Raw genomic sequence first — 144179 nt, 5'->3', positions numbered from 1 at the left:
GGCCTTCTCTTGTTAAAAATCGTCATCACTTTGTAAGAGGCCACCAGGTCTGTCAGGTACAATCTGGTCTTAGAATAGCCTTTCTGACTGCCTGCTGTCACCTCCTTGTGTTTTATGTGCTTTAGCATGTCTTCTGGAAGGATCTGCTCTGTTGTCTTCCCAGGTGCAGAGGTAAATTCACCATTCTGTAGATTCTCAGATCTTCCTTTCTCCCCTCTATAAAAATAGGTGCAATGTTTCTCTTTTTCCACTCACAGGGGATGTCACCTGACCAGCATGACATTCCAAATATGATGGACAGTAGCTTGGCCGTACCCTCTCCAGCTCCCACAGGACCCTGGGATGCATCTCATCAGGTCCTGTAGGCTTGTCTATTCAACGACATCAACTTATCCTGAACCTACTATTCACTTATAGTGGGAGGGACTTCACTCCCCCCACACCCATGCAGAGGATCAGGGACGAGAGAAGTAGGAAGCCTGACTGCCAGTGAAGACTGAGGCAAAAACTCATTGAGTGCCTCAGCCTTCATATTAGTTGTCACCACTTTACCCTTCTTGTTTCTCTGGGGTGTACATTATCATTGGCCTTTCTTTTCTGAGCTGTGTACTTATAGAATCCCTTCTTTTAATTCTTCACATCACTTGCCAAGTCCTGTTCCAGCTTTGTCTTGACTTTCCTAACCCCATCTCTACATGTTCAAAACATATCCCTGTACTCTACCCAGGTCACCTCTTTCTGCTTCCACTGGCTATGCATTTATTTCTTACTCCTTCAGATCCTTGCTCAGCCATGGCAGTTTCAGGCCTTGCTCAATTTCCTACACACCAGGACACAGAGCTCTTGTGCTCTAAGAAAAGTGGTGTAAAGAGCTGCCAGCTCTGGTCAGCCCCTTTGTCCTTAAGGACAGTTTCACAGAGGATCTCATTCACCAGCTCCTTAACCAGCTGGAAGCTTGCTATTGCAAAGTTCAGGGCTTTCACATCTCATTATTTATTAGTTTTGGGTGCTGGGGATATTCCTCAGTTTTGTCTTCATTCTGTCTTCCAGTAGTGACACCTAATCCGACACAAAATGAGCTGAAATTGGGAGTTCAAATAAAGGAACATTGACAAGGTTGCCCAGAACTACAAGTCCTGGTAAAGCTAGCACTGCTTTCATATGGATCAGGTACATTTGAAAAATGCTTCATGAGTAATTTCTAATGGTGGAAAAGAAACAACATCTTCTTCTCTACCTGATGATATAATGTGAATGTCCTCATTTACCCCAAGCCCTCTCTGTCACAAGATAAGCTCTCCAAATTTTATTTACAAAGATTGTGTCAGCCTCCATGGTTGTCAAAAGTACAGAATGTGAGGCTGAGATTTTAATCTTGTTGCCTTCCACCTCAGGACAAGGAGGAACTGGAAAACAACCTATTTATTTAGCAAAGTAATAATTCAGCCATTGATTACAACAGCTTAAGGATGATCATATTTCTGAAAATTCCCTAATTCTAATTTAAACTAAATCTAAAAAATTAATTGCTCTTCATTTAAATATTTGCAATATAGTTTAATCTATGGCAGCATTAAATATAATGCAATATTAATTTTGTATTTACACCAATATATTTTATTCTGGGAAGTTTTCACACGTTCTGCCCTGTAGCTTACCACAGCACTGGTTTGAAATTGCCTCAGAACATGAATTTTAAAGTGTATTCATGCAGTATGTGGTCTTTAGAGTCAATTAAGTTGAGAGGGAGAATTCTGGAACTGCCAGCTAAGACTTTCAGGGTTGGTTATACTGTTTGCTAATGTCTGTCAGTTGTCCTTAGGTCTTTCCTCCCTAATTCCCCCCCATGAATATACATATCTATTTTGCTTCATCTCTTAAGGAAAACTTAATGTACTGTTCTCAGTACTTGATTTTACTTTCTATTTCATCTTTTTTTGGGGGGGTGCATATACTACTTATGCTGAATGCAGATCTCAGCTGTAGTTACAATTGTAGTTTAGAAATTACTCTTGTCATTATGTCAAAAATTATCCACTGAATTTGAGTATACAGAAGGATCAAAAATATAACAATCCACACATACAAAAGAAAACATGAAATCTTTTTTAGAGGAAAACTGTAATTCTTTTCTGCACACCTATGAATAAAGTAACTTTTCATCCAGGTGACAGATCCAGAAAAAATAAAATTAATGCAAATGTGTGAACATAGGATATTGTATGAAACCTTTGTTGTGTTTAAGGTTTTGTAGGCATGTGCTTCTAAGGAATAGAGACACAAAAGACATTTTCTGGAAGATCCATGAGGATTCACAGTCAATGCACCTATTTTGCCTTCCCCTCAAAACCTATCAAACCTCTTGGTTTAGTTTCCTGGCAAGGCACAATAAGACCAGCCTAGTTCACTCTCTTTCCACCAAATGTTACATATGAGAAAGAGGTTTTGGTTTTTTGGTGTCTTTGTTCCAGGCATCTGATAATTTATCGCTTTAGCGATTTGTAGGATGGACACTATGTATTTAAGACAAGAATCTGCAGGGTCAGCTAGCTTTGTGTTGACCTGGCAGGGGCTGCATGGCTGTAATTAAAGCTAGAGATGAGGTTAGGATTGAGTCACTAGAAACCTCTGGGTTTAGGTGTGTTTACTTCATGCAGATTACTGTGTGTGAAACCAAACAAATTTTAGGATCTGTGCATGTAAGTCTCCCTGTTCAAATTTTTATTTCAAGCACTCATTGCCTCTGGACTCAAGTGTTTCCATGTGATAAACACCATACGACTTGATGCCACTGCATAAATTAGATATAAAATTTATCTTGGCAAACTGGAGACTTGAAGTTCATTGTATGGAGAAGACATTGTAAGGCTGCTGAAGAAGCAACAGCAGCTGACCATGTGTTTTTCTTCTCTTGTGCAACCCAATAACTTACACATATCAAGACTGTCCATGCACTCCTTTCTTTTAAAATGTTAAAATCCAGCATGTTTTATGCAAATCTATAACTCCATGGGATTTTTATAAAGACTGTAGCCTGTTAGCCTTTGCCTATTTCCATTCTCTTTATTGTACCCAGAAATCACATAATTTCAACATTTCACCTGAGTCATATCACTGTGATTTTGGAGTGCTTTCTGTTGATGCCAACAGAGTAGCATGTCCTTAGTAAGGCAAGTATCACAACTGTGTTGAGTTTCACGTACTGTCTAGATCAGCTTTATATGTGAACCTGATGTGCTGTTTGAATTTGATCTTTGTCTTCCAATGGACAGGGGGAACCTGATCTTCAGTTGTCAATTGATTTCCGTTGCATGACAGTTTTACAAAGAAGACAGAGGAAATGGGTGATTCCCTTCCAATGTTTTACTTTTCTGTTCAAGAAATTCCTCAGAACATGTTCCTTCACATCTTGCGACTGTCTTGACTTGCATTAATCTTATTCAATGAAGTTGAAGTTGTGGCAGAGCACGATATATTGATTGAATGGCCTTTTGAAAAAATCAAAACATATTTCTCTCACCATTCACGAGGCATTATTGCACTGATATTTGTACAGATGACAAGAAAAGAATTTTAAAATTAGAATTAATTGCTTGGACCAGAGAACTTTAAACAAAATGAACAATCAAGTAAAAGCTATCACCTGCTATATTCCATTGCATAGATTCATGTCCTCTCTGCATTCATCTATATTGCATCCAGACTAGAATATCAAAAAGAAAATTTCCCTTGGCACATATCTCACATTACCTCGAATTTCCCTGAAAGGACTGTTTTGTTCGTGATTGTGGTTAAACGTGTTCCTTCTCTTTGCCATTAGGTGTCTCTGTTATCCTTTGTAAAACACCAAATACCACAGGACTTTTTCAGTGTCTCCTGACTTAAAGGATTCTTTTTATCCCTCCCTCTTATGCTTTTATTTGGGAACTCTAAAGTTTAAATAGAACAACTAACTGGTAAAAAATTCTTCAGTATTGCATATCAACACAGAGAAGTAAGGAATTACTCAGTGCTGGTTTGTCAGAGTATAAATGAAATTAAAAGCATCAATAAAAAGACTTCCCTCAGGATACCTCTTTCTCAACTGGAGCAAAACTGAGAGATAAGGTCTTAAAAAAATAAGGTGTTCATTTTCTATTGAATCTTCATGCCCTCATAATTTCTATACTGTCATGTAATTATTGACTGATTTTCTAATCAAATTGTATCAAATTTTATTGCATCTGTATTATGCAAGATGCATCCATATAGAGTAAAAGAGCTAGGAAAACAGCAAAACCTATAAGGTAACATCTCTCAGCAGCTCCTGTTACTTTGCAATAAGTGATAAATCAAATCTGCTGACTATTTTTGAAAATAGTCCTGACACCAGCAGCAATGAGAGACCAGAGTTTTTCCCTATTATCTGTATTATCTTGGAGCAAGGAAGCTTCACCTGCCAGATTAGTCAAAGGCACATGATCTGCCTCAGTATTAGATACCTTCTAAGCAAACAGCAGCAGCCCACGGTACTTTCTGAGGAGTGACAGAGAGTGTGACAGCAATTCCAGCTGTGGGCTGGTATAGACTCGATTAAGCTATCAAAAATACTTCTAGAGTTTAGGTGGCTGGTCTAAGAGGAAATTTAGTCATATTCTGGTTTGCTATTTTTATTTTGGTGTGCTTTTTTGGTAAAGCTGATATAGGTTTGGGGACTGAGCTAGAAACTGTGCCTGACTGTATGACATGAACAAATTTGGTACATAAATCCTCATTGCAAATCCTTTTTCCTTTATAGATTCTGGTACCATTAAAACCAGGTTTATTCTTATAAACCACCCAAACTTGCAAGCAGTTGCAAAATCCAATGTATAACATAAAGAAGAGTTTATTTCATCCAAGACTCATCAAGAAATGATAAATGTGAAATCCACAAAGAGCTTTTTATGAAAGCCACTTTTCAGAGCAGAAACACATTTTAATGTCAACTGAGTGGATGCTTTATGTTGTAGAAAAAACAGCTTAGTGTACCATCTGTTACTTTTAATAGAAAATGAACAACATGAATTGTAGTTAATACTGTTGATGTAAAATATAAGAGGGATGTTATAAAACTGCTCAGCGACAGATATAAACACATTTTGAAATATGAATGAGCTCAATAAATTCAATGTGTGACTTTACTAGCCAGCTGTTCTCAAAAGATAAGGCAGCAAAAGATTTTTAACAAACTCCATGCCAGTCAAATGCAAGCTCATTTCTCTGACCCACATGGTGAGGGGAGAAGCATTTCCTCTCTAATGAACACATAGAGTGACTGATTCATACCATTTAACCCCTTCCATCTTAGGTGAAATAATTATATCTTGTACAGAGCAACCTGAGAAGTGGTATGAAAATGTCATCATGTGTATGTGTATTTATATCTATCTATCTATCTATCATCTATCTATTTATCTATCTATCTATTATCTATCTATCTATCTGTCTCTATGTCTATATCTATCTCCTTAGAATAGAGCCTGTGACAAATTTTTTTTAACGAAGGTATCCAGAAAAATCCAAATAGCACTGCTTAATTTTTTGCTTGACATATGATGCTACAATGAGGTAAGTTACAGCATAGGTTTTGGCTCTGTAAATGCCTAAGTACTGGGACATGACACATGAATAAAAGCCTAGCCAATCAACATAACAGCTGCTTTTGACAAGCTCAGTATTGAATCACGAAGGAGTGAATCTTTATTTCAGCTTCCTCATTTTAAAACTGAACATTATACTCTCTCTATATAATATGCATTTTCAACTCTTTGGATGGTGGAGATTATGATTTAGGAATTTTATTTATAATATTGTCAATAAGAACAGCCATGTTTGCCTTCTGCTAGATGGTATCTCATTGCTTTAATATCTGTGAAATGTTCTTTCTTATCCTGAATGGTTCAAGAAAACAGACAAAAGTCCTTCTTGACAGAGAACAAGCCTCTGAAATCTTTTAAATATTTGCTATTTATGTTTGGCCTTTTAGTGAGGAATTTTTGCTAATTTTGTTGATCTATCTAAAGCACAAACTAGATTTTTTTTATCTTCACTAATCTGAAATAACAGAACACAAAAAGTGCACTTAATTAAAGCAATTTATTTTTTAAAGACTCTTCAGATTTCATTGAAAACATGCAATTTATAAATCGTTGCAGGTTTCAGTTCAGTGTCACTGTGTATTACTCACCCATAATGAATTATATTCTAGTTAAATAGAGCTATACTAACTTCTGGCCCAATTACTTCTCTGCACCTATGCTGACATTGGTCAACAATGGGTGTAAACTATCCGCTTGGGTCAATTTAGCAGAAAATTACTATCAAAATTGTCAGAAACAAGTGTCAAGATCATCTCACAAAATTCACAATCTGTGTAGTCTGGTCTGGTCCCTTTGATTCCCTTTATAATATTTCCCTTTATAATATTTGCTGTTGTGGTTTGTTTAAACTTGTTTGAAAGTGTGGGTGTAAATTGATAAATTAGGCCAATGGTGGAAATAATATATTGACATGTGGCACTTAAATTTACTCCCCTGGCAGTCAGGTGTTAGGAGGCTTGTGGTAGTCTAGTGCATACAAATTTGTTTAATTTGCTCTACCTTGCACATACCCTGCATTTTGCCTGCTGAATCTAAACTGTAAATTTACACATATGAAGATGTTTATCTCAAGGGAACTGTTCTTGAAACTTCAGTTTCCCCTTTTCATGTGACAAGCTGGCTTTGGCCTATTTTGCCTTATTTTCATAGAGCTTCCACAGTGTTGATCAAATCGACATTTCCTTGATAAAATTCCAGGGAGCCCTGAAATGACCTTGACAGGTCCACCACTAATAAATTTGTTTCTTTTCAGATAGCAAGGAGTAACTTCATATCCTCAGTAGGAGGCATAACAAGGTAGATAATAGAATGGTGTTTAATAACACAGCTCAGTATTGCATGTTATAGCTCCATATCCATAGACAGGCAGTTATTGAGACAATAGCTTTAAATAATTAACAACAGGGAAATATACTGGTGCACAAATGTCCCATCTTAAATCCTCTCATCAGTAATGACAGTGACCATACTCTGTTAGCCCTTTTCAGGTTTTTACTGTAGATTATGTTAGATTGTGTGTACTGTTATTACTGTAGATGATCACATGGTATCAAAAGGAAAATGAATGCCTAACTTATAGGAAACCAATGCCTAACTTATAGGAAACCAACCTGCGCAGAATTTGATTAACATTACTCAGATTACATCTTTGTTTAAATTCAGGTATATAGATTCATTTCAGGAAATGTTGCTTTATATGACAAAAAGTTTGCTTATGGTGTTTCAGATCTAAACCCACTGCTTTACCTGATAACTGTGGATGATTTTTAAATTTCAGTATTACACAGACCAATTTACTGAGCACAGGTGAATGCTCATTGTGTTCCATAAGCTTTAAAAAATCATACTGAGAGAGCTTTCCATATATTCACAGTCATCAGATATGCACAAGGTTTTCCTGATCTTCTCTCCAGGCCACAGTGCTGTACCCAGATATGTCTCTCACTAAAGCAGTAGTTATGACAAAGGCAACTGAGAAATTCTGTAACAAACTAGCTTAAATATGCATACACACATATACATTTTAAATTCTGCAGGGAAGTGATTCCTTAGAGCAAATGAAATCATCCTTCAGCTTTGAAAGAGGCTTTGGATTTACTGAACAATGCTATAAAGCAGAAAGATTTATTATTTTAATTATATAAGACAGCAGCAATTGTTTCTGATGCAAAACAAGTCCAGAAGTCAATGGTACTTGAATGAATAAATGGATTAGACTTTGGTCTGCTTGTTGGTTAATTTATACAGCAGTCATACCCTTTTATACTCATATAGAGACATAGTTCTTTATTATAGAAAAAAATGTGATATTGCTCCACTGGTTAACAGAAACCCTCAAAATGTAGAAAGGATTGACGGATAAATAGAAAAAAAATGATAATGACAGAAACAAGTTCAGGTAGACTGACATAATAAAATTGAAATTAATAGATTCCACTGATAGTGCTGCTTTATTAGTTTGATTTAAAATAGCAAAGTACTTCTTGCAACTATTTTGTACATAGCAATTTTGCCACTGCTCTCGTACTCATGTTCAGGAGTACTGAGCATATTGCATTTCCTAGATTTAGTTTAATATCAACTCCAAGTAGTGCCAAGGATTGTCTTTTTACTGTTTTTAAGCTTCAAGTCAAACAGCTCTCTACCCAGTTAGTTTCTCAGGATTTGCAGATCCTTATATTTTCTGATGTGGATCGGAGGCAAAATATTTCCACAAACCATCTTAGGGATCTATAAATCTGTGCCAGTCAGAGTCATGTTATTTCAAAAACATATGACACCTCAAAAATATTTGACATTATTCATAAAAATCTACAAATACCTTCTGCAATCTTTTTTCCTTTATGAGAAAGAAATATATATAAAGGCATCAAAAATAGATGTTTGTAGACTTTTGTAATGAGGAAGACATGAGTCATCCTTCACTTTGTCTGTCATTAATAAAGGTTGTATTTAAAGCTGAAATAACAACCATTCTCTTCCATTAATTTTTTATTTCTTTTAAGCTTTAAATACAAATTACTTTTTCTATTTCTAGGCTTAAGGTAATAATTACTAAGCTAAAAAATCCATGGAGGTTCTGTTAGAATTCAGTGTGTTGCTGTTCGTGACCAGTTAAATGTCAAAACTCTCAAAATTTATAAACTAATGGCCCAGAGAGTGTGGAATGAACCAACCATCTGGGAAAGTAAACAAAACAAGTAAGCAGGAAACAACAAAAACACAACTAAGCAACCCAACTCCCCCAAAATGGGAAATTTCTGTTCTTATCCATGCAGCTCAGATTTAAATCATTCAGGACTTAGCTTTGGTAAACACTTCTCAGAAGTTTGAGGTTTTTTTCCAGATATGCTTTACAGTTCTCAAAATCTGAAGCGTTCGTGCCTAACTAGCATGTTTTCTCACAACTCTTGAATTCATGTAATTTCTAATCGGTCTGATGTGGTCAGCAGTAATAATCTAGAGGAAACCGACAGATTTTATATGGCCAAAAAGTACAGAGGCAAAGCTTCCTTTACAATTTTTCAGAACATCCCATTTAGAAGATTTATTAGAGATCCAAATATTTGACTTGTGTATATTAGTCATGTATTTCCTTCCCCTCCATGTGAATGGAAGGAAACAGTTCAGGTGCATCACCCTTCACATACTTCTTCACACTTGACCTTAGATGGAATACAAATGAAAATGTCCTGCAGCAGAACACAAGCCTAATATGTAGAGAGGACTGTTTAATTTAGGTTTTCTTTCAGCAGAACAACCCCAGTGAATGCTCTTCTTTGCTGTGAGTTCCAAAGAGAAGAGCTGCTCCACTCACCTGAATGCCTCCGACTGCTGCACCAAGCCTTGCCAAGGGTGCCTGCAGATGAAAGGTGTATGTTGAATTTAAGTTGCAGGACAGAGATATTTTCCTGATGCAGGACCTCCATCTGCTGTCTGAAGTAGCTTTTCTTTGCTCTGTTTACTCATCACAACATACTTACCTACAAGAATGTCTTCTCCTTTCCCTGGGCAGGGGTCTTTGCAACAGCACTGGAAACGAGGTGTAGCCTTTAGCCAAGATCAATTGCAAATATTTTCTACTACAGCATTTCTACAGAAGTGTATCTCCCTAATGGTAACCATCAAAATACTGATAGGAAAATGACTTTTTTATTAGACCCAAGCAAGTCATATTGACACGTTGAGTAAACCATGATTTTAAGTAGATTCTGAGGTCTGTTTGCTTCCCAGACAGCAGGAGGGATAATGCTTGCATTTATATCCCCCCAGCATTATAGAGCATATGCCTGCCCAGCTTGTCTGGTAGACACCAAAGGAGTTTTGCCCTTGACAGCTCCTGTTTATACAGATGGTTTTAAAAATGCTACTGGAAGATAAAACAGCCTGCACTGTAGGAAGCACCTTATATAGGAGCCAAGACTTAACAGGGAAAACTATTTTCATCATTCTCTCCTGTTCAACTGGAAAATGTGGGCAAAATTTGACTTTTGGTCTTAGAACTAGATTTAAACTTATTTTTGTCCATTATATTTAGACATGTCGTTTTTTTAATATGATATTTTGAAGATCATGTCTAAGCAATTTATTAGAGATCTGGTTATTTGACTTGTCTATATTAGTCAGGTTTTTCATTCCTCTCCAAGTGGCTGGAAAGAAATAGTTTAGGTGAATCACCCTCCACATCTTCACCCTTGGCTTTGGATGGAATGAATCACTCTCCAGAGAAGCCTTTGCCTTCCTTCTGGCTGCAAGGGGAACTGAGAAAAACCAAATATAGATAAACTATACGTAGGATCAGTATTTCATTCCAGAATCATGTTGAAGTTAGAGAAAAAATTTCCACCACTGTCAGCTGTTACTGGGTGTCCATCCTTTGTCATGTGAACTGACAGTTGTAGGATTTCTGCTGCCAGCCATACATCAATAATGTGCCTCTGCAAACTATGCATTTCCTTTAAAAGTGCAGGTGGTGGAAATTCTGGTAGCTGGTTTTCCTGATCCAGAATATGAATCATTCACATCCACTCATAAAAACAGTCCTGTCCCAGCTGTCTGCTTTCATACCTGGCTAATTTCAACCCCCTACCCTCAAAACAAGCAGAGCCATATAGAAGAGTTGTCACTAACTTTTACCTTTCCACCTACAGGGAATGTAAATAACTGGGATGAAATCTGTGCTTTGTGAGCCTTTTAACACTGGCTTCAGCAAGACTGAGAGTGTGTCCTAGAAAATCTTCTCATTCTACCGGTTAAAAGATTAAACTAAAAAAAAAGTATTTAGAATAACAATACAATATGTGCAAATTATTAGCTTCCCATCTTAAAATTCCTTTAGCATCAGAACATGCTCACCTCTTCTGACAGTTCATGGAAACTGTACATAGTACATGTTATGCCATTGCATTTGAGATTATGATAATATGACACTGCAGGTGGCTGACAATAGTTATTCAACAGCAACAACGTGTAAGCCAACTACAAGATAACAGATACATGGTCAGTGACTAAAACGTAAATTAAGAGTTTTCAGTAGTTAACAGTACATTCCATTAGCTGTGATAATAAAACTCTAGAGACCTAATGTTTTTCTCATCTTTATGAATTCTAATGATAAAATTAAATATTTTTTAAAAACCCCTACAGTAAATTTGTAAACAAATGGAACTGCTATATTTGGAAAAGTTTTAAGGATTGTTTTTGTATGAATATCATATAGAGTCATGTAAACATACTATCACATTCATTAAATTATATGAGTCAGAAAACAATTATGTCTAACCTTAGAATAGTCGATTCAGACCATAAGTCTTGAAACAATATTCAAAGAAAATTTTCCATAATTTAGTGATCAGCAGCACACAAGTTTGAGAACACAGTTGCTATCTAATCTTTAAAATATCTCTTTTTATGTTACACATATTCTCCAAGCTAATTTTTGCCTGCACCCGTTCTGCAACAACACAACACAGCAACAAAAAGATCTTTAAAGAAAGGTGCAGTTTTGTGCAATCTATGCTCTGAAGTCAATCTGCACTGATTAGAATTTATTCTTGAACCATAGCTCAGTCAACTTTAGATGAAATATATAACAGTACTGTGGTAAAAGCTTTATCAAAAAAAAAAAAAAAGGATGTTTTTTCCTTGTTTTAAGTAGATTTTTAGGGACATCACCTATGGTACCTGGAAGTAATTCACCTCGTTAGAGAAGACTGCATTAGCCCAGGGAAAATTATAATGAAAGACATATAAGAGGTTGTCATGTAAAAGATAGAGACTTGTTTATCAGGGGAGGGGCAAAGCCCCTGAAGAAAGAAGCAAAAGGTAAGCAGACATCACACTAGAGCCACAGTGAGCTGGATTTATGGAGAGGCAGCAAGCCAGTGGCTACTTCAGTGAAGGTGCTGTATAGAATTGGAGTTGTGTCCCTACTGACAGTGTACTGAGAAGCTTTTGGGTACATCTGAGAGCCATTTAAATGCAAATATAGTATGAGTTTGTCAGTGACTAAAAGCAATCTTCCAGGCAATGGCGTTAGTAATTAGAAACCATCTGGTACCATGAAAGCATTCAATGCTTTCACTATATCCAGAGGCCAAAAGGATGCAATTTATCTCCTACAACAACAGAAACACCTATGCTATAAGTTAGTGCTCTGGCAATTAATATGCAAAATCAGACCCATCTTGATGTTTTTCCCCTGGGCCAGTCCTGGAAAATAAATAAATGAGAAGTCTGGAAGAGTGAGTGCCATAAACTTCACAAAGGAAATTCAAAGAGAACACACTCAAAGAGATGAGTACCTGAAAAGATGAAGGAGCTGTATTGAAAACTTTGCCTCCTTTTTACCTGATAAGATTATGAACGACATAAAGCAAAAGATGTTTGATAACTCACCTGTCAGATCTCCTTAAAAAATTATGTTCTGTACTTTTAGTGTGTGGTATGTAGAAGTGGATTCAAATTAAATTAATGAATGAAAATTAATGAATTAATAAATTAATGAAACTCTTTCTCTTTTCTGACCCTGAGAAGTTTGGGGGTTAGAATTTTCATACTGTAGAGACCACAATGAAAATAGTCTCGTTTGTCCATCAAAACCTAAACTACCATTCATCATCTTTGTTTCCAAGTTAATATGCTCTACAGAACAAAAGGGCAGATTATTCTCTATTAAAAATAAATCAGTAACATCACACCTTCAGTCTTCATCTGAGAGATTAAGTGATAGTTCAATACTGACAAAAGATAATTTTAAATTTAAATTAGTAATTGCAGTAATTGTCTTCTTCAATATCATATTCGCATGACATTTACAACTGTCAACTTCCTTTGGCAGTTTTCATGAGTAGAAAACAATACAGAACTTCAGCTCCTGGGTTTTTTAATGATAACCAGTTATTAAGGACATGGAAGAAAGCAAAATTAGGATATTTCATTTTGAGAATTTCAATAGCTAGAGAAATAATAGGAGAGGCTCTCTGTAGCCAAAAAAATTGCAGTTTTTATAGAGAGCGAAGCTGTTGAAACATCCCGGTCTGTGTGTCTATCAAAGTAAGGAGATGGTGGTTAATCCACAGGAGTTCTGATCTGAATAATGCAGGTTTCAAGGCTAAACAATCAACATCTGCAGACCATCTTTGAGCTTGTGTTTCTCAGACACAGCTGTTTCTTGGACTACAGACTATAGAAACTGAAGCTATTCCTATCCCTTATTCTTACATGTGCCAAAGTCATATTTCTATTTCCTGTTCTCATAATTCATGGAATATCTTCTTTCAAAAACTTTTCTCAAAAATAAAATATGCCAGAAGTACTGAATTGAGCCATCAAAACAGCTAATAGCAAATGTATCGACTGTGAGTGAAGAGGGTGTTTGAGTGTCTGTCTGTCTGTCTGTCTGTGTCTGTGTGTAGCACATTTTCACAGCTCAGTTGAGGAGCAGTATTTTTGCCTTGTGCTTGTGAGTATGGCAGTTGAGACGTTCTTTCAAGTTCTCAAGACACAGGATTTCCTACACACTAGTACTGTGGAATTTACCAGCTCTGAGAAAGAAAACTAATTTCCAATGACATAAATAAATTTGAGACTCTCAACTGTGAATCAATTTTTTTTCTGTTTCTGGGTATAAATTGTCAGGCTAAGAGGTCTTGATCTGTTTTTCTTCTAATGTGCATTGCTTCTATACAAAATCAACATTATCTTTCTCTAGTGTTTATAGAAGATATCACAACACATTAATGGATGGTTTTATACCTTTATATACATTTACTTCAACCATTACATGAAGTATAAAAAAATTGAAACCATTTGCCAACAAAAATATTTTGTTCAATATCCATCCATGTAATATCTACTCAAATAACTAATTTTCATCTCAGCATCCATTTGTTCTCTTTTTGTACATGAGAGGAATTATTTTCCCATGTGCCTTTGACTTGCCATACCAAATAAACCTTAATCAATGAGACAAACCTACACAGATATTCAGTTCCCTATATTTTTCAGTTCATTTTCTATACCAGCTTGTCCATCAGCGTGGTTTTTTGATGTTCAGCCATTTCACCTATATTCTCGGCTAATGCATACACATTATTTTGAAAAGGGAAACTAGCAGTAAGATATTCCTGATGTATTTAAAACAGTGATAATTTCATAGATAGTTACAGAGAAAACATCACTTCAAATGGTCTTAAAAATAAGGCTGTAGCATTTCTTAGATGGTCTATAGATAATATAAATTTCTAGAGATAACACATAAATTTTCTGAAGAACACTGTTTGAACTGGGACAATATGAAATTTTCCACAGTGCAGTGACAGACGAATTAGTTCTTGTATTTCATGTTTCTGTGTTCTTTAAAAAAAAAAAAAAAAAAAACCAAAAGGAAGTAAAGGAAGAAAGGGGATTTATCTTACTCAGACTACTGGAAAGGAAGTTTAGTGACATCCCTGTAATTTGGTCACTTCGAATTATCACACTCTGTAAAACACAAGCAGATTATTTTTCAAGCTAAAGATATAAATCATCCATAAAGTCCTTATTTCATAGTTCACTCACTCACTCACAACTGATCCTGCAAATCCCCATTCATACTTTTCTCACATGACTTTTCTTGCCAAAGCTGTTGAGAGGTTTATAGTTTGTGCCCTTCACAGTTTGTGAACTTATTTTTACTGAATTAAAATCTAGTAACATAAACGAGAGAAATAATTTACAGAGTTCAAAGGAAAACAATTCCAAAATATTTTGGCAGTGTTATCATAGTATTTTTTGCAAGAATATAATGAGACATATTATAAATATTTTTTTGCAAGTCAGGAAAAGAGATTATTTACAGAAGTCAATCTAGTAAGAGTTTTAATTAGTGTTCTTGCTGAAGCCAAAGAGCTAGCAATGAGAAAATAACTGAAGAGATTATATTAAATAAAAGAACAAGTTTAACCTTTATTAAGAAACTGTAAAATATAAGAGCAACTTTGTAAAAACAGTAGCCCAAAGTCAACCCCAAGACCATATTTATAATTTACATATAGAGATTTACTGTACAACTGCATTATAAACTCCAGTCATATCAATCTGATTTATGGCATGTAACTTTGCAAAATGTAATGGTGAACCTTTCCAGTGTTCAAAGAGAATCTTTGACCTATACAACATTTCAAACTGTAAAAATAGGGCCAAATAGGATACATCAATCAAAGGAGATATGAACCATGACAAGAGTCCCCTAGTGAGACATTTAACTTTTTATAAGAAAACAAATTTTAGGATGAAATAACATCCCAATTACAATACATGCTTTGATCATAAAGTTTCCCTAAAATTTGTGTTAGCTAACAAGATTATTGCATTCAATTTCTAATGGTAAAAGAAATTTGCATTAAACATAAAAGCAAGAATTCTTGAGGAATTTCACTGTATCATTATACTCCTAAATAGATTTTTCAAGCAGGTCTATTTCCATTTAGGTTCACTTTCAGTCAACCAGGAAACTCTGCCTTCATGGAATTGCTGTAAAGGACGTAATTACCTCAGAATCACCAACAATCTGCCCCATACTATTGGTTGACTAGTCTTGACAAAAAAATATGCTAACTAAACATTACAGGTAACTCTCTTCAGAGGTGCCACATAAAACAAAAATGTTGTTTCTCTCTATGCATCTCATTATGACTAGGAAAGGAGAAACAAAATACTCTGCTAAAAAATGTCAATTTTTGACAGAATTTGCTACAAGACAGCAATCACTTCAGGCAGTTGGCAAGAAATGGAAAATATGAGCACCTTCACACAGAAGGAGGAAAAGGAGAAGAATTTATCAAGGGTGTAGAATTTGAGATGTTTCTTAAATCTGGCAGAAATCTTTCAAGCTCTTTCTTCTTCCCTTTGCAAATCACTTGCTTTGGAGCAGTGAGAATTACAATTGACAGTGCCTAAGCCCTCTCTACTGTTACAATAAGGATTTCTGGAAGTCCAAAGTCTGCATCAACCACTTCACTATTGAACCTCTAGATTTTTGTTGGTCCTGATCACAATGTTTTAAGGTTCTCAGTTTGTATCAACTGAGGATGGAGGCAGAAGTAAATTACATGCCCAAATATATACTTGTAATTTTGAGTTGGCATATTTGTTTCTGTCATAATGATTATAGAGAGAGAGGTGATTTTGGGACATAATTCATCAGATCAACATTAAGCAACTGCAGTAGCATGACAAGATTTCTGTCACAAAAGTTCTATCTGTAAAGGGGGCTTTGAGCAACCATCTCAGACAAAGAGACAGTTCTGCAGATGTCCAAGTCAGATATCGTGTAACTAATCAACACTAGGAAGCCAGCAGCCCTGAAGCCATTGCTTAGCCTGTATTGTCAGGCATTCAGGATTTCAGACATTTACATGACTTAATTAGAAGTTTTTATTTTAAAAGTACACAGGTTCAAGAGGTAGGGGAGGACATTAACATTTTTCTAATAACAACATCTTAACAGGAATTTTGTAACTTGCTTCTTTTTGCTGTTTTAAAGTAAATCCTTTAGTTGCCTTCAATTTTGTACCATATTGACATCTCTTTTATAGAAATTTGGAAATCATCACTCCTCATAGACATTGATGAATTACATTACAGTTTTTGTGACAGAAAGTAAAGTCTCTGTTGACATCATTGTTTTTTACTTCTGAATATCAAGAATTCACATACTAGAGTTCTGGGAGTTTTAAACTTAAATAATCCCCTTTCCCTTGGAAACTAAGAAATACTCAGAAATGTATTCCCTTTTTTTCTCATAATTTAACAATTTATTTTACAAACATAAATCCCTATATTCTACATCCAATATTCTGAATGTGACTTCAGCAATGCTTAGACTTTTAATGTCTTTCTTTGCTTTTAAGATACACTGGGTGCTCCCCATGAGCAGTGAGCCACACATATAGCCATAGTCCTGGGCAAAGTAGGAATATTGCTGTCTTCGGTATCTTCCAAGATCTCAGGAAAGGATGCCACTTGCTTATAGCAGATTTTGCTAGGAGTTTATTCATTTTAGGAAGTAAAGGCCTGATCCAAACCCCGATGAAGTCAATGGAAAAAGACTCCCATTGACTACAATGGGCTCTGGATCATGCCCTAAGTCCAGTCTCTTCATTAATGCAGGATTAATAATAGGATGTTTTTCCAGTAGCCTGGAGTACCTAAGATCCCGGCAATTTCAGCTGAACAATTTCACTTTGTATTTTCATTCCATTTGGAATTCAAAAGGTGAAGTCAAGGTCTTTTTCAGTGAAAAAAACTAAATGGGGGCAGTTTCAGTTCCTGGTTATAGTCAATCCCACCAGTTCAGTGAAAATCCTTAAGCATCCTAATGAGAAAACGGCAAGAACAAGTGGAACCAAAGAAATTTATGTTGTTCAGGACACACTTCAGAAATACAGTGTAGAATCTGGTTTGACCATTGAACAGATGCATCTTGATGCTTTTGGAGAGATCAGTGTAGAGCTTGACTACACAGGACAAATTAAAAGATTATACTGAGGTAAAATATATAAGGTTTTGGTTGTACTTCTTTTTAAATTAACAGATAAAGAGAGACATGATGTTTGCCAAAGTGTTTTCTCAGTTTGCACAACAAAATGCCATCAGTTCAGAAATAATGAAAAGTGGCAGAAAGATAGTACATTACAAATAGCAATAATACCTTGAAGTTCTCTGAAATTGCAGATGTGAATTGTCAATGTTATACTAGTACAAACTTTGACAGACAGACAGTAAATGGAAAGAATAAGTATAGTGTTATTAAATCAGATATAAAATATATCTGTATTAGGATCAGTTTTATATAAAATAAAAATCTGAAACAAACATAGTTTGTTACATTACTGCTTCAAAATTGCATTTCTGATAAAGTATTGGATAGATCAGCCACTTCAAAAGATTTCTAGTGCCATTCACTACTCACATTTCAATAAATTTCCATTAGCATATTTATTATTTTGCCTTGATTATTCATACTGACAAGAATGGCTCAAAAGTTGAAGCATGTTTTCTAAAACAATTACTAATTGTTCCACTAAAAAATTCATCCAAGCTTCCATGTACCTTGTGATAAAGGTATTTCTAAAGTTGTATTCTAGGACTTAAAAAAATCAATGGAAGTTTGCCATAATTTCAATAGCATTTACTATTTAAAGATGAATACATTCATTGATCTATAAATGGCTACAAACATGCCACCGTCCTCCCACTAAGCCAGTGAAACACATTAATTTAAGTTTTGCGGTTTTAATTTTACTTCTTTTCTACCAGAGACATTTCTGCAATACTGTTTGACCACTCACATTCAGTTTTAAGCAACTTAAAAGGCTGCTGGCAACTCTTATTCATTTTAGAGATAAAGGAAGCAGTTTTTAAATCTCTGTATCAAAATATGGCAGGTTTCCAGAGGAACATGTTTATTTTGCATGTGCATAAATAAAAACTTGATCATCCAAGGATTCTCCCAAAATACCTCATGTTTGGATCCATGGTATGAATCACCACGGATTCATGTATTTCTCTCCAAAATAACTGAATGTTATAATGAAATTATGTGGTTTGGAGCTCCTTTTTTGCCTTGATGAATTAAAAAAAAAGTCACCTGACTACTTTGCTGCAAAATAAACATGTAATTTTTCAAATCTTGCCAGTTTCTGTCAAAGTAAAATTTGCTTGCACTACAGAATAATGACATTTGAAACTCACACAGTCATGATCAATATCAAGGTACACCTGATTTGAGATAAATGTCTGTAACATGTATTTCTTTTTCTCTTCCATCTGAAAATTCTGGCCAGATACACTACTTCATGTTAAAATACAGTATTTAGAAACATAAAAGCTACCCCAACTGCAATTCTGTTGAACAAATCCAAGGCCTGTATTCAGTTTAACTCAGCATCTTTTTTCCATCCCTTCATTCTTGTTGAAATTCATTTTACTCAGCCATAGTTTCTTAAACTTGATGGAGAAAATGAAAGCATCCCACCACCTGGACCAGGTGAAAAAGGAAAAAATTCATGCAGTTTAAATGTTGTTATCTGGAGCTAATATAGACAAAATAGTTTCCCATCTATTTGTTGAAATAAAAGGCATTAATTTGCTTTCATGGGATTTTCATTTTATCCAAGGATGTACATTTATCACTTTCAGATGAAAGGTATGGCTACAATCAGCAAGATCAATAGACATCAAAGCTTTTTAAGCAAGGTTTAGCAATTGCTTGCTTGACACATATATAGCTGAGCTACTAAAATTAACCTGTGCCATTGCATTATAAATAACATTTTGATCTGTGGTTCCCATTTGATTTAACTAAACAAATATTACATTCCTGCCCCTAGATTCTTACAGTGACACTGGCCAGATTTCAAACCCTGGGAGATTTCCAGGATGTACAGTGCATAGAATAGACTGTACATTGATTTTCAAATGAAAGGAAAAATATTAGTCAAGATGAAATATTTTACTGCGGAGGACATCACAGAACAATGCTGTATTGAGAAAATTCCTTTATTGCCCTTACTACATCTAGAGCAGGGAACTTAGAGTGTGTAGGAAAACACTCAAGAGACTTCATCAGAGTGAAAAGTTCATGACATGACAAAACCCAATATATTCCTTAAACTAGTTTTAAAGTCAACAAGTAGACAAAGTTATTCAGACACCAAGTAGGTTGTTTTCAGCAGTTTTAAGTCTTTCAATATACATGAAACAGACATTTCAGATCAGCCTGTAATATTCCTTAGAGACCTAGATAAGTCAATAAACAAGGCCATAACAAATTTGGAAGACAGTTTTGTCATTAGAAAACCCTGTAAGCAACCAACAGTTTAATTCTTACAATGAGTGAGAACTTCTCTTATGCATCTAACACCCTAGAGACTCTAATTTAGGTATTTAAAATTTAAAAAAAAGCAGAATTAATTACATTATACACCATTAGAAATAATGTTTCACCCAATTTGACACATCAGTAGATCGGGTGTGATTTTACTTTCTCCCCTTCTATCCCCCTAATTTTATTAAATCCAAGAAAAAATTTAAATTTTCCCTTATTTCAGATGCTCTAGAAAGATCTTCAATTACCCTCTTGCATATACCAATATGCTGTGTGTACTTGAACAGAAGAGAGATAACAAGCACAGTTTTGGCCTGGCACATAAGGCTCAAATCAATAACTGTAGTGCAAACTCTTTGCTTAGACCAAAGTTTTGATTTTCAAATATTTGGCTGAATGGAGGGTAATATACCTTTTTTCAGGTATTAGCCAGTCAGTGCTACTGGTACATACACTGTCATCCAAAAAATACACAATCACCACAACAAATACAAAGGAAAATCAAGCCAAGTCACAGGGTCACACAGAGTCATAAATATTGTAAGACACTTGCAAGATCATCTAGTCCAGCCATCAGCCTCACACTACCATAATCACCCCTAAACCCCAAGTGAGAAACCTGCACTCCTCCAGAATGCTTCCTGAGAGGGTGACTCCACAACCTCCCTGGGCAACTTAATTCAACACTTAACCACTATTCTCAGTGATAACTTTTTTCTAACATCTAATTTGAACCTTCCCTGGCACAGCTTAAGGCCATTTGCCTTGCATCCTTTGGAAATATGACAGAAATGACTGACTCCCACCTCACTACCACCTCCTTTCAGGTAGTTGTGGAGAGCAATGAGGTCCCTCCCTGAGCCTCTTCATTCCCTTTTTCTTTCCCTTCTTCTCACCACCGCTGAAACAGCTTCCTTCTTTGTATAAGGTTATACCAGCATTCAAGAATGTTTTAGAAGTGTTGCTTTGCCCACATCTCCTGCTTCAAGCTCTTATCTGAATCTGTAGCCCCTAATATCACGTTCCTTACACCCGTATTGTCAGGCATAGCAACCAGTGCCAAAAACTGGATCAAAAGGCCTTATTTTCAGTTGTCCCTGATGTAAGCACTGATCTGAAAGATTTAAAAAGAATGAATGGATATAAATGTAATGAGGCTTCAGAAATTAATCCAGCTATCAGTAATATTTATCTTGTTTTCACAATGGACATTCTGTGAAATATAAAGGAGGTTTATTTTCTCTGGAGAGTCTGATGAACTAGGATTCTCAATAATCAAATACATTCTTTTTTTTTTTTTCATTTTTAAATTAAAAGAGGAGAGAGAGAGTGTATGTTTGCTCTCATACCCCTTATTCATCATCTCATTTCCCAATTCATCCTCAGGCAAGCACATTTGGTAGATTAGGCCTCCACTAGAAAAAAAATAATGTTCCTGTTTTTTCTCTCTTTAGAAACCATCAAAACTAATTTTTGATTTTAATATCAAAACAGCCCCCCTTTACCTACACACAAAGGAACTCTTAATTAAAATTTACTGAAGGACAGAAGAAAAAGCAATAACACAATATCAAAGAACATGTGGACAAGAAGGAAGCATTCACCCTGAGATATTTAATATTTTAATTGGTTATCTGGAAGAAATAAGAAACTGCATGGTTTGAGTCTGATTCTAACCTTATTAAAGTCAGTGGCAAAAAGCCCAGTGAGTTCAATGGGGACAATATGAAGCTCTAATTGAATTAGAAACTGACTTCAGATAAAATATGTTACCTTCTTCCCTTCCTCTTCCCATTTTAGCAAAAAGGAATAAGAAATATTTATCGAAATCCATCACAGAGGCAGGTAATTGAGTTTGTTTTGACCTGGATCAAAAGAAATAAGTATTCATGAGAAGTGTAGTTTTGACTATGAATTCACTGAAATAATACTGGACATTGAGCTTCAGATAGATGCTGACTGCACACTGGAGTTTTCAAAACCTGTGCTGCACTAAAACCTGAGGTGTCTAGAAACCTTGTTGACAACATAGCTCTATTTGAACACAAATATTGAACATTTCCCTGAAAAATAAATGAAAATGCAAAATTAGTTGCTAGAAAAATACCTTTGTCCTTTGTAATCCCCTCCACCAGTCAGCACTTGCTATAAGTTCAGATAGGGTGTAAGTTCACATAAGGAGGGGCAGACAAATGAAAACTTCTCTCCCTCTTAGTGTTTCCAAGATGGCTTATCAGTTATTACTGGTGAAGGAGCAGTAATAATATACCAGGAAAAGACCACTGTTTCCCTTTTCAGCACCACCTCAGGATCTTTTTTCTCCAGCTGCTACTGGTTACTGCCACCTCTGTGACCTTGGTCATCTGTGAGAGGAACTGAGAGGAAGGGAGGCTGCTATCTAAGGCATATGTTGTGGAGCGTCTCTTCTCCTGCAGGGAGTTTTTTCCAGCCCTCAGAAACAGGAGCTTCCAAATTCTACTGGAATAGCAGAACTGAAACATGGAAAGAGAGAAGCAATATCAGAGCCTGCCTTCAACTGGAAGGTTTCAGATACTGTTACCTGAAGCTGTGAATTCAACTCAATGGAAATAATTCTAAAACTAGTTGCCTGCAAGTGCAACACTAGAGCTGTTCTTGCATGGTTCCCTTTTAAATTACTCTTGTGAGAGTCATTCCTCTTGTTTTGAAAGACATTCTTTGATCAGCAGGGAAAGTGAAAGGAGTCCCATTCCTTGGCCCACTGGTTACAGGCCTTTTTCTTTTCTGTGGAAGGCTAAGTTTGAAACCTCCCAGATCAGTTTCAGAAAGAGTTTCATAATTAATGTAGATGAGCAATCACCAATTAATAAATTAGAAGAATGCCAGACAGCCTTAACCTGCCTCTTATGTTCTTTTTGATGGCAGCAAAAGAAGTACTTTTACAAAGTGGTTATTTACAGTACTTTGGTTTCTGATGGGTTAAGGAGTCAAAAAAATTTTGAACTTTTTCAGATAAGGCTGTTTCCTTCTCCCTCTCCCTGCAGTGGCACAAGCTTGGGGAAATGACAAACACCCATCTTTCTTTTGGCTTCTGTTGTGCTTAAGCCAGAAAGGGTTCAAACCATCTAAGATCTTGAACCAAGATGCAGCTTTGAGACATTATATACCTTTGACTAACAGCTTTTAACATTCATTAAGACTGATTTAAAGACACAGAAGCCAATAACAAAACAAAAATAAAGTTACTATGTAGTTTCGTTAGTCATGATCTAGTTGAACAGATGTTTTCTAAGCATAGTGACATTTTAGCTGCATCTTTTTTCCCCTGGAATAAAACATTAGCAGCATCTTCAGAAAGCGAATGGATAAGTCTGTTTGATATATATTCATCATCATAGCAATTGAAATATGTTTTGTAATGCCAAGCATGAAATATTCTGGAAATGGATGAAAAGCTTCCTTTGTATCTCTCTGTCCAACTTCTTTGTGTAATATCAGTCCAAACACGTGCAGCATTAGCTTGGGCACATTTGCAGTTTTCAGCAATCTGATGACTGCTTATTGCTGTCTGGGGACATATAAGGTCCTATGTTCATAATAGAGTATCCATGTACCTGGGAGATATGCATACTAAGTGATGGAAAGCATGCCACAAATTAGAAAATTGATTGCTTATGTCAGCATATGCACATTTTTACAAATTAGTTTCTGCTAAACTCCACAATATGCATGACTTGGAATGGGGAGAGATTCATTACTTTTGTTCAAACTTGAGCTTTCTGCAGATTTTTTAATCTAGAATGCATTTCCTGTTGAAAACAGCAAAGGGAAAATGCTGTAATATTCTCATATCATGTTTATTGGATTTATGAATTTTATGAAACTTCAATAACAATCTTGGGGAAGGCTTGCATAAGCATCATCCTTGCATGTTATGATTGAAAGCCTGTATCACCACAGAATTCTCCCCAAACAATACATTACCCAAGCAGTAGATGTAGAGATAAGCATCTCTATTATCATGAAAGAAAAAAATCTGGTTTATGCTTTTGTTCTCCCTTTCCCCATCACAATGTTTGCAATTCTTTTAGAAATCAACATATGAAAAAGGACAAAGAAAAGCTCCTCAGAGGTGACTCTGTTCTGCCTCTTCTCAAAAAGATCCCTTTCTAGGGTTCTGTGGATTGTGTCCTTGAATGTGACATCATTGCATTTTCCCCCATTTTTCAAACAATGCTCTATGATTACAATCCTGACTAGATGTCATAGCTATGCAATGCTTTGCTTGACTCAACAGGAGTTCCATATTGTAGTTCCTGTGATCTATACATGATCTATATATGATTAAAAAAAAAAAAAAGTTAAGCAGTGGAAATTGTTGGAACTGTCTAACACATTTAAAAAGCATTTAGGAATGTAGAAAGTCCATAATTCTTATAAGTAGATGAAGAAAACTTAACTAAAATGTTGGCAGACAATGTCTGATCCATGTCTAAAAATAATCTCTATAAACTCATTAGAGGATTTGCAAATTATCCAAAAGGAACAGAAGTGGCTCCACCCCATGGTATGCTGTACATTAATTTTAGGCACAAGTATACAATTATTTATTTACTTACCACTGTCAGGATTTTGCATGACTTTTTCTTCATTGTCCTCCTTTGATTTCCACTTTCTCCTGAATGTGTTTTGAAACTGAAGACAAGGACTGTTTTCACATAGCAAAAAAACAACCTGGCAGGTTGAAATTTTAGGGTTTTTTCTCCCCTAGCAGTAGAAGGGTCCATGTGGCTCTAGTACTCAGATTGTTCTTCTCATTGAGAAAATAGATTAGTAAACTTTAGATGAAAATTTTTTCTTCTTCTGACACAGCTGGTATTCAACGCTGAGAAAAGTCAGCTCCAAACTGGATAGCAGATCCTGAGAGGCTGGAGAGCTTTGAAATGTTAATAAATGTCAAGGGGCGAGGTGAGATAACAAAATTTAAATCTTCAGAACTTCGTGCTCAAGCTAAATGTCATTTGAGCCATGGCATTAAATAAGAAATACTTGATTGCTGTTTGTCAGTGAACAGGTTTCAAGAACGCTAAAGAAAATCCAGACAGAGTGATAGAATGCATTTTAAATTAAATTAGCTACCCTGTTATTTCTACTGTAATTGCTAGAATGTAAAGACAGAGAAGTAGCAATATAGATATAGTTAAGGGTTAACTAAACCAAATTTTTCATCACCCACTAACTTCGTTTTTTACCATCATAGCTGGAGGTGGGTTTTGCAGTACTAACAAATATGCCAAGAGGTCTGTTGTGAAGAGCCCCTGAATGATCAGCTAATTTAGTATCATCAGCAACAGAGGGTGCTGAGCCTCATGGGCTGGGTGACAAGATTCTGGTTCAGGAACTCTAAGAAAGAAACTTCCTATTTACTTAATTGTCTGTTATGCCCTTGGGATGTCACAGCTTTAAATCATTTCCCTTATAGTAAGGAAATCAAAGGGACTTAAATTTTGCAGCATTTCAAAGTGTATTTACTAGGTTCAGAATCACACACCAAACTTCTAAACACTTTCAATACCATGACCTACTCCTGTTCCTACTTAAATATTGCATTTTATACCTCCCATTCAAATGGATTGTTGATCACTATGTGCAGATTCTCTAGAAAGGAGCCTGTGGAGAGTCTGTTTCACTAATTCTGAGATAGAAGAAGCACTCATTTTCTCAAAGCATTAAAAAAGTTTCTAAACATTCCCTTTCTTTTCTCCATATATTCCAAACAGATGTATGTTTAAAATTTCATGCTATTTGAAGTTTATGTCCCTGTTGAGATTTCCATAAAAGTTTATGCCTGTTGAGATTTCTGTCTTTTGATCAAATCCAGTTGAATAGTAAAATCTGTGAGAACTAAAATCATTAAGAACTTCTAGAGTAATTTCCTATTTTTATTTTTATGCATCTCAAATCTAATAATTTTCTAGCAGCACAGTGTAATCCAGCTAAACTCTAATGACATTTTGTAGACATTTTTATAAAGCTGTATATTATACGCCAGCACAGGAAATACATTTTTGAGTCCCCATAAACTACTGAATTGCAAAAGAGGTGTTAATCTGATAGACTTTTAAAGACGACAAAGTTTGCATTGCGAAAGGGAGGAGTAAAACTAAGAATTCTAGCTGAATTTAAGGAAAACATTCAGAGATCTGGAAGGCAATGCATATTTATTAAAAATGTCACATTACCTTTGCTGCCTTCTGCTATAAACTCTAGGTTTTCCATGTTAACATCACTCTCTTTTTCATTCACCAAAGAGCTGGCAATATTAACAAATGGAGATGCCATACTGACATGCTAAAAATGTAAGATTTAAATTATTACTAGTTAAGTAATATCTGCCTAGATTAGTGTAGACACTCTACCAAGACACTGAAAGCTAACAAGATACTTTATGTCACTAAAGTTATTCTCAAATGACAGCACAAATCACTGGGCCTGGATCTTTGCCATCCAACTTAGATAACAGTTGAAGAAATTCCTCCTGCAGGCAGAGCTGTAATGTACTGTTTCGTTACTAAAGAGGTGCCAGATATGCTCAGAATATCAAACAAAATCACCCCATGGGTGTTTTCTACACCAAAATCAGTCAGTAGAATGTGGGAGTGAAAAAGTTGGAAAGGAATTAAAAATGTCTTCCATTTGGCAAGGAAAATTCAATATGCAGAGACTTGGCTCTGAAAAAAAACAAAGACAGTAATTCTTTCTGACCAGCAAAATCACTTGTGTTTAAAATTAAGGATATCAGCTCCTTACAGATTTTTAAATGCTAAATTTGTAACTTTAAATTGGTTTACAAATATAAAATAACTCATATTCCTCAACTGAACTTCATCTTGTAATAATCTGAAATTTATTACAAAAATAAAGGCTAGGATTGAGCTTGTATAGTAACCAAGGGTTAAACTGTTAGTCTTGAACCTTCTGAAAATACTTCAATCATTGGGAAAATATGCTTACTTTAGATTTCTGGTGTTCTCTTTCATGGTTTGACTTCTTTCTTCAAACTTACATGATCACCTAGGTATAGAGCATTAATTTTGCTTTGAAACAGTTATTTTTAAAACAAAGGGAAAAAGCAGCTTACTTGTGTTGAAAATTCCTCTAACACTAAAAAATGAGAATGAAGTTCTCCTTCCCCATTATAAATCACATTTTTGGCTTCACTAAAGATGGTGAAAGTCATTCACTTTCAACAAACAGATTTTTCTTAACTAAAACTTTCACTGAACTCAGAAAAAAAGCAGGATCTAGAGGCAGGATGTGACTAAAGCATGAATCAGGCACTGCAGTTTTATAAGTAAAATCTCCCAGGAAAGGTTTTTTTCATTTAGTGATGCCGTTGATCCAACTGAACGGTTCATTTAACCAGATACATTAATTTAGCATCTGTGCAAAAAAAAGCACCTTTTTTCATAATAGCTGCAGCAAGTGCCACAGGTACCTTTCACATCCAACTGAACTAAATTCAACTGAAAACTAAAGTAATTGTTTTCCCATAAAGCCACCACTTTTTAAGTTGCTGAGTGTGTTTATCATGTATCTCACTGGAGGGTGGACTGAAAAATGGAAAACATAGAAGATCTAAACAACTAGATGTAGCAGATGCTGCATGTAGCAGCACAAGGCTACCCTCCTAGGTCCAGTAAGTCCTTGTCTGCCTACATTTATGCAAGAAGCTGCTACATCCTTCCAGAGCTCTGGATAGAACTGGTACTCACAGTCATGGCATCCTTTTCTTGGGTTAAAGAAGGATTGAACTGCAGTTTTCCTTTATCTGAGAATGAAGAGATGAAATGCTGCTGCACAGTGTTGGTCAGGCCTGTAACTTTGGTAAAGAAATCTGAGCAGTCTTGTTCTTTCCATTTCTCATCATGGGCTTCCTAAATTGTCTCTCTTCTCCCACCTACGATTCATTGCTTGAAGGGCATAGCAGCTTCCCTTTCCTCCCATAGTGACCTTGTTGGGAGAATGTGGATCAGCACAATCCCTTTTCCTGGGAAAGAAAATGGATGGAAGCAGCAACTCCTGCTTCTCCTGGTAACTGATGTTCTTACCTTGCTGCTGATAGCCCTGCCACACCACTGGCAGGTGTTTGCCAGGCTGTGCACTGTTTTAAAAGGTGTGTGAAGGAGGCTAGGACAAGGATTTATGTTGTGTGGAGAAACATAGTAATATGTTATACAGCACAGAAGGAAACACAGAAGTGCTGGAAAGGGTTTGACAGTGGTGCAGACTGGGAGAAGAAAAACGGTGGATGAACACTGAAATATGGCTATCACAGGAGCAGGCATGCCAACACAGAGGCAGACAGCCCAGACAACACTGATGCACAGGCATTAAAATGCACATCCAGGATGCCTAATGAGCCCATCCTGCTGTCCATCCCAGCTCACCTCCATAGCTTTTGTTGTGCTACATAAATTGAGGGTGATTAGCATATGCTGACATCTCGTGTTTCATTTTGCTGTTTATAGGCAAGGTATGATTAAGATGGCTCCAAAGTGGCAGATGGGAAAGAGCTTGGTGGATGCAAGGGCAACAGAAAGGCAGTGAGCTGGTAGGATTTCAGCATTTTCAGTGAATTTTGAGGTGAGATGGGAACAGAACTAAACTCTAAACTCACCGTGAACAGAAATGAAAGGCAGCAAGAGATAAAAATGTAAAGTGATCATCAAAGAGTAAAGACAGATGATCCTACAGTAATGAGGAAGAGCAGTGGAGTTGTGAGTGTAAGACTTCACATCAAATGCTGAGTCAGAAGTGAGGAGATGAGATATTTTCAGATCAGATACAGACTTCTGTGTTCAAAAGAGTTTTGAATGGTACAGTTTCTGTCCTTTGTACCTGCCTTAGTACTTCAGCTGTGCTCACTCAGCTGAAATGTCTTTGTGACATTAGGGAGATTTTTATACATGAAGTAGAAGACACACACAAAAGGCCAACTTCTTGTTTGTAGGACAGTATTCTGTAAAGTATTACTTCTGTCTTTTGGAGCTGGATGTGAACAGTATGTTTTTAATTGGTGGTTAAAGAATTTATCTGTCCTAAATGTGTAATGCAAATTTGTGAATGGCCATGAGCAAAAATCCTTCATATTCTTCTAATTATAGTACTGTCTGAGTTTATTTTCTTTGTCTGATTTCTTTTTTTTGGGGGGGAGGGGGGCGAGTGATATGCTCTCAATTTCTCTTTAGCAAGAAACCTTTCTGTTTTCTCTTATTCCCTCTCATTGGTTACATCATTAATAGGTTCAAGAATATCTCCAGCACAAAAATTGAGAAAAATTGAAGGGTAAGCTGCTAACATTTATCAGAGCCTTTTTTTTTTCTAGCTGTTTTTAGAATTGTGAAGATAGAAAAGGTTTAAATGATGATGATTTACAATATGGGCTTCTTGAGATTTTTAAATTATGCTGCAGAGAGTTCTTGACAAATTGAAAAGACCATATTTCCTGGAGCAGAAAAATATGGTTGGGAGTGGTTCTTTAACTATCATGCAAAAAGAAAAGAATATACATAACACAACATTCATGGAGGGGAAAAAAAAACCCAAACCACAAAACTATAAAAACCATTTCAATGGGCTACGATAACAGAATCTCATTTTTAGAAAGTATGTAAGAAATAAGCACACTGTCAGCATGGCTGTAGATCACACTCATTGCACCAGTCAAACCAAAATGATCTACTAACTCTCAGTTTTAGCTTAGGGCAAACGTGAGGTAAAATGCATGAAGCTAGGACTAACACCTCAGCAAATCCACAGTAATTTACAGTGTTATATAATATTAACACATATAGCTGTGTTAATTTAACAACCCAAACTTCCTTTCAACAATATGGAAAGCTTGTTTAAACTTTCTTGTAGTTTTAAACAAATAGCTTCATAATAATGAAAAATACTGATAGGAAAGGAATACAGTTTACTTCCAGCAACAACCCCTTTTATTTTAATATTTTGTGTTTCATAGATCACATTAAGATATCCTACTATTGTGTGATATGAAAAAAATGTTATCCTTACTGTTTGCAGAATAATGGAATAGGCTATTACTTATATTGACTCTATAAAGAATTAAATTACTTGAAATTAAATATTTCAATTATAGTATCTTATCTGGGTTTGAATTTGGTTTTGTTTATATTTTTAGTAGATATAATTTGACCCTGTTCCCCCAGTACACACATATTTTGTCACTTACAATGGTTTTTATCTAAGGGTACTTGGCTATTAGACAGTATGTTACTAAAGAAGTTTCCAGGATCAAGTAAGGACTAACATTCTAACTTAGGAAATATGTTTGTTCTGTTTACCCCGGGCTTTATGTTTCTCCCTCCTTTTTCTGTGGTGCAATTAGATATTTTTAAAAGAAAGCAAGGATGTGCATGCAATTTAATTATTAATATCTATGTCTTCTCCAGTTAAGTTCTTTCTGTTAACACTTCACTAGAAAAATCTTAAAATTCATTTATTGTATACTTGTCTAGGAGGGATTAGACAAACTCTTTGTTACAGTGAGATTTAGGCACTTAAATATACAGCAACTTTAAGAAAAAAGTTCAGAATTTTTCTGTGAGACCAGTATAATTAATTCAAAGCTAAATTAATATTTAGGTTTCTCCTTATATACTTCTTTATACACTATCTCCAGTAGTAAATATTTATAAATTTACACACAAGTGTGTGCATGTGTATGCACTTCTTTTAGAAAGTCTTTCATTTTTCCTTTAATTTATAATGGATGCATGGATGCAACCATTTTAAGAATGGATGTGGCAAATAGCATAATATACTTAAAAAAGGGATGATGAGCTAGGACTTGGAAAGGTTAAGGAAAAAACTGTGATAAATCGTATGAACTTGTGAAGAGATACTGATCTGGAAATGAACTGTTAGTGCATGCTGCAAACCCATGTAGCTGAGGGATGACTCTATGACTCAATAACTGCAGAGGACAGAGGACTGTTTTTGCAGCTAATATGTGATAACAAACCAATTATTCAAGCTAAAAAAAAAAGTTGTAAAATACATTGGAAATATAAAAATGGTCAAATACCTTCTTCTCATGTCATTACTAAGTCACGGCTGTAGAAATCAGATTTTGTGTATTTCCAATTATGCAAATTATGTCCTATATATTTAAATAAATCATATAGATCACCTTATATGTCAGTCTCTAGGTTTTCTCTTTTCCCATCTATGTACACTTTGGGAAGATAGATGGAATACCTTACACTTTTTTCAATAAATCTAACAACAGTTTTATGCAGAAAGACCTAACAACCATGAATGACACAAAATGTTTAAGAAGGAGATGGGATTTGCTTTGGAACAGCATTTGGAAAATAGATTTTAAATGGATAATGAAACAATTTTTTTATCCATGGTTCTTGAATTCTCAGATGAGGGGACTTTCAACTTTACATAGTAGTGGTTCTTCAACCTATAATAATTCCTTAATAGTAGAATCTCTCAGGTTTGATTTTGGTGTTGGTTACTAATACTAATACAGCTTGAATTACAAATATAATTTTATCTTGTATAATTTTATCTTGTATAAGGAAGTGGTTTATGTCTGTATTTCTAAAACTGGAACCCAAGCAAAGGATTTCTGTAACTGATAAAAATCTGCTACTCTACCCTACTGAAGCAAACTTCCTAATAATTGCCAGGGAAATAAATTAATTAAAAGTACCTAACTGAACAGATAGGTTATCACAAACCTTTTAACTGAAATTAGGTGATCAACCTATTATGAATTCCTTTAAATCTTAAATAACTAATGTAATCTGCTTTTCAGTAAGTGAGGGATGAGAGACAGTTGATTCTCTGCTCTATCTGTGTTTCAGGTTCCTAGAAGCTACATTTTGAGCTTAATTTCCTGAATTACACAGGATTGGTAAATTAGGTAAAAGAAAACATTGCATTAAACTCAAGGTACGAAATTATTATACATTGTTTTATGTATTTTTATATAAAAAGTTACAAGTGGCAAGCATATGACACAGAAATGGAACAGTAACAGCAATAACTGTGAATGCATGCTTTTTACAATGTATCTAATAAAGGGATTTTTGCCAACTCAAATATTCAGTAACATACATGCAGATTAATTTCTCAGTGTCAAATTCAGTCATATTGCTAGATGTGTATCCAACAAACATTTCTATTGAAGTGATTATGAATGGCTAAATACCTGATTTCAATAAATTGTTCCTGAAATTGGGAATTTTACTTGCAACAAAAAGAAGAGAGAAAAAGAAAAGGAGAAATGACTGATAAGCATAATAACCAAAGTCTTATTGCCTTCTAGTAATTTTACTCAACACTGCTGAATTTTTTCATGATAAGAGAAAAGCTGGTCAGAGAGTCCATAAAACCTCTAGCTGGTGTTTCCAAGGACGATAGTTTCACATTTCATTGTAGCATGTTCAAAATCACCCAGGAGCGCACTATTCTCAAGCAGTCTATATAATGAAAACAACGTACATATAACAAAAGTTCAATGTAAATCTTCTTCCACATATCACACAACATACAAGTAAATAACAGACATAAAACAGATCAACTTAAGAAAAACTATTACGTAAATAAAAATAAAATAAAAGGGCAGTCTCAGGAGCTAATTGCTTCCTCATGTTTTCAGCAAATTTCCAAATATATTTAGTAACTAAGGAGCACTTGGTGGCCAGCAACCAAATTACAAAAGAAATATATTTTGGTGCAATGTGGATATCTCTCTAAGCAAGTAAGATATGTCTATACTTCTTAGATTTGCATAAAGGCAATTAAATTAAATTGGAAAATTGTCCACTCTCTCTTTCAGACAGCTGAGATAAGTCATTATCGATTTTTTCTTTTCTGAGTTTGTATGACTGCATGAACAGTTGTCTGAAAGCAAAACAAATTTAAAATATGCTCTCGCTGAGGAAAAAAAAATGCAGAAAAATATTTACTTAAACTATCTACAAGCAATAAAACCATTAATGGGTTCTTTCACTGTAAATTTTTTATACATATATACACATAAAAATATATATACACATATCTATGTTTGTATTTACACATATATAAATGGACAGACTAGCAGCTATCTGTAATGCCATTATAAACATCTGAGACTATGTTTATTAAGTGCTGATAAAAATTATGCAAAACGAAAAGTCTAAGAAAAGACTACAAAAGATTAATTTGAAAACATTAACCTTAGTGCTACAGAACTTCTAAAATTATCAGTACTACCACACATTCTTCCCCCAACACTTAACAAGATTGGATGAAAAATGAACTGAAAACAGATAGTTCCATATCTTACTGACTTGGGTTAAATTGCCAAGTTTTACATTCTATTTCACATGCTGAGACTCCAACTTATTTTCATAAATAATAGTTAAAATTAAATAAATGAAACACAAGAGCCATGCAAAGCACATGACTTCATAATGCATTTGGAATGAAGATTGTATTTAGCTAGGGGCTGACTGTAATTTTGTAATAAGGAATTAACAGATTTTGCTTAGTTTGCAATGCTAAAGTGGTCCCCTGCCTTTCAATTTTCTTAGCATTCAAATCTGACTCCATACAAGATGACATACAATTTCAGACCTAATATGCATTTTAGCAATATAACAAACAAAATGGAAAGCAACAGATGGTTCAATTGCTGTATAGGTATGTTTACTTACCTCAGGTTTTTCTCTTAGACCCTAGTTGTGTTGTACTCAGACTCATGTTTGCTTAGAGACCCAATGAGGCAGAACCTGGAATGTTATGGCTATTTCATTCAAAATAATAGTGTTTGTATTGCAAAAAAGAAATATATGCATATAGATACTTAATAAACAGTACACTTTGATAATCCGATCGATATTCATGAAGTAATTTACATAGACATGCAATTGGATTAAAATAACCAAATAATTTTTTTAAGAGAAAGAAATTCCTTAATGTGCAAAGAAAATATGGAGGGCATGTAAAGTTACAAGAAATGCATAAATAAAGCATGCAAGAGAAAACACAAATATATTAAAAAAGGGTTATGTGTTCTTTTTCAAATAAATTGTTCATAAATGTTTCTGGTTTTCTTTTTTTTTACTTTTAAACTTCTAATTATTCATATTTAGAGTCATTCAAAGTGCAATATACAGAAGAAATAGCTCTTTTTTAAAAAATATTATGCTTGACTTTGCTTTTCTTATTGATTAGAAAGATTCCCTTTAACTTCATTCTTACGTGTGAATATATGAGTTCACTATGTTGTCTCATGTTCTAATCTGTCTATCTATGTTAATATGACAAGCCAAAATATGGTGATCAATAACGGAACAGAAACAGTGAAGTTTTGGAAATATTGTCATATTATCATTCATTATATAAAATGTAGTGTTCCATGAGAAAATGGATTTCATCACCCCAGGACTGTGTTCCTCATTCTTGTGTCATGCATCAAAATGGATACATGTATCTTTTATGTATTGATGTCTTTATCTAGAGATGGTTAGACCAACAGTGCATGATATTCAAGGCCACCTCAGTGACAAGGAAACCACATGTATGTGGCTGTTCCAAAAAATAAATTTACACAATCTTCTTTGGTTTTTAAAAATGGTACCTATTCTCTGTTGACCTCTGTGTGTATGCATGTGGGTAAATGTCAAATAGTAAAAAGAAAAAGAAAGAAAGAAAGTAGAAAGGTAAAATGGAGATACAGGAACCTTCAGGAAAGAGGAGCAGAGATGAGAAAGACAGGAAGAGAGATAATATAATGGCATATGCTATCAGGAAACAGAAATTTAAACAATAAATAAAGAAAGAAAATATGTCTATACCAAAAAAAAAGTGAATATTTTTGGGTAATCAAGTCCTTACACAACAGTCTTCATCAAAAATTTATTGATACTGACCGCTGAACAGCTTTATCATGTCTGGACAGCCTGTGACTTGTGGTTGGCACCTCTTCAATTTCGTCTATCTCGCACGCATCTGCAGCATCTTGTGAGTAGCTATGCTTCATGACAAGGATATTTCTCCTGTTCATGGGCTGAACAAGTGGTTTTACAGGCTGGGGTTGTATTTCTGTCAAGACAGAAGCATCTCTTGTGCTGAGGTTACTACGGCTGCCCTTAATACTAGACACTTGTGATCCACAGTGATGGTCATGAATGCATTTTGAAGAGGATCTCCGCAGTTTATGATAATTTTCAAAGTCATCTGCAACGTCAGCAAGGTCAGCTGTAGTCCCTGTCCCTCTAAGGGTGCATAACTCATAATGAGGAGGCTCAAAAACCTCCTGGAACACTGTTTGATCAAAGTCTGCTTTCCTTTGGACAAATTTTTTACGAGGCTGCTTGATCTGTACTATAATAGAGATAACAATGAGGATGATCACAATGCAAGAAGTCACCCCAATTATAGTCCCACTGGTATTGGTAAGTTGGTCCAATAGGTTTGCTTTTCTTTTTTCTGTGTGACAGGGAAAAAAAAAAAAAAGCACAGCATTAATTGCAGTTCAAGAATAAAAATAGCTATGATGGGTTCATAGATTACTGAAAAGCTGAGCCTAGTCAATGTCTGAGTTCACTTAATCAATCTCACCAACAAAAAAGAAAAGAGGAAGAAATCAGGCATTTGTGAAAGCCAAATAAACAACATAGAACTCCTTTCTGTGCCTATCTACTTGGAAACTTATTTATTCAGGTGATATTGCAAGCTTAATCAAATCAAAGAATTATTTAATTTTTTTTATAAAAAGCAACCACCATAACAAGCAGATGGCTTCAGTGTCACCTCTGAACTCCATTTGCCTGCTAAAGCCCCCAAGACTGATACAGATGTTCTCTTCATTATTTTCTTTCTCTTCCAATAAATATATGCAACTAGGACATTGGGTCCAATGAAAAAACAAGATTTTAAAGGATTTAAAACAAAATTCTTCTTTGCATTGTGAAGTCCTAATATTTGTGAGCTGAGGGGGAATTTTGACAGCATTCAATGAAAAAGCTAAATCAGCAGAAAATAGAGAAGTTATTTGAATTAAGATGTCAGAAAGGAAAAAAATACCAAATTGGTGCAAGTTATTTCTGTTTTCTAAAGAGCCATAAAAATCCAAAAGCTGATCATACCTACTACCTTTTACTCAGAAGCCTCTAATAAGTTAGTTAGCAAATTCTGCATTGTGAATGAAGCAGAAGTGCACAGTAAAATAATGAAATAAAAGCAGTTTCCCTCTACTGTTGTGTGTCTTTCTCTGTGATTTGCTTTCAAAAGGCTGCAGACACATGAGATGGTGACTGAGCCTTGTAGAAATTCAAGTTGAAAGCAGTTGCATCAGACTCTCTCAGGCATAGCAAGACAGCTGTGGTTAAGTTTCAACACCCAGTTTAGTGTAATTTTTCCTGGCAACCTAGAACATATAAAAGTTCTTAACAAAAAGCCTTTGAAATGAAAGTTACTGGCACCAAAACAGTAACATCCGTCTCTTCATAATCTCCTAGATACTGAAACTTAACTTTTCAGTAGTTCATTGTCTATGCTTGTAGATTCACTCAGTGTTTTTCTAAATGACTGACACAGACTCTGAAGAAAAATCACTTAGAAAAAGCAACACTGCAGCAAATAATGTTTTTGCTGGAACCAGCACACCTCTGTGGCTAGCACAGGTCTTGCCCATGAGAATTCTTTTTGTGTTTCATAAACAAAGATAAAGTTTGGATGTTTTTTAAAACAGTGTCCCAAGATTTGGACAGCTCAGGCCTGGCCAATCAGGCCTAGGGGGAGGTCTCAGGCTGACCAATCTGGGTGACCTCTGAAAAAACTATATATATATTGAAATCAAAACAATAAAGGCCCTTTTCCTTCTTGCCACTGAGAACTGGGTTCTTTTCTCTGCTAGCGGCTCAACAGCGACACACCTCCTTTTTGTAGTCAGAAAAACAAGAGAAGATAAACGCACAAGAGCCAATAAAAGATACTAGACTAAGGAAAGATGAAAATCATTGTGGAAATTAAAGAGTGGTGAAGACTTTCTGTTTTCCTCTGTTGTGAAGAACTAGAAAATGAATAATCTTTCCCCAACTGTGTCTTTAGTTTCTTTGAAGAATATTATGCTATGCCACAGTTTAGCTGTGTTCTTTTGAAGTATATGTTTTCATTTGTGTTTTACCCTATTGCATTGCTTGTCAGGCTTTTACAGGCTTCAGTAGACTTATGGGCTGACTGCTAATCCACCTCATTCTAATTTTTTTCTTGATTGGTTCCTAAATTTGGCATATCCCACATTTCCAGGAACAAATCTGCAGCAGGGGAGAGACAGGGGGATACAAGACAGAAGCAGACTGTCTCCCTAGCCTGCAACATAAGTTAGTTAAGCTCTTTTCCCTGAACACAAAGCAGATGCTGTTTTGGGGTTGGTTTGTTTTTTTTTCAGAACCTCAGCAATATTTAGAAATCATTGTCAGCACATGGGTAGGAACATCACTGCCTGCTTATGAAATAAATATTACATTTGATTCCCTGTGCTTTTTCCTTGCACTTCAATTTCACCTGGTTATAGGTAGCTTTGGTTGCTTTCTTGCAGTGTTAATTCCACTTCACCTTCCTTTATAAGACCACCTGGGCTATTATGAGCATAGCATGCAGCTAAAAGACACCTGCTAGTCATATGTTACGCCCCTCCAAAAGTAACTACGGCAAAAGAACCAAAATACTACCTTTAATTATACTTTAGATTGAACAGAAAAGAGAGCCCAAGTGATCAGAAAGCCTCTCAGAAGTGCATAACCAGCCAGCAGGACATAACCAACGCAGCACCAGACAAAACAAGTGAAAACACTGAAAGTAAAATCCACCAGCATTTTTTACCTTCCTTCATTTTCTCTATTGCTTGCTCTATGCTCTCCCTGATTTACTCTTCCTGAGCTTTCACCCATCTGGCACATACTTAGCAAGAATTTGAGGATCATAAGCTGTATCTCATGCAGTGTAAATGACAACTTTTTCAATTCTACATGTTACCTTTGCAGTGGTTTTCATCCCAGGGATACACACAGTTCTGGAGTCCATTGCAGACCAGTGTATTATTTATACACATATTACTGTGGCAAAAGAATGTGTTGGCTTCACAAGGGGCTAAAAATGAGAGAAAAAGCTGATATTAATTAGCAATTCGTTCAACTCTCCTCAACAAACACATCTCAGAGTGATCATCTATTCTGTAAGAGGAAAAAGCTATACAACACATGTTCCTTGAGCATATGAAATATTAGATGTGCAGTATGGAGAACACCCAAGTCACAGACTGTTTATTAGTCTGAGGCAAGAAATTTTCAGTTTGTGTAAGATGACTGAAGTCGCCCCTAGCAAAGTTCTCATGGCTCTAGTGAGTTGCCTCCCAAACACTGGTGGGGAGTCATCCATGTGTTAGCAACAGTTTTAGCCGCAGATCCAAAATATTTTACCTTATGGGCTGCTACAAAAAGAGTTAACTGTATCCCAGCCAGATCCAATGTATGGTAAATAATGTCTTTTAAAGGTTGTTGCTGAAACTCCAATTTTATAAGAAAAGTTCCGTGATGCAAAGATGCTTTAGGGTCCATATCAGTGATGCCTGAACATTTATACACAGAGAAAGTAAAATTATTTATAAAACCTTTTAGTCATAAAAAAGGATATCATAAAGAAGCACCCCTTTCATCACAAGTATGAAGATAAAAAAGCACAACAGTCTTCAGTGTCCCTGGAGCCCATGGTCTAGAAGAATCATGCATATTAAAGCTGCAGGAAAATGGTTTTATAACGGGCGAATATTATTACTGTGAAGAGACTGCCTGAAAGCCTTCAGATGGAACTGTACATGCTGCTGAACTGCGGTGTTTGTGGAAGTGTGAGAGATCATTAGATGTTGGGGCTGTGAAGCTACTACTCCAAAAGTGTGTAACACAGTAAAGATAAATTACTCCTTGTATCTCTTCCTCATAAAACCTCCCGTAATTTAGAAGAGCTGCAAACTTTGTCAATGTAAAATAACAAAAAATGAACTCCTTACGTATTTTTATAGTTCAAGCAACACAAAAGAGTTATTATAATTATTTTTAGGGGAGAGTTTAAAAATGAACTAAAACCCTTAACTAATCAGAAAGCAGTTATGATGCTTATATTACTGATACTTCAAGTTTGATACTTCATGGAAAGTGTTCCCCTCTGCAACTTTAAAAGCAGTTCCTATGACAACATAAATGCACAGCAGAGAGAATGGCTTTGTGGTTTGCAAACTAATGGCAGTACAAAGGATTGATATTGTAGAATTTAATGACTCAGTATATCATCTCAAGAAATCCACTTTTCAATAAGTGTTTAAGTTCAGATATCCATAACTGGCTTATTTGGAGCAGTTATGGTGTGTTAAGCAAATAGTAAATGCCATCAAAATCAAAGTGCAGACCCCCAAATATGCAACCACTCACTCAGATATAACACTGTACATAAACTGTATCTCTTAGCCAAGGCTGAACGTATCAACCAGCCTGTCCACTCATCAATTTTTTTTTTAAATCTGGTATACCATCTCCTGAGGTGCAGTGAGCCTGCTCATGTTTTAAGTTTGTTACAGAAAGGATTCTGCTTTATGCTGGACAGATCAGAACCTTTTCAAATATGCATAGTAGAAAAGGAGGATACTTAGGGACAGTCTTTATTTATCTCTGTTACTGTCATCTGGGGACAGTGAAGGCTGAGCCTGGAGGATACTGTGCCACATCTTGATGTGACACATCCTGTAGGTAACACATCAGAGGCATAATCATCCTTTCACACTCTAGCTGCAATCCCTGTTTTCAGGCAAGGTGAGGATCTTTTGGGATGTTTCCCACACGCAGAAAAAGTCTCACTGCCTACTCTAAGCAAAAAAAGAAGGTGAGAAACTTAAGAAGATCTAAAGAGCCACCCATTCAAAATACAAAGTGTACCAAAAAAAAAAGACCAAATATCAAATGGAGAAAGCACAAGGACTGACATGGGAACAAGGGGGAAATATTAAAAACAAAAACAAATAAACAAGCAATTCCAGGATTAGAATAGTTTATACTAATAAAGCCACAGAGAAAGAAAGAAGAATACTAAAACACCAAAACACATTCAGAGTGGCATAAAGGATCTTAGAAGCAAAGTGGGAAGGACAGATTGCTGTCTGAATTCAGAAGTATAGTGGTGGAAAGTAAAAAAGGAGAACTAAAGGGAGGTAGCAAGGAAGTGAAAGGAAGAGGAAGAAAGAGAGAACTTTACAGGAAAAAACAATATCAATTGGTTATTTTATTCTGCACTGAAAAAATAATGAGATTTTCTATCAAATTAAAAAATACTAGGAAATGTTTCATAGATAAGAGAAAAATTAAGAGCAATAAAAAGGACCTTTTTTTCAGATTTAAGAAGAAGGAATAATTATGCAAAAAAGTGACAGGGACATCTGGAAATTAAAGGTAAGAGAAAAGAGGAAAAAAGAATGAGTATTTAAGTTTTCCTAAATTGTTGAACAGTGGAGGGAAAAAAATGGTATGTGAATAAATGTCAAAACAAGATGAATAGTGAAGCAAAGCAATTTCAGAGCCAGTACAACAAACTTAGTGTGACAGAAACCCAAATGTAAGAGTCAGAAAACTAATGACAAACATCCCCCTCTTGTTTATGTTTATAAAATAAAAATAGCCAAATCCTCTCTGTGGTCCCATGAACCTGGAGTGATTAAGCTGGACAAGAAGTCAATCTATTTCCCCCACTCTAAGCAAGGTATTTTGTTGGAATGAATGAAAGCATCTAGGGAAGCTGGAACCTTGTCAGTCCTGTTGTACATTGGAGGATTTTGTTTTCTTGTGCTAAAAAAATGCGAAGTAAAGGGGTCTTGTAATTCTGCATCGAGTAATAACATTCAAGTAATAACAGAAAGATAAATGAACTGGTTGTAAACCAGATTATTTTATAGCAAGATGGATCTCGTCTTGATGCATTCCTACAGCTGTTAAAGAACCTAGCATGGCTTCCTAGGGGAATCAAGCACTATGTGTCAGCAAGGTTGTGGATGTTTTTACAAAAGGACACTACTGCTATAATTAACTACAACTAGATAAAGCAGCACAAATGTATTCTATCACTTCATGGTCTTCTCCATCATTATATAAATGCCCTTTATAAATATATATATATAAATATATATGTATAAATCCCCTTCCTCAAGAGCATGAGGAAGGCAGATAGCTCACCCAGGTGAGGAACCAAATAAATTTTTGGTCATGATTATTAAAAAGCCTAGTGGAAAGCTACTAATATTTTACTTTGTGTCTGGACTGCATGACCAGGAGCAAGAGATCAATGAAATCTTCTTCAGGTAGCTGGAAGTAGCCCTGGTCCTTAGGGGGATTTTAACAACCTGATATCTGTGGAGGGCAGCACAACAGGGCACAAGTAATCCAGGAAGTCTCCAGGGTACATTGGTAACTTCCTGACACAGGTAATCAGGGGGCTGATGAGGGTAGCTCTGCTGTGCCTCATACTTTTATAAAAAAGAATCTGTTGGGAATATGAATGTCGGGAGCTGCCCTGACTGCAGTGAGCATGAGATAGTGGAGTTTGGGATACTGCAGAGAAGGAATAAACCAAAAAGCACGATCATAATTTTGGGCCTCAGAAAAGCAAAATTTCACAGTTGAGGGGCCTGGGTGGACAAATGCCATGGGAGGTGGTCCTGGAAAGATACAGGTTCAAGGAAGGTTGGTTGATTCTGTAAGATCACCTCCAAGCTCAGCAGCTATCTGCATATGCTGAAAATCAAGTGCAGTTATCCTTCACAGATGGACAATGAACTCCTGACTAAACTCAAACATCGAAAGCGTACAAGAGGTGGCAGTAGGGCAGCATGATCCCAGCAGGAATATGACTTCTCTGAATGGAAGGGGACCGGGTTAGGGAATATTTAATCAACTGGGCAGATATGAACCCATAGGTCCTGATGTGATGCCCTTAGTAGGTGACTCAGATCATTGTGAAGCCACTCTTGATTATCTCTGAAAAGTCACACTGATCAAGGCCTCAGTGGGCTGGGCAAACAGGATCTTCAAGCAGATCAATAAATGGAAATGCAAAGTCCTGTGACTTGGGAAGAATAACTTCGTGCACGAGTACATGCTGGGGACTGACTGACCACAAAGCAAGTTTGCAGAAAAGGTTCTGGTATGCCACAAAGTCACCTTGAAAAATCACCTTGAGACAGCAATGTGCCCTTGTGGCAAAGAAGGCCACCATTAGCCTGGGCTGCACTAAAAGCAGAATTATCAGCAGGCTGAGAGATGTGATCCTTCCCCTCTATTCAGCACTGGTGAGGCCACATCTGCAGTGCTGTGTCCAGTTCTGGGCTCCTCAGCACAAGAGAGACACAGATGTACTGCAGTGAGCCCAGCAAGAGGCCATGAATGCTTGAAATATCAGAGATGTGAGGAGAGGCTGAGAAAGCTGGGAACTGCTCACCCTGGAGCAGGGCAGGCTGGAGCAAACTCCTGTCAATGCATCCAAATTTCCAGGGAGTAAAGAAGACAGAGGGAGTGAAGACAGAGGGAGGGAGTAAAGGGAGGGAAGGAGTACAGAAGACAGAGCCAGGCTCTTCTCAGCAATGTCCAGTGACAAGACAGGAAGCAATAAGCACTAAAGGAAATACAGGAAATTCGCTTTAAATGCAACAACTAACCTTTACTTCGAGGCTGGTCAAACACTGTGCAAGAGCTGGTGTACCAAGAAATGTGGCATCTCCATGACTGAAGATATTCAAAACCCAGCTGAACAGAACCTGAGCCAAGGATTGGACTAGACCATATCCTGGAGTCCCTTCCCTCCCTTCTGTGGCTCTCTGAAAAAATGCTGACTTCATAATTAGATTAAAAGGAACAGCTGGGAACATACAATTGTTATTTCTCCTGTGTCCCAAAGCTGCCTTCAGTTAAGTTCTACCAAGGTATTGGCCTAGAAATAAGTGAGATCATATATTCAGCATGATGAACAATTCATAATGATTGCAACACAGCTGAGCAAATTAGACTACACATATAATTGAATCTGATATATTTTAATAAATTTAAGTCTCTAATAAATTCTTTGATTTTAACAGCATGAAAATACTATAAGCTAAATTTAATCACTAATTTAAAAAATGTTAATAAAGGTTCTTTCTGTAGTTTGAATTTGAACCAATAATTATTTTCATATAAAATAATAGTTTTTTAAAATCATGCATACAATATTATTTTTTTAATTCATTCTAAATTATTTTTAATTATGATATTTTCTTCTTATTAATGTGTAAGAGTAATGTTTGTAAGAGTACCTTGTATCTTAGTAAACAAACAAACTTTATTTCTTGAATTCATTCTAATGTAACATCTCCTGCTTTGCAACAACTATTTACACTGAACGCAAGATGGTGCCCTTATCCTAGAAGATACATAAGCAAGTGAGTTAACAGGAATAGGCATGATATCCCAGAGCCTTTTTCAGTTTTAGGAAACCTATGTTTAAAAAACCCCAACAATAATAATAACAACCCTATTTCTGTTATCAGGCATATAAATATATTCTGTTTCTACTACAAATTAGGAGATTGTTATATTATTCATATTTCCAGAAGGTTTCCACCACAACATTCCAAAAAGCTTCTGTTTGGTATTTGAAGGTTACTGCTTTCAAAATTCTTAAAAATTGAACCAATGTAGCTGTCTATATTTTCTTACTATAGAAAGGTTTTAGAAACGCACTTGCCCTTAATCCACACTTTTTAATTTATTAATGAAAAACTAATATTTTAATCCTGAATATTCCTGAGGCAGAGAAACATAAAGTGTATTGATAGTTCTTCCATATGCCATTTTACAAAGCAACATGAAAAAAGCAGTCATAATTTATATTTCAAAAAAGTTATACTGCTTTCACTCAGACAATAAAATAAATAGTCACAAGTAAGGCATTCCAATTTATACTATATAAATGGCAATATTTATAAAGCAGTATAGAAATTAAATATTCAATGTTATTAATAATTATTCTACTATTGTGATGTTATTACATAAGTAACAAAACATGTTATCTCTGTGTATTAAGCATCATTTTGTTGGGCATCTCAGGATACTCTAGATATAAATTGCACTCATGGGCAGGCCAAAACATTTTTACAAGATGGAGCTAAAAGCAGAATTTGTATGGAACTGATGTGCAGCCTGGCTGTTCCACTTCAGTGCAGTGCTTTCCTCAGTGTATTTCTCACTATTTCTGAGCACTATCCAGAGTTAGTGCAACTCCTTTGCTTCCAGGGTGTGAACTAGCTCTGAGCAAGCCAGCTTGGGTGTCTATGTCATACTTCATTGAACCGTGTGGATTTACCCTTTGAGCCTGTTTCAAGGCAGGGATTTCAGGCCAGGACTGGATAATCTTAGACAAATGCCCTACCCTACTTGTTATTTTTAGGCCTATGTCTCTCCCTCCTTTCCCCTCTTCCTTTCTTGTCATAACATTTCTGAAAGGTCTTGCTTCCTCCTAAGGGTGAATGGGAAAATTCTGAAATCTTAACAATGGTTAGATGTGAGAAACATTTTACACTGAAATTGTTAGACACTTCACACCTACTCCTCCTCTACTCAAGATAGCTCATTGCATCATGCTCTGCACAAGAATTCTTGAAGTGCAGATCATTTGGATTTGCCCATTGTTTCTTACTGGAAAATAGAGCTTTCATTCCTCCACAAGAGAAAGAAAAATTAAATTCTTCAGATGTTCCTTGAATCATCCTTGAAACAGAGGAAGAAGTTTTCTATCAGTCTCTTCAAGGAAAAAAAATCTTCATTGATATTAAGAGACAATTTCACTTGCTATATTAAAATTATTAAGATTTTTTTTTAGTACTGTACACTACAGTATATTACCTAAAATAAAATTACAATCCTTTCATTTGCCACTAACAAAAAAAAAAAAAAGGATTATTAAAATACAGCTATTAGAAACTTGAAACTGAGATGTGGTTAATACTGAATGCTCTTTCTCAGTCACCTTCCGGCAGCTCTGAGCAAGATAAATGTAACTTTTATGGATAGTTAATACCATATATATATCGATAATCTAGTCTTTAAAAAACACCTATGTCTAGTCTCACGTTTTGTTGTTCAGGATTTTTTTGATACACAAACTCACCAGAGAATGGCAGCTCAGGAGCATGTACTCAGAGCTCCAGCCAGTGTCCAGTTTATACCCTCTGGGCACCACAAACAGTTATTTTGTTCAGGGTCAGAGAGTCACTGGGATGCTTAGCCAGTGAGGGCTTTTCAATAGAGATAGCTGCAAATAGCACAGAGGGGGAGAAAATCACAGATGAGTGCTCACCAGTAAGGAGGCAATCTCAATGGTTTCTTTTTAATATATTCGTGGGGAAGCAGAGAGCAAAACCAGCAAAGCTGCAATCTGTTTACTTTCCTAAGTCCTTGCAAACAAAAACTGCCTCTCCACATGTTGCACTTAACACCTTGCTGTTCCCTTTTTCAGTACTTAGCTTTACCAGGAAAACACATTCCCTAGCACTGCCTACCTGCAGTCCCTTTTCCCCATTAAAGGACTGCCCATGCTGGGCTATCACATTCAAGTCTGTAAACAAGGACTTGAGTGCTGTTACTTGATTAAACTGCACATTCTACTATTCTAAACATGGCCTTAGATTTCTATCCAAATATGGGTTTTCTTAATAAAAATAAAATAAGAATGATGGAACTTGTGCTCCATTAGGAAAGTCACATGGGACAGGGCTCTAAAAACAGACCTAGAGCTTAAAGGGCTCTAACAGGTAGGAGAAGGAATGAAGTTTTTCTGGTCTGGGGTTTCTGGTCCAGAGTTGTAGGTACAGAAGGATGCTGTGCTACCAAAGAGCAGTCAGAGGTGAGAAAGTAAACCTCTTGCCTAACGTGCATACAGAGGGTTTTTCCTCTTATCCCATATGCCCTGGTTCTACAAATCTGCTTTTAGGCTAAAGCGTAGGTGTGTCTGCTGAGGAGCAGCTCTTTGAAGAATCTGTAGGTGTAGCATGTCTGTCATTAATCAGGCTGGAGATCACTCTTCAATCATGGAAAATGAAATGAACAGTTAGTCAGTGGGTGAGAAAACAAAGACTCATTTTTCAAGTCTTCTTAGCAGATGAACCGACACCTTTTGGTTATACCAGCTTTTCTGTTTACCTTTCACAGATTCTTATATTAATTTATTATATATTTAAAATCTAGTGTAGACAGTGACTCCCATGCACAAAAATATGATTAGGCTTAGAAGATATCTTAGAGAGCAACAGATCACAACAACCCTTGGTCATTCCCACAAGGACAGTAAATACGGGAATTCTACTTTGTCACTCTTTCCCATGCATGTAAGTACAACATAAATGTAATCTTCTATTTTGTTCCCTTCTCAGTTCTATATGAATTTTTTCCTCTTTCTTTGTCCCCGAATAGAGACACAGGTGTCTGTTCCCTGGTGCACATCTCCCTGAATGAGGTCTGACATTCCTTCTCTTCCATGCAGATGATCTAATTATTCCCACACGCTGCTGAAAGGCGCTGCAGTTTACATGCCATGAGCTGTGTCTCACAGTGTGTCTCACTGACATCTGTTCTAGCTGACTCCTGACAGCCAGCACCAGTATGTGGCATAGGGCAGAACTTACAGACAACTGACAAGACACCGCAAGTACCATCTGCATAACCTTTACATCTTTAAAGTCAATTCCCAGCATTAAAATCACAGATGCAGTTTCTTCTACTATTTATGATCAGGTTGTGTAGACATATTTCAAAGTACAATTAAGCCTTTCATAAATTTTCAGCTTTTAGTGAGCAATGACTGTTCAGAGTAAATTTACAGAAAGCACATCATGTTAGTATTTTGAATTTCCCAGTCAGAATATTATTCAGTATAAACTATTATCTGCTTACAAGAAAGCAGTAGCTCATAAGATACAGAATGTCAGGTAAATATATTAGGAATACTGTAAGAGAAAAAAATCCCACATTTTTCCTTATTATCCTCTAAAATAGGAAAGCTCTGCAAACATACACTTATTCAAACCTTCATTTCTAGTTAGTCATCATAGTGCTTCACTCTCCAGTTCTTTATATGCTGTGAACCTCCAGTGTCTATGCAGTTGTTTCTAAGGTAACAGATCAAGATGCCTTGCGAAAAAAATGAATCAGATCTTGAATATTCAAGACATCTCCAGTTGCAGAAATGAGAAAAGGGCAATATCATCTCAACCAAGGGTTCTCAGCATCTTTTAGACCCCGGCCTGATTTGCAGGCAAGAAAAATATAATCCACCCTAAGGCTGCAAGTGTGAGAGTACAGTGGCGCATGAAGTTTCAGGCATGTAAACTGTCAGAAATTTTTAATCAGAGCCATAATTAAGGAATTACAGAGGCTGTTCTCAACAGAGACTCATTGCCTCATTGCAGGGTACACACACACAGAATACAGATGAAGAACGTATTTGGTAGGATGAGCCTTCATTCCAACCACCGACAGCCGCAAAGAAATCTTTCTGTCTGACACACAATGCACAAACCAAAGAAACATTAAAAATTAACATGAACCAGCATGTGAAAATAAATGCATATACACCTTTCTCAAAAGGTCAAATATGTATGATTCCCATCAAAGAAAACAAATTGATATCTTTCACAGGTCTTTCACAGGATTGCCTGGGTCAGCCATTTTCAGTGAATGGAATTACTGGGTTTTGTTGAGGGATTTTTGTGTTTGGTTTGATTGTTTACTTAAACTGGCTAGAACTACATTTTGCCTCTTTCAAAGGCTGTTTTGCTCATTATCTATGTCCAGAATTCATATAAAAATATAAATGCAAGTAAGGCACATAAAGAGAATATTACCCAGAACATGAAAGGCTTTTAGAAACCTTTTGTTAGTACAAAAACCCTAAACTCTGTGCTTAACAATATCTGGCATACATGTTCACTGATATATGCACACACCCACTACCTGTGATAAAATAATCATAAGGTATTTTTCAAATGCAAATCATAGCAAGATCTAAAAAATCAAATTCAGAGAAAATTATCATACTTGAGAAAAACTTTCAGAGCTGTATTATTTTCCATGTTGTGTAAGGAATTATATGCTGGACAGGTCATGACCACCTGTACCTGTTTTCCTGGTTTTGATTCCTGTGCTCTGTCTACTGCATTACAAATTATTGCTCACTACAAATTCTTGGAATAAAAACTGTTCCAGATATATTTGGAACATTGCTTGTTTGGCAACATACTTCAGTCACTGCTCTGCATGAAGAAATTATTAACAGATTTTGGGACTTGTATCACTTAACAAACGGAAAGGCAGATGCATTGATTAGGGTCTTACGTTCTTGGAAAGATGTGAAGAGCATCTGGAATCGGCTGTTTCGACTGCCTTCATCTGCCCACATGCGGATTACACCCAGACCTGTCCTCAGCATTACATCATTAGCAACAGTGCTGCAGAACTTTGCCTTCAAATCCTCCACGGAGCTGCTGCCGTCATAGACTGCTACAAAATTCCTTTTGCATTCGTTGGAATTCTGCATCTCGTAGTCCAAGAATCGCAAATAGATCTATGAATCAATCAAACAACAAAGGCAACACGTACAGAAAGTTGAGAATGACTGAGAAAACATTAAGCAATTCTGCTTTACATTGTAGGAGAAAGTACAGAACACCCCCATCAAAATAATTTTGCTGGAGCTGGTGATCCATAGGGCACTTCCTTGGAAGGGAATTAATATGCAAACTGAGCACTTCTGTACTTCCTGGTATTTTGTCTTGTTTCAAAGTAGAATCTGTCAGAAGATCTAGATATTTCTTTTTCCTTATTCACAGGAAGGTCCTAATTTCCAAGTATATACCTTTTTTTTTCAGAAGTATGTACAGTGGTTCTTCAAGCTGAAGGATAGATGAACTAGAAACTTCTTCTTTGACTGCTTGACACAATATTGCTCTATTACATGACTGACAGATGAATAATAAGGCAAATCATCATTGCTCCCTCCCCAGAGTCAATGCATGTCATCTTTATATGTCTCTGCTACACTGATTCAGGAAGTGAGAATCTGAGAGCCAGGCAGAACTCAGTCATTATTCTTTTTATGCTTCCTCAAGGACCTGGCCACCATCTCAGCTCTTCTAAACAAAGCATTATGTTATACATTTTCATAATTTAACAGGCTTGAAATCAAGCATATTTTGGGGAAACTCCTAGATACCTAGAAAGTTATTTTAGGAAATGTCTCTTGCATACAAGAGTTGTTTCATAAAGTAATAGATATATTGTCATTTGCAAAAGACTCCTTAAATCTACCTAAAAAGAAGCAGGGGTGAGGAAAAAAGGCTATTATTTGATGGTCAACTTTAATAGGGAAAACCACCAATTTTAAAAGCAATTGATTGTACAAGCAAATATTCCATTCACAGCGAAGGCAAGTAATATTTTCAATAGAAATATGATGCATAATCAAACTGCTGAGGTACACATGGGACTTCAAGGGAACAATACAGAAAGGTGAATTAGGGCAGATATTCTATAAAAAGGCTGTAAACATATCCAGTATAGAGCTGTATGCATCTTCACTTGAAAAAATAACTAAAAACAAACCCTACTGTATTAGACATCAAATATACTTATTTCCAAACAATTTTATTGACTTCAGGTATTTTTAATATGCACAGAGCAATTGCTTAATAAGCTTCTCTGCATCTGCATAAAGTACACAAGCAGTGCATATCTTAGTAGCAACAAGACTCGTAATTTCACCTCATTAATATATTAAAGCTCTTATGGTTTGAGAATTATGTGCTCTTAAGCAGACGGCCGCTGTTTAATAATAGCTCAGATTTTTTAATGGGCCTTTTCAGGTAGCATATTATGGTATATTTTCATTCCTTGTTATGTTTTGCATAAGCGTCCCTCTGAGAAGAGTATCAGTGAAAAATTTTTACTAACAAATGAAATTAGGTACACTAAGTTTCATTTTGCTTGCCACATTTTTTTTTTAATATGTTATTCTTACAGTAACCCTTACTCATATTCCATCTTTTCCATCCTTCAGAAAAATTCAGAGGAATATATTTCAATTAAATTGCAGTTAGGTCTATTTTACTTTCACCGTGTATCTTGCATTTTACATACTATAAATTAAGGAAGCTGCTTGTATTGGTCGCTACCAAATGGAGCAGTTAACAGAAATATACAAAGACATATTCAGATGGAAATACCTTAGATCAAGGTATAGTTTTTATAGTGTTTTTCATTTCATTTACTGGTTGAACCAGTAAAGCAGTAGAATGATACACACTACTGTGTTGACACAGAAAGATCCTGCATGAGGGAGGGAGAGAGGTATGGGAAGAGACAGAGCCATGATACAAACACCCAGCAACTGGCAATAGTTGGGACACACCAGAGAGCTGCTTCTGTGTCCCAGACAGCAAATCCTCCTGCTCAAACAAGGCTGTAACAGTCACTGTGCGACCCTGGCATCCAACCTCTCCCAGGAAGGTGCTGAGACAGTCCATAGTTCATCTCTGCATAACTTAGAAGAGGGGATTAAATGTGCCCCTTGCCTTTCTTTTCCTGGTTAACTAACAGAAGTGGTCTGCTTGCCAGCCTTGTCACAGGTAATGCAATGACACTCTGCTGCAGCTGATTATATGCAATATTGCATACACATGACTGTTTTCAAGGAGGCAGAGTGTGTCAGATAGATGTTTCCCAGAGAACAGAAGGCTTGCAACATGCTATTGTCATGAATCATTGCTTTTACTCTCTATATATGCCTATCATATGTATACCATTTCTATTTATATGCCATATATGTACATATAGATATATATGACAGACCACAAAGATATCGTGCAATGCAACGCATCACATTTTTATCTGTTCCACTCTTCAGAAAGGCTCATATTTACTACAGAAAAAGATTACCTTAATCTGACAGCAGAACCACAGTAAAACTATACCTACTGTGTGAAAGAACTCTCACATTTGTTCAAGTGTTCTCTATTTCTATCCTGCTGTCTGTTATATACGCATTTATACATACAAGTGCATGTGCATATACATATCTGTAAGTGCATGTATATCTTGTAAAGGGTATCCCATTTCAGTATGGAGATGTAATTTTTGAGTTTTCATTCTTACAAGAAATGCATGCTAATCCTCTCTGTGGTTACAAAATACCAGCTCTCCCAGCAATTTCCAGCATTCATCAATTATTCCTGATCTGTTCAAACACACTGTTCGTATAGCAGTACAGACAAAATCTTACTTCTATGGGCTCATCATTTGACATTCTCTTGTTCCTGGAGGCACACTAGTCTTATAAAATAGTAAAATATTTCTTAGAGTAGCAGTCATAAATACTGAAAAGGAATCAAGAGAATAATAACTCAGCATTTTGTTTTGAGTCTTTCAGTGAAAAGGCCAACAACTTCAGTCCTTCCCAAGCCTGAATTCTGCTGCCAGTCATACGAGTTCATTCCTCTGTGTGAGAAATTCACCCAACACCATAATATATATAAACTTGATAGGTAGTGGAACCACTGAAAAGAAATATTTGACTTAAAAATCTATGTCGACCTTTTAGAAGAAAGATGCCACTTTCTCCAATGGCATGAAGTTTCATAAATTAGAGAAAATAAGTTCCTGGTATTCTGAGGTGAGTTGGAGCTTCATTCTCATAATTGCCTTTGGAGATAACTACTCCCAGAACTTTATATAAAATATTGAGGACTTGATACAACACGCCCTGAAAGGAGTGAGTATCTCTCAATCTACTTATTTGGATAGACCTTTGCTCAAGACTGCAGTGCATTTTTAAAAACTGGGAACTGATTACACAAACTGACAACCTGATATTGGATCAGATTTTATTTTAAAGAGCTGGAATAATTTAATTGTATCTGTACGCCTCTGCCAACTTTTATGGTTTTATTGCTATATATTTGCCATTGTTCCTGTCACTGGCTGTAAGACCCACACTGGCAAAAGAAAATGACTAATAAATTGAGTTCCCGAGGGAAAGAATAAAACTGATTATATGACAAACTCTTATCTAATGCAAAATGTTCGCTATATATAGCTTTTTTAAATCAGGGGCAATATTCTCATTACTTTCAGTGGTATGTGGATGTCACTAAAAGAAATTCATCGGAAAGTGAGAGAAGAATTATCAATATTACTAGCTATTTCACTTAAAAAGGTCTTAGCCATTACTTCTACCAGCATAAGCTTACCAGGATAAGAAACTTTGTTCCCCTCAAAGAAAACAAACGAACTAAAGAGGTCACAGACTCAAACACCGCCATCTGCCTTCATTAAGCATTTTTTCATTGATGCCAAGAGGAGCTTTTGGAATGAGCATTTCCATAGATACTGACACATTATATTAGCATAATCGAGGCATTCTTGCTGAAGAGAACATCTTATTTGAAATAAGAAGCATAACTGCCATATCTCCTTCTTTCACATTTTTGTTGCAAAGTTTTAATAAGACACTTTCCTCAGAACCTCAGCTCCACATTACTTAGACGAGTGGGCTGCTCAAGTATTAGATTTACTGAGTTTTGAGATGTCACTGCAAACGCCAATGTCATTAGTAACAAAACTGATAAAGCCTCACTGCAACTGTGGCACACATAATTTACATTAGCCAATTATATTTTAAATAATTCTCTTGTCACCTTTAAGGTTTGTATTGCCACCATAAATAATAATCAAAAATGGAAATGCTGGGTAAGTTTAATTACTTCTTTTAATTTAAATTTGAAAACAAGGGAAACTTCTAACTGAAGATATTAGGAAAGAAAACCCAAACGATTATAAACTACAAATAATATATCAGCTCAGTAAAATGGTCAGATTATAATATCCTCATAGTGAATCACTTTTGATGTGTTCTGCTTTTTAATCAATCACTGAAGGTTAGGGATGACAACATGATTGATCAGGCCACTCAGGAAAAGCTTCAAACCATATCCCAGCATATCAGACTTAATATATGTGCACAGACACTCAGTCCCCTTAAACCAAACCAAACAAACAAAAAGCCATCGTTCAGCTGCCAGAAGTAATTTAGACATAAAAGAAAAACTTCCTCTTCATCCAAGCATAATGTCCAGATTTTGCATATTCAGCTTCTGGATTCAGTCTATTCACTTGTTATCACAGGACTGGGTTAAACTGCCCCATTGCTCAATGATCAGCTACAGTGCCTGCTTTATTCTGCATCTTTTTCAGCTCTGTGTGATTAACAAAGTACTTTCAAGATGATACCTCCAGTATTTAGGCATGAGAAACCCAGTTTTTTAAAGCAGATTGTGCAACACTAATTAATCTCCTTCAAGGCAACCGGACACCAAGTACACCAGCCTAAAAAGCATAATACTAATGATGCTTGAATTTGTCTTCTGAAATGGTCTGTCCTCTTGCTAAGATGCTAAACATTTTTTCAATCAACATTACTTCAGTCCCAAAGTAACAGTGTTAACACTATATATTCTGTTTGGATTTGTGTTTGTTATTCTGGGGGTTTTTACATTTTTGGGCCTTCTATTACTAGTCTGGGACCCTGCTGTGCAAGCAGAGAACTCCATGCCTCATATTTTCTTCTCTTCTGGAGCTTGGAGAATATTTTCTGTGAAAGATGACAACTTTATATGCCACTTCTGAGACCCTGTGATTCACAGCCAAGGCTTACATATCAGAACACCACTTTTCTAGACAAGTAGAAGCTCTTTGGATTTCTTTGCTTTGTCCTATTTGTTTCTTCAAACTTCTGTGACTGTCCAATAGCTGACACTTACTCTGTCAAGTCATCCTCATTTTTCTCTAGCACAGTGTAAAAATGCTCACAAGTGAGCAACATTTACAGCTCCTTGGTGCTGTTCTGCTTTTTGGCACTGAAAACTGGAGATCAAATCTTGATTCTGTTGTTCCCTTTGCAGACATTTTATTACTTTCTTCAGTACCTTTTTAAAATTACATTTCTTAATAGCTATTTGGTTGCAGGATGCTGAGGTTGGTCATATTTCTATACCTGAATGGAATAGATTCATGGTAACTTAAAAGTGGGAGTTTTGACAGTGTTACTCTGGCAGGTGCATTAAGACTCCTTCATAGCAGAGATTCTATACCCATGATTCTAACCATGGACATGTCTTGCACCTTCATCTCAGAAAACGGTTTTACATAAGGGATTGTAATAGCTTAATGTAGGTAAACAATATTTTCTGCTTTTTAAAGTATATTTTATTCACTTTGTTCCATATAGACATGTGTTGGCTTTTTTAAATTCATAACATTATTTGCATTTTCTGTATGTTAGTGAGCTTCAGAGCTTCTTCAGGTATGGAGACCATCTGAAGCTTGCAAAAGTGTCTCTGGTTGTTAGGTTATTCAGCCTTTAAATTTTATTTTTCCCTAACATTTCAAGAATCACCACTCAAATGGCTCCTGTTAAATTTTAGTACACTACTTAAAGCTTCTCTTCTACACCTGATTAAAAAGCCTCCAAAAATTAGGTGTGTGCTAGTCTGCCAGTGCCAACAGCTTAAACTGCTTTTCTTGTAGGTCTCATCTAAGAGCACAAATTTCCACTCCACATGGGAGAGCAGAAAATGTTTTGGCTTATTCAGATCAGTTTAAACAGACTCATCTCATCTCCGCAATTGCTTCACCTCACATTTGCTCCCAAATGTCTAGGAAATGCGCCACAACCCAGTGTCCCTCCAGACTACTCTCAGTATGAAGTCAGGCTCCTGGAACCAAATGAAAATGCTGCCATGATGTGTCAAAGCTAGATACTCATTAGTGGATATTTCTCAGTCTTTTGTGTTAAGTCTTGCATCCTATAACCTTTTTCCAACACAGCGTTCGGGTGGGCAAGAGAATTAGGCATCACTTTGCCTAACTACCTTATAACTTAATTTTATTTCTCATGGTGCAAATGAAGAGACTGCTCCCTCTGTTTGTTCAGTCGGAATGTACTTATTGCTCATTCCTCCAAAATAGATTATTTCCACTGGACTACATTCAAATTAATTCTTGTTTTTATGCTGCTTTCTGAGGTGCCCAGAGCTTCTGATAAAAGTGCTTTTAATAGCACGGCTTGATGGGTTTTTTTCCCATCACCAGAATATCATATTTGTAAATGTTTTTTTACTCTTGCTATCAAATTCTGTGGTTTTATTTTTTCTACAGAGCCACTCAAAGAACAAGCATAACACAAACGTATCTTTCTGGGAAAGTTACCCACCAAAGGAAGAGCTACTGTCTTCCTGGGGGGTCTTGTCAAACTCTGCTAACACATCCAACATAGACAAACACTTGTTGATATTATCCTCCAACATGTCATCCTTAACAGAAAGTAAGAAAACTATAATTCTTTTCATTTTCTTATTTTCTATTCCTAAATACAAAATCTTTGTTTATCCACTGCTTGTAGCCAATGATATCTCTGGTTTGTTTTTTTTTTTAATTCCTGTGCAGTAAGCTTATACACTTCCTTCTTTGGGCTTTGTTCCACACTAAGAATTTCCAGATGAGGAAGTTCCTCCAGTGTCACTGTTGAGCAGCTAGCAGAGTAAAGAAGCCAGTTCTCAGTGGCAAGAAGGAAAGACCTTTATTGTTTTGATTTCATCATATATATAGAGTTTTCAAAGGTCACCCAGATTGGTCAGTCAGAAACCTCCCCCTAGGCCTGATTGGCCAGGCCTGCACCGTCCAGATCTTGGGACACTGTTTTTAATAACATCCAAACTTTATCTTTATTTATAAAACACAAAAGGAATTCTCATGGGAAAGACCTGTGCTAACCACACTCCAGAACTTTACTGTTCTGGTTGGGTTAGTACTTTCAGTCAGCAGCTCTCAATTTTCCATTCGTGCTCTGACTGCTAATTGAAGTCACATTCTATACGAAGTGCAGAACCCCCAGTATTACTATACTCAAAATTCACAGCTATCTTAATCAGCAGGAACTGATTTTGAATGATTACAAGAAACACAGATTTTTCAACTAGTCACTTTAAAGTGTAAGACTCCAGGTCTGCATATAGATTGAACTTGTGTTCCAACTGACTTCTGCTGTCCTCTGCACTTGGAGAAAGTTTGTGTTCTGCATGCATTTTCAGTTTTATTTGTGTGTGTGTGTGTGTGTGTGTGTGTGTCTGGGTGGGTGTGTGTGAGTGATATAAGGTAATCAGTGAGGGTTCTATTTTAAGTGTGTGCAACAAATTTTCTGCCCTCTGTCCCCTTCCAGCTCACTGAGGATAGAAGCATTGGATCCAGACAGTCAGTTTGAAGCTCAGGCTCACAGACCTCAAGTACACACTTCCTGGCTGATCTCATTGCTCATATATTGAGCTCAGACTTGGCTTGAGTCTGGAATTGGAAACCAAGGGAAGGACTTGCATCTTGCTTCTGCAGACAGTTCAGATTGGATGAGCTCACGCCAAATGAAATTGCAAGCAACCCACATTCTGGCACAGTTTAATTAAGAAACTAAAGATGAAAAAGTCCAACACAAACTCTCTCTGAGAAACTCTTGCCTTTTAGGCATAATTCCCAGTAACAAACTGTGCAGCCCAAAGTACAGGAACATGTGGATTTAAAGATGTCTGCTGAGTTCTCACTGTTCTAGCAGTAGCACTTGTTTTCATAGGTGCAAGCTGACATAAATTAAAATGATGTCACTAAATAATTGTACTGAATATGTCATGAATTCAAGGTTAGATAAGGACAAAGGAAGCTGACTTAAACATAGAGTCCAGTTCAATTGAATCAGACCCATAAACAATCTTATCATAAATCTTGCTTCGTACAAGTTTCTTAAAAATTTATCCACTTGTTCCTTCTTTAATATCTGTATATTTTTCAATTTGTCCTAGTATGATGAAGCCATAACTGTATGTGTGGGCATCTATAAATATATATACTTGTCTGTTTGTATATAAATATATCTGTTTGAAAACCACACTAAGTTCAAATGCTAAATTGGATTTACCCCTCAAAGATGGATCTGGGCTTGAATTTTTTTTTCTTTTTTTTTTTCCCTAGCTTGCTGTGAAACCTTTCAAGTCCATGTTAGGAAACACTGATTTATATGTTTTTATATTGCTGAATCCCTCCACCCAGATAATTCTATAAGATAGGAACAGCAGGATCCATCAAGAGATGACCCAACTGATCCCTCTGCCCAAATGTAGGATTATTAATGTTTCTCTTATTTTTCACAGGTTGTTATCTAACCTGCACTTTCAGATGGCTAGCAATGCCAGCTGAACAAAGTTTCTCAACCAAACATTTATAATCCCCTCCCTGATATTTGAATATTTCTTCCTTCATATATAACCTGAATCTGTCTTTCAGAGTGTGGCACCCTGAGTTATCCTACAGACATGGGCATTAGAGCATTCCTTCTTCCTTGTAAAAACCTTTTGTTATATTGTATTACACTCCTTCACAAAATCGTCTAGATGACATTAAATAATATTCAGTATTCAATTTTTCTATGACTTTCTTGTTGGTCTCCCTTTCAGATGCCATTCAGCTAGGATATGCTTCTTGGAATGCAACACAACTAAATCCAGGTATGGACATTTATGAAGAGTTAATGAATTTTAATCTTTAGCCCTCTACTAACAGTGGCAGTGTAGTATTCTTGTTACACACTGTACTTACAGTTATGTAACTACCCAGTTCGAAGTTTTACATCAGAACTAAAGTGTGGATAAATAGTACAGGTAGATAAATTTGTGATTTTTAGCAGGGCTTTGAATCATATAGAAGTTTAGAGTCAGATCAAGTAAGAACATCACAATGACATCCTCTGATCAACCAATCATAAACTTAAATAAGGACTATATGGAAATGTTATTGGCTTAATTAATTGTACTGATTCTAATAAGTACAATTCTGTGTTGGTCTGTTTTCTTTCTACTAATACCTAAATACATCATGGAATAATTTGAGTTGGAAGTGACCTATAAAAGTCATCTAGTCCAACTCCCCTGCCATGAGCAATGACCTCTTCAACTAAATCCTGTTGCTCAGAGTCCCATTCAATCTGGCCTTGAATGTTTCCAGGGATGGTCATAGACCACCTCTCTGAGCAACATGATCCAGTGTTTCACCACTCTCATTGTAAAAATGTCTTCCTCACATTTAGTCTAAATCTATGCTCTTGTCTTACTGCGACTGATAAAACATTCATCTCCTTTTTTCTTACAGGCTTCCTTCAAGTACTGGAAGGCTGCTATAAGGTCTCCCCAGAGCCTTCTCTTCTCCGGACTGAGCATTTCCTCTCTGAGCCTTTCCTCACTGGAGAGGTTCTCCACTCCTTTCAATATTTTTGTGCCCCTCCTCTGGGCCTGCTCCAACAGGCTCATGTTTCTTCTCTGCTGAGGACCCCAGAGCTGGACTCAGCACTGCAGGTGGGCTCTCACCAAAGCAGAGCAGAGCTGAATCTTTTCCCTGGCCCTGCTGGCCACATTGCTTTGGATGCAGCCCAGGACACAATTGGCTTTCTGGGCTGCAAATGCACATTGCTGGGGCATGTCCAGCTTCTCATCCACCAACACCCCCAAGACCTTCTCAGCAGAGCTGCTCTCCATCTGTTCTTCCCAAAGCTTGTATTGATAGTAGGATTTGCCCCAAATGAAAATAAATTGCATATAACACATGGAATAATCGTTCATCAATCCAACCATCTCACATCACTACTTAGTGTAGCAAAGTTGGAAACTCGTCTACTTAATTGAATACCTCTAGCAACATTAGTTTTATCCAAAAATAAAAAAATATTAGAGTATATTCTGGAAATAATTTCTCTGTAGTCTTCTTGAGCCAACTCTTCTCCTAAACTTTCCCAATAGAAAAAGGCTGATACTAATGACTTTTTCTCTTCTAGAAACCTCTCCTAAAGAGAACCCTTCAGCATTCATCCACATGTCATACTGATGATGAAACAATTACATATTCAGTACTGAGAATACTGTATTCCTCACTGAGATTATACAAAAAACCCTTATCTGTTTAAAGACGGCAGAGAGTAGTGCACATATAAATTCTACCTTCTAAAACCTTTCATGTCCAATAAAAGAGAGCTAGAAAAAGTATACTGTGGGGTGTCTTTTACACAGTGAATGGAAGTAGGTGGGAGGCATAAAGCTGTTCCTATTGCAAAGAGGGGAGGAGTGGTAGGGTAGCCAGCAACAATTAATGTACATCATAACTGATAAGTTATGGATAAGAGAGAAAATCAAGGGGAATCCAAGAAAAGTATTTTTAAATTCATTGCAGCCCTCTCATGTTTCTTACAAAGCCCTGGCTGGCTGACTGTGGAGGAAAAGAAATGTGAAGACTCTTTTTGTCTGTGGCTCTAAACCAAAGGATCTAAAGGCTTCATACAGAGGAACATGAATTTACCTTGGGTCCATTTTCACAGTTCCCAGATGAGAAACAATGATGACCTTAGGGAGCCAGCAGTGTTCCCTTAGTAGTCTCTATGTTAGGTATTTGAAATACATTGAAAATTAAAATTATAAGATTACTTCCCACTTAAGAAAACACATTGATTCTTTAAAAATATGAGCAAAATTAAAGATGAATTTAAGTAAATTACTCATGGCACAAAAATCACATTAGCACTGCCCAAATCATCATTTATGGAGAAAGGTGGTTATTTTGGCTGAGATGACAAATTACCCTTCCACAGCAGAAGGAAAAAAGTAGTTTACAGTTCAAGCTGTAAAGTTATTAAACGAGATCTGACTGTACTAAGAAATGCACAATATATTAGAAAAGTCAATTTCTTAAATTAAATGGCAAATCAGCAAGTGGATGAAGGACTGACCTTGGATCGGGGTGGTGCTCGGATGTACCATTTACAGTCTACTGCTTCAGTTTCAGAAGCTTTTCCTTCTTTAACAATTTGTACAGATTCCACAATTCCTTCAGGTCCTCCCATCTCAAACTCACAAACTGAATAACAAAACACCAGAAAAAATGAAACCTGAACAGCAAACAAAAATGTTTTCTACAGCAGAGTATAAAGGCCTCCAAGTTAGAAAAAAACCCAAAACCAACATACCAACCTGGCAATGGCTTCAAAACGCCAAGGTCCTTAAAATCTGGATCTTAAAAATAGAGAAAGATAAAATTAGTTTTGTTTAGGATCTAGAATGTTATGTCAATATGCTCAAATTTTATAATGCACTTTAGTTATATAATTATACACATATTTCTTGGAAATGAGAAATGTTTCAAAACTATGGCAACACAATAATTATTAATGCCAAAATTATTGATACTGTCATACCAAGTTATTTTTTTCTGTTATGAAATCCTGCTTTTCTCTGTCTCTCTCTTCCAGAAGGGTACAAAAATATTTCTGCATACATTAGCAAGTGAGAACATCACACAGCAAACCACATGATATTTTAATACATCAGCCTAATGAAAGAGGATATATTTAAAGATCCATTCAGAATCTTTTTGCCTATTTTGCATTTTGCAGTATAACGCTCAACTTAACCAGAGAAATCTGGACTTAATTCTGTGTTTATGAATACTCTGCCATCCCTACTGACCAAGAGGAGACACTTTCTTTGTCAGAAGCATCCATTTGGTCTTACTGGAAAAAAATACTATAAAAATTACCATTAGGAGTTATTGTGGTAACAAGGTAATAAGTCTGATACATGTGCTATTTTGCATCAGATAAACATGATTGTATTTACTATCTGAAAGCACTTGTAGCATACTTTTATAGTCAGGTGCAATACAGATATGAAATGAGTTTGGTCTTAGATATATGCTTCAATAGACAACTATCCACAGACAAATCATCATTTCACAAAATTTGGCTCTGTTTGGAGACACTGTCCAAACAGAAATACGAGAGACTAAAGCATTTCCAGAAATGATTTCTTAGATTAGACTGGTCTTGTCTGGGAAATTTTTGTCACTTGCACTGCTTTTCTACTAGAATGAATGTTGTCTGGTTTTTCTCATTTACTCATGGAACGGCTCTTCTTATTTCAGAATTGGGTCAGTGTAGAAAGAACTACAAATAAAAAAAACTTTGAAGAAGAAGATGCATCAAATGAAAAAGAATTAAACCCGCAACCAATCCACCAAAACTGCTGTTTCCCTCTAGCCTTAGTCAATTAAGGACAGCAAGAATCATAACCAGATAATATAATGAAAAAGTCTAGTGCTTTATAAGCAAGATCAGCCGTTTTAACCTGAACAGTCAAAATGTGTCGACTTCAAAAACTGGAGTTGTAAAATCGCTTTTTAAATTGCCCTCCTATAACCAGGCTGCTGTTGTTCTTCCCAAATTTCTTTTACAGTTGCACAACATAAATCATGAGTAAATACTCATGAACTTACAGAACTGCAAATATAACTGAGTAGGCAACTAGAATTAATTGTTAATCAGTTTTATAGATCAGTAGATAGATATGATAACCAACAACAGTAAATATTATCAAATATTTCAGCTAATGTATTTGGATGATGATATCTAGCTCTGAAAGTGAGACACTTAAAGGAATTCCACTTTTACTTGTGGTTCAAATTAACATCGCAACTCTGTCTCATGTAACCATTGCATTTCTTACTTTTACTGGGTTTGCAAGGATCACTGTGATTCACTGAAAATACTCCACCACCATAAGTAAAATACAGAGGAGGAAAGAAGGCAAAAAGGGTCTTGCCAGGATTTTCTCCATATAAAAGTTTTCATATAAAGCAATGCTAGTAGCAAGAATACAGGTTGAAGTGCAATCTAGACCATACGATTTGACCCACAAAACAACTCTTAAAGTATCTTCTCATTTAACAGTACAGTAATGTTGGTAACAACCCACACAGAAGGGCACAATCTGTTAGCATTCTAGAAATATGGTAGATCTGCTCAGTTTTAAAAAATAATTTTTGCAATTTTTCAACATTTCAAGAATGAAAGGGAGATTAAATATATGACACCTGAGGTGATAACCCCTCATTAAATATTGCTAGTATACTAACACTACTATAATAAAAACAAAATCTGTAAATAAGATATTATCACAGATGCTTAAATTTCAACCATGTTTAAGCATATTTACCTAGCAAATATTTGCTTTTAAAATAGTCTGTCATTAAATAGATTAGGTTTTAGCAGCTCTTCTGTATGTAATTCAATCAAATTATTATTCTCAGTCTGGCTGTCGGAACATTAATGTTGTATAAACACTGACTGGCTGGATCTTCCAATAGACAGATGAAAATCATGTTCCTGTAAGGAAAACACCCCACACAGGAAAACCTTTCTGTGAAAAAACAAGATGGATCACCCATAAGGAGTGAGAAAAATGGGAGGCAAAATAGGAAGCAATATGGAGCTGCTGGAGACAGTTCAGCAAAGGGTCAGGAATTTTTTTAAGGGGCGTTTGAGGAAAGGTTGGTAGAGCTGGGACTGGTCAGAGGTGATTCTACATACATACACAAAATCTAATAGTAAGGTGCAAAGAGGATGTAGCCAGGCACTTTCCAGTGGTATCCAGTGACAGAACAAGAAGCAAAGAGCACACAGGAGAATCCCAGGACGTTCCATCTGAATATCAGGAAACATTTTTCCAGTATGAGGGTGACTGAGAACTAGCAAGGTGACTAAGAGGTTGTGGAGTCTCTATCCTTGGAGATATTTAACAACTGTCTAGACATGGTCCTAGGCAAGCAGTTCTAGGTGACCCTGCTTGAAAAGGGGGCTGGACAAGATGACCTCCAGAGGTGCCTTCTGAGACCAGATATTTTCTGAACCTCTGACTTTGCAGTAACTAAACAATAGAATTGGATAACAGTGAAATAACCAGTCAAAATACTAGACCTGTTATCTGAGGTAGCAGCAGAGGTTAGACAAATCTCTGTCACAATACAGACTTGGTTTTGTGAAATTTGCTTTGAGTCGCAGGAACATATACATCCGACCTGGAGGAACCTGAAATATTTAGGGCTGGTTTCAAAAAGCTCCGCTAGGTCTTCACATAAGATTCTAAAGATTTTGGATGCTGGCTCTGGAACCTATATTTCCCATGGAAATCATACTACATTTCTTAATTTTTCATTTCACTGTTCCTATGCAAAAAGTCTGGCTCTTTTAAGCAGCTGGCAAGCGTGGAATTTAAATGCAAAAACAGGAGGACAATTGTAAGGAGTTAGGACACCTAATGGCTCACACATCTCAAGAAACAAAGAAAATTGTAAAGTTAAAAGGCATTTTACCTTAAAAGGCATGTACGTTAACTGGATTAAGTCTTCAAAAAGTATGTAAATGATCTTGTTTATAAGTACAACTTCAGAATTTTATGCGATTTCCCAGCTGAGGTATATCCACGCAGAAACACATTTATCCACCCATGCATGCCCATATGCATGCAATGTTTCACCCCATGTCACTTGCACAGAAAGGAAAATTGTTTAAAATCATGTTACTTGAATAATTTCTGTAAGACATGGGGAAGATGCATAAAGTTCAAACTAATTACTAGCAACAAGATGTTCCGGTGGTAAGTATTATTGCAAATCAATTCTAAAAGATCACATTTTGAATAAAAAAATCTACAGTTAAAAAGACGGTTCAGCTTGTCTTCAAAGACAGATTGCACACGGCTTTTAAAAGTAATGTCATAATACAGAAAAATTAGAGTGTTTTCTCTCTTGCAAATGCAAAAATCGTAATTACACCTCTCATATTTTATTAATCTTTCCTTAGCTTTTCATATAAAGTTAATTTGGGTACTTTCTTACTCTGCCAACTTCAAAACTGCTGCTTTCACTGATAAAAAATAATAGCTATCTCACTCTTGGAAGCCAAAAGATTTAAGTCATCATTTTAATATCTCTTTTAAAAAATGGAAGATTGAGTTTGTGTGTTCCTGAGCATATCTGGACTACAGTATATTTAATTACACAATTTTTTACTATCTTAAATGCAATTATACAGTGAAGAACATGAACAATTGCTGTATGGTTAAAATCCAGGAGGAAGGAAATGTGTAATACAAAATTCTGGTGCTGAATAACTTTTGAGGTATTTTTCTCTACTTTCATCTATAAATGAGATGTAGAGAAATTATTTGAACTATTTGAACAAACCATACTTTACAAAGGGTTGATGTTTGAAACATGAGGAGTGTTTTGCTGTTTGTGAATACAAAAACCTCCTTATTAATAGATCCATACAGAAAGTAGTCACAACAAGTTGAAGCCATATTTCCTAAAGAGAAGTAGGAAACTGTCTACTGTTACTCACTTCTCTGACAGCTGCAGATAATATCTTTTCATTTCTCTGTCTTTGACTAGAAATAGGTATTCAACTTCTATCAATATTTAAGAAATTTTAACACATGCACATGCTTCTCTGTCAGATAAATTAGAGACCTGGTTTTGCATGTAAATACTCATAGAAAAGTAAAGAGAATTGCACTATTCAGCAAGCCACCAGTTATTTATCTTCAAGTTTACTAAGTCAGGTTCCTATATAATGATTTCTGGGAGCCTAAACCAGTCCTACCCTCTTGAGGGATGAGATAGAGTTCTTTATAGAAACAGAGCTTGCAGAACTCAGTAATGAAAAGCACAATTATTCTAAGGTATTATCTCATAGTATTTGATGATAGAATAAAAGTATTGGAAAAAGATTGCCAAGAGATTTTAAAAGCATAAAAATCTTCTCAAAAAATCTATAAAATAATTCTAAAATAGAAAAAAAATTCTATAAGTAAACATTTTTTGTATGCTGCTCAAGGGGACTTAGCTATTCTGATAGGGAGAGTAAAGAAATAGTAGTGGAAGAAAAACAATATGAAGTTAAATAGCTGTGCAAAAATCCACAGATTATTGTCTTATTAGCTTAAAATTAAATTTGTTCTGATGAGTCTTTTCATATTTGTAGTTTTCTTGAAACTTCCTTATATATGTCTATATTTATACTAATGACATCAAAAGGTCTTCCAAGAAAGCCTGTAAGTTTTCTAGACACAGTGAAAAAGTTCTATATTAATTATAGTTGGCAACATTATGTGCTGTATTTGCTCTTTGGTCTCTATGTTCTTTCTTTTAACATTATGAGCAAGCACAGCTCTTTTGGAGGCTACATGTTTATAATCTAAAATAATGCTCCTCAAATTTTTCACTTCTTAACACAGTTATGAGAGAACTCAAAGCTGATAAGTGCAAATGTAGCAGTGAACATGACTTCTGCTATTTCACCTTGAAGATCTACCTAGTTAAATCAGCAAAAAGTCTATGACAACAAATATTGTTGAAATAACACAAACCAGCATCCAAAAGTTTGATTTCTACAATATCTTCTTTTTTTTAATGCTTTTATCACTTTACTACTCTGAGCTCATACTCAAAATCAAAGTATTTTTATAGTGTTATTGATATATATATAGTGATTAACAAACTGTATTGCTATGCTGACCTAAGTAAAATGAGATATACGGCAAGGATTAGCAATAGTTGGACATTTGTGCACCAAAAGTATGTTTCTTTGTTTCTTTGACATCTATTGGGAAACAAAAGGGCAGTATCATCAGGAAAAAAAAAATAGGAAAGGAAAAGAAAAAAGATCCATGTATTTTCATAACTTCTTCCTAAGGCTGGGCAAACCAAGCAGACAAGAAGCACCTGAAATAATTCCACTGAAACAGAACACACAATAACGGAAGTTGCAGCTAAATTTCTCTTTTCATGCACACAATGGCAGCCTTTGAGATTTTAGCCTGCTTGCCTTTGTTGTCTATTCTTTAAACTCTTTAAAGCAGGATCTTTCTCCAGTGTAAATTTTGTATGGGTGGGAACCATGTCAGAAAGCAAAAGGTCTCATGAGATTCTGGGTCTCATCCTCAAATGGTATTTGAACCTTTTGATGTGTGCTCCTAAATCCCAGAACTGAGAAGTGCTTCTTGGATGTGACCTAGTGACAAAGGAGGGCAAGAATGGGCAACTGTGTCATACTCAGGCTGATGAGTGAAAAGAGGAAGTCCTGGAGCCTTGACATGTGTGGGATTATTTGGCAGATAATTTTTATTACCTTAAATATTTACACTAGCAGCTGAGTGCTCCAATTAAACATTATATTCCCTTTAAGCAGCACACTGTGTGTGGAAATGCAGTGGAAAAATGATCCTATGATGAATATTTCAAGGGCTGCATATACCTTCATCTGCCGGTTGCCCAAAAATACTGAAACAAGACTGAACGAGCTCAGGAGTCCACTTTATCTGAGTAATGCAGCCTTGCTGTGACAGTGCAGCTGACTTGACCGCCAGGATTGACTATCAGTCAAGGGCAGCACCTTGTCTGTGTCTCCCCAAGATAACATCCCAGAGGCTTCCTGTAATTGACTAATGGTCTCCGAACTGGGCTAGGAAGAGAGATGTGCAACGCTGTGGTGCTTTTCCTGAATAATGTTGAATTCTAAGTATTCCTAGTCATGCAATTTCAGTGCAATTCTACTAAAGGCTCAGGATTTGTCTCACTGGGTTGGTTTTTTTTTTTTTTTAATAGATGACTCTTAGCCCAGCCCAAGGAAATAACACTTTAAGTTCATGGCAGAGGACTAGGGGGAAAAATGAGCCAGAGGGTTTAGCCATAATTGATTACCAGGTGTTACTTCTGCAGATTGAACCATTTGTACATGGTTATAGCTTGCTACCATGAGGGCAGAATTTGCACATTCTTTTCAGGATATTCATGCCATCTCAGTCCATACGGTGGATTTCTCAGGACAGAAGGATCTTATGAGAAGAACTTTATGATTTAAAATAACCTTTGTTGTTTTATCATAGGACAAATGTTTTCTCCTAGTTTTACCTCAGAACATTCAACAGAACAAATACATTCACTGCAGTGTTCTTTTGAATAGCTACACCTCTTGGAGCTATTATAGTCAACAGAATATACTACTTGTGCTGTTTCAAACAGCACAGTATAACCTGTAGTTCACAGCACATGATGACACATTTCCAATTAAAAAAGAAATACAACACATTGGTTGCACCCACTAATATTGTCCTGCTGTAACTGGCCACTCCAGTGATGGCACCTTCTTGAAGAAAACTGCAGCTCACATGAGAAACTTAAATATCTCTTATAGTTTCCATATATGAATAGTTCACTTTAACAAGAGAATTCATGCACTGTCTCCAAATATTTTTCTCTCACAGCCTAGCAAAGCACCAGGTGGTCTTTTGCTAAAGTGAAGAATCATGTCAGAGAGTGCCAGAGGGAAATGAATTGTGTTTGTAAAAACAACTGCTTGCTTAATCACCTGGACATATATCAGAAGGAAATGAAACTGACAAAACGCTCCAGAAAATAAGATTCTTAGAGTAGAAACAAATTAAATAGCCACAGACTTAAAAAAACCCCATTCATTAGTTTACTGTGCAACTGCTAGATTTTTAAAGTTATTGGATGAATTATGTTCTAATACTTTCCTATAACAAAGTCATTGCAGGATTCAAAAAATTCAGGGTCACAGGATGTTTTTTAAACGTATTCTATATCCAGGGTAGAAATCTGTTGGTTTTTAGGATCAAAGGGAAAAAAATCTAGGTTTTTGTCCCCACTGGAACCTGAATGTTCTCTTTTTAAAGGAAAATTTAGAAAAAACCCTAGTATATATCAAAGGAAAAGTGAAATTCATTTTTTAAACCCAATTGTCAGTTCCAATTGCAATTATAAATGCCCAGCATAGACACTTTCAGTGAACAAGAAGGGGATTCATAAAAGCCACACAGCTCAGTGAATTCCTGAGGAACACATTTCAACACCAAGTCCCAAAAACAACTGTGGGAAAAGTAAATCTTCTGTCATTTTAGAATTCATAACAGTATCCATTTCAGTGACACCAGATCCTTCCTTCTTCTGCTACTCTTAGGAGGTTTTCTGGCTAGAAACTGTCCTTTCAGGGAACACTGAGCTGTTGACCTCAGCAGCTTCCCCGAATGTACAGAAGAGAAGATGTGTTTTCAGGAACTTTAGCTGCAGAGCATACTGCAGAGCATCTTTAGAGATATTGTAGCACTTTTGTTTCTCCATCTTTTTAGCTGCATAGGGGAGCAGCTCTCTCTGAGGAAGCATTTCAGAAAGAAGATGACTCTGTGTTAAACTGTGACTTCCCTACTTAAATTTCCCACTTAAATTAACCACAGACTTATGAATTTTACATTTTATTATTCAGGGTAACATTCAGACACTTAAAGGATATAAATAATATATTGGAGGAAAACAATAATCATTCCCCTTTTTCCAGTATTATGAATATCAACTTCTCCTGAGACTATGGGAGGAAAACATTTAGATAATTTTTGGTTAATCTAGGCTTTACAGCCAGGTTTTTTGCATTACAGTTAATTTGCTTCCTGTTTGTTATAACTTAATGAGAGTGACATTCCCTTTTGTTCAAATTGACAATTTTTCTCCAATTTAATGCAATTAAAAGTACCAGAGAAAGATCAAACCACACTTAGTTCCTTATACTGACCTAGAGTAGACATAAACTGTTAGAAACAAGACGTAAAGTCAGCTGGGACTTCTATTATTTTGATGAGAAAAGTCCTACTGTATGTTTTATTATTCATACCAACTCTAGCCCCAAACATTTCCACTAAAATTAATGAATAAAAATTATTTCCCATGAACAACACTAACGTGTTTTACTGCATGCCCACATGAAAAAATCAACATGAAAATAAATTCTAAACCAGGGGACACCATCTTCAATCTTTTTAACTTTTTCTTTAAACAACATTCTTCTAATGGATCCTCAGTCCTCTCTGAGTAGCACTTATGCCACGTGCTCTGTGCTCACCAAATTACCTCAAACTGGTTTGTCATGAGCATCACAACCAAAACAGTCTGTGGGTAAGTGGAGATTTGGAACCTAGAATTTGAGTAGAGTTACATTCATAACTATGTTGCCTCTGAATTTTCCCTACCCCAGAAACTCCAGATTCATCTATCCCTAAGCAGTGATTATAGATAAATTGGAAAATTTTTTATTCTATTATAATAACTTTAGATTTTAGGTTTAAAAATTATAGTTTACATGGAATTTAATAGATTTATATTTTTTCCTCCTATGTTCAAAATCTACCAGTCTGAAGCAGTGATCTTATTTTCAGTGGATTTACTCCTAATTTTAATGCTGATTGTAAAAAAAGCAGGTTTAGGCTCGCAATCTGAGCTGAATTTAGCAATTGATTGAGTCCTACACTGACAGACTGGCTCAGCCTAATGCAAAGAATAAAGGTTAATCTTTTGCATCACATTCAGGAAAAAGACATTGTGATTCATTGAATCACACTTTGAAAAGGCAGTGCTCATAACTCCTTATGTCTCCTTTACACAATACCCAATATTGCCGTGTGAGTGGCTGAAGAGACAGGGAAAAGAACAGCAAAGTGGGTACTGATTAGAGATTGTCTAGTTCTACCGTTGGTGTGGTAATATTTAGAAGAAATGAGGTCTCAGGATAATTTTGGTTTGCAGCAGCAGCAGGTCAAACATGCTGGCCAGTCACAGCTCTCAGGATTGTTAAGTAGGGGTCAGCCGCTTACCCAACAAGTAGACAATAATTAAATTTCATTTGACCAGATCAAGGTTTTCACTGCCAAAGAGCAGGATTTTTCCTAGCTTGATTTAAAAGAGTAATTTAAAATTCTAGAGATAAAAAGAGGGGAAAAAGTAAAATATAAATTCAACCTTTTATTTAAAAGTACTTTGTAAATCGTTGATCTATATTTAGACTGAAATATCACCGATATGCAATATTCTAGAATGCAAAAAACTGTATTAGTGCTACAAATTATTCTTGTAAAGGATGCACATAAAATTACAGATATTCAAACTACCAAATTAGATTTTTAAAATCCTAGGCCAGTATGCATTTTATTTTTAAAAAATCCAAAAAACAACAACAACAAAACGATACAATTATTTTGTAGAATCTCAGTATAGATTTCATAGTTGGTAGCAATTAAAAACCAACTGTCTCAAACTCATAATGAAATTAACATTTAGGAATAAAATACTTTTAGGAAGTACTTTCTGCATTCTCTTTAAATTTAATTTTCACATAGACTTGAGGAATGAGCTACAGGAAAAGAAAAGAAAGGAAAAAAATCAAAAGAGAACTAGAAGAGTATAATACAATCTTTTGTTAACCCACATACTGCAACCAGCAGATTTGATAACATTGTCTCTTGAGCTTCAACTATCAGATAACATCTGGCAAATGATGTATGTAAGTCCTGTTACACAACATCTTCTGGCTTCCCAGTGTCATCTAGGGGACTGATATGTGACTAGAATAACACATTTCACACTGCCTGCTTCTGTCATGCTAGTACAAAATTTCAACAACGGATGTGTCACAAAAACCAGTTTATCTAATTCTGAATTCTCAGAAAATATTTCACAAGTATCTTTTTATCATCTTATTCATGACTCAAAAACTTTCTTAACAGAAATTGCTGGATATTAGACAGACTTTTGACATCCAAGTATTCAAATAAATTTTTTGCATCTCTAGTATGTAATGACCTCTGGAGCAATATTTTTGAAGTGTTGATCAAAAGCATTTGCTTACTTATATTCACAGTTTTGGGATGAATTTATCCCTTTCAATGGCATTCTCAATTGTTTGGTAAGTCTCATCACTCTACATATTCAAAACCAAAAATTAATTGGAAGTACATTTTACAATGTATATTCCAGACCAAAACATTTTGTTTCATTGAAGTTGAAGCCTCCTCTACAAACCTCTTTGAGGAAACCTTAATGTAGGCATTCATTTCCCTAGTGAATTGTAGACTGTGCTGTGATCATGGATACAATATGCATTTGAAATAATCAAGAAGAGTTTTCAGAGCAAGAATAATAATATTATTATATAATAACATAATTTTGTTTTTAAAAAAACTATCCATAAGTACTGCTCCATTTTTATTTTAAAAAAACCTTTTGACAATGGATACACAAAAGTTGAAGTAGTGAAATGTAGTAAAAATGCACTGGAAACTTTATTTTATGTTTCAAATTTTAAATTCAAAGAGTGGAACCAGTACTCACTGCAAATGATTGCAGAACTTCTATCACTTCATTTTACAACTTGTAAATCTGACTGACAAACTGAATTGAACAAAAAAAGCTTATCTGAATTAATTATATTTTAAGAAAAAGATAATTGAAGAAAATGGTTGTGTTTCATAAAATTCCAGGGTAGTTTTTTAGGGACAAGGATATCTAGAGCAAGAATAGCACATGAAGACAGAAAAATCATTAATCATTATGTTCTAACAGCAATGAAAACTCAGCTTACTGTAACAGAATATAAAAAAAAATAAAATAAAAACAGGGCGTTAGTAAGCTGGACCTATTTAAGGCTATATTAGTTTGATACAGATCAAATAGACAAATACTGAACTAATATAGATCTACTGTATCTTTTCTGTGAAGGTAGAAAACTGCTTTTTATTCATTAAAAGAGTTGAAGGAAGAGTCGTTTTGCTCTCCACAATTGACAAATATTTAATTTTTACTTAGTTCAATAGACAGAAAGGTAGAGGACAGTTTTTAAACATACTTACTTTTGAGTAAGTACCCAAGCCTAGAGATTGCCTGGATTTAGGCACATGCTTAGATGTAGGCTTCCTGAAATTCTTTGCTAAATTGAGACTAGATTTAGTGGCTTGTCAGTGCAGTATTTGAGTATAGTAAGCTTAAGCAACTGTTCTTTGGAATTATCCTTGGGCATATCAGAAAGTAATTTCAGAGATTTTTGATGGATTACAGCATTAAATTATAGTAGTTGTTACTCTTATTTGGCCTGAGGGCCTTTATGGAATGAACAGATTTTGCAGAGAAAAAAATAAGGACACTTAATATTTGTATTTTTCACAATAAAAAAACTCGCGCAAATTGAAAACACATGCAAGTAGAACATAAATTGAATTTGTTCAAAGTCAAAAAATGATTTGTTGATTTTCCCAAACAAAAGATTAGGAGTATCTCTATCTAATGTGAATTAATATTATAAGGAAAAAAACTCATGTTTACTCTACTCAGCATTCACAATATTAAACAACACCCACAATGAACAGGTGACTCTTGAATGAATCCAGTTATATTGAAAATTGAATTCCTTTAAAATAGGATTTTAAAATTTTAACTCCTCACTTCCTCAGTTTGTCATGATCATTTATAGGAGAATATGCCTTGTGTAGATGACGTCAGTCAATGTTACAGAGAGAAGGTTTGTTTGTAGCTCCTCAGTGTATATAAAAGATAGAAGTATATATGGTAAAAGGAAGTTGTCAGTAGCTCGAGACAGGCTATATTGCACAGAGAGAGAAAGAGATTAAAAAGGGAAAAAACAAATAGGGCTAAGTCAGGGTGTTTGGAAGACTTGATTCACAGTCTTGATTTTCCACGAGTTTTGTGTCTAGCAATACATACATTGGCCAGATTTAGCCGTAGAGATGACACCTACTTGTCACAGAAATCATTGCATAATCTGTTTCTCACAGGAAAAGGACTGTACATAATAGTATTTCTCTACCCCATGACAGCAGTACTACGTTAAAGATTCCAGGCTCTTTGAGATCTTAGCACATAATAGGAGAAAAAGAGAAGATGTATCAAAGGCGTAGATGCACTAATGGGCCGGCTAACTTTATTTATGAAATATTTAAAACAAAATTTGTGTTAAAGCTGAATGAAGCATGATCTTATTTTTAGACCTGACCATCAAAGAAGTTCAAGTGTGATACCTGAAATGAAAGTATTACATAGTCTGAACTTCCCAGCAAGGCAGTAAACAAATCAAGATCGATCTTAACAATCAATATGGCAAAAGCTCTATTAAGATGACAACAGACATGTACTAGAACTATGAATATACAAATAATATTCAATAACATTCACCTCATTACTGGTAAGCAAAAGAGACTCACTAGATTGTCCTCTTTACAAAAATATTAACACTGACCTTAGAAAATGAGCCAATGCTGGACAATAGATGAGTGTACACCATGAAGGGTGACAGAGGATATGCTTCTTATTTGGCATATTTCATCATTTACTAAACACTGCATACTACAAAAATATTCCGTTCTAGAAACAGAAACATGGCTGAGTTTTCCAAAGACTTAAGTGTGCAATACTACTAATTACTGGGCAAGAACTCTGTTTATTAGTTCCAGGGAACAGGGTGATTTCAAACAAGAGGTTGGGTACATTTCTTTAAGGAGAATTAGTTAGAAGCACTACTCAAAGAGTAAAAAATCTGCTAAGGAAAGCTAAACATCTCAATAAAGGTCATTACTTATTGCTTTTAGAATTGAGAAATGCTTCACTAAATAAAGCAGACAATAACAAAAAAAATCTACAATCACAGTTACTTGAACCTATGCAAAAAGATGACTGAAAACAAATGATATAAACAGGGGTTTTACCTAACATATCCTGACAGCTAAAGGATCAAACCTGTCGCAACTCAGTGGCTATACTAAAAAATAGTATTTCTGCCTAACAGATGTGCCAGTCAGACTGATTAGACAAATGCACTGGGTGATTGCTAAGATTTATTGGCTATACCAGTAACACCTTCTAAACCTGTAGATACAACGCGTAAAGGTGAAAATTGAACCACTTAAGCAAAGTATAAGTAAAGAAAAATAATTGTTTCAATGTCAGCAGAATCTCTCCAGACAGCCACATTTCCAAAGACACGAGGAAAAACTATTACAGACAACAGTGTTGTCAGGATGAGACCACAACAAAACCACCCAGGAGTGCATCCCAGTATGAGCTATTAGAAAATCTGCCTGATGAGAAAGTCGGATGACCTGGAAAACCTTTGAAGAGTATTCAAAAGCTCCTTATTCATTACATATGAGACAAGATGTTTCCAATTTTTCCCCTGAAGAAGTAAGTGCTATAATATTTGGATGAGAACTACCAAGTAACACTTAACAACAGGTTTTGGAGGTGCTGTTCTGAATGTGGGTAGTGAAAAATCTCATTGTAAATAAGTTGTTTCCAAACACTTGTGGAAGACAACTACCCAGGCTTCTGTTCAGTACAAATTCCAAACTAACCTCCCTGATCTGCCATTTCCAAGTGCTTCATAAACATTACAAAGAAATCAAGAATTAATAGGGAAAACAAATGTCCAGGGCCCACTGGTTATTCCCTCATTTTACGAGTGTTTAAAGCAAAGGGTAATCCCTTTATATCAGACCTAAGGTTAAGCTAACTCAGCATAGTATTTACATAAAGCCAAAAGTTTATCCTTAGGGGAAAGAAGATAAGAAAAGGACCATATTTAAGGAAAATCCTCTGCTGCTTCTAAGATTTAGATTTAATTTTTCTGTAACAAGTAATAATATAAACTATTTATAGAATGAAAAAGGTATTGTGAAAATTCAACTTAATCTAAAAATGTTGGTTTTTTAGGACTAATTTTGAATGTACATCTAAGCTTCCTAATGATCCCTCCCAGGTACTCTGAAAACACAGACTTTTTGTCAGAGAAATGAGATTCCTCTGAAAGTAATATTCATCATTGGAACATCATAATCACCGTGAACGGTGGGGTCACAGATCAAGAAAGGTCTTCCCTGTGGAGGTGGAATAGAATTATTTGTACCTGTACTGGTGTAGAATATCCTTGTAAACCTTCTCTAGAAGTCTGTGTCCAGCTTATTATGGAATGAATACAGGGAAGAGATTTTTGTAGAGAACAGGCATAGCGCAGATGGCAGGGTAAGCAGTTAGTGTCCCTAGTTAAGCCATCATTTTTCTTTACTCCAGTGCTAGAAATACTTAAAACTGTATCTTGTATTTCTCTTGCTCTTGGTTTTACATCAAAGTTCAACAGAGTAGGGACTTAAGTGTTAAGGTTCTTTCTGTTGGTAAGATGACATTCCCAGCATTCAGAGGTTTCTAAACTAGGAAGTTCTGTATTTGCCTCTTGGATATTGTCAAATGAAAAATGTACCTGTGTGGTGACAAGATGTAATATAGGATCTGAGGACTCCACGAGACATTTTAGATACTCATTTGCTCCACATAAGGAATTATTTAATTTAATATAAACCTTGCATTATATTGTCATATTTGTGATACTGAAATACTCCTGGGCTAGACCTACAGTACCTGTAAGATGATAGAATCTATAGAACAGCACAACACAAAAAAAATTCCCTTGAAAACACAATGTTTATGTAGGTGATCATGATTTTCAATGTAATACATAATCCTATATGAGAGAAATTCCTTCCCTTTCCCAAGACCAGATGCCCTAATGCCTTGCAAACAGCAATGAAGTGCCTGACTTTTATGAAGAACACTTGTATGAACACTCTAGAAGTTCATAAACCAAGAAAGCTGCTTATAAGAGTTTGAAGTGCTGGGGCCTAGATATCTCAATAAATAACACAGATTCACACTTTCTGAGTCTTTTGACATCACATGGTTCTGGCTCAAAAGTTTGAGTGAAGAGTTATAATGAGTAATTTCTCACACTTTTAACCCAACTCTGATCTCAAAGGAAAAAGTCTGCCTCATTCGAAGCTGAATGACTCTGACATTGTTTGTCATTTCTCAAAAAACTTTACTGAATTTCAAGCTGGTAAAAAGTGATTGTCATTGTGGATACTAACTTAGAAATAATTCGACCAGGTTTAGAAGAGAACAGGAAAATAAACCAACAAATACAAGTAAGTGAGCAAGCTCACGTGGATATTCAGCTGTCCCAGACACCTGGCAAATATCCCTTCCTTAAATACACTCAAGGCAAGACATGGACATTAGATGGCAAAATGATTTGATAGTATTTTATCTACGTTCTTTAGAACTGTGATTGAATTTAATAAATTCACATTAAATTTTTCATGAGCTCTAAAATATGCAAATTCCCCAGCCAGGAAGAATTTGAGTTGTTGTTTTTTTTATTTTTTTCCCCTCAAGATAGATGATGTAATTATTCTATTACTCTAACATTCACTGCAATGGGAATGTAAAAGTACTCTTACTCTGGTTAAAAAATGTTTCATATTCCACTTTTTGGGACATAGGAGTATAAATATTTTTTCTTTTTCCATTATCAAGCAGCTGAATAGAAAACATTACTGACTGACGTTTATATTAATGAGGCTAAATAAAAACACAGATGGCTTCTACTAAGTGAAGGAACTGAAAGTAATGATGTGCTATCTTAAGCCACTGTCCTGCAAAATCAGGGACCAGGATAAACAGAAATCTGATTATTCTAGCTGAGCAAGAAAGCTCAAATAAACATAGCCTCTCTGTCAGAATCTTTGTCTGTATTTAAAAAAATGACTTTTTTTAAAGAAGAGTTGTCAATAATTTGAAGTAGTGTTTGAATTTTTCTACACAAAACAGTGATTCAACACCACTTTGGAAGACAGTCTTAAGACAAAACTTTTTAGGAAAAATGAGTGTAATAGGTTGAGTCAAAGGAACCAGAGCTGTGAAATGAAATTTCAGGTACAGGTCTTTCAAGGGCCCAAAGGATGATAAAAGAAGAGCAAGAATGAATTATCCTTTGACTTCTCTCATGGGTGTTTCCCTAGTCAATCACAATTGTATTCAAAATGAACCAGAGAAACCTGAAAATATTGTAGCCCAGCATATATTTCTCTCATAAATCAGTTTTTTTTTAAAAGAAACAACCAAACAAAAATGTTTGTATACATTTATGAAGATTTCATATGTTCTGTTTTGAAATAAACACAGTTAATCAGAATTTTAAAATAAAAAATAAAATTCAAATAGCATATAACAAATAAGTAAGTTTTCATTTACTTATAAACTCTCATGTATACAAAATGGGTGAAAATTTACATTAAATTGCATCTGGTTATTACTTATATTAGCATTAATAATGCAAAAAAAAAAACAAACCTTCTTCCCTTAACTCAGAGTTTTGACATTCAAAATAGTCTATTTTTATACCATACATACAACTTCATTCATCCACATCTCTTAACCCTATAATTTATAACTGAGAAAAATGAAAGGCTCAATTACCCTCTTAATAAGGAACATTTTTTGCAAAACTTCCAGTAGTTTTACCAGTTACCAGGGTGTGTTTGTGTTGTCTTTGTGTGTAGCTCTGATTTTGCTATTAAAGTTTTTATTTCTGCAAGATGTCACCTTTTAGATTGTTGAAAAATCTTTGAAAAAAAGGTTTATTTAAATGCAAAAGAATTTATGGCAAAAGTGCTACATTTGTTTCTGAAACCCTAGTCCCTACTGGACTTTCGCATTGGTGGATGGATTTCCAACAATTTCAATACCAAGAAGTCAAAGAAATTGTTGAACAGAAAAGTTCTAGTAATTGCAAATTATTAGTCTATCCCTTAGGATTTTTCTATATAATTTCTTTTTATAGGACTTAGTCCAATCTAGTTTTAAAATGCCTTAGGTGCAGGACTCTTTCCATTTGCACAGACTAATAGATCTTCATTGCAACATTTTTCATGATACCTTAATTGATCTTTTTTTCAGCTTCATCCAGTTAGCTGTTTTTATACACCCTGGAGACACAGTAAATAATTTCTTTCCCTGTTTCTCCAGGTAGCATTCAAATAACAATAAATGGTTGCAGCTTCAATTTAGTCAAATTTACTTTTTTTTTCTTTTTTTTTTAAATTCTTGGCACGCACCCACGCATTTAACATAACATCTCTTTATTCTCCATTGGGATCTCAAATGCAAAAGAGGCAGATGAGAGACACATCAGGGGTAGGTGGGAACCCTTAAAGATTGCTGGGTTGCACTTGTCACTGGGATGAAGAAATCCTCCTCTGCAGGCTGCAGTCAGGCAGAGTGTCCTGCTTTGGACAAGTCAGACGAGTGGCTACAAAAACTGCATCTCCCCTGAGCATTCAGCTGCTCTAGACAGGAAGAGCCTCCAAATGAGTCTTTACTTTGGATCATTTTCTTCATGTTCTTTAATGAGAGGTTAGCTGAAAATTTTCTTCTGAGCTCTCATAACTTAATTTTATGAATTGTCATAACCTAAGATGACTCTAGGTGTTTTGGGTGATGATTTCAGGACAGGAGTCTCTCTATGCTTCTCTGTTATACACTGGAGTGGAGTCCTCTCTGTGCTACTCTCTCATACAAACTTGAAAGCCATCATTCTGTTCTATGAGCTGGCAGTGACCCCTCCCAGTGCACACATTTGGACAAGAGATCTCCAAATGTCATGCCTTATCCATGTCTGCATAATAAAAGACTGTCCAGGTAATAATACGGAATGTGAACTGCTTCCTCTTACCACTGATCAGGAAGGCAGCAGTGCTGTTTTGCACTTGTCAGATTAATCATATTCTCATTTTGGCCAATATTCCTAAAAACTCCTCCACTATTTTCAGAGGTTTCTATTGAAATGCATGGAGAGGGGGGAAAAAGAAAGAAACAAGGAAGATATAGCTATTCTATCTGAAGTCTAGAATAATTTATGCTGCTATAGCAATTTAGCAGCATTGATCTCTGTGTAGAAATTCTCCTTACATCAGTAGAAAAGGAATGAGGATAAAACATGATCCATGAAATTGTCTTTTACTTGAGAGTTTTTTAGACAGAGTAAGCTGCAGATTGTGCTATGAATATCTTTTCAACCATAATGCACAAACCTTTGGAAAAAAAGAAAGGTCAAGAAATCTGAAGCAAAGAACTTCTGGTGCAGGATGAAGAAATGGCAAAAGCCCACAGACACATGGCAAATGAGAGATAAAAACTTAACTCACTTTTCAGAGTGGATATGCATGATTATAACAAAATTTTGTTCATTGTCTTTGAATTTACACTAGATACATATATTTGGCTATCATATAATTTGCCATAGAAATTCTCTCTTCTGTTGCTGTTTGAACCTTCTAAATATGTTTACCCACTGCAAAACAGTATCCTTGACTTGAAAGAAAATTTAACCATGCTGGTCAATTTTATAACTATTTTCCTTGCATTAGAGAAAACCAGAAAAAGAAAAACATAGAGAATGTAGCCCTGGCATCTTCTATGATACTACTGGAATAATTAAGGAAGAATTTCAGGTCTGCTAATTTTAGGAGATATTCTAGAGGATATTGTTCAACCTAATACAACAATTTAGCTGAAACAATAGTGACAGAATTGGCAAAATTACATAATAATTACAGAGCTTTAGAGTGAGCTATATTAAAGTATGACTCATCACTCAATACATAGGAAGTCACAGGACTACGTCACACCCAGCAGTGCAGTGCAGTGCAATATAGTTAGCTGCAGCCAAAGGAGACACTTAAAATCAGCAATCTTTTGTTAATAAGTAGGGGAGCAGGGAAATTAATGGAAAGTATGACTGTGAATTTTGTTTTACTTTAATGAATTAAATTTAAACAGTGACAAGGAATACTTGTATCATTACAATTAAGATTTACAGCCTTTTTAGAAAAATATTTAATACATGTTACTATTTGAACCTCACACGTCCTCTTGTAATACTTGTAATAATTTGCTTTATTGAGGAAGGAGAACTACTCTGCTCCTCAGCTGGGGAAATGATTGGTGAAGTGGAAAAGCAATGATGGAATTTTCTGAGATAATTACATTTTTTTATTAGAATACTTTATCAATGATCTTTTTGAAAGAAAAGCTGTACAGTGTAACAGTCAAGCATAAAACACATAACTTCCCATGAAACATTTTGAATGATTTTCTGTAATAGAATTCAGTTGAAAAAAATACTTTTAAAAACTGCAGATTCTGAAAATATTTCCCTTGAATAAGACTTACTTGTTAAGCAAAAGCTACATATGACTTCTATCAATTTCCTACCTATTAATACTTTCCTTGATAATAAACAAAGTTCCAGTTAACATATTATTCAACAGCACTATTATATATGCCATTTAAAAAGTTACTATGATAAGCTTTTTCTGTTAAAATTGTGATGGTTTTTACTTACCAGGTGTAAAATTATACCGAGCAGAAAAGCCAATAGATTCCAGTTCACCATCAGCAAAAAATTTAATCCACAGGAATCTACCACTGGATTTTATCATAGGTGGATTTTGCTGTCCACAGAAACGTCCAATGATTGGGGAAAAGCCAAAAGGTCCATCTCGTACTTCAATATGGTCAAATTTGCACTCCCAAGAAGGCTCTATGGAATATTTTTCATCAAAGTGTAGTTCAATGCATTGTCTAGGAGCAGCTAGAGACAAAAAGAAAGTTATATTATTTTCTAAGATAAGACCCTTCAAAATTAAAGCAAAACTGAAGAAAATCTAAGATATCAATTTTGTATGCATCTAAACATTTTGCTTAAAAACTTGTTTGAAAATTAGTACATCTGTATTTTTTAAAGATGTATTTTTTAAAGATTATTTAAACATCTGTATTTATTATATTTTGCACTGTCAGGTTACTTGTCTATTGTTTTCCTTTAGAAACAGAGTCTTGATAGATGTGCTTAGCAAAGCCAAGAGAGATATCTCTGATTAAAAGAAAAATACAGCCAGGAAAATTTTCTTAAAACACAAAATCTTTCCAAGGAACTTACATCTTTAGAAAAACTTTTTTTATTTTTTACTGGGGGGGGGGTTGTTAATCACAATACTTTGTTATATCTGGTGCTGTCAAAGATGATGAAGAAAAAGCTGATCAGAATTGTGTTGCAGTAAGGACAGATTATTTTCCTATATGTATTGCAGTCAATGACAAACTGGAGTGTAATTTCTTATACCCAGAATAACTTTTCATGTCACTGGAAACATAAGAACAAATGCAGTGAATTCTTGCTTAAGAAAGAACTAGCTAAGTATAATAATTGAAGAGAAAATGATATACTGAAAACCTTAAAGGAACTTCCTAGACGTCTTAATTAGACATTTGAAAAAGCCCATCTTTAATAAGGACTAAGTCTAGAGACAGTCGGAATGATCTCTAAAACAAATATTCCCTGGCACCTCCTATATAAAGCAAAGAAAGTAACTGGTAGAAATACAGTATTTTCTTAAAAGGAGGAAAAATATCATGATTTGATCTATACATTTTGTCAGAGGCAGCCTCCTAGAGGTGCACAGTTTTCTGTACTTAATCTTGTCCATAGCAAAAACTGTGCCTTACATGTCTAGAGCATGTAGAGCCTTTTGCTGACAAAGCCTTCTGCTAAGACAAGGATTTGTTGTGTCATTGCCTGCTGTGCCTCTCATGGGATCATGTCCTACACTTTACACATATCAAAAGAGGTTTGTATTGCTGTGAGCTTTGCCAGAGTTACCATTCTTTTCACATGAAAATATTCAAGATCAAACTCCACGCTGAGTGCAATAACTGTAGCATAGAAACTGCTGCCACTACAGCAGTCAACATCTCTACATTTCTTTCTTCAAGAGCAATAAGAAAACTGTCAGTGTGACCAGAACCTATATCTTGTTTGGATTTCTCAGTCTTTTAAATTGAAGCTTTTGGTATGAACTCATTACTCACGTAAGAAGAGAGACTATTTAAAATTAACTGAATAAGAAAATATTAGGTAAATTTTGAAATCTTTACATAAGAGCACACAGTCAGATCCCTTTTACAACTATGTAATTTAAATAAATACAGCCTCATATTATTTCATAAGAAGCAGTTAAAAAGTCAGTTAATAAAATACATTATTTGAAAAGAAAGATTATTTTAACAGCTTTATTTACAATGTTAATAGAATTGGATGATTGATATTTATACAAATGTTTAATTTAACATAAGAAAGAAACCTTTTCTACTGTTCTCAATTTGAAGAAATTCACATTCAGGGAAGTACACTCTATTGACATTATTTATACCAATTTACAGGAAATTTGTGATCTTTGTGCCCACACAAATTCAGTAACAAAAGCAAGGCTTTATGTTTTACATATAATTGCACCAAATTCACAGCCTAAAGAAAAGAAAACACTTTGAAAGTACAAAAAAATTTACAAAACTAAAGTGAGTTAATAAAGTTTCTAATGGAGATCATAATGAATTGATCCTTGGGGAGATTTGAAGACCAAAGTAAATCTATTTAGATTATAGTAAAAGATTGAATACCTGGAAGACATAATTGATTCAATTTATTCAGATGTTTTTATCCTTGACTTTACACTTTTATGAAAAATATTGATTTAAACTCAGCTAAGAAATACTAGGACAGAAGAGAGCAATCACCAGCTTTCAATCTGGGATCACATTCTGCATGTTTTATTCCATTTAAGGAGATTTGCTGAGAATTGTTCATCATTCACCTAAGAACCACAGAGTCAGGTATCAGAAACTCCATCCTGAAAACACTTCAGGTAATCTTAAGAATGTTCATCAGGGCTTAAAAATCTTACACCTGCACAATTCCAATGTCATCCTATTAACCTGCCTAGAACTTTATTGTAATATTTTAATGTCACAAGCTAGATATGACGATCAATTCTCCTACTCCTGTTAGTGTCGTACAGCAGCATCGCAGTGTACGGCTGCTCTGCTCCCCACAGCCAAAAAGTGATTATCTGCTTCAGAAATGGCTTATGCCATTATCATAACGTACTTATCCTTTGCAAACTTTCTTTTCTGCTGCCTTATTTCACATCAATAAAAGGGCTACAGGTGCTGACCCATTGTTAAACCCGTAACAGGTCTTCCCTGTACCCAAGATTCACGTAAAATATTAAAAATGGCCACAGGGCTGCCTCAGAGTTGTAGTTCAGTATTTGACATGATTTTTGGTGTTGAAAAGAAGCCCTAGAGCCAACTGTAGCCTGACTATAATAGAAAAGGAAAGACTGCGGGCAAACAAGAATCAGGCCTACGGAGTTACACGTGAAATCTATTGACTGGGTAACTGCATGACCTCAGAAAAAGCAAAATTTCCACAACCACGACCTCCATGTAGCTCCCTGAATCTCACATTGCTGACCAGTTTTATGATCAGAATATTGCTATGGTTTACAGTAGTCTGCTTTTATTTATTTTTCAACAAAGTCAATATGAGGCTTTTCCTAGTGAAGCTCAGATTTTGCTAAAGGATCAGAGAGAATCACATCAGCTCAAGGGGAGCTCAAGAGTTTCCTCTTTTTGCCAAAGGTCCCATGAGTTGAGGCTACTGTAAGAATGGAGCATTGAGTGTTCATTAGCACCGCTTCTCCACTGGGGATAAAACAAGGCTGGGGATTGAGACTGAGGGCTGAACCACTTCCCCTTCACACTCCTCAAATGTTAAAATCACATTCTGGCATCATTTCGGCCATGCCAGTAGGAACACTTCATGTTTCTGTAGCTGTGTGTAACTCCAGGGTGCAACACACCATGACCTTTTCATCAGGGGCTTTTAAATGCACCTCTGTGCTTCACCTTGTGCTTCATATTTAGTTAATGGTTAAATATTTTGTTTGAAAAAAATCTACATAAGACACAAAATTAATCAAAACTTTCTAGAAATGACCATAAGGGATGGAAACACCTAATTCAAGTTCTCAGTTTAAGTTCCTTTTAGCAAAAATTGCTCAATTCCACACTTACACTCTGGCTTTAATAAAGGGTTTCTTTGCTAAACACAAGGTAGAACAAGCAGCTAATGTTTCAATACACATCTTGTGCCACAGCTTTTGCAATAAAGTGTGTGCAAATGAGGTCACAGTAAAACTCACAGAAATAAACTGGGATAAAGTCCAGAATAGTCACTAATACTAATGTATGTACCTACAGAAAAAAATAAAACAAAAGCAATCCAGAATACGCAAATCTTCTAGACTGGACTGGCATCTGGCCATCTAATCAGAAAAGGAGAGATGGAGTGGCCATTTCTGGTATCCTTATTCACAGGCAAAGCCCATTCATGTCTTCAGTACTTCTGAGGCTATGATGTCAGGAAAAGTTTTTGTCAACTCCAAATGACATATATTGAATAGTACATTGTCTCATAAAAGGATTTTATTTCAGATCGCAAAACGTCCATATATAACTTCCAATTATCATTCTTCAAAAGTGTTTAATACCATGGAAAGGCCTACTTAATGCTTGCATGTCTTGTCATATTTTTCATCTAATTATCTTACGCAACTGCTGTCTTGAGATTTTACATCCAATGAAAAAATGTCATTGGGTTCCAGCTTGCGGTAGAACAGTCGCAGCAAAACCACACAATTAAGGTTTTAATTCTGATCAGCCTCTAAGTCTGTGTAAGTGACAGCTGAAGTTAAGTGAAAAAATCTGTTTCAATTTGCCACACTGCATGGAAATGAGAAACTGCACTCAACACCTACTCCCATCTCTCTGAACTGCTACCCTGCTAATAGTTTTCAATAATCCTCATTCTTTCTGGTTGTCCTGCTATTATTGATAATATATCTTCCTTTTAAAAGAGGATTCTTTCATTGTTTTGATGAAAACTTTTTGAACACAAAAATCACTGTGAAATACAAAAGGACTTTGAGCAGAGGTTTTTCATTCAGCGATAACACGACATTTTTTAACACCTGTGAAATATCTAGAATGAAAGACATTAATGGCCTTTTTTGGGAACATGAGAGATCTTCAAGAGTGCTAACTCCACATGTTCACAAAAATATAAAATGGAAGATTATTTCATATCTCCATAAAGCAATTCTTGTCCAGAAATATATTTATAAATAAGCACTTAATTATTAAAAGTTGAAGAATGGTTGGAATTTTACAAGTATTTCTCTTACAGGATTGCCAAACCAATTCCCAAATTACAGTATATAATATAGTATATATAAAGTATTTATAGCATATATAAAGTAAGACTATCCTGCTTCCCAAATGTTTTAATACAAATAAAAGCCTTTGCTCCTACAAAATCTCCTGTGCAAATTTCCCTTTGTAGCATGCATGCCAAATGTTCTGCAGTCTGGCAAAGGCTAATGCTGTCACTGCTGTGATTGTTCTGGGCAGCTGTGAATTTTGTCAGGTTAAAGTCATGAATATGCAAAATAAGGGTGAAATTTAGCCAAACACTCAGCTATTTTCTATTTTTTCTATATGCCAAATAAGACTGAAAGAAAAAAAAACAAAAAGAATGAATTCTCGTTGCATTTTGAAAGGAAGATGGGATTCATCAGAAGCTCCTTGTGGAGTTGTCTCCCTCTCCTCCAAGCCACTCTTTCATTTGTGACACTCCTCTATTGCATAACAATTTTTGTACAGAGTCCATGATTTCTAGAAGACCTAAAGGATTTCTTTTAGAAAGGTACTCAACCTGTATTTTAAAATTCCATGTTGTCCCAACAGTTCGTCATCATAATTACTAAAACAGAATTGAAACAAATAAAAGAGAAGAAAAGAAAAATAATCTAAGAAACTTCCAGCTGTTTGATTTGTTTATATCTTTGACTACTACAATAGACCTCTGCAATCAGAAGTCTTCTTCTTTTTTAGAAATTCACAGTCTAAGATAATGGCAATTTTTGCCAGCTCCTTTACTTCACTGAAGTAATTTTGATATTATAAAATGCTTGCAAACATATAAGTTGAGCTACAATGTGGAGGAAAAAGATTGTATCATGAGATGAAATTCAATTGTTTCACAACTACTACAAGCTGAAATCACCAGTAAAGACTGCTAAAGTCACTAGGAATTGTGTTTGAAGGAAGCAATCAGAATTTGTGCTAAGACTGTGTTTGATAGCAAAAAAATGAAGGATTGATTGCAAGCAGCCAGGAAAAAACCTAGTGATTCATATATGTATTTATACTCACATCACACAGCTTTCAGTATGGTATATACAGTCCTGGTTTGCTCTAACTCCCTGAGGCAAACAACAGAGAGAGAGCAATGGGGGGATGCTATTATGGATCACATCAAGAGTCCCTCTAGTTTGATACTTGGCATTCCAAAGGATTCCAAAGCTATTGAAGCATATTGGAATTTCAATAATTAATGTAGAAATAAAATGCATATGGAGATGTTTCTGTCTTACTCTACAGTAGTTATGTCCTCCATTAATCATAATTATCCACAATTTCCATTAGATTGTTACCTGATCTCAAAGATACTACTATCAGTAAAATAATTTTTTTTTTTTTTGCAATCCTTTAACCTCAGTGTCTTATGCCAATGAGTCCCACAGAATATAAAAGGTTTGGTGAAATTTTATACTTACTAGCCTTATTTATAATTTTCCACCATTTTCATATGTTGCAAAAAGAATAAATATGGACAAATAATTTACTCTAATTACAAAAAAGTTTTAGTTGACCTCCAGTACTTCTTTTGCCCTTTTTTTTCAATCTGCCACATTTTAAAATATTATTACTCAGAGATCTTACCCTATCTCTGCTTATTTCTGTGACATTTTCCAGACAGACATGACTATTCCTGATTTTTTAGAAGACAGAAATAGACACAGGGAGATCAGAGCTGAAAATGTTGTGCAATGTCCACAGTTCTCATCAAATTATGTACTGATAGAGCTACTTTCATTGTGGGTTTTAAAATGTCCAGCTGCAATCCAAACTGTTGATTAGGCTGGATGGGAAGAAGAAAATATCAGTGCCATAAAAAAACTTGTCTTCAACTGGCTTGAACAAGATTGAACTTTCAAAAAAAATATAACAAGATGTCTGTTGAGTTTACTCTTTTCTACACATTGCTCTAAACTTGTCAATGTGGAATTCCATCTTCATTATGGAGGCTGATTGATTAAATCTTTCCTTTGTAAATTGTTCTTAGGCATTTCCTTTTTTAGGTATTTTAAATTACATTGTTTCCACAGTGCATTTTGCCATTTTTCAGCATATTTCAGCATATCGCTATATTTTTGTAAGTACTTAATTACTATAATAAAGACGAAAGTCTTTACCATACTGGACTTTCAGGCACCTTCTTACTGTGAGGAGGAACATCTCATGACCTGAGATATGGGCCTAAATTTTACAAAACTGGTGGGTTTTTTCTGCACTCTCTCCCCTTAATGATAAAACATCCTGTGTTTCAGATCTTTGAAGATAAAACAGGCTTCCTTCTTCCCAGTCTTACAGGAGTGTTAGATAATTTGATCAATACATGCAGAAAGACCTGGATCTAGCAACATAAGTGTAACCAGAAAAAAATAATGCTGTTGTACATTTTGAACCTATACATTTATCTCTTTTTAAAAAATATATTTTTATTTTAAACCAATTACTAAATTATGAAGGATTTTAAATATTTACCATACACCTGCTTAAGTTTCAGACTTATATATGAAGACTGACTAGCATAAATTTTCTTTTAAGAGCCTGTTTGGCTATATTATTTATAACCACCTCTTCTGACTTAAGTTATCTAGCACCAAAGTGGAATTAAGTCATTTTGCTGTGATTTTTGCCTTTCTAAAAGTGCAGAGTGTGTGGGTCTAGAAGAGCTAATTCAATTTAAATCAGCTATATATCTTTGGAAATATATCTTAGTACTACCTGCATTTTTAGTTCTTTCTATAATTCCTGGCTCTGTCACTAATTAATTATAACTCTGTAAATGAGGCATGGATAGAAAAGCACCATTGTTTTATTCTACATGTATTGATAGCTCATGAAAGAAACTTATTGGTTCCAGGGACTTACTATACAGCACCTGATTTGTCTTTTCTGAGCTCTGACAGTATCTAATCTCTATTACTTTCTACAGATCCATTATTACAACAATCCTTGCAACAAACATTATACAAAGACTAATGAAAAGAAACCACATAATTTGTTTGTAATATACTTTTAGCCTTTCCTACATCACTTCCTTGCCTACAATTGTCTACTCTTTAAAAAATAAGTCACAGAGCTAATGTTTCATGCTAATGTTTATTCTTTTCTAGTTCTATTTTGTAGGTTGGCTTTTTTTCATTTTCATTTCTTATGAAAAACTGGATGGAAAATAATTTTTACACTCACTATACAGGTATTTTCTCTATGACTTCTTTTACCATTCTTTGCCCAGCTGTGCTTGTCATCCCTGATTCAGTTGTGTTACTTTTAAAATATCTGCATGGAAGCCAAAAGCATTTTGTTTCCCATGATCACTTTTACTAGTAATTTTAAAATATCCTTTCATCTGTCATGTTACAGCATTTTAGGTTCTATTCATTCTCTGAATATCCTGAAATAAATTGTCCTGGTTTTTATTGAGTCGTGCATACTTACCACCTGAACTAATTTATGAGTTGTATCAAGATAGAAAGTAACAAGATATCAAGAAGTTCTCTAAATCTTGTGTCTTGGAAAGATTTACTACCATGACTTCACCTACTCTTCACATTTAATAAAATAGAACTTATTGGTTTTAATACAATTGATGATAAAATGATTCTTCTTTTGGTCACCTTCTATAATGTAGACACACTCTCTGTCCGGAGGATACTTGTTGGGGTAATTTGGAGAAGTGAAGATGCCTCCTTCTGCATATTTTGTCCAAGTTCCACACTGCACTGGTTTCTGTCCTTCGGAAGTAGTTTGCTTTTCTGTGGAATGACAACATTAAGTATTATATAATTAGCTCACAAATTATTGCATCCACATGACACTTAGAACTCTTTTACAGGATAAATACAACAGTCCCTTTCTGCCACTGGCCTCAAACTTTTCTCTGTTGAGACTGAGTATGCTTATTGATCTAGGGGAAAACAAGGCTGTTCTTTAAGGGTACGAACATATAATTCTTATTCAAAACATTTTTTTCAAAGCAGAGAGGAGGCTTGGATATCTAGGAGAAAACAAATTAGTATTGCTTTTAAAATAATAACCTTCTAGGGAAAGCACGTGCTTGAGAATCGGAAGGCATGAATTTCCCACTCATATATCTCTAAAAGCTCAAGCATGTGCTCTATCAGCAAGCTTCACTCCATAATACAGGAATACATCAGTGGCAAAATCAAGGAAATAACCCAGAGAATTATGATCGTATATAGCAGTTGTTTTAAATCTGCAGCATATTTACTCTATATTTACGGGACAGAGGTAGACAGGGGAATTCCTGGAATCTGGTTCATAGATTATTTTTATCTCTCTGTTTGCTGTAAAATTAATAAATAGCACTGAGGCCAGGAATCACAGCCCAGAAATTCCCTTCTCCTAAGTAAATCATCAGAAAGCAGAGTCAGACCTTCCTGTTTGCTTTCTTCCTAGCCCTGAACCTCTTGCATTTCTTTCTGTATTCTGACATAGAGACTGGAGATTTGGGCCAGTTCAAGCTGAAGAAAATGAGGGATCACTTCCTGAGCATCATGCTTTAACAAGTAGGCTAAAATGAGACATTCTTCAGAAGAAAACATGCCTAGGCTGCTATTAAAAGGAAGGATAGTAGGTTCTAGACTGGTTTTGCTCTGAAGGAGGTATCTGCTGTCAAAGGATTGTCCCATATAACTTGAGCCCTTGGTGTGTAAAGGTGTTTGAGGCTCCCTCTTACGATCAATGGAGAGAAAAAAGCACCTTCCAAGGATGATGTTAACCATCTGAGATCTGAGTTATGCTCTGCAAGCACTTCTTTTTTGTCCTGGTCTGTATCCAGGCAGAGTACAACATGGAGCCTAATTTCCTAAAATGAATTCTGGCCTGCAGGGACTGCATTCAGACACAGTTTCAGACACACACTGTGCTTAGCAGCATTCCCTGCTTGGCTCTCCTCACACTGAACATCCAAGGCTCTTAAGAATCTCTTTCTATACTCCCCTACACACACACAAATGCACTCAATGATATCCAATTTCAGGTTTTTAAAAATATTTCAACAAGAAAAAGGATTTTAAGTGTAGGTAGCTGAGCGCCTGAACTGGACTTCCCAATTTGAAAGTGGGAGTATTTTACAGTCTTTAGTTAGAGTCAGGCTGAGCCTAATGGGTATCCCTGGATTTTCTGTGTGTGCACAGGCACAAATGGAATACTCCAAACAAATGGACTAAGGACAGACACTGGAAGTAAATGAGCTACAAAAATTTCAAAAACTAAACTAACAGCTCAAGGCCATACTTTGGTCTCTAATATATTGTCTCACAAAAATATCTGCAATTTACATACCTGTTCCTTTTTTGGTTGCCCCAGACAAATGTAGGATGATTAGACTTGCTACAACTGAAAGAGAAATACGCATTAAATATCACAGAGTGATAGTTCCTGCAATCAAATCAATTGTACACATCTATCTCACAAGAATACAAATGAAATACAATTACTGTAAAAAAAAGTTTCATGTTTACTTGCATATTTTAATTGCATATATTGTATAAACAAGTTTCTTTGTGGCCTGTTCTTGTAAGCACTTATCTTTGCAAATGTATGCAAATAACGAGGAGATCTTTTGAGTTTAAAGCAAAATCCACAGGCACTGATGTTCTCCTCCTATTTTTTCCTTTTTCTTTAAAATTAGAGGAAAACATTTTTACCAGTATTTTTTAATATAATTATAGTTTGTGTCAGTAATAGAAGAGTGGCTGCTTTTAACAGAGGGAGACTAAATTTTGGTGCCACTGTATGCACTAATGTCTCTCACTACGGCACAACAAAATTTGAAAATGAGTACTGGGAGTACGAAAGAAGTGAGGGGTTGGGTTCTTCACATCCATCAAAGCATTTGGAAATCTCTAGTGAAGTAAATTATTGTGTGTGCCTAACAATCTCATTAATCTAGTTTGTTTGACTTGTCGAGAGGGTGTTGTGTTTTGCTGCAGTGAGTATGCAGCCCATTCCACAAATAGGTATCTACTGTCTCCAACAATGGTAGGACAACTATGCCCCTTGGAAACAAATGCAACCTTTGTGAGATGGACTTTGACCTGGAGATAATTACTGTGTTTCTGGGAATTTCCAAAAATAACATTTTAACTAGAACAGGTTAAGAGGCGTACCCTTAGTAGAGTCATGAAACTAATTTGGACAATCAAAGTAACTCGCTAGCTACCTGATGAAGAAATCATGCACTGATTTTCTTGTCATCACTTATCTCTTCTTTGGCTACCAGAGAAAGTGGAATAGGAAGAGAGAACACATCCATCAGTTCTTGGAGTGCTTGGGGCTTTGCCCCAGCTACTTTGGCATTAGGCGCAAACACAGTGCCCAGGCTGCACTGAACTTAGAGTGGAAATGAAGTTGTGTGTTTATTCAGAGCAGTTTGGATCAGTCAGCTACCATTTTGTTATAGACTATGATGAGGAATCGATCATAATCAATTTTGGTCTTTAATAATGTAATTGAATGGTATATTTTATTCCTGTTATCCCCAAGAGACACCAAATTCTACCATGGGCTAGTAACTATGATCCTTTCAAAGATGGTGCTTTCATCATTTTCACCTTTTGTACTGCAATTTGTGTGTAATTTTCACCCCAAAGGAAGGCAGTCTCCACATTTCTAGTATTCTGATGGCATTGAGATCCCTGTTTCTATGTCTTTGACCTTTCCCATGTGACAGAGGGTTTGAGGCATGGATGATGGCTGCCTTATTAAGCAGGGTAAGATTGAAATTCTGGGAAAATGAAGGCTTGGCAGCATATTCACTATTTCTTGGTCAGGCTCACAGCCCCTAGAGACGGATGTTGGCAGCGCTGATAGTTAAAAACTCTTCTCTGTCATGGGCATTCAGTGAGAACACTACATCTTCTGCTCAGATCTGAATGCTACCCAGCCATTCATGCCTTTACTCTCCCCAGGGATGAATTCTGGAAACACGTGCTAGGTGGGACTCTGCCTGCCGATTGTGTCAAAATCTGAGGCAAGGCAGGAATCTCCCCTTTACAAAGTTGTTAATTTAATTTAGCTGTGTTTCATGCAGTGATCATATTGCATTTGTGCCTGTAATCTTCACCAGCCAACACCTAATTTCTCAACAGTGTAAGGTGGATTGGTGTTAGAAATACGGAACGAGCTGCCGATGTTCCCTCTGCCCACAAATTTATGGCACCAAAATAGGACGCACAACAGCCAAACAAACTCCATCTGAGAAATGTTTCTTTTTAGGCAATTAATAACAGTTTATATCCAATTCTTACAGGTTCATTTCAAGCATCTTTATCTAATAGCTCTCTCCTCATTTTCTATATGGAAAAAGTGGAGTTCAGAGAACTAAAGAGAGTTGGCCCAAGTCACAGATATATTATTACAAAGATGACAAAAAAAACCACAGGTCTTTTCAGTTCCGGTTCTAACTGCTAGGAAAGAGGTTTCCAAATCACAGAGCTGTTTTTCCAAAGCATGGAGCTATACTTACATGTCATTATATCAGTATTTATTATTAATAGGGACTCGATAATAAAGTCTAATAGACAAGCAGAGACTAAGAAACTAAGTGTTTTGGGGTTTGGGTTTTATTCTTGACATACAATATCTAACATTTGGACAGAGCAAGCAAACACTTCTCCCATATTGAAAAAAAAAAAGAGAGAGAGAGAAAGCCTCTTGATTTAGTGTTATTAACAGTAGCACCAAAATATGCACTTTGCCAGAAAGTAATTAAAATTGTGGTCTTCTCAGGAAAAGCCAACATTGTACTTAAGCAGACAAGGCAGTCCATTTTTTTTCTGTGAACCCTTGCCTTTTTATTTCTTAAGCCACAGAAAAAGAACAGTGCTTTTCAGAGAGGGGAAAAAAAGAAAGACCCCAAAGAGACCAACCATGGAATCTTCACTCATTGAAAACTGTCACTTGGGAAGCATTGGCAGCATAGTGACAATATTGTGATTGTGTCGGTTCGGAAATTATTTTACAGAAGTTTCCACAACATTTCTTGTTGCATTTCCACCATCTTCCTCCTCCCTCTTTCCCTCCTAATCATGGGTGTAATTATAATCGTGCTTTCTAGTGCCACTCTGATTACGCATATTTCCATCTTTTTGGATCTGTGCATTTTTTTTCATTACAAGCTGTACATTAAGTGATTTATCTCTTGGCCAGGTTTTTAGGTGGCTGTGATTTGGCACAGACGTGGCTTAGCCTGGCGAAGCGTTGTTGGACAAGCAATACCTGTCCATAGCGCTATTATACAGGTGTGGGCGCACAGAGAAGTGCTGGGAGGAACTGTGGCCAACCAAGCCCCTTCAGAACAGCGGACCCTCTGCAAAACAGAGACGGAACAGGGGGTCCCACCGCGCAGCTTGACGCCCCTGGGCTCTTGGAAGAGTAGGTGCTACATTTCGGTGCCTCCTTGCTAATCCTGGTGGATTCCAGCCCGAGGCACCACCCCCGCCCCGCAGCTCTCCGGGCTCCGTGCCCGCCGTGCCGCCCCCGCCCCCGCCGCGGCTCTCGGCGCTGCCCCGGGCCCCCTCACCCTGGGCGGCAGGTTCTAGCCACGGCCGGGGCCCCGCGGCACCGCGGCGGAGGGCGAGGGGCTGTCCCCCTCCCCTCTTTCCCTGCACGCCAAAAGCCACCAGATTCGTCGCGCCCAGGTGAAAGCCTCCAGCCCCCGGGAGCGTGTCCCGCCGCCCCACGGCGCTGGCAGACACCGGCTCCTCTCCGGTGCACCGCAGCGTGGTGGGGAGAGGATGCGGTGTGTGCTCGGGGGGAGTTCGCCCCCACGCCGCGGGACGCGGGTGTCCCGTTCCGCCAGTGCGGAGGCAGCGCGGGGCAGCAGCCCGAGAGCGGCGGAGGGGCTCGGTCGGGGGTGGGAAGGGGGAGATAGATACTCACTGTGAAGGAAGCTGCGCCCATGGGTCATGTCTGTTCCTTACACAAGGGGCTTCGGTCTCCACTAATTCCATTTAGATACGGGAGGACTTCCAGTGGCGGGGAGAGGATGGAAGTAGGAAAAGAAGAACAAGAAGAAGAAAAAAAAAAAAAAAAAGAAAAAAATTCCCGAAGCCCACACACAGCAGAGCGGAGCAGCCCTTCCTCTCCTTCGCTCTCCCTCACCGCCTTCAAATGATCACCGCCGGCTCAATCCCATCACACCCGAGCGATCACCAGCACCGCCACGAGCGGTGCATCGCGGCGGCGGCGGGCAAGGCGGCGGCGGCGGCGGCGGCCCGCGCATCCAGGTGCCGGCGGGCGGCGGCGGAGCGAGCCGAGCCCCTAGTCACCAGTTTCATACAGAACCAAAAGCAGATCGAAGCATTTCCTGCAGGACTCCGAGCCCAGCGACTTCCAGCCCTTCGGCTTCTTTTGATGCATTGAAGAAGGGATTAATGGGTCCGTCATCAGCTCCCTGTGCTTGCTCCTCTGAAGGGGTGGGGGCGGGCGGGAGGGAACCCAAAGAGGAGGGGTGGGGTAGAGAAAGATTTACCAAATAGGGGATTTAGTCATATTTGTGTGCAATGAGAACCTTATTAGAGAAGAAATCCTTTAAAATCGAATAAATCCATTTTTGCAAAACCCTCTCCCTGCGCGTAGCATAGTATCAAGTGGTAGCAGCGGCAAGAGGCTGAAAACACATTGCACGGTCTGAAATCCCCTCGGGAATGGATGGAGCGAGAAAGAGATGGATGAGGGTAGATAGATGCCCCCTCACTTCTTCAGTCCAGGGCGAGAAGCAGAAGAAAACCCAGGAGACTCTTCCATTCATTCAGTGCAGGGGAAGGGGAAGGGGAGGGGAAGGACGGGGGGGGCGGCGGTGGTGGGGAAGGAATAATTTCAAAACTGGGAAAGGAAGGGTAAGAGGAGAGGAATCGCTTCCCCTCTCCTAATCAGTTCGTGGATCAGACAAAATGCTCATGAGTTCCTCCTTGACCTGCACCTGCCAAAGGAAAATTGAAAAGATTTTCCCCCTTGAGAGGCGACTTCTTCCTCTCCACACCCACACCCATGCACGCACAAAGACACGCACACACACACACACACGCACAAAAGGGAGCAATAAAAGTTTATCTGCTAATCCTCCGGCCGCAGATACAATGATTGCCTCTCCCAATCAGCCCAGAGACGACTGCAAAATCTCTCCGTTTCTCTCCCGCCCTGCCCCCGCGTCTAGGACTTATCTTCCTCCCCAGCTACATCCCACAAACACCCATCCCTTGGACGAGATTGCGGAGGGCTAATAGTCACAGAGGAAAGGGGGGGAGGGCGAGGATCAGTAGAGAAAACTTATTAATAAGAGTATTGAGAGAACCCAAAATGGTCTCAATGGAAAATAAGAGGGGAGGAGGCGTGGATGAGCAGGAAGGACTGTGTCCCCTCTTGGCCCCGGGAGCCGGCCCTGCAGAGCCGCGGCAGCCGGCACCTGACTCCCGCAGCGCCGCGGCCCTGGCACTCCTGCCCAGGAGAGGGGAGGGCGGCAAGAATGGACAAGGAACAGAACGCACCGCTGGGGCGGCGGGGAGGGGGGAAGAAGAGGGAATATTTTTGCCACAGAAGTGTAGGGGAGGCAGGATGGGATCCCCCCGCCCCCTCTGCACCGCTCTGCACTGGGGAACAGCCGGCGCGGGAAAGCCGCCGACCGCCGCGGGGATGGGGACAGGGGAGCCGGGGTACCCCCCGAGCCTGCCCCGGGCTCCCCGTGCCGCAGCAGCATCTCGGAGGCGGGGTCGGCGCCGCTCCTCCTTGCCCGCACCTGATGCTCACGCCGTTTGCAACAAGAAAAGTGTGTCTGGAAGCGCAGCCGGGGCGGGGAGAGGAGGGAGGGCGGTGCGGGGGTGTCGGGGAGGAGGCTGGAAGTCAATTAAAAATGAAATACAGTCCGGGATCCTCCTTTGCGCGGGTGCGGAGAAGCAGGGCGGGTGTGAGCGCGGGTCGGACGGCACGGCTGGCTGTGCGCGGGCGGTCCCGCGGCCGGGCGCGGAGCGGCGGCGCGCACTCGCGGAGCCGGGCTGCCCGCTGGGGCCGGAGCGGGTCTTGTCCCCCAGCCCGGGGTCTGGGGGGCCTGGGGGCAGTGCTGGTGTAGGCGGGAGGCCTGTTGTCTTTAGGGCACCTTTTAATCCCTTACTGCCTTTGGGACAGCACTGAGCAGCATAGCAGCTATTCTGGAAGGTGATTAATGAGGAAGCCTGGATATTTATTTATTTATTTATTTGTTCCCAGTAAATAGTAGTGTTTTAATAAAAAAGCCTCAAGCAGGTTTTTTAGGGGTTTTTTGTTCCCCGGCCTGTGGATTGTTTGCCCCATACTCTGAAATGAAGACTGTGTCTGCCATCGATGCTTACTAATGCAGTCAGCAATAACAGTGTGCACGTTAGGGTAAGTCTGAGGTGATCTTGGCTAGCAGGATTCATCCATTCAACCAGCCAGCCAGCCGTCAGCCCAGCCAGCCTGACTGAACACTTAAAAATCCTGCTGGGTGAGAAGGGCACAGGGTTTTGCTACAGGGCTATGAGTAAGCTCCTTATAATAAGGAATATAGAAGACGTAAGACTTCGTGAAAGGATTCACCTGTTTTGTGTAATCCGTCTTGCCATTAGCAACATCAAGTCTGCAGCTGTTAATCTTAATAAACTGTCCTAGTCTGCTTTCTAACCCTCTCAGCACTTTCTCTGACCTTCCTTATTCTCTTCCACAGCGAGCTATGGAACTTTATTTGTACAGTAATTGAAAGTCACCTGATTTATCCATAGGATAAACTTCTATACAGATGTGCAGTCTGCCTTAGTCAAGCAACAATAGAGTAACAGAAAAAGGGTAATGTTGAAAAGAGTCATACAAATGTTTGTAGACAGTCAGATGTTTCTTCTGCAGGATGATGCAGACATCCATATGGCTAAGTTTCAAGTTATAGTTACTTAAAAAAAAAAAGGTTATAGAACAAGTAGGCACAAAACAGCTGATTTTGCTGTTCTGGGAAATGTGCTGCATCACATCATATAACAGCAAGCTTCACATTTTTCCTTTTCTGAAATAAAGTGTTTTCAGTTTTAAAATTCCTAGATATCTTTTATTGTCACTCATAATTTTAGGGACACCATTGCAAAGGTATTGAGAAACAGCAAGTGGTACATACCGATGTGTTTATGCCAAAATGTAATCAGTAACAATGATTATGGAGGGAGACATCCACAAAAGAAATTAGGCATGTCCACAATGGCCACTGCATGTTCTCATTAGCAATGAGACCTTAAGGAGGTATCTCAGGATCTACATTGTTGAATGCTAAAAGCTTGTGCAAAAGTGTTTATAAGCAAGTACCCAGGGTTTGCAATTTAGAAACTGGTCAAAATTGCTTTCTGCCTCAGTAGATATCACTTCTGTAGAGAAATTTTGAGCTTCATACAACTATTGAAGTCTTCACCACTACATTTTTTGGGTTTATGTTTCATTTTGTTGCAAAATCAGCCTATGAGAGGTTTGGTAAATGCTCTTTCTAGTAAAGTAGTAGCTCAAGCTCTTAGGTGGGCACATCTTCCATTACCCTGGAATTGTGAAGGTAATTTTTTATAAAATTAGTGTGTGTTTTTACATCCTCAGTTAGCCAATTGCCAGAACCTACATTTCTACTAGGCAGTAAACTAAAAAAGGAAGAATGAGATTCTCATTTAGTAAAACACGAAATGTTATAAAAAAAGGGAAAATCCTAATAACCGTAAACAATCATGTCAAATGGCATCTTAGTAACGTTAGGAAGCCTTTGGATTTACTTGGTAAGAGTCCTATTGATTTTTAAATGAGTTTAGGAGTTTTCTTAGGTTTTGTGTTTTTCTTAGAATAGGGATTTATTACATGGAATGACAGCTACACTTTTAGATTAGAAATGTACTTTTATTAGTTCTATATTGCTTGTCAGCTGAATCTTGTTTTTAAAAATAAGCAAGAAAACCCAGCATAATTATGTTCCTTGATTCAGTACACGCAATGGTATTCTCTGTAGTTTTAAACCATCCATTACATGGCAATCTCTTCATATAGTGCATTCTGTCAGCCTCTCTCTTCCACATTCAGAGCTGAATTTTTCTATCGATTTTTAAAGCAATTTGTTTGAACCCAGAATATTTTATTCAGCTAGACATGAGGAACTTCCTTTCTGTGGTCTAACATCTTTAGGCTAACCTAAGACACTGATCAGCCTGAGGATGGTTGGTAGGGCAGAAAGGAGATCACTCATTTATTGACAGGTTTAAACGCCATGAAAAATTTTCAGGTTGAGATTATGAGATGAAAAAAGACAAATATGCGTGAAAATTTCTAATAATTTTGTCTGAAACAGTACAGTACAATCTCCTGTTGAGATCTGTGTGAAGGATTGGACAATTTTCTTCAACAGACAGAAAAAAAGCTTTTGCCTCTGAATTGTGTTATGCTGGTGTTTCAATGACAAGAAAATTAAAATTCTGCTTTGTTTTCCCCCCTTCTGTGGTTAGCCTATGTGTTTTTATGTCAAAAGCAGAAGTTCTGGGCAACTGACTAGGCAGAGCATTGGACAAGACAATCTCCAGAGGTCCCTTCCCACCTCAAATGTTCAGTGATGCTTCGATTCAGTAAACAGTGGGGAACAATGGAGCACTAAGTAGGGGAACAGTTTCAGTTAGAAAAAGAAACTCCATAATATTCAGGACAGACTTGGCTTGCCTTCAGTTGTAGCATGTGAGAAAATGAGCCAATATATCTCAATTATTTTCTCCTTGAGCCAGGGATTATTCAATCTCAGTTAAAATGGTAAATTGTTCTCAGTTAAAAATTCCCCAACATGGAGGAACCTTAGGTAAATTGCCTCCATTCCTTTCTCAGTTAAATTCTTTCTTGCAAAAAGAACACCTGTCCAGCATTTGTCCATCCTTTCTTGGCCACTTTGGATAGTCTTGTCTCATCCCAACTCTGCCACTGACAATTGTGTTACACTACACCCCATAAAAACTAAGTGAATTAATTTGCCTTTGTGTAGATAAAAGACTGAAAGGATTCAAAATAGGCATGAGTTTCTCCCACATTCCTAACAAAAGACTCCTTGAACTGAAAGAAACAGCACAGTTATGAAACGGAGAAGGCACTAGCTTCCTTATTTATGGAAAGCAATCTATGCTTCTGAGGGTGGGAAAGAAGAAATACGAGAGTGAAATTTATTTTCTCTACACTTTCTTTAAAATCATTTTGGATTCTGTGCTGTCGTACGTAATCACAGATGTACTTTTTGTCACAATCTCTTTGTGAATGACTTTTTTTTGCTAGAATGTAGCAAGTCCAAACTACAGGCTCAGTATAACACGGTTACACAGTGCGACATTTGGAAACACTGAAATGAATCACCAGGCTGATCAGCACATCTACATTCACGGTTTAGTTCAGATTAGGAGTGTGCTTCCAAAATGAATCTCCCAATTGCCCTCACTTAACGTGTTTTGGATTGCAAATTGAAGCAGACTTTGAGTGTGTGAGCTGTTTTACTTATGGATGAAACTAAGCTGAGAGATGTGTTACTGGAGAAGAGTCTGTTTTCCAACTTCTAAAGGGCATGCAGCCTCACAGGAACAGAGGAAAACTAGTGTTAAATAAATACCTCTTAAAACAGGTACAGAGCAGGCATGGAGAACTCAGTACCAACCATTTCATCTTTCAGATAGGCTCCTTTTGACCTTAATTACTTATTAATATGGACTCATTCAGTATTTCTTTCAACAGTCTTAGAAGCTGAAACAAGAAAAGCTGAAATGTACTCCATTCTTTTGTGATGAAACACCTACAGAGAGGCATAACATATACCTTCATGTGTGATATCAGGATAATGGAACCTTTCAGTCCTTTAAAATAACATCTTTTCTCTTATTTTCCATTTCCTGGTCATTCACAGACTGTCTCTTGTAAGTGCAGAAGGACTTTGGGTCTGCACTCTTCCAACAAAGGTTTTCCTGAACACAACACTGTCAGAACATCTCTTCTCACAGACTTTTCTTGAAAATTGAAGCGTGTTTCCCTTCTGCAAACCAATCTAGGTGGTAACTCTTACATATGAAAAGAAAGCAGTTTAAACAAGGAATGTAAAAAAATGTGACACTTTTCATCTGCAATTTTTCATAATTGTCTTGGATTTAATAAGTGGAACTTGGATTTACATGATACCATGCAATTTCAATGGATAACAGACTTCTTTTCTACAGGACACTTTTATTCTTCTCTTTTTTTGTTTTCATCCTGTTTGATCAGTCTCATTCTGAAATGGAATGAATTAAAGAAGTATTTTTTGGGGGTGATACAGATTGCTTACTGTACTCGGTTTTCTTTCTTCATTCAGAATAATGGTCTCCAAAATGGGGGGAGATTGTGACATATGTAGGGACTGTATGAACCTATTCTTCATTGTACCTTGAGAGAAAGTACAATTCGGTTATATAGAGACTTACATGTTTTGCTAAAATGTTCTCCTTAGTACTGACGAAAGAAATTACCTCCTTAATAAGACAAAACACCACCATTTCTCCTACATAGCAGTGTGGAACCTTAGAAGGATTAATTGGAAAGTTCAACTAATTCTTATTTTATTAGTGTTCCAGTGGAATACTGTAATTAAATGCATTTTTCCAGGGAATTGTTAATAGGGCTCAATTTACCATTTAAGACAAATACTCTTTTTACACTAGGGAGATAGGGTGAGGCATATTTATTATTTAAGTGGAATGTTTATAATATCATGTCATGGAAAGAAGTGCATGAATCTAGCTGTCTTGCCAAGCATTTCATCCTTATGAGAGAGTAAGAGAGGTGGTGGCGGGTCATACATTTTGAAGTTAAATCAGTTATTGTAAGATACCATGAAATTACTAATTACTCTAGACCTGGTTCAAAAAAGGCATTTATTTATAATCTCTTAAGGGAAAGGAATTTGAAATCTGCATGCAATTTTCTACCTTCCAAGTCAGCATCTTTGCTATATCTAGCACATGAGTTACAAACATAGTGCACACAGCAAAACTACAAGTAAATAAATGATGGACTGAAAACTATAATGAGATGTGAGCAGAAGGGGAAGAGTTATTTGAGAACACTGAATTAGAAGCAGAAGCCTGACCTGATCAGCAGGTATAAATCAACAAAATCTCGCTGAAGATGCTGGATACACATTTATCAGTCCAAATGAAGTCTTATTTTAAAAGGCTAGCTTCTAGATTAACACATAGTTTAGACTTTCATTGCATTGTCCTTTTCTTAGTCTTGAGATGGGGAGAAAGGGGAAGGTTGGCAGGAGATGGAAGGAGTCCATGTATAATGCAAGTATTGCATAGTCCTGATGGACCTACTTGGATATGAATGGATAACACTGAAGACTTTTCTCAGGCAAAACTGATTCATTACAAATACTGACAGACCTAGGAGTCTGTATACATGGGGTTTTGCTTTCAGGAAACTGGCATGAAAATATTCTAAATAAGGTAAAATGATTGCCTTACACTTTGGGGCAATATGTTAGTATGCCTTAAAGGGGCAATTTTTCCAAGGTAACTTCAGAGTCCTTCTTTGACTATTATTTACATGAATAAGTGGTTACCAGGTGAAAACTTCTATTTTTCTAGTTTAAAATGCATGTCCTGTCATTTAAGTCCTGTAACACTTCTTCATAGTTACGAAAAATATGTTAAACCTAGCATTTTTAACACACACTCCCTGCAAAAATAAACTATTTTTTTCTAAGGCCTGATCCCATGGAAAAATAACCAGCTCTTTTTAAAGTCATAGCTAGGACAAAATTTAGTATCATTAAGTCAACAATGTTAAAATTACTTTCAATTTCCCTCTTTTGAATGGCCTTTCAGTCACAGTGTGCATATGCAAATTTTGACAGAGGTCTTCATCATTAAATGAACAGTATGCTCTTGCACATGACAGTTTTTTAAATTACAGTTCATCTTTCTCAGTGCATTCTGCACCAGCCTACTAAACTGAATAGCCTCAAGTTTAGCTATTCTATTTTAAAACTGTCAAACATTATTAGCAAAGCAGAGAAGCAGTTCAAAAAGTAATTAATTCTAGGGCTTAGAGTAAACTGCTATTTTAATTAAAAGGACACTAAATACTAATGTCCTGATTCTTTGTACTTAGAACGTGAAATAAAAAAGTCTAAATCACTTACATTTAATACATTTTAAATGCAAGTTGAAATATATTAAAGGCATATCTCCTGTTCCTGCTCTTTACAAGCTGACTCAAAGAAAAAACAAAAGATTATATCCCATGTTTGCTAGTTATGTTGTGCCATTTTTCTTATTGATTCTCTTCCAGTCTGTGCTGAGTAGGAATATCAGCTGGTACTCAATAAGTCTTTTCACCATAATTACACTGCATAAGAGGCCAGACCTCATTTCTGCAGTTGTGACAATTGCCTACTATGGGTCCACAGAGGATGTGAGGTCCAAAACAAGAGATGATGTGAGGTTCTCTTTTGCATCTGTGAAGTGTTTTCTATGCTTTGCAAATTCACAACTTCCAGCTTGTCCAAACTTTAAATTACACACAGGACAGGCACTTTACATGTGAAGAAGCACTGTTCAGAGCACTGGAACAGGCTGCTCAGAGAGGTGGTGAAGTCCCTTTCTCTGGAGATACTCAAATCCCTCCTGGATGTGATCATGAGCAGTGTGCTGCAGCTGAACCTGCTTTAGCAGTGGGGTTGGACTAGATGCCCTTTGGACGTTTTCTCAACCCTCATTATCCTGTGAATTTGTCATTCTGTGAAACAAGAATTTTAGGCAGTTTGGATTTTACCACAATTTTAGTCTCAGATCTTTGGTGGTCCAGTCTCCTCACGGAGCAGTCAAAGCCTGCAGTGTGTCACAGAGAGCAGCACAACTGGTCCCAAACTAGCACTGATTCCCTCACTGCCCAACAGAAATCTCCATCAGGGCTATCACCATGGCCTGAGGAAGCTTGAGCTGCAAGGCACCCATGAGATGAGGATTTATTCTCTCAACAGTAAGCTGTGTGTAGCATGTGATGATATTGGCACTCCTGGGGTTAGCTCAAGTCTCTGTGTACAGAACTTCTTTGCACAACACAGATCTGCCTTATTACTGATGCCTGTGATGCTTGTCTCACCTCATAGTTGAACTGCAGTAATGCAGTATGTGTCACCTCAACATTTCCCATGTGGAGAAAACTCTAGCTTGTGCAAGAAGATTGACAAGAACACAGACTGCATTTGTCCTTCGCTCTCCACAATACTTAACTTTCCCTCTAATTTCTAATTCAGTTGCTACTTTATGACCAAGACCCAGGGAAACTAAAAAACCAATTCAAATTTTGGGAAAGAAGACACAGACAACAAGTTAATTGAGTTAAAAAAAAAAAAACAAACAAAAAAAATCCCAGATTATGTGTCTAGCCTGCAAGAGCATCAGATAAAATTTAAGAAACTGATGCAAGATTTTGTCATCACTGTGAAGGAAAGGACTGAAAAATACTCCCCTTTCTTCCCAATTACAAAGTTCAGCACTTTGACCTTACCTTCTCTAACTCACTTTTAAAGAGCTGGACAGCAGAGAACTTCCATCTGACATCCTGAAATCTGTGAAATTCTGATTCAAGGTTTTGTTTGGTTTTTTTCCCTTATTTAGACTACAGATTTAAACTGGAGGTGCTTCGCCCTAAACTATTATTAAGAGGTTGACCATGGGCTTATGTTTTATATATTAAAATTTCCTGGAAAATCCAGTGCTGGATATAAAAAACTTTTCATGTACTGGCCACTTGAGTAACTATTCTTTGCCTGCAGAAAAAATTTTACATCAGTATCTTTTTTTTTGTGACAGAAAATTTTGTCTGCATTATCGTGGCATTATGTGAGATAAAATTTTTTTCTGCTACACTATTGTACCATGAAATGTTAATATTGGTCCAGTATTACCAATATGAGAAAAAATCCTGGAAGGTGTATCAAGTATCAAGGTTTATCTCAAGTTTTTTAGCATTTTTGGTTTTAGGGTCCACTCTCAGTTTCTTATACTTTTCTAAACTTTATCCATTTGTGTAAGCTTTTTTTTTCTGCCAAGTATCTGATTCTGTCTTTATACTTTGTAAAAATGTCAAGAATGGTTGAATCATTTCTCAGCCTAATATAAAGAAATAAAATTCTGCTAATTAATCCTTTATCTTTGTGAATTTTGTTCACTGAAAAGCTTTTAGAGACTTCCCTTTAAATAGAAGAACATTAATTTAATTTAAATTTTTGATACTTCATGCAAATAATAAGAGTATTAAAAGTCTATACAAATTTGACCAAATTAGAAGACAGACACACAGAAGGGCTATCTTCCAGCCAGTACAAAGGAGGGAGGAAAAAACATAGATATGAAAGGATTAATATATAACTGAAAGTAGGCTTCTTCTAGATGGTGCTATTGCTTTGCTCTTGTGGGAAAAAAATCTTTTTAGAAGAAAATTGATTGTGATAAATTAATTAAGGTCTATATTGTTGTTATAAAAATGAGAGACACTATTAGGTTATAAACCAATCTCACACATAGCATACCTAACTTCTAAGTGTGTATTATATTTATGTTTCCAAGTACTTTCTAAGGTAAGTTTCAATTTCATATGTATTGTCATCACTAAATTACATTGCAACAATTAATACTATCATTTGATTTTCTCTTTAAAATATATACAAAAATGAGGCTTTGGCCACAGAAATCTATAATTTTTTTGCACTGGCAACATGAAAAGGCTTGAAAGACTCATAAAACTCTCTGGGATCCGCATGTACATACTACTAACCAGATGACCTGCACAGCAGTCAGAACTGACAGAGGTCAGATAGGAGAAGATCTATATTACAAAAATGTTCTTTATAGAGGTATTTACATTTATTAGCATTTATAACACAGTGCTCAATTCCTAAAAGTCAGAATGTGTTTCCCTTCTGTTCAGATGCCTAATTTCTTTATACAAATTTAAGAATAAAGGCTTCAATGAAAATAAATTGAGGGATTCAGTAGTATAAGTGTTCAGAAAAGCTGTAGTTCAAAATCACTTACCTGGCAAAAGTCCCAGGAAGACATCATTGGTGTCATCTATTCAAAACATTATATGGCTCCTTTACTGCATCTCAAAGCTTTTATTGTATTTATTTTCAAATCTTCATAGAATCATAGGAAAGTAAAGATGAAAGGGCCTTTAAGAGGTCACTGAGTTCTCTGGCACAAGGCAAGATGAACAATATATTTGTCATTCCTGATATATGTTTATGTGGCCAGTCCTTAAATGCACTAGAGAAGGAGATAACAAAGTCTCAATGGGCAATTCCTTCCCATGCTTCACAAACCCTATTATTGCTAATACTCAACCTCATTCTTTCTGGATGCAAATCCACCATATACTGACAAAATGACATGGGCCAGCTGAGCATGTTTAAGTATCTCAAAACTGTGGGCTTGCATTGCTCTGGGTGCAGTGATGCTGCTTGTTTGAAGCTTACTCCTCCATTAAGGGAACTGGATTCTGTACTTTAACATTGTGATCAGTGTAGTATTTGGCTCTGAGATCACAAAAGAAGAGTACAAAAAGAAAGATATCCCAAAATATAAGTTGCAGGTTTAACACTCAGAGTTCCTCCCTCTAAATTACCTGCAGAGGAACAGTTTACAGAACTACTGCCTCTGCAATCTTCTGTATGGGATAATTTATTGGGGTCCCATACCCTGTATGGGATTCATCAGTGGTCTGTGAAACACATTTTAGTTTGAGCTGAGTTACACCACTTACGCTGTTTGTGGGGTGGGATATTACAGGTGGTACCATTTATGAGGTGATTTAAAAGTTAATTCAAGAATACTCTGAGAGTTATTGAGCGCTGATCTTTTTTTGCCTTATAACTGATACAAAATATATACTGCTCTTAACTGCTCTTTGAAATGCACTTTAAAAAGTGTACCTGAATTCCTCACTAGGTTGTCTTTACCCTTGCAAAATAAATTATTTCAATTTTAAAATTGTATTGAGCAGGTTTAATTTCCACAGTAGGTCTGAATGAAATCATCATATCACTCATTTCATTTAATGAAATGCTGCATTTGCCAAAATAATCCACTACAAGTCATATTCACGTTCTGAGTTACAAGATGAAAATTTTAATAGGATTAATATTGGATTTCTTCCTGCTTTCAAAATCAGAAATATATGATGTAGAGGAAAAGGGAATATGTTCATTTAGTTTCCATTGCTTCATAGTTTAATGAAAACCTGACAAATCAGATATATGAGAGATACAGACAATAAATAGAATATGTGACAACACTAAAGTTTCATCAGAAAAAGAAGATGAATTCTATTTACTGGCTTTCCTTACAAAGTAGGTGAGGATTTTCCCTCTCTGGAGCTAGTCTTTATGGGTGACTCCAAAGTACTGCTTAAACTGGAGTTGGTGGTAGGAGAATAAATAGTGACAGTAACAATTCCAGCCTCTGAAAGAAAGCTGGATAGTGATCTGGATAACTACAGATCAGCCTGAGACCCACAGTGGTCAAAATGATAGAAACAAGAGGTGACCTGAGGCTAAATACTGGTGCTACAAAGAATAAACACAACTTTTGTAGAGAAAAGCCCTGTCTGACACATCCACAAGAGTCCTCCAAGACAGCAATAAACTTGTGAGAAAATAAAAGCAATTTGGTTAATATTCTTGGCTTTTCAGTAATTTCTGAAAAAAAGTTCCTAAGATGGCAGAAATACAAGGGAAGATCTGACCGTGGTAAGAAGGAAAACATGGGAATTATTGGTCAGTTTTCACGACTACAGGGACTTCTCAGAGGGAACTTTTTGTTTGTCAGATATGTTCACAAATCAGTCTGAAAATTATTGTAGCAATGATGTGATATTGCTCTCTAAGAATACAAAATTGGGCAGCAGGGGCAAAGCTGAATGTGAAGTATTACAAAAGGACCTTATAATATTTGAATGAAGCATCAAAAAATGGAAGATAAAGTGGCAAATTAACTCAAATGAAATTATATAAGGTAATTAATTTTTTAAAAGTCACCCAGTGACATACTCACAAAGATTCTGCTTTATTATGATGAATGAAAGAGCTCTTGAGATTTTTGCAGGCAGCTCTTTGAAAATATCACATAGAATTTTCAGCAGTCAAAAAGGCAAAAGGCATGTTAGCCATGCTCAGGAATAGAAAAAACAGCAAATAGGAACTTGGTTAGAATTCATATTCTTGCACACTGCCTGGAGTCCTGTTAATCCCATTTCAAAAATACTTTAAAAAAAAATGGATGAAAATACAGGAAGCGTGTTGAGAGAAATGGAGTACCTTCTATGGGTTTGGAGAAGATGGAAGGCCCACAGAATTATCAGTGACATGAAGTGGGTGAATTGGGAAATCTAGAGCGTGACTCCTATTTCTTTTTTTTTTTTAAGAATGTGCTCTGATGATTGGGAGGGACAAGGCATTCAATGAGATCTTGGTTTGATTCAATGTATAATTCTTTAAAATTTTCTTATTAACATGCTTTTTATGTTCTGTTTCAAAAAAAAAATTAAAAAGAAAACAAAAAGAAAAAACACATGCCAAAGTATTATTTGCATGCAATTTGTATAATAAGCCTAAAAATAAGGAAATTCTTGCTGGACCTGGTCACTTGCCAAGTATTGGTATGTACTTGACTTCCATTGAGCGACCCTGTCTCTTTCAAAGCTGGCTATTTCTCTCTCTGTTAGTCAAATTAACTCATACAAAAGACCTGAAAGATTCTTTTTTTCCTTGTGCTCTCTCAAGCAGGTCACAAGGACTTGAAGATACTCAGATTCTTAAGCTCTGAGGGAGTCTTGACAAGCAATCTCCTACCTCCGTGACCACAGAGCTCTTGCAATATTCAAGGCTCCCTGAGAGGTTTGGAAGTCTCAAGGGCTCTTAGTCTTCCTTGAATGAGCTTTTGAGTCTGGAGTTTTCAGGTTCTTCCCACTCCAGGGTGAGCAGGAAGGTTTTCTCTTAGCCAAACACACTTCCTGGGATTTCTGGAGTCCCTGTTTTAACAGCAAGTATCTACAATATTAACAGCAAGTATCTAACAGCAAGAGTCTGGAAATCCTGGCTTCCAGACTAACTGTCAGTACATCAGTAACATCCCACAGCCTGTGCTTATTCTACAGTTTGAGTAAAAGTCTGTAGTGGGATACACAGCTTTAGTGCTTGAAATGCACACTCTGTTATTTGACCTGATTCATTTACATTCCCAGAGGCAAAATCTCAGTTTAAATTTAATCAATATAGAGATTGAACTGTTAATTCAACAACTCAGGTGTGCTACACAGAGCTGTGAAGAGCAAAGAAACCTTAGCCAACCAAACAAAACCCACAAAAAACAACAGATCAACACTCATTTCATGCTACTTTACAGAATAGTTAGCAGCTTGACCATAATAAAAGCTGTCCATTGAGTCAAATCTTTCCTCTGTTTCATAATCCCAAGTAAAATAGAGCTTGCTTATTTTTTGTCTTTGAAATTCACTTGTTTTGTATGACTCAATGTGCAAAAGGAAAGAAATGCAAATCATTCATAAGTTTTGCTGTTCCTTAGTTGTCAATGTACTCTTCATTTACATGTGTTTTGAGTGCATTGAATGAATGATATTCCCAAAATCTCGCTATAATTACAACATAAAATCCAATACTCTTAGCTATGAATTGGAAAAAGAAAAAAAAAAAAAAACTGTTTAAATTCTTGATTTTAAAGTCAGTCTCTCATGCTTAATCACAGTCAGAATTTCCTTTATTTTCTTGATTTAACATGGACCCATAACTGACGTTCATATTCTCCCCAGTGTTTAATTACAGAGTTACTGGATTCTTCTTTTAAGCAACTTTAGGTTTGGAAACTGCTGTTCAGATGGGAGCAAATGTTCTAATTTTTCATGACTGACTAAATGAAGAGAGAACATAATGGAAACAAAAATAAAAGCATTATGAGGATGCCAGCTCATAAGTTTATTCTAATATGTGCCCTATAGATGTCATAGATGAAAGGGAGTGTTTGCTCCATGAGGAACCTGACATTTTTAAGAGATGCATCAATAAGGTTTGGCCATATTCCAGAGTAAGCAGAAGTCTTTCTGGAGCATCTGTCACAACTTTGTTTTCATTCTCCTACAGCACAAAAGGAAGCCCCTCCTCTCTTGAAAATCAAACATACCCATCCCATATGCCCTTCTCAAAGTATGATATGGATGTAGACAATCTATTTCGAATGGCTGAGCTTGAAGATTTGTCTCACTTTAAGCCTCTGCGTTGTAGTTGCGTGTCCTCAATTACAGGAGTACAGTAAGATTTTTTAAAAATTTATTATTCTGTGAATTTTTTACTCGAGCAATAGTTGTGGTTAGATAAATACTGAATGGTGCAAAATGTAACAGGATTCTTTATAGAAAATAATTTTGACTGGATTACATTGAGTGAAATTCCAAACAACTATTAATGAACAACCAACTCACTGCATTGGAAACTATGAAAAATTAATCTTCTGCATTAATGCAGCATTAAGCTACTTCAAAGACATCATAAGATGAAAATTTGATTGAGGATGGACAATCATTTATTACTCATGCACATTAAACACGTAGAAGCACAAGATGTCTTTTAGCTTTAAAGTTGCAGAATCCTGACATACATTAAAATGATACAACATACACATCTATGCACATGAGAATAAACAGGCTTAAATAGCAGACTACACACAAGTACAGCCAAGATCAATTGACTCCATGAAGCAAACAATGTATTACACAAAGATTTGATGATGCCCAAAGCATTTTGCTTATAATAAGGTTTCAGTATCACAGTCTTTTCCTAATGGGATCCTTTAAAAATGGCACAGGGTGGGGAAAATGGAGAGGGACATTCTGACCATAAGAAAGTGTAGATGATCACTTTATGCAAGCAACAAAAACCTGTTCTTCCGACCCTGAAGTAGAGAAAGGTGATTAATTAGTCTTCTCTGCTTTGACACCTACAGTTGGCTGTCCTTGGGGCAAGCAATATGTGGGAATTTATCTCTGCAATCTTTAGTAGCTTGAAAAAATGAGATTATAAGATATATTAAGGGTTTTGACTAGTGCTCATGTGGTCACAAGGGGGTCTTACATTGTCAGATAAATTAATATAACATTAGTGTTTCAAAATCAGCAGGGTTTTCCATAATGTTAAAATAGTCTGTGCAGAAAATGCCTTTCTCTCTGGAAAATACCCTTGAACAGATATTCTAATTCCAGAGGATAGTCATAGCAAAAAGAGGATATAGCTCTTTTAGAAGGTAATGAAAAGTCAGGCAAGATTTCATTTAGCATTTACACCTGCATACAGTAATTTTGGAGTTTTTTACATGGTGTCAAATGCCAGTGGTGTCAAGAATAATAAGATAATTCTGAATATGTTGAAAAAGGTCATGCAGGAAAATAGACATTCCTAATGGTATAGTCATGTATTGGGGGCTATGAAAGCTCTGATAGTGATTTATTTTTGAGAGATCCACTATACAAGCTGTTCAAGTACCAGTTCATGGGTAAATGCCACTTAGAATGTTGATAAAGGCAGCCAAGTAACGGTGACATGAATGATAAAGTGATATTAATAGCAGGTCCTTGGCCCTTTTCTTGTTGCAAACTGAAAATAAACCACCACTCGAGTTTCCGGTGTCTTATGAACTACCAAGTGACTGCTGTAATCCTCTGCAAAGCTGATATAGATCCTTGCCTTAAGCTACAAGATCTGTAAATAGAACAGCAGAAGATAATAATCTGATTCTTATTACAATTTTATTTTCTTGATTCAAAATAAAATAGAAAACATCTTCACTTTACGTGCATGCTTTTAAGTGTAAAGTTTAGGATAGTCTCTTGGATGATAAGATTCAAAACAATTTTTTGTCTCCACTAAAAAAATCTCACTCAAAATATCTTATATCTGCAGGTCATGACCTTGAGCAATCAGCCTGTGATAATGTTTTCACCAACACAGGGAAACAATGCAATACAACAAAAATGTTCTGACATAAGATGAGGTCACACTTACTTCTTTCTGAGCACATTTTTGTCTCAGTCTCTACTCTGATCTATTTTTATCAAAACACTTTCAGAAGACCTCTAAAAGTTACAGCCAGACCTTTTTTTTTCTTTCAAATGCATTAAAGCAAGAGTTCTTTGTCATATGGTTTAATAGTCCATAGAGAAACAAGTCTGATCGTATTTACTCTCAGCAGGGTATTATACTTCCATTCATTTCCATTTTAGATAATCAGTACACTGAATTGTAAAAGTACATAAATGGAATTTGTTAGGATCCTAGAAACAGCTACATAATTACTTCTACTCATATTCTCAAAATATTTGCTGAAACATTTGTGATCATATGTGCTTATGACTAGGAGAGTGTCTTACATGTGCAAATGATAGCACAGCAAATTTGAACCCAAAAGTCTCCTGCAGGAGCTCAAGCTACCACGCAAAATCAACACCATGCACCACTTTTACTGATATATGAATTATTACCCATGCATGCAGTTCTATTTTGAAACACTTTGAGAAATAACAGGTGGATGTATTAAGAATTATCTTCTCTCTGCTCCTCCAAAAGAGCTCCACCGTTTTCACAGACCTGTGAAGAATCACAGACCCTTTGGAAGAATCTCTGTACATTTAAGCTGAAGAATACCTAACAAGACCATTCTGAGTTTACCAGCTGGGTAATTGAACTCTCAAGGCAAAATCAGTATTAATTCAAGGCAGATTTAATGACTCTCTGACTAAAGAAACACATCCATAGAAATAATTTAACATTTTATGGCAGTTTTTCTAGTTTCAGAAAGACACAAGGCTGTGCAGGTATCTGTGTAAAGGCACTAATATATATTATCGAGCCATCTTACTTGCTCTGTTACATGCTTACTTACTCTGTTTCATGACAGCCTGGACGAATGAATGGGGATTATGTCCAAGACAATGTCCAGTTATTTTTCTGTGACAAAGCGGATTTCTGAACTTACCAACAGGTCTTGACATCAAAGGTAAAAAGATGTGAATGAATGAAGTGCTTGTGTGAACAAAAAATACACAAAAATACACTAAAAAAAAGCTTTCTTTACCTCATTATCCTAATTTTTGGATTTTACAGATTTTAGGTATAGCAACTTTTTCTTCAAAATACATTTGTGACCTTACTGTCTCCCAGTTAGGGATGTCCAAGTTATCCCTGTATGGTTTTAGAAAAGAAGAACTAGGATCTTCCCAACTAATGTATGTAAATTAGCAGCCTGAAAAAATGCCTCATAAGCCATCAAATACTATAGAAAGAATAAACCTTACATTAAGGTTTTCCAGAGAGCATGCTTAAATAGACAAGCCAGGCAAGTCAATTCCTTAAATTGTACGCAGACAGGAATTTCTTGATTGCAAAGAGGAATGAGAAAAATTGTCTCAGTGCTATGTGACACAGGTTTCTAATATCCAGACAAATCATCTGCCATGAACATTCAAAGTTCAATTACCCAAATATATATTGGATTTATTGCTTAGTTTCACTACTATTTCAATGCATTTTGTTTTAGCAGATTTTCAGTCACTAAGAATTCAGTATCCTACTTCCAGCTGTGTTGCAGTACTTGCAAAAATTATTTCATTATATTGTATGAGGTGAGGTGAAACACAACAGAACTCCTTTAAAATTTGCTGTTCATGAGCTACTGTATGGTAGTTTTGCCATCTAAAAATAGTGGTTTTATTCCTCTTTCCATGACTAATGTTGTGGCTCAGTTCTTACTGACAGAAAGTGAGGAGTTCGTCTCAAGGAATCTGCACCTTCTGTGGTCTAGATTATTGGGCTTATTTTGGTGTGAAGGGCTGCAAATATCTCACCACTTCTTTTCCTAATCTGATTTCAGGAAAGGGGTTTATCAAACCAATAAAATATAAATCTAATGAAAACACATTGTGGATAGCAGTGGTTCAGTTGTTGAGCACATTTCTCTTTGGGTAGTTGGCAAGGAGCATAAATTTACAGTGGCCTTTCACTACCTTCATTATTACCGGCAAATCAAACTGAAATTTAAATTTAACTCTGGTTTATATTTACAAAAATAGTATTTCTTTATATTTATTCTTTTCACAATAGTACTTTGATAATTTTCTTGTCAATTGGTTGTACATGCCAATGAAAGATTTTTTGGTAGCATAATCACATGATACACACTGTAAGTTCTTTGCAATATCAGGCAGTAAAGTGCTCTTTTTTTAATTCATACTTTTTCTTCTTTTATATTTTTCTATTCCTAGATGAGCTGCATTAACACTTTTCTAGAGCTACAGCAAGTATATGGCATGTGAGAGATTTGCCTTTTTTCAATCAGATGCAAAAGAAAGCTGGAACCTTTAGAATAAGGGGAAAAAAATAGTAGAAAAGTATGCTTTGAAATATGGCCATTATCTTTTTTATGATTGCTAAGATATTAAAAATTACTGGGTTCTTCTTGATTTATTCTTTCAGGTTGCTGTTACCACTTTTCTAGAATACTAAAATTATTCATCCTTTGCAATCTTTCCTTGATAATTTGAACATGAGATTTCTCAGCCTCAGACAACTGCTATTATGTTACATAGCAGATTGCTGGTAGCTCCTCTGTCTACAAAAAGGATGGCAGTTGACATATATTATGAAAAATGAAATTATAAATATGCATAGCTTGATTAAAACGTTGATTATACTGGAATAATAGGAAAAAAAATTCGATTTACCTTTTTTTCCAATCAACTATTATACAGTATATTTTAATGGTCAATTGTTTAGCTTGCCATACAAACTTGTCTTTTGTTGTCGATGATAAATTTGTAAGTATTCCTTCAATCTAAGATATCTGTTTACTATCAATTTATATAAGTATATGTGTGTGTGTGTTCATAAATACACACATAAATAAAGTTTGCCATTCACATCAGAAAGTCTGATTTCCTTTTGCACAGAGAAATTGCTTTTAGACACAGGTAGATGCAGACATCTGCCAAAAAGAAAAATTACTTAACTGCAAGTGATTTTCTTTGTCTAACATTGTCTCTCCATATGCAAACACTAGGCCAACTTCTTCTAAATTGCTGTCCTTGCAATTGTAGAGTGGTAAAGAAAAAAAGCACTTGGAATAGAAAAAGGTGTTCTGAACTGAAATGGGAACTCTTGGTTCAGTGAGAGCTGAAAAGAATATGACAAGATGGCTTTAAGGATACTCTTTGCTCCTGTTAACATGTTTCAGATGAAACTGAAATCACGGAGAAGATGAAAAGAGATGTTAGTCATTTACACTTCAAAAGATTTTCACAATGACTAAATTGTCTGTTCCAAGAGTTAGTGTCACACATAAGGATTGTGCATGATTCAAAATGCTTTTTGCAAAACACATATAAAAGCTGGTCCTTTCTTTCTTCTTGGGGGCTCTCTGGTAGGACCTGGGTATTAGTCAGCGAAGAGAGGGAAGCAGAATGAACTCTTTGTTTCCTAGACAAAATATTTATTTTTGAGGCTTTAAATAATATGTTTGCACCATAAAGGGCATCACTTCTGATTCAAATGTCTTGGTATACTAGCTAAAACAAAAAGTTCTATTTCAACAAGAGCAAGTAACAAGTATCTGCAATAATTGTCCTTGCTTTGCTATTCAAGAGCAACAATAGATCTGAGTGAAAATAACAAGATCCATATTTTTTTCATTGTATAATGAGTTAAATATGTGCATTGATCCCATTCCTTAAAATACTTCATGGCCATTTTTCATGGTTTGACACTAGCCTAGCCAAACACCAGGCAACCACGACAACCACTCACTTGCTCTCCCCTTCCACAGCTGGCCAGAGGAAAGGAAAAAAATTAAACAAAGGGGTCAGGAGTCAAGATAAGTACTGGGAGAAAACATTCCAAGGGCAAAACAGACTCAGCTTAGTGGTGCAAAGTAAATTTGTTACTAACAGCATCAGAGGAGGATAATGAGAAGTAAAATAAGCCCTTAAGAACATCATTTTTCCCCCCAGCTCCTCCCTCCTTCCCACCACCAGTGCAGGGAATAGGGCATGGGGGTTTTGGTCAGTTCATCACCAAGACCTTCTTCCACTGCTCAGGGAAAAGAGTTGTTCCCCTGCTGCACCATGGGGTCCCTCCTGTGGGAGACAGTTCTCTGTGAACTTCTCCAATGTGGGTCCAATCTCAGAGCAGCAGTCCTCTCAAAACTGCTGCAGTGTGAGTTCCCCCCACAGGCAGACAGTCCTCCCAAAACTGCTGCAGCATGGGTCACTCATCCACAGGTTGCTCCAGCCTGGCAGCAGGGTCCCCTCTCTCCATGGGTCTCCCACTGGAACACAGCCTCCTCCAGGCATCCACCCTCTCCAGCGTGGTCACCTCCCCACGGGCTGTGGGTGGATCTCTGCATCCCCTGTGGATCCCATGGGCTGCAGGGGCACAGCTGCTCCACCATGATCTTCACCATGGCCTGAAGAGAAATCTCTGCTCTGGCACCTGGAGCACCTCCTTCCCCTCCTTCTCCACTGCCCTTGGCGTCTGCATGTTGTTTCCCTCACATCTTCTCACTTCCTCCTCTTCTGTGGCTAGAAAAAAACTGTGTCTTGCTTTGTTTTGATTTTCTTCTTAACTGTGCTAACACAGAGGCTTGACTAACATCTCTAATTGGCCCAGCCTTGGCCAGCAGCATGTCCATCTTCAGAGCCATCAGGGGTTGGCTCTGTTGGACATGGTGGAAGCTTCCAGCAGCTTCTCACAGACGCCACCTCCGTGGCCCCCCTGCTACAAAAAAATCAGGCCAAGCAAAAACAACAAACCATTCAAACTCAATGAAAACAGGAAGAAAATTTGTCATTCATTCTGTATCAATTATTATCCTGAATGTAATCTTTCATTACATGTAAAGTAGATTTCATCAAAGCAATAAGGTTTTCAGCTCTCTCTATGATCATTACCTTGAACCTGCAAAACCCTTAATGAGATAAAATGTGGTAGCATCAAACCATGGTCAAATTTTGTCAGATAGAAATATGACATGTTTCAGAAATACTAGCTTGAAAGGATCCTTTTGGTATTAAAAGTTGGTACTTAAGTAATTCTGGAACATCTGCAGCCATGAGGAGATTTCAAAGAACTAAATTTTGGATTTTGACATCTAAAATGGCATTTATCAGTGACAAATCTTTGTCTCAGTAATCTTATCTCTGCCTTATTTTAAGACATCAAAAACTGTTCAAGATAAATAAATTCTGGCACTCTTATTTAGGGTGCTGTGATCTTTGAAAATATGTTTACATACTCATTTGAATAGATTTCACCATCTGTTCAGATATGAGTGGCTCCTAAATGACGATCTGCATAATGGTACTTGAAGTTTCCTTTACATGTTGGAAGTTTTCATTGCCAGCCCATCTCTGACTGCTGCCCTACAAAGCAGTAGAATCACTCACTGAGAAGGGCAAGAAGGATTTTTATTTTAAAACTGCTTTTGTAAAGGTCTTTAAAAGCTATGAAAAACCCAAATACATAGTGCAGTTAGTCTAAATCTTATTATATTGTGTTCATTTGCATGCAGTGAAATAGAAAAAACAACTTAAGTATATATATATAAGTGTATATATATATATATTCCATAATTTGAAATAAAATATTCATGGTTGCACATCTACATGAATTATCAAAAACGTCAAAAATATGTTTACATAGACTATACAAGTGTAGAAAGGATATTTAGAGATCCTGAAATTGTTTCTCTTGATAGATGCTGTGATCTGGGACATCCTGCATGGTTTTATCAATGAAAAGCCACAGTAAATTACTGAGGCTATAAAGATATTTTCAGTTTATCAAGTAGTGACATGCAAGGATTGAGACATGGTGCCATGACATTTCACTCAAATAATCTGTGTCTAGTGGGTCAAAACCTAATTTCTCACAGCTTTTCAAAATAGATCAGGTTTTCCCAGCAGATACCACTTTTGCAAGTAAATGTCTCACGCATGGTGAGGCCTTTATTTCTTGTTTCTGAGACATTTCTGTGTCACTTTAGAAACATGCTAGCATGCTAGCAGCCAGGAAAATTTTTCTGGATGAAGGCTATAATGAAATAGTCAATGGCTTATTAAACTCTTTGGTGACAGGAGAATAGCCTCAGGCATACAAGGGTGCAGAAAAATAACTAGAAATCCATTATTTACAGAATACACCTTTTGGCTTTCTAAAGGCCTTTAGGAGGAAAAATCTTGATAAGTTTATTGTCTGACTCTTACTCTAAAACAAGAATTTTAGGAGTCCATTACTGTATTGGACATAACCATCAGGATTTTGTTAGTGACACGTTTAAATAATAAATAAATTTAGTTGTGGGGTTTTTTCCCTGCCTAAAATCTCTGACAAAACCCTTTCCATTTTAGTCATCCCTAAGTGTATATCTGTTTGTCTGATGTATTTAATGAGATTTCTTTCTTCATTATATTTGATCAAATCCCTTGATAACCACTGGCTTAAACAATTTGACAAGTAGCTAAGCCACCTTCTTGTGTGTTTGCATATCTGTGTGTTGCAGTTCCAGAAATCTTACTGAACCAGTGGAAATGAAGCAATGGTAGTGGTTATTTAGATAAATCTCTGTAACTTGACAGAAAGCAGTGATCCACACTTCTGTGTTTTGTTCTCCTTTAATTGCAGTTTAATTTGCTCAAAAGCTCTTGAGTTGAACTGCGGAAATCAAGGTCAGATCTGCAGTTGTATTTGTCATACAGAACAAAAATGTCAGCACTGAGATTCCTGCATGAACAAACACCAACTGACTAATTTCTGCTTCTGTTCAAAGCACAAGTTAAATACTTTGTACTTCTCTGATCTTATCTCAGAGATAATTTCTCTTAATTATCAAATACAATCCTTTATGAAGATTTCAGCTGTGACAATACAGCATGACACATTAGCTCTTCTTTTCTCCCTTAGCAACAAGCACAGTGTATTGTTCCTTTATTAAGGTATTGCTCTGTTAATCCTGAGTCTTGTGAGGAAGTAAATCACCTTTTTTTTCCCTAAGGAACTCACTGGAGATTGGTAGTGAGTATCACACCACAAAGCAGATTACATGCTCATAACATTATAAATAATTTTAGCCCATTTCTTCCTGTTTGTAATGTAATATTTCATTACATATTATATTTCATTATAACCTAAAAGTTTAAACTGTGCAAAACTCTATCAAAAATAGGCACAAGGTTTTAGTTTTCTATAGTCTCTTCTTTCGATTTCCCACATAAATATTTTTAAGAAATCAATTTAATGAATCAACAACAAGAGATACAAGGTGCTACTAGATTAATATTTTGGAATGCTAGTGTTCAAAGGACATCAAAGAAAATTACAAGAATGAGAGTTTCTTGCTTGGGACTGGAAGAGAAAATAAATCTGTTGACAGTCAGCTTGATAAGATTATGAATGAACCAGGAATTAGGAGGACAAGCACTTTTGGAATTCTTGAAAAACCTAAAATAACAGTTTTGTTCCATTCACTTTGTTCAGGTTGTTTGCTTGAAATTATCAGACCTGAAGAAAAATTAGGATAACACTAAAAATCTCATACATAATAGAGTGCAAGAATGCACATCATACATGGCATTAAATAAAAAGATAAGAATCACTCAGATTCCATAACATTTTTCATTCATTACTAGGAATCCCTTCAATTTTTGTAACCTGTATCTGCTCAGCTTGCTTGCTCCAGCAGTCTTTCTAGCACTTGAAGTTCCTTTCATATTTACAAGGACTTTGAGGATTTTATCTGTGTCTAGTAGTATGAACAGGCTGGAAAGAATGAGGCATATCAACTTATGCCAATCAGGTCCTTCAGCTAAACCAGTAAGGAAACTGTTTTGTAGAATCTCTCCAAATTTAACAGCCCATTACTATATCTAGGAACAGAACATTTCCTTTCAGTACTCCCTTTAAAGCCTTTATAAAAATTCAGAAACATTGATCTACAGTTAAGGACTCTACAGAGACCATTTGAGAGAAAGTGCATCCTGGTTACCTGTTCAGGCACAAAGTGATTCCAATTTTAGCAGCAAATGAATCTCATGACAGACAGCTGTGTTTAAAAGGTTTAAGGAAGGACAGCTTTCTTCTCTGTTGTTTTTTTTTGTTCCTTTCTTTTTTTTATTTTATGTTAAATAAAAGAATTTGGGCTTTGTACTAAACAAAGTTTTGAGAGAAAAATCTTGGTACATTTTTACAGTAAGACATCAAGTCTCCGATTTTTATGTCCCTTTAGGATATACTGCTGTCTAAAGGATTCACTGTAAGTTACTACTTTGCCCTGCTACAGGTAACTGAGCCTTTTGGTAACTGAAAAGTGAAAATAAATGTTATTAAATTTTATATCATATTGCCTAGAAAAGGATATGAACAATTGGTGTCCAAAAAACAGAGTTCTAGTTGGCATTTTTAAATTAAAAGAGTGAGACTCTTCAGTTAGCTCTGCCCATCCCATATGCACAATGTTATATATGTATTTTGCAGTGCCTTGAACAAGATCATATTCCTTATAAGTTGAATATGAGGGGGGGAAGTTATAGACTACATGTAAATACTTTGTTAATTTTTATTTTTTTTTCTGACTCAGAGGACTGGAAAGTGGAAGAATCGGAAAAATATTAGGAAGACTCATGCTACAGTGAATAAAAAAGTAGATGTACTGCCACAAAATCACAAAGAAAAAGAGCTTTTCTACCGTCACTTATCATGCTTTATACTTTGAAAAGACTTGGGCACATGACCAAATTTCTCCGGGAATAACAATGTACATCAGCTGATCTCTGCTAAAATTAACATCCTCCACCCTGTCACGCTCAACAAATCCAGCAAAGCTGAACAAAACTTATCTAAACGTTTCCACAAATCATGAGATTTTCATAAAGATATTATTTGGGAAATAAACAATTTACATACATATATTGTAATAAATTCAGACTCAGGAAGGAATACCCATTCTAACGGGCAGGGGATTTTTTTTTTTAATGACAAAAATGGGAGCGATTTTCACTTAAACAGGTGCTCTCTATTATCTTGGAAAAATCACAATTCTCCACAGAGAGTATTGCAACAGTATAACAGCTATGAGAAGGTAAATACTAAGGAAAAACAAATCTGAGAGACTGACAAAAGATATGAAGTAGTTCAAGAAATACAGTTGTTACCCATTCCAAATAGGCAGTGATGCATTCTCACACTTCTGCTCATTCCTCTGACTCTTGCACGAACTAGTTAGTCATTCCAGGTGGGAAGGAAATAAGTCAATTATTTGTTGAAAGCAGGCACTCCTACAAACTTATGTCTTTGGTTTCAAAGTTAAGCAGGTGAGCTCAGTGCCAGCCTGTAAATAAATGGAGTTCTAACCTGGAGCTACCTCACCCCAAGGTGAAGGAGGGAATATCCATATTCTTTGCCACTTGCAGAGAGTTTCCCCTAATAATAACATTTTCAAAGAAGGGACAAACTACAATTAGGGATCACACAGCCCAAATTCCAGCTCCTTTTTGTTGTCTCTAGTTATCATTTGATAAGAAATATGATAGATACAACAGAGAAAATATTTGAGTTTTGCTTTGTCTCTGATCTGAAACCTTCCTGCAACCAAAACATTTAGCTTTGAGTTAAATGTGAAAAAAAATCTGTGAAAATGACAGGTTCCTCTTAGACTCACAAGCCTCAGTAACAGAAATTGCTGAAGTATGGTTGCTCTGGACTTCTGCTTTCAAATATTTTCCCAAGTGAGCTGGCAAGCAGGGACTGACAAAGGACTGTTTAATGTGCCTGAAAGCAGCTGCAGTGTCTGGACTAGGAGTCTGGACTCCTAAGGTCAGTCATGTCTCAGAGCCTTAGAAAAGAACTTCCCATTTTATAGGAAATGCAATCCATGCATGTAGTGAAAGTTTGATGAGAGGAGATTTATGTGGCATCATTGCTACATCTTAAATATAACAAGGCATCTCATTCGCTGCTTATAAAAATACACAAAATTGAAAGACACCTACACACTATATAGACAAGATTAATTTAACTAAAATGATGTAGATCCCTGCAGTAGCTACTAGTTCAGTCTCCTTACCTTCTGCTGTGGTCCTTGTGGTGTGGCTGTGTTATTCACCCAGCAGTGATTGCGATGACACATTAATTCAGCTTGTTAAAAAACCTGCAAATGAAAAATATTTAAAGAAAGCAAGACAAAAGCTAAAACTCAACAGGAGTTGGCAAGTCTGACAGGAAATTATACAGGTCCAGTTACACACTGGAAATACTCAAAGAATAAGATGCACAGGCCATTTTTCTGAAAGAACTGTTTAATTGAATATTTCTGCTGTGTTTCTCTAATCAAAGCCAGCCTGACAGGCCCAGAAAAACAATTGCTTTTCCTATGCAGTATTAATACTCATAAGCAGCTGCTGCATCCCAGATTGCATCATATCTGTCATTACTTGAAGGTTGAGGTTTGGCACTGAAGCACATGCAGCATACTAAATGCATCCCAGATACTAACCGACTCTTATACAGTATTGTGGAATACTGTATGATTAAATTGTGTCAAATAGTTGGAATTATCTGGTCTTCTGTCTGTATCTTGTCTTACATAACCTGCATTAGGCTTGTGAGTTCAGAAAGTCACATTGGCAGCTTGCCAATCCTCAAGAATTCATTGGGATTTTAGAGCTCCTAATGATCTTACCCAATATCACTGCCAAATATTTGTACAAGTGACTTTGGTTTGTTGCTCTTCAAATGAAAAGATAATCAGATGAGAGATTCTCCTAGGCTTTTTAGAGTATGGTGTTTTTTTCTTAAAATTAACCACCAAGTACAACTATCATACTTATTCAAACCATTATTTCTCAAGGAGAACATTTTGAAGTCATAAAAAAAAATTAATTCAGATTCCAAATTTTTGGAAATTGAGGCAATACTTATCCTTTTTCAACCCACATGTCATATCATCAGCACTACATTGGAGAATTGTGGTTCTCCAGACATTTACATGCAGTGCTACAGGCAGCAAGTCTAAACTACTGCTTCATATCAGAACAAATGTAATTTCTTCCTAAACAGTCTGCTCTACCCCCAGCACTGCTGTGGTATGTACTGACAAAAAATCAAGTGACAAATGAAAGACTCCAGTCTGCCATTACTTAATCTGAAGATTAGATTCCAAGATAATTACACATTTCAAATAGAAATTAGATTAAAACTTGACTGAAATTCTAATCAAGTTAGAATTCAGTTTGGTAATTCTTACTTATTGCAACATATTGAAAGGGTCTGGTACATGTAAATGAAGACTCTAATAGTGTAGATGAAATATTTCAGACCCTTGAGTATTTGTAGCCACTGGTTTATTTCACTTCAAGGACATGGCTCATCCTTAAGGAGGTTAAGCTACTCGGTAAGGCTCCAAGAACTTGCAAAGATTTTCTCTAAACTGGCTCATCTACCTCTGTGTGAAGATGTTTTACATATTTAAATAGTCACATTTAAATATTTCTATGCTTTTTCAGCTCAGTTTGAGCAGCTGCTTCTCAAATGAGATGTTTAAACCTGTCTGTACTCGCATAAATAATTGTTCCCCATCTGATATCCACTGCACAGGATGGAGCTAAGTACAAAGGATGTGTGTCTGGGCTGAGATTACAGCATTGGGGTCTCAAAGAAGCAGAATGAGAAAAGATGCTAAGGAAAGTATGATCTTACTTGTGTTGTAGTGGTTAATTAGCTAATTTGAACTCACAACAAAGCTTGGCAAACTAGCTCAGCTGCAGAGTACACAGTATTCTGATACCAACCTCACAACTTTGTATCTTGATGTTCATTAAGGAGACTTGATTTTTCCTGCTCTCCTTAAAGTCAGGTGTGATTTCCTGGAGTTGATTTGATAGAGTATTCATACCCTGGAATTATACCTCTCTTTCTAATGTCTTTTCCCAAAAGTAACTGAAAAGGAATAGTTTGATCCCTCAGCAGCTCTTCTCACACTCATGGTACTCAGACGTGTTTTACGAAGTATGGGTTAAACACTGAAGGGGAAACAACCATATGGAAAAATAAAGCAGTCACTATGCTTTCAGCAAAGTCTGGACAGCATCCAAAGACATAGGCTTGTTTTAGTGAGAGGGGATGTTGGCTGGAATCCTGGTGGCCTGGTAAGGAAGAAGAACAAATGCAGAAATCAAATCAGATTCTCACAGGCACACAGTGAAGAGTATTACTCATAGCTCTTTATTAGCATTGACTTTCTAAAGTTTTTCCATTTATGATATGTCAGACTGTTAGTTCACTGGAATGTTGGGTTTTTTTATCAGTCCTTAAGCTCTTTCACTGATATAAGTGAATGAATTCTTATTTATCAATACAAGAAAATTCTCTACTCATTCTTTTACTTCAAAGCATAGAAACAGAACCACAGAATAGCTCGGGTTGGAAGCGATCTTTAAAGGTCAACTAGTCCAATCTTCTCTCCTATGACTAGCAGCATCTTCAACTAGATCAGGCTGCTTCTGGGCTGCCTCCAGCCAGACCTCGAATATTTCCAGAGATGAGGATTCTAACACCTCTGGGCAAATTGTTCCAGTGTTTCACCACCCTCATTGTAAAAAACTTCTTCCTTAAATCTAGTCTAATCTAATCCGATTTTATCTGATCTAATCTAATCTACCCTACCCTCCTTCAGTTGGAAAGTATTATCTCTTTTCGTATTGCAACAGGTATTACTAAAAAGTTTGTCCCCATCTTTCTTATAAGACCCCTTTCAGTATTTCAGCACTTCACTTAGGTCTCGCTGGAGCCTTTTCTTCTCCAGGCTGAACAACGTCAACTCTTAGCCTTTCCTCACAGGAGACGTGTTCCATGACTCTCATTACTTTTATGGCCTTTCTCTGGACTCTTTCCAATACATTGAGGGCCACAGACCTGTACACAACACTCTGAGTGGAGCTCCAGGAGAGCAGAGTACAAGGGGCCAAATAACCTCTGTTGACCACCTGCCACACTTCTTTTGATGCAGCCCTCTGGGCTGAGAATGCACATTGCCAGCTCACATCCAGCCCTCATCTCCCAGCACTTCCAAATCCTTCTCCGCAGGGTTGCCCTTGATCCCTTCATCTTCCAGCCTGTGTTGATACCAGGAGTTGCACTGACCCAGGTGCAGCACTTGCACTTGGCTTTGTTGAACCTCATCAGGTTCATATGGGATTACTTCTTGAACTTGTCCTCAGGATGGTATCACATTTCTCAGGCATGTCAACACCACCACTCTCTTGGTGTCACCTGCACACTTGCTGGGGGTACATTCAGTCCCTCTGTTTACAACACTGATGGGGACGTTCAACAGTACTGGTCCCAATAAAATCCCATGAGGGACAGCCCTTCATGCTCATCTTCTGGACATTGAGACATTGACCACTACCTCCTGGATGTGACCATCCCAACAATTCCTCATCCATATGGTTGCTCCCTCTACAAACACCCTTTTCATTTTCCAGATTTGTTACCTGTTACTCTGACTTATCAGTCCTTTATTTACATACTCATATTTTCAGTTTTCTTTAACTGTTTCCAGTCTTATACACTTTTCAAGGATTGTGTTAATTTGGGATAATGGGTGGTTTATGTGCTTGAGTAGAATTAATTAAATGTATTTAACTTTCTGTATGCTTTTCCGTTAATAAATAATTATTCCTTGTAGTTCAATAAACTAGAAAGTTATACTGAAAGAGTATAATGTGCTACCATTCAGGAACAATGCTGGGATTGTGAAGTAAGGTTTATTTCAAATATTAATTAGGTTTTAATTTTTAATTTTAGCTACAATAGAGTTCATACTTCATTGCAGTCACTCAAACATAATAAAATAATGTCAAACAGTACAGAATGGTACAAAAGTTTTCTAGCATGACCAAGACACACTGTGAATGCTATTGTCAATTGCAATTTAATGGGCCTCAATAGCTGTAGCTAATATATCATATTATGCAAAGAAAAAAAGCATAATTAAATGCTATTTCTATATAATTACACCATTCATTATTCATTACTAAAATGAAGGCAACTTTAAAAGCCTTCTAGCACAATAAATTAATAGAGGAAAATAAAGATCATTTGAGATGAAACCTTGTTTTTATGCTTTGTTCTATTACATGTCTGTGTGTCTGTGGCCTGTGCTGAAAAAAGAACACATTAACTTCCTGAGAGAAGAAAGGTCGTAAGAGCACATCAAACCATCATTATCACTTACATGTCGGAAAGAATACCACATCAAAAAACCCCTTATGAGAAAATCATGAGTTGTCATGCACACATTTTCTTGTTTACAGTAGCCATACAGGAAGAGGGTTGTGCATACAGCAGGAGGTGCTAAAAGATGGTTGTATACTTGATTTTCTATGAGATAAAGCTAATGAAAAGCTTAAGTTTCTCCAATGTGAGTCTGGGAACCAGAAACTGAGGTTATTTAAAATTGTGATGTCAATATATAGAACATATGCCATGAGTAACAAGTCATGAGTGCTGCATCCAGTTCTAGAGTACCCATCACAGGAAAGATATCAACAAATTCTAGTAGGGCCACCAAGATAATTACAGGAATGGATCACCTCTCCTAGAAGGAAAGGCAGAAATAGTTAGGATTGCTCAGCCTGGAGAAGAGAAGGCTTCAGGGTGACTTAATTGATGGCTTCCAGTGCCTGAAGGGAGCAGACAAGAAAGACAGAGAGGGACTGTTTACAAGAGCATGTAGTGACAGGACAAGGGGGAATAGCTTCAAACTGTGAAGGAGTCAATTTAGATTAAAAATTAGGAAGAATTTTTTTACTATGCCTTTACTAGTGAGGCACAGAAACAGGTTGCTTAGAGAAGTTCTGAATGCCCCATCTCTAGCAGTATTCAACGTCAGGTTGGATGGATCTCTGAGCAACCTGGTCTAGTGAAAGATATCTTTACTCATAGCAGGGGATTGGGAAATAGATGATTTTTAAGGTCCTTTCCAACCCAAACCATTCTATGATTCAATATTCAGGTGGTGAAGACAGGAGTAATGATGCAGACAGAATGATGTCCTCTGCCATCCTGGTCACTGGCTGGCAGCGAAGGAAAAAGTGAATCAAGCTGTTCAAGATATTCTTGGGGGAAAAAAGTACTGTCCTGTTTACTAATCTACTTTTGTAGAGCAGCTCTCTATGAAAATCTCAGCACTTGAAAGATGGACTCCAGAACAGGAACCAAGGAGAAACTTTCAAGACAGGGCAGACTGCACACAGGCAGTGCAAAGATGGTGGCACATCCTTGCCACAGTACTACCGAGAATATTATTTTGACTCTTAGAACAATTTGATATAACAGATTATGGATTCAGTATACCAAAACATTTTTCAGCAAGTGCCAGCAGCGAAAATGAACCCAATTATATGCTGATAACAGAAATCTAAAATAATATAAAACAGATAAAATTAGAGAAACATGTTGAGTCAGTTACAAATGAGAAGATGGATCACATCTAAAGAGAAATTAAATGAGCTGTTGTCATAAATTGGAGACCATACCATGGCATGCACAAATTCTGTGGTCAGATCCATTTTTCATGGTAGGTAGTAGATCTGCTAGAAGATCAGAAAACTCCCACCAAAAAAAAATGGACAACTATTCAATGAAAGAGATGTTTTCCAGGCTGATAAACAAAAAATTCCAGAACTTAAAGTGATTATAAGACTAATAATTTTCCTTTAATAAAGAAAAAAAATGGTAATAAACCATTTAAGATTTTAAAAGACATAAAAATAGAATACATTTAAAAGAAAAGAGAGGAAATAAAGGGAGAGAAGTATTATTTTCTACATGGTTCAAATGGACTTAGATCTTGGTTTTAATACTAGCCTGAGGCTAATGAGACAGAGGCTTGAATAAGAGAGAAATTGGCTCAGTGTAACAATACATGGTAATATCCATCCAAAGTGACAGATAAATATCAGTAGTTCAGATTTTAGTTTAAATATGTTTAGCTTTCTAGGTATATAAGGATATTTTGAAAACTTAGCAATACAAAGAAATAAATTTCTTCCCAGACAAGATTGCTGCACCTTGCAAAACAGCTAGCAACTGACAATTTAAATAACTGTAAATGTATAAAACATACTTCAATCTGTTGTTGATGTATCTTCTACTGTAGACTTTTTTTACTGATCTCTTTTATTGCACATATATTGGCAACAAATTACAAAATGTAAACTCAAAAAAAAATTCCACGGTCAGTGTTGCTCTATCAAAATATTGCATTTTACTGGCTAATATAAAGAAATGTTGCCATAAGAAATAGAAAGGGCACAGAAATTTACACAGAGTGGCAGCTTTGGAATGTATTGGTTCAATAAAAGTTTAATTAAAGGTCCAGAAAATTTTGCAGAAAACACAGTAAAAAATAAAATGTAAATTTTAGTGAACCTGTACACTATAGCTCACAATTAAAAATAAAATCAAAGCTGCAGCCATGGTCAGGTGTGCTCTGTGTTTTCTGACTGGAATCACAACTAGGCATGGGATGTTAGAATGAGAGAAAGGGATCTTGTCCTCTCACCTTACCTACTGTCACCTATCATTACCTGGAAGCATAATAATGTCACCATCTGGCCTTCAATGTGACTTTTGCTACAAAATTAGCTTAACTGCCAGTGCAAGTCAAGAAGTAATATCAACCCTGTGTGGCAAATGCCCCTAATGCACTGGTCAAAATGCCATCTCTCCTACCAAAGATCAAGTAAGCTTTCTCATTATCTTTAGAGTTCCTGCAAAATAAGCCTCTTGGTGTGCTATTTCCTAAATACTTTGAAAACATGGCACTCACAAGTACTCTGAGTAAATCCTTGCAATGCTGTAAAACACCTCAGGACTGACAGAGAGAAAAAAGCAACCAAATTGTAGCTACAGAGTTTTTAAAGCTTCATTGGTGTAGAAAAACATTGCTGCTGTTGCTACATGACTGCAGACCTGAAGAGATTGATAATCACAATGATGAGTCATTCTCTAGGTAATCTCAATTAAGTGGTTTCTAGTGTTCAGCAAATTCTTCTTAAATGTATTTTGCTTCAGAGAAGTGGACAAACAGCAATATAACATTGTCCTAACCTTGCAGGAAAATGTCAGGCTTCATTAGTAGTTTTATGAAGATTTACACCTTCAGGTAATGACACCATCTGCCTAAATATATTTTTCCCAAATTATAATTAGAAAAGCATTGGTTAAAAGGTTAGGTAGTTAAGGGTGGTTTAAATTATCTTCATTCAAATCAACTCATGTTGGTCTTTCATTACTTTCACTTTTTTGTCTAAATGTTTTCTAGTCATGTCCATTTGACTCAAATGTCAAACTTCTGTTGGAGTATTAGAAAACTTGTTAAATGTATCTATAGAGTAAAAGCAAACTGCCTTCTCAATATTTCTTGCTGTGTGCTAGAAATATTGCAGCCCATTTTAAAACTTCCACTTTGAAGCAATATTTTCAGTTCTTCATTTGGGCTTGAAAATTTACCTAAACTGTATTAAATTCTTACATTACATGAGACTGAAAATTATGTAACTCCAAACAAAATTGTCCGAGTCTGATATAAACTGCAAGAAACTAAAGGCATTACTGAAGTCTGAAGAGTTTAAGGTTTTAATGTGTTGTTTAATTTCATGCTCCGATTGGCTGCTGCTCAGATTTAAAAAGAAAAATAAGACTGATGAAGAGAAGGGGAAAGAAAATATTTGCCACCACCTTTTCTACTCGAAGAGCAAAAGGGCATCAAATAAACTAGCAAACAGAAAAGGAACTAAAGAAAACATGCCCATACACCATGCAGAGATGACTTGTGGAACTCCTCGCCACAGAACTTTTCCAGTGATACAGGGGTTTGATGGTTTCTCAGAAGAGGATCTGTGGCCTTTTATCTACAACATGGAATGTCCTGCTTCTGTCACCAAGGAGGCCCTGGGATTCAGCTCAGTGGTTATTGTGAATTCATCTAGAGAATATTGCTATATACTTGCATCTATTTGTGTTTATTTCCTGGGTCATTGAGAGAGGGGATGCTTAGCTGGGGCTCTGATAGAACCTGCAGTGTGCATCTTATATTCTTAAAAAATACATCCTTCTGCTTTTGCAAGTAGCAGGTAATAGAATTATTTCTATACTGAGGGGCAAAGGCCTGATCGAAATTCATACAAGTCACTAAGTCAGGGTCTTGAACTCATCACCTAGCTGATTAGATTGTAGTCTCATCTGTGAACTAATTACTTAGAGAAAGCATTCCTGTAATAGCTGGCTAAAAGCCATTATAAGGATGTATTCTGTATTTTTTCAGAAAAGACATGGTTTTCTGAAAAACACCTAGGTTAAACAGCCAGGGACTAAAGGCTAAATTTCAGAACAGAAATAGTCTTCAGCAAATTTTGCCTTTGGTTGGTCTGCCATAAACTGGTGGGTTTTGAAGGTTTTTATATTGACTGACCATTCATTGTACTACGCAGCTTTTTTATTACTTCAAATATCAACCATGAATTTAGGTGTTGCTGTAATTATATGTGTTGCCATCTAATTCAAATTAAATGTCTTGCTAACCTGACTTCCATTGGCCACTGCAACACCCAGAATTTGTTTTCAGAGTTGACTTGACAACATGGAATCTAGATAATAGGACTTCTCCTCTAGGCTGAGATGCAATAGTGACAGGGATCTGTAAACCAAAATACCAGTTCAACTCAGCCATGGGGTTTTTTCTAACTGCTATAAGATCACAGATGAATTATTTGGAGTCCCTGTGCTCCCCCTTTCCAAGGGCCTAATATTTATGGCATTGTTGGTTAAAATGTCATTTGGGCACATTTGCTTAACCATTGAGAAGACACAACCCCAAAATGATTTATTATCAGTTCTGAATCTCTGGAGTCTAAGCACAGCATCATAGTGTAGAGGACAGAATTTCCTCCCCATATCCAAAACTTCTCAGAGGGAAGATCATCTCAGGGCACATAAATAATTGTAGGCTGACTTTTTTTACTTTTTTTTTTTCCCTGCCAAAAGGAATCACAGGCAAAACACAGAAGAGTAAAATTAAGCTTTAAGGAGCTATAAAAATAATTACTTTGGTTTGAATATTTACTATAGCAGAATTGTTCATTTATATTAGGCAAAATCTGTCTTGCACAAGTCCACTCCAGGAAGGAAGAGACGCTGGTGAGGGATGAAGTGAGGGCTGTGATCTTCAGACAAAGCCTAAACTAATAATTTTACCACCTCTTTCAAAATGACTGTGAATCTTGCTTACTGGTGGGTGGTGTTAAGGGGGAAGAAAGAAAGAAGTATGATATGTGAAAAAACAGCACAGGTCTGCCTCTTTTAACAGTGATGTACTGAGTTTCTGTTTGCCTGGGCTACAGCTTAAATACAGTTCTGGGTAATGGGCAAATACAGTTCTGGGTAATGGGCACAGCACACGCAGAGAACACTGCTGCCCATAAAGAGTGAATGCAATACATCCCAAACACACTGAACTATCTCACGACATGATACAAAGCAAATGTGTGAAAGAGCTAGCATAACTGGAATTTGCTGTGCCATCTGCTATGAGGGATACACTGGCGATGCTGACCAAGCTGTACAATGGAATCTCTACTCAAAACTAACCCTTCTTACTGCAAAACTGTTACTCAGTTCAGACTGAAGGCTGTATCCAAAGTACTGGAAAGTTTGGAAAATACTTACCTCAATACAGTTTAACATTACAAAAGTCACAGTTCAATATTTTGCAGAAACAATAGAACTAGATGAAGTGAAACATTTGTTTCTGTTGATATCTACTCTTTTTTTTAGTTATATGAAACAGCTAGTTGTCTAAAAGACCAAATTTATTCAAAGAATTTAATAACAACTGGAAAGGATACTACTTATGAAAAAAACAAATGGCAAAAGGGACCCAAAGCAAGAGTGAGAGAAGCAAGGAAACAAACATGATGACAACAAAGGAGAAAAGAACATGCAAACAATAAGAAATGAAGGTGCAGAACTGGTGCAAGTCTATACATGAAGGCTAGTCTTGAATTGCAGATGTCAATAATGGATTTGTGTTATTATTTCTGGTTAATAATACATGATGTATGTTATTTGCACCAATAATGACCAGTTTAAATCTCATGTTCCTAAAAGTAATAATGTCTCCTCTTCTTAAAAACTTGATGTGCAAGATGATAGTGAACATGCAAACCAAAGCGTGCAAGATATTATTCACCCAAGGATTATAAACTGCTGTGGAAGTAATTCCTTTAAACTGCCAATAACTCCCTACAAATACAGTATAGGAATTTTGATTTTCACTAGACAAAATAAAATCAACCTTAAAAATAAGTTCATAGTATAGAGGAAAATCAGCAACAAAATCATTAAAATTAATACAACCTGGAATAGAATAAGGAAAGAAAAAATTCAAATACCACAGAAAATACGTTCAATTTCTCACTAATTTTAGAAGTGATGCTGACTTTGCAAAAGCAAATGGAAAATTTGTTTAAATGTTTAATATTTTAAACTATATATGAAACTTTATATGTTTATTTCTTCTCTTAAAGCACATGAGCACTTCTCTTCATTTTTTCAAAGCTATTCTGAAAAAGAGTGTTCATTTGTTCAGTGGAAGCAGAAGGAGTTAAGTTGTTCAACACTGTTCTTAATTCATGACTTGTGATTCCTTTGTAAATTCCAATCTGGATGTTATTAACAGAATCAGAAGCATTGAAAACAGACTGAGTCATCAGTTTCATGGGAAAAAGTGTAAATTCTTGGAAGATTTCCAGAGAACAGCCAACAAAAAACCTAGAACTTTCTTTTTATTTGTGAAATAAAGAATTTCCTTTCCAGAATTTTGATGAAAAGACAATGGTCATTTTAACCAACTTCAATAAGCCATAATGTTATATAAATATTTAACATTATTGTTTATAGTAGAAATTTATTATTGTTATTTATAGTAATATTTTAGTAGTATAATTTAGTAGTATTTTAGAAATATGAAAAAATGTATCCAAAAAAACATTGGTCTGGACACCAACATTTTTAATATTTTTACACATGCTACAGTGGGGTTTGCAGTGCTGCACAAATCCATAGTTTACAGATATAACCAATTCATTTGAAGAATAGGAAGCAGTATAACCATTTAAATGGAATAAAGTTCTCAATTTATTATCATATGGTATTAGGGACCTCTGCCCAGTCTTTCCTTTGACTGCCCCATCCTCTTTCCATCAGATATTCCTTTTTTATTTCCCTTTTTGTTTCCTTTTTTATCATCCCCGTCTTCATATTGCATCTTTAAATTATGTTTTAGGAAGAGATGTAAGTCCATAACTCATAACAGTCTACTCCAGATGTTGGAATCTGGTTCTGTTCTTTCCTATTTTGCTGCAGAAAGATTTGATCACATGGCAGTAGGAAATATGTGTTTATTTCTACTTTTGAAGATGAACACTTTGCAAACGAGAACTACAAATTCGCCGGACAAAAAAAAAAATTGAGAAAAGGAAAACTATCCTCTTTCACTATGTATGTTTCACTACGTACTCATCTGAGAAGAAAGAAACCTGTTTTCCAATCCCTGCTCCAACAGTGTTTTAATTCCAGCTAAGTATTAAAGCATTTTAATGCTCAGTAATTTAGCTGTAATATCTTCCTTCTCCCCAGGAAATTAATTTGACACATTAATACAGTTTTGGCATCATCAGCATTAGACTGCAGATGAGGGAAGAGTTGAGGTTCTGCATTCTGGATTTGTGCTTCCCAATTCCATTTAACTGTTACACCAGACAGTGAAAGATTTTTATGGATTAAAGCTTTAAACTTTTATACTTCAAGTCATAAAACAGAGATACAGAACTTTAAGTGTCTCACAACATTGAAGAAAGATTTCATTCACTGACACTGACTGAAAATTGCTTAAAAAAACTTGAATGAAAGATGGAGAAGTGCAAATGTAGCTGTCTTTGCAGAGGAGTTGTGGAAAGGATTTCTCTTAAGCAAGCTTGTCAAGGTTGACCATAAAATACTCGTCGTTTGCTGGGGATATTTGCTTAACAGCTGAATGAAAACAAGATCTACTTTCCCTCCCATTTTTTCTCTGTTTTAACTTGAGCAGGGACTCTCTCATTTCACAAAGACAGCAGATAGGTTCTATTTTCTTTGCCAAACTGGACCACCTTTAAGTTGTTCATTTATTTTTTCCCTCATCAAGAAAATAATCTTTTGTTGGATGACACAATAGTGAAGTTTAGTCGTCCCTTGCACTTATATTTAGGAAAAAAAGACCCAAACCAGAAGCTATGTTCTTTTAACACCCAAGTGAAAAGGGAACAGTTCCCTATCATGCTTGATAGCATATCTTATGGTTACATGGGATAAAACCTCAAGCAATCCTTGTTGAAAAATATTATATTTATATAAGCAATGAAATTAGCACCGCCAACTGATGAGATTTACAATTAAGTCCTTTTAATCCATGCTGCAAATAAAACCAGTTTTATCTTCTTTTTCTTATGCCTCTTCCCATTTACCTGCCTTGGAGAATGATACTTTAAATAATACAAATATTTTAAAAGTCAAACCCAACAGTATCTGTAATACACTGAGACTTATTCAGTATAGTTGAACCTTTAGCTTCTTTAATGTGTGTTCTCTAAAGTATATTACAGGCTTTGAAAGAATTAATAGCTAAAGAGGCTTCCAAGAATTACTAGTCATAAATCTGTTCATTTGCTTCTATTTCAACATGTTAAGTTTATATTTTTAATATTTTTACACTATGTTGTTGTGAAATATTGAAAATGGTCAAAACTCTAGATACATGGTTTATGACCAGGAATGATAAATCTCTCTTCAGATTAAAAAACTTTAAAAAGTGCATGATACAGCTACAGTATCATGAAGAAAGGTCATATTTCAGGGGATGATAATTAGGTTGACATTAAGTGATCACAAATTCTAAGACAGCAATAGACAGATGGCTGAAATTAGTTGCAGTGATTGAATACAAAAGCAAATAAACATTTTCTTCGCCTTTTCTATCAAAGAAAAGGATTTTTTTCTGTAATCTACTTCACACTTTTTAGGAGTTGCAGATTGTGTTTTAACAAAAGTACCAGGAGTTGTTTATTTTCCAAACTCAAAACACATAAGTATTTTTCATTACACTTCCTTAAATATCAATATTTTATTTCTAAATTGAATTTATTGGATGAGTAACTCATGTAATGCACAGAGTAATAAGAGAAAATGAAAAATTACACCTTTAGATTTGCTTTGGGTTTGTGGAGGAGGGGTGTGATTTTCTGCAAAAGCAAATTAAAAATAAAGGATAAGCTTTGGAAGGGATATTTAAAATGTCAGATTGCCCTTATTTAATTAGGATTTTAGTATGTCTTATAAAAATCAACCCAATCTTTCTAATACTTTGGGTATTATTAATACAGCTGCTGTCATTTATGTCCTCTTAGCACATCTCAGAGTGTGGCAGTGCAAAATACGGTCTGAGCATATTTGCATACATTTTTTAGGTTCCACTTTATTTTCATGATTTGCTTTTGACTCTTTCAATACTTTTAATACATTTGTTTGAATTGCACTGGGCCTATTTGAGGAGAAATTTACTGTTTCTATAGTTATGTGCAATAAGGTAGTCTCTGACCATAATGATTTCAAAAAGTGGAGTTGTTCTTGATTGTGAGAAGAAGCAGAGTTTAGGAATGATGCAGAATCATTATCACCGAAATGTGAGAGAAATACCAAAAAAAATCTTTAAAATGGCTGTTTCTCAGTTATACGGAAGCTGAAAAATGAATGATTCTAAGCTTAATAACAAGAAAGCAATAAATTTTACTGTGAGCATTTTCAAAACGTTATAATTAGGTGGGCTGAGTAAGACCAGATGAGTGTTAAAAGTATATATTTACTTTGGATTAAAGTCAGCTTTCTGTGCCCTGCCCTTAAAAAGGACAGGGCAAGAATAAAAGTTACAGTAAAAAATAACCTTGACCATGAGCCAAATGTGACTTGCTGATACATGCATTAAAATCAACAGCAGTTGTCCAAATGCATTTAAGAGAAGCTTTGTTACTAAATGTATTCAAGATGGAAGTCCTGCTTTACAAGAGTTTAACGAGCTACACAAATGATCTCAGAGTCATAACCTGATCTCAGAATCATATTTCTATAAGCCAAGAAAATTTTAAGCTTCTTGACTATTTAAAAGCAAGGTAGGTTGAAAAGATGAGCAACATTTCTCTCTTTTGTGAGAAAACATACAAACAATAGAAATAGAGCAGGTTCTGAAGTTGTATCAGCCCCATATGGCCTGGGTTCCCAAAGTCAGAAAACACAATTTTCAATGGAAAGTCCATTTCCTCATATTTGTACTGTGATCCTCTTCTGACAGTTAACTCTCAGCTGCAATGCTGTATTGGGTTTTGTCTTCTAGAGCATGGTTTCTAGAGCAGCTTCTAGAGCTGGAAGTTAGGGAAGAACATGACATATGAGTTTACCAAAAGATTTAATCACAGCCTTGCAAATCGTCCTGGTTTTGTGTTTGAGATGCATGCATATAAACTAACAATGGCTAGAAGGGGCTGACAGGGACCTGCCTAGGCTGAAAATATTGTTTAATATTGGGTTCTGGCAAAGTTTGACCCCTAGCTGCTGATACTGAGCATGATTTTCAGTGAGCTATGTTGTCTACCATCTGCCAATCAACATCATATCTTCTAACTTGTGATCTCAGCAAAAGAAATGAACTGAATATGGATTGTTCTGTGGAACAAACTTTGCATGATGTGCAGAGCCACAGCATCCCACTCTTTTTAACCTAATCATTGATCTGGCAAATGCAGAACTGAAAACACATTAGCCTGCTATATGACAATAGAACAGTGTGAGCATACTGAATTTTGTAATGAAGAACAGAAGAACACTTTGCTGACACTGCTTCCTTTGACAATGATGCTCATCAAATGGGTTTGAAAATTACCTTTGCATATAGTTATGTGCTTGAAAAATATCAGAGCTAAGAATTGAAAGAAAAAAAAAAACAAAATAAACCTAAGCCTCCTTTACCTCTCCCTCCTTTTACCCAGGCTTGACTTCTCTCCTTCACTTCCAGCTTCTTACTTCTCTACCTCTTCCCCCTGAGTGGCACACAAAAATAGGAATTGAGAGCTACAGTTAGTCCATAACTGCTCCTCTATGATGCTTCCTCCTCAGGCTTTTCTGCTCCAGGCTGGATCTTTTCCATGTGTTGCTGCCCTTTAGGGTAATCCACCTTCAGCATGGCTTCTCTATGGGCTGCAATTTCTTTCACAGAAAGTGCACCTACTCTAAAATGGGCTTCTCCATGGGCTGCATGTGGTCAGCCTGCTTCACCATGGTCTTCTCCAGGGGCTGCATGAGAATCTCTGCTCTGGAGCTAATCCTCTTGCTCCTTTTTCTCTGGCCTTGGTGTCTGCAGAGCTCTTTGTCTCACAGTGGGTGGGTTGGGTTTGTTTGGTTTTTTTTTTTGGTCATTCTGTGAGGGCATTTTGTTTCTTGTTCTCCCCCTGCCCCCAAATAGTCCTAATTAGGTCCACAAACACTTTCCAAGTTGGTTGTCCTGTTTAAGGGAGCACCTTATTTTTCATTAGATACATCTATGTCAATGAGTATATGCGCCCAAATAAGGCTGCTTATGCTTGCAAAACTATGATATTCTTTATCAGGGATTCTTGCTCTTACTCTTGATCTGGCTTAATATAAAGTATTGGCTGAAATCTTGAACTTCCCATATTCCAAATCTCCATTCTTGCCTCATGTGTATGAACACCGATACAGGCTTTTTGTGTAAAATCAGTGCTTTATCTGACAGAAATGCTAGGTTTAGCAGTTACTTACATCTATATGGGTAACAATAGAGAAAGTTTTTTCAGAGAATTGTTGCAAAGTATTTCAAAGGTATATTAATTATATTAGGAGTAAGACATTCACTTTAAAATAGAGGGGTTTTTTGCTTTTTTTAACTGTACTTCAACTTGTCTCTGTTTCAAGAGACAGCTGTAGTTGTGAACTTTCAATCATGTGCAAGACCTCCTATTTGAAAGAGCTTCTGTGCCCAAAATGACCATCAACTGCCTTCCCTCTACAACGGAGGTAGTGGTGATAAAGGGAGAGAAACTGGAAAAAAGCTTTACTAGTAAAACTTGTTTTACAGGACTACCTTTTTTTGTGGAGGAGGATGCTAATATAGTAATGAAGACAGTTACAACTATTAGTATTTAAACTATAAATTCCAAGCATTAGGAATGGACATTTAATGTGTTCAAGTCATCTATAGCTAGATGTTGTTCTTGTGGTGTATATTAAGGATCGTTCAATAATCCTGGGTTTATAGTGATTGATCTTTCTTCATCAGATCAGCTCCACACCATAAAAGATACAAAAAAAACAAGTCTTGTTTTCAAGAAAATACCTGTATTAAAAGAAAGTTGTCAATCCTTACTGGAATCCAAAGTAATTAACTAAGGGCAAAGAATTTAATCTGTCTTTAAAATTAGAAAACCAATACACCATAACCTTATTGTGAATTAACACATAAAAGTCTTACCAGGGAGGTGTGATGTTAATACATTACAGTTAATGGATTGCCTCTAAAAGATTCCAGCAGAGTGGAGACAATATGCAATAAAAGACATAGGGGCCTACAAGTTAGTGCTGCTCCGCCAGCACTTTGTTTGCCAGATCCTTGGACTGGAATACAAATTTTAAAATGGCTTCTTGACTAGGGGCTTTAGAATGATAAGCAAAAAACCCAGTATTGAGCACTGCTCTGCCTAATGTTAGAATGGAGGCTGAATTCCTACCTCTTCCTTCACCATTTTATACAAAAACTCACAAAAAACCAACCATGCAAACAAAACAGAAAACCAAACAACCAATCAAAAACCCCCACAATAACAAAAAAAACACAATGAAACAAAAAACCAAACAAAAAACCAACCCCCAAAACAAACAAACAAACAAACAAATAAACAAACAAACAGCTGTCATCTCATTCCTTACTTCATTTCTTAAAACAAAGCAGATGTAAATGCCTTTGTGAGGGGACCTGACTGTTCTGAGAGACCCCACAAATCACTCCAGAGTACCTCTGGCTCAGATTAGCAGTGAGAAATGTTACTCATCCCTCCTTGGGGAACTTGGAAGGTTCTAGCAATGGATCAGCAAGGGGGTTTATTTGGATCACAGTTTCAGAGCTGGGTGCACCTGCTCTTCTCTGTGTGTTCTTCATCACATTCTTTGGAACCAATGCCACACTTTGAGGGTCATAACTCCATAACATGTTTTCCCTTACGTCTCCAGCTTTACCAAGGGTGACCTCCCATTGAGGTACTGCAAGAGTGAGCCCTGTAGGCTTCTGTGCAAGCCAGTCTCTATGGGCTGATGTTGCAGAAACACCAGGGCACAGAATTGATCAGATATTGATCAGTGCAGCTGCAAAAAGTGTTTGGTTAAACACCTAAAGTTTTCCATGAACTTGCAAGGAGATCAATCAAGAGGGAAGGTGTGCTGTAGATCAGCCAAGTAAGATGCACTTTATTTCAGGAAATTTTGGAAAAGGTTGTAGCTTGCCAAAAAGCCTTTAGCAAAGATTATGCACTTTATTTGCGTCATTTGGAGACAAAGGATAACAGCCAGCTCTCAATACACCAGCACACAATACAATGTGTCAATATTCTTTGGTGGGATTTTTCATAACTGGAGACCAAGGAATGTATCTTAACACATTGCCTGAAAACTATTGCCACAGAATATTAACACAGCTCTTCTGAAAGCTATGTTGGCTCTTATTCTGGGCATTCCTTATGTCCAGAATTTTAAATGGGCTGTCTGGGCTTAATATAATGAATACATTGAGGAAAGGGATTACTCGTATATCCATACAGACATATTGAAGAATTTTCCTGAAAATTTAAGTATTTTACTGTCCTTCTATATAGGCAATGATATTGAGAAGTTAATTGGGATTAAGCAGTAATTGCAGGCAATAATTCTGATAAAGGTGCAATTGTCTTCATTATGTGAAAAGGAAAGACAGGCATTAAGTCAGTTCTGCTACTTTGAAAATAAATGAACTTTTGTTGCTAATTGCAGTAATTCACCTGTGTGATTACAGTTTAGACTTTATTGTTAATTTGCTTCCTTTTAAATGCAATGATTAATTTTTCAGTGCATGTATTTTAGTATTGTATCTTTTAAATTAAGGAATATGCATATTATTAATTGTAATTTTTAATAACTCGGCATTCAGAAACAACTTTTCTTTTTGGTTTATGAAAAATTCTTTTGTCTCAGTGTAAATATCATTGAGCTCAATGCGAATATCCTTCTGGTTTGGGGTAGTAGAAGTGATTATCTACTGAATGGATGTGCTGAGACTTCCTGTGAAAATATCTAGAACTACCTGTAAAGATGTTCAAAAGAAACAAATTCTACTATTCTATGAGCATTTAATGCAAAGACCATTCTTCTCTCCCAGTTATTTTTCACTGAGTGATTATCAGAATGCAGAGATACTTATGTAAAAGAGGAATCATTTGACACTCTTGTTTTGTGTTTCAACTTGTGTTTTTAAAGGTTTGGGATATAAAAAAAAAACAATTTTACTAAAATGTTGTGACAAATAAGCCAGTGCGTCAAAGAGGTAAAATAGTAATAAAATATTCTAAGAGCTACAGTGAAGCAAAGCATATCCCGGAGGGGCTTTGAGCTCCATTTGTCATTAATTTACTGGCACAACTTTGTGAATATTCCATTATTGAAACAACCTAACCAGATATCTGTGAAATCCTATATGTCTGCCAATTGGTGGTTTTCTTTTGGAACTGTCAGCACTTTTCACTGTACATAAGGCAACGTACTGCGAAGGATGAAAGAAAAAAAAAATCAATAGCTAAACTTTTTTTATGTTGAAATGCAGGTGTAGAAAATGATCTATTGAAAACAAGAACAAGTTAATTAAATCACATGAAAACACTGTCATATATTATTCTGGAAATAGTACAGTGTAATACTACCCCTTATTTCTAAAGAAATAGTTATGTTGCTCTTCCTAGTCATTCCCTTTTGTTGTTCATGGAAAAAGTCAAATTACTTACATATTGCAAGAACAAGTCAATAAAATCCCATTTAAGATTTTTGTTCATCACAAACCTGTACTGCAGGTCTTTCCTTAGGTACTTTGATGATGGTTTTTTTCTAAAACAAAATGTTCGTGAGCATTACCAGAACATGTAGACAAGTCTTTTTAATAATATCAAGTCCCTCTCCATCCTGCTTCCTCTACTGATTGATTACCAGACCTAGATTCTACCTCCACTGCTTACACTAGTAGTGCTGTCTTTCATTATTATTGGATAATATTATTAATTTTTTTTTTTTTTTTTAATTCTTCATAACATGACAAGACAAAATTAGCTAAATGTCTTGAAACACAGCCCAGGTCTTCAACTGCAGTTTTTTCACCCATCAGTTTTTCAGCCAGCTTCCCATAACTTTGATCTTTTGTTTAAAACTACTAGCAAGAGTCATTTCAGAGTTGGCTTTTATCCTTCTTAGCCCACTTGTGCTTGTCTTCTTTGGCACACAGACTGACAACTGTATAGTGGAGGAAGGAAAGAGGGATGAGCAGCAGGGTAATAATATGCAGAAAGAATAAAATAATTGCATTACACTGTACTACAAATATCACTATTTTTGCAATTAGTATATCACAGCATTTGAATCTACCTATTCTTTCTCCAGAATGAAACAATGACTTTGGCTTTCCTAAGTCCACTATCTTATCATAGGTATTTTTTAAAAACTTATTCAAAGTAGATGCCATTCTGTGGGTTGTCTGAATTGTCATCTTTATCCATCACAATCACTCTTTGCAGCTCTTATAATGATTGAAGCAGATTTAATATGTATATATAACACATACATGAGCCTATATTTATATACATAAATAAGTATAGAAAATATATATTTCACACACAGTTATAAAAGTCCTGCATTTCTTTCTGAAACAAGTATTTGAGCTATACTATTTTAGTTTTCAATTTTCAGGAACGCAATGGCTAGCTGGGTCTGTCAGTCCCTTGAGTTTCAAGCTGAACAATGTCTGGCTCTACCCATAAATCTAGTTCTCACATAATTTTTTCTTTCTCCCGTCTCATTCTCATCCTGTATCACTTTTTATCTTTTTCCCCTTTGTTTCCTTTTTTGATAGTGTTTACCTTCTGTAGAATGTTTTGATGATCTTTTTACTAATATATGATCTTCACAAACAAAACCAGAACATGTGGTTCTCCACATACTCTTCCTTGCAAATCAAAATCCTCCAGTAAGGCATACTGAAATTTTTTCAGCAAAGCAGATATCAATTATAAAAGCAGCTTTGTCAAAACCAAAACATGCTAAAAGAAACATGCTATTGGAAACAGCAACCAACAGTTCAACAGGGAAAGTAAAAATGTGTAAATTTTACCTCTTCAAGCATTTCTTTGACTTTATGATTTAAAAATGGTATCAACATTTTCAGGTTTATGTTTGGTTGGAGGTTTTGTGTTTCTTTTTTTTGTTTTGATATACTGCAAAACAGAAAAAAAAAAATCCACCAAAAATCTGTTTCTGGGATAATTTGGAGCAAAAACTTTGAAATCTTGGAATTTTCAGTTCAAATAAAAACCACATTTTGGAGAAACACTGGTTTGAGTTCATGTTAAAATAATTCTATATTTTTCTGTCCAGGGGCACACAGATGTATGCTTTGAACAGTTTATTTTTGGAACTTTACTCAAAGGCTGCATGAGGGCACAGCCTGTGCTGGGTCATTGTCAAGACTTGGCTTCCTATCCTTCAGGGAGCAGCTCACCCTCACAGCTTCCTGACAGGTATAGAGAAGAATGGCCAGATATTTCAATAAATAATAGGTTTTTTGAATGTCAGGAAGCAGTTTTCTTAGTTGGCCTTTTGCAGTGATGGTTCCTACCTCTTCTGCACAGGCCTTCACTGGATGAGAGGGGCAGCAGGTCAGGGGAAGAAAGACCATGGCAGAAACCAGCCAGGAACCTTCTAGCAGTGAGGAACACAAGATGGAACTCAAGGGAAGCTTTGACCTTTGTCTCTCCTACCTATTGCTTCTAATAAAGCTGGAGAGACTCCAAACTTGTCAGCTTAGTTTTGTCTGGAAAATTGTGTAACATTTCCCACAACTGGAAGAACTAACTTTAATTACCAAGTAAAGCCAGCTTCAGTAGGCAACACCTATCCTACTCAAGACTCAAAAAACATTTGAGATTTCCATACAGAGCTTGGAAATTATCTTATATGTTACCAGGAGGAAAATACATAATACTGTTATGTCTACAATAAGCTCTGCTAAAAGATGTATTTCTACTGAAGATAGACTCATAATAGAGACATTTATGTTGTCTGATGAGGTGAACATTCTGTTTCTCCTGATTTTTGTCTGATGTACATATTCCAGCCTTGGATTTTTCCTTTGGAGCAAGCTTATCATTTCTGCGATTATTTTTCTTTCCATTAATGTGAAAAGTGTTTGAAGTCTGAGCAACTCCTTTCATAAGAAAAAGCTTCATATCTCTGTGGAAACCCTCTTCAAAGCTTCATGTCACAGCGGGAAGAAAAGCTTTTTATAAAAGCTCACATTGTTTGAAGCAATTATCTTAATCTCTTGGCACTGAGTGCATATATATTTTTTAAGATATCTATGTAAGTGAGCAGGGGTCTTCGCTCTGCTCAAGCACTTTGTTTATTTAAGGTTCACTATTGTCAGTGTTAGTATATTAAGCAAATATGTCTCATTAAGCTAAGAAATGTGCAGATTGCATGGTTAAAATAATAAATTTAACTTTTTTTTAATAGTCAAGTCAGGCCTTAGAAAACAATGTAATTAAAATTTATATGGTTTAAACCATTTTTTTAAAGATCAAAGCAGTACTGAATAGCAGTACAAAATCCAATAGCAAGGGGAAAAAAAGTTTAAAAAAAAGTGAGGCCAGTTGTTTTGTGTACCTATGCACGGCATTTTGGAGGTATCTGTGCAAGGGATATATATTGTTACTATAACTAAAATATATTAAAATATTGTTAAAAATAAAGTTTTACTTGCTATCCGGAAGCAACAGGTTTGGAATTGTTTTAGAATTAGTCGTAAAAATGTTATGTTCAGATACATGTCTGAAATATCACTTCAGCTAAATCGCTTTTGAAATATTTGAAACATAGAGCTGCAAAGATGAAAAGTGCTCAGTTTATATAACATCATCTGTACCTAAAGTAAAGGTGTTTTCATGGTTGTCTATAAGCTTAAATTGTCAGGTTTCAGCTAGCAATAAGGAACATTTTGAACTCAAACCAATTTAAAATTAGAACAATCTATTTTATCAAGTCACATAAAAGTATAAATATTTGAGAACAAAAACATCTTAGCAAAGTTGTAAATTAGAGTGACACTCACTTTTCTCACAGCAGTGTATAGTGCTTACTATAAACTGTTTATTCATTATCTCGCTCTTGAAGAGTACAGGACAGCTTCTTTCATGTTGAGACATTTTTACTGAGTTTTCAATTTTTAAATTAATTTCCTAGAAGTTCTCAAATTTTTGGAATCTTTAGCTCATAACAGCTTAGCTTGAAAAAAAAGTCTTGAAGACCTTTATTTGTACTTCAGTGTTATGCTTTAAATATTTTATTGGTGGTATAATTGAAGAAATGAATACAGCAAAGGATGTGCAAGAAATAATAATCACAAATATTACTGCAATCACCAGAATTTCCTTGGGTGTCTCAAACTGTCTCTGGCAAGATCCTCCATCATTTGCTGACTCTTTATTCTTTATCCACTCATTGCTCATTGATTAAAAATGCAGAGGTCATGAGAAATATTCATGACTCATGCCAAGGGACAGACAAATCACAGGAGAGAAGTGAAGCAGTTATTGCAAGAACTGAAGCAGCATTCACAACTTCTACCTTGAATAAGACACAAATAG

The 144179-nt window shown here is 36.3% G+C and overlaps 1 protein-coding gene across 1 annotated transcript; it reads right to left on the bottom strand.

The window, feature by feature from the left end:
- Positions 1 to 30044: 30044 nt before the first annotated feature.
- NETO1 (neuropilin and tolloid like 1) lies at positions 30045 to 94939 on the bottom strand. Its single transcript, XM_085052448.1, has 11 exons — positions 93834 to 94939; positions 90234 to 90287; positions 88544 to 88681; positions 80179 to 80427; positions 60230 to 60271; positions 59989 to 60116; positions 48462 to 48690; positions 38041 to 38154; positions 34932 to 35490; positions 33714 to 33788; positions 30045 to 32495 (listed from the first exon to the last, which is right to left on the bottom strand). Exons 1-10 carry the CDS (start codon positions 93859 to 93861, stop codon positions 33728 to 33730), a joined length of 1602 nt encoding a protein of 533 aa, XP_084908574.1. The 5' UTR covers positions 93862 to 94939; the 3' UTR covers positions 30045 to 32495; positions 33714 to 33727.
- Positions 94940 to 144179: the final 49240 nt, after the last annotated feature.

Source organism: Lichenostomus cassidix, chromosome 2 (assembly GCF_008360975.1).
Source record: "Lichenostomus cassidix isolate B80296 chromosome 2, HeHo_3.0, whole genome shotgun sequence".
NCBI classification, from domain to species: Eukaryota; Metazoa; Chordata; class Aves; order Passeriformes; family Meliphagidae; genus Lichenostomus; species Lichenostomus cassidix.
The sequence above is the reverse complement of the archived record's forward strand: the minus strand, read 5'-3'. Positions and strand labels throughout refer to the sequence as shown.

Excerpts from the sequence above, each read along its gene's own strand:
- NETO1 (XM_085052448.1), bottom strand. The coding sequence starts at position 93,861 with ATGACCCATGGGCGCAGCTTCCTTCACA. Across the intron at positions 90,288-93,833 it reads TGGGCGCAGCTTCCTTCACA|TTGTAGCAAGTCTAATCATC; the intron begins GTGAGTATCTAT and ends TTTCTCTTTCAG. Across the intron at positions 60,272-80,178 it reads TCGGTATAATTTTACACCTG|ATCCAGATTTTAAGGACCTT; the intron begins GTAAGTAAAAAC and ends TCTATTTTTAAG.